Source organism: Cydia pomonella, chromosome 9 (assembly GCF_033807575.1).
Source record: "Cydia pomonella isolate Wapato2018A chromosome 9, ilCydPomo1, whole genome shotgun sequence".
Taxonomy (NCBI): Eukaryota; Metazoa; Arthropoda; class Insecta; order Lepidoptera; family Tortricidae; genus Cydia; species Cydia pomonella.
In genome coordinates this window covers 11,966,079-12,110,257 of record NC_084711.1, presented here as the reverse complement: position 1 = coordinate 12,110,257, position 144,179 = coordinate 11,966,079, and the positions used below count along the sequence as shown (strand labels likewise).

Below are 144,179 nucleotides of genomic sequence, written 5' to 3'. Positions count from 1 at the left end.
TCCTGAGAACTTCTTTGTAAATAGTCACCGGAGTGTAAATAAGGAATTCTTGTAAGCTATTTTAAGTGCCCAATTGTTAACTGTAGTCGCGGTTATTTTAGCGTTGCATTAAGTTACAGGAAGTGTAACGAAAAGTTGGAACCTAAGGGAACATTACGCTTGTGCAGGAATGTACGTGTATACTTACTTGAACTTCTACCGTCGAGTGTTGTTAGTGTTCGGACATATTACTTGAAAGTACAATGTGTTCTAACAAAATTAAATAAATACTTAGCTTCTTTTGCGGTTAATGTACAATAGGTACTTATTGACGAGTACGGCTACAAGGCAAGTACCGTTGAAGGAGTGCGTGTTCTCCACTCGGCGTCGTGTCGCCAAACTTTGCTCGATGAGGATAACACTGGATTGGAGTGTTTGCTTTATATTTCCATATTTTTTGTTATCCATTAAGTGGATATCAGTGGGAGGACAAACAGCCTATGCTATGGTTGAAAAATTATAATTTACCGTAGGATAGTAAAATACGAAATTTCTTATAACGGTATAAGTTTTAAGTGTATCTGGAAATAAACATAAATGCTGTTAAATCTCTGCCTTTTAAAGTTAATTAACACAAATTTAAATTAGTTAATTTGACAGGTGATGTTTATTAAAAACTGTATACTAGATGTTTAGCATAGATACCTCATATAGGTAAGCTAAATAGAATTTAAGCCAATAAAATAACTAAATAAATAAATAAATAAAATAAATAAATATTATACGACATTATTACACAAATTGACTTAGTCCCACAGTAAGCTCAATAAGCCTTGTGTTGAGGGTACTTAGACAACGATATATATAATATATAAATATTTATAAATACTTAAATACATAGAAAACACCCATGACTCAGGAACAAATATCCATGCTCATCACACGAATAAATGCCCTTACCAGGATTTGGACCCGGGACCATCAGCTTCGTAGGTAGGGTCACTACCCACTAGGCCAAACCGGTCGTCAAACACACAACTATAACTGTATAACTGTTATACAATTTGAGCGATTTATCATCATATTTAAGGAGATAACTTATGAATACATTGTATATACAGAGGACCTACCGTCAACATTGAATAATCTGGAATTGTTGCCTGCCTCTTTATAGATCGCTCGAAATCGCAGCAGCGATAGAGAGGCAAATAACGATTTTCAATTTTTCGATGTTGTCGGTAGGCACTCCAACGTTTATCTCAATAACTTTTTTGCTTACTTATAACTTTGTTTCCCGCTTACTGCTCCTACTAGCTATTTTAGATTAAAATATAATATTATTAGGCACTCAAGGTCTGTTAACACGTTGCTTATTATTACATTTGTATACGACTGTTTGTTGCCTAAATAAATAAATAAAATAAAATATAATAGGTAGGTTCCTTCGATTATCTAAAGACAACTGTCTTACTAAATATATATTTTTATATTATTTTGATGAAAGACCAAGGTACGAAAGAAATGATGACGAAAATATGAAAACGAAATAGGCGGGAGTGATCAATGCGGTGGCGGGCCATTATTGATTGTGATATGGTAATGGCCTAGGCAGTTTGTCGTCATAAATCAGCTGCTGCACTACCTGAATGATGTGCGGAATATGAGATGCAACCTGCACTGGCTAAACATCCATCTCCATTAACGCTCTTCAAGTTAAATTAACCTAGGTTTTATTTTACTATTTTCCATAGACGCGAAGTCATTTTCAAATATGTTAAAAGTAGAGGATAGCAAGTAGTAAATATAAATAAAATGTGAGTTGTGGTTTGATAATACTGGTTATCGAATTATATTATAGTCGTTTGACCGCATGATGGTCGGTGGCTTGCGGTACCAGCAACGTTTTGTCTACCAGGTTGGCGAATCCTTGCCAACTACCTAGCCATCAAGAATGCGCTGGCTAACATATACATTGTTGTTATACCTTTTCGTGTCAATTGTGAAGATTATTAAATAATTAAATATTTACTTACAGTGTCGGTCATAGGTATGTATTTCCCAGTTTGCGGGATTGGAAATCAAGAAGGAAAGATTACTAAAGATAAAGGAACAACCTATCGCCTATTAGATTTCGATTTCTGATCGAATGCATAGAGGCCCCATTTTCTAATTAAAAAGACTTCTGTTTGTGATTCAGGCTGCACTACTTTATATCCAGATCGCTAGGAGAACTAATTAAAACATATTTTTATCGTTTAATAACATATAAATGGCTCTCTGAAATGAAAGGTAGATACTTATCACCTAATATATATATATATATATATAATATATATAGAGTTACCATGGTCACACATATATATGTGTAATGTGTAATATGAGCCACTATTATTGAAAAGCTTCGGTCTGTCAATTGTCCAAAGAAACGATTCTTAGTGCCACTTGCACCATCCCACTAACCCGGGGTTAACCGGTTAAACCGTTAACCCAGTGTCTAATTGTACTGGTAACCATGTTAACTCCAGGTTTAACCAGATAACCCCGGGTTAGTGAAATGGTGCAAGTGGCGCTTATTGTCATGTATCAAATATACATTAAGTATATACAAGGCGACTTAATAAAATTCGTAGAAAGTTACCTATCTATAGGGGAGTTTTAAGAAAATAGTGCACCGAATGAGCGTGAGTAGTTAAAAAAAGTTAATCTCTGTTAGTTTTGTGACGACAAGTAAGCATTAAATCTTTATGGGAGTCAACTTATTACCTTTTTTACATTATAATATCGCTTATAGTTTATGAAATACCGAAACCAATTTTTTATTGACTTTGTGTGTATTGACGTGTGAAGTGATACGTAAAGTGATTAACTTTTCTTAACAACTTACGCTAAATAAGTACAATTTTTTTGAAAACTCCGATACTAAGTAGGATTTATCAGAAACCATTGGGTATCTGGAGTTGAACAATTTGTGTTTAGGTATTGTAAAAGCAGACGGGTATTATGTTGTTCTTCTGTATATAATAACTCAACACCTACCTACCTACCTGGAAGTACCTAGTCTGGAAGGTTTATTTCGTCTTGTTACGAGATATAGATGAATTAAAAACTATGTATATAGGCTACGGAGACTGCTTACCATCAGGCAGGCCGTATGCTTGTTTGCCACCGACGTAGTATAAAAAAAATATGTAAATCAAATCATGTTTAAATTCCAATGAGCACAAATTAAATCGTTACGCTTCAGTAACCGTTTATCTATGAAGTCATCATTTGATGCCAATCATAGTGAAATCTAAATAAATACCTTTTATAAGTTTCCTTTATATTAAAATATGGACCGAATTATCTTTGATATTGCTTTGTTAACATAATCTAATAATAGTAATAACGCTCTATTGGGATCGATCTATCATCACTGACAGGACTATTGTAGTGCTCGTCAACATCACCATCCCCATAATGAGAATCTCGTGAAAGCCGAGATGGACAAGTCCAGTAAGTACCTAGACTTGGCTCTCGACTACTCACGAGATAACCACCATGTGGGATGTTGATTCGACGATCATTGTTCCGAGTGTCATTTCAGCGAAGGGTCTCATAGCGAAAGGTCTTGACCAACAGCTTGAGAAACTCTCGCTTGGTGGTTAGATCAAGGGTCCGACCCAGAAAGCTGTGATATTGGACACGGCGCGGATAGTCTGGTGGTTCTTCTCTCTGTCGCCCTTATCACCGGCAAAAGAAAGAAAAATACTTTATTGCCACAAAACACGAGTACAAAAAATAACCTAACTTAATTTAAATGAACTATTCTAATAATACTTAGTATACCTTATAGTGTAATATATTTATTTCTAATAATGTGGCAAACGGTTTTGGCGTCAGCATGATGCTGAAAGTTTTCTGTCCCGCTGCCGGCGGCACCCTAGGTTCAGATTCAGATTCAGATTTTTTATTGGTTAAAAAAAATACAGATTTTTACACGTCAAATAAAAATACCATATTCTTAATTTAAGATAGACTTAAATGTGAGGTATAGCTATCATTAAATTACAATTTCAAAATGTCAGTTATTTACTAAATGTCGGGTAAATAATCGTAGAATAATGTTATAAATTGATTTAGAACTAATAACAAAATGTCAAAATATCGTCAATTAAATTTTTAATAAAATACTTTATTGACAAGAGAAGAGAAGATTAATAAAAAAAAAATTATATAAGTAATACAATTAACTAAACTAAAACTACTATATAAAACTAAAAATCTAAATCTAAAATGGGCCCCCGTGGCAAGGTACCGAGGATGCTGGCAGCATTTCAATTAAATTAAATTACAAAAAAAGGATGCGTACAACATTTACCTACTACAAATTATCCCTTAGGTATTTCGAGTTCATTTATATCGTAACAGGCTAATTTAATAAGTAAAGCCTTTAATTTATTTTTGAAATTTTGTCACTGCCTACATTATTAAAGTTTTTCGGTTTCGGTTCGGTTTTTTATAATATGTTTATTATGTATTGTTTTTGTGTGATTTTATTTTTATATTCATATTATAAAACGCCTAACCTGAAATGAAAAATAAATAAAGGAGTAATGAAATCTACTAATTTGAATTATCTGAGAAAATTTTTTGGCAATCTTTAAGTACCTATCTACGAAAAACATCAGAATATTGGGCATTTTAATGAGTACCTACTCATATGTGCGCTCTAAATTGAATTAAGTAGCTCGCCGGCGATTAGGCTCTTCGTTAAATCAATTCGTTGAACTCTAATGCTGACTAAAAGCATGTGAGAACAAGCGGAAGTTCAAACCATTACCAAATGTGTAGTCATGTGGTTTCGAGTAAAAGAACGGTTGTTTTAACATGGACTTGAAAAGTTCATGTTGATTTCGTTATGAGAAGGTCTAATGAGCTTTCTTGTTCAGTCGCTTTAATAAAACTTCACATGCATCATCAACCACATGTTGGCGTAACGACTAAGCGAGAGACGCGTCCGCCGCTACGCCATAACATGGAACAAAGTAGAATGGGCCCAGAATCCAGGGTTTTGAGAAACGATTTTCCTGCGGAGAATTAATTGCTTAAATGCTAATACCGTAACTTACACTGTCGTTGTTATACGTGCAGCAGTTCCAGAGTTTCTCGCGCTCCCGTGCCGTACATAATGGCAGGATTAAAAAGTCAGGGAGTCAACGAGATAACTTCTCAGAGCCCACCTGGATAGAAAGTACTTATGGAGTTGTGAAAATCGCTCGTAATTCATCCCTAGTTCACAAACAAACGTGTAGGATGCAAATGCGCGGCGCTCGGGCCAGGCCGCGAGCTCATACTCGTTCAAATAAGACACCACCGACCAATTCCCAGCTTCCGTCTAGACAGAGATTATGTTAAATGGAATAAACTTTTTTTAAGTTTTTATATCAATAGCAAAAAATTACGTAGCTTGCTTTAATATCAAAGGTGTTTTATAGTACGTTTTGGATTACTTACTATTACAGCGTTCTTTGATTATGCTGCTACCTGGACTGCTTGCAATACTCGGTAAATACAAATAAACGTTACTGAATGCGATGGAAGTATTTTAAATCAGTTGATAAACGACATTTAATTTTACACAGTACGTACTACATACCTAAGTATGAAACATCAATTTATAGAGGTACAGTAGTAAATAGGAACTGATGAGGTATTGGAACTCTGTTTCAGTAGATTGCATATTTTAAAATGTCAAAACTAGGACCTTATCAATGTTGGACCGCAAAGTAGGTATGCGGATTTTAGCGTTTTTTGCTAATAACGTTAAAATCATAACGTGCAAACATAATTATAAAAGGTGCCCTATTTTATTTTTTGAAACAATAATTTAAAGCCCTAGTTTTTCAAGTTGAAATAAAAATAAGCTAGTTAATACAAAACACAAAAGAAATATAATATGTCGAATGCAACAGATGGGAGAATTCGTCGATTTGTAATGAAAGCCAATATACGCATTGTCAATACAAATGGCGGTCACCCAGTGACATGCCCTACGAAAATATTTATAAAAGAATCACTAAATCTGGAGCGCAAATGTTTACTGCTTTCGAATCCCTCTAAATAGAAATTGCGGAAACTTAATATAAATCGTATAATCCATTCTCGTGTAGGGGACCTTTTGGGTGGATAAATCTCAATCGGGGGTGAGGAGTGAGACAGTGCAGCGAGCGGGAGGGTCAGACGTCAGACTGGGCTGCGGGCCCGACCATCTGCCGCGCCGTAAAATCGATATCATTATTTAGCAACCGAGCGATATTACTCACGTCACGTGGCTTTGTTGGTCCCGCGCTCGACGCCCGCTGCGGCCGGCGGCCTGCGGGCGCCGTATGTACATACAGTACAACGATGGTGCTGACGCTGCATAAATCCGCGAGCCCGACTACACTCCGTGGGGCAGCGTCTATAGGTTATAAATGGGTCGCTAGGGGACTGAACTGTTTGTGTTCCTTAAGCTCGTCAGCTTCAATGAGACTCGGATGACTAATAAGTCACAGAGAAAGTTTGCATCTACCAAAAAATAGCTGTGGACTACTATTTTTCCTACACATTATTATTAAGTTACCTAGAAGTGAACGCTTTTTAGCGATAACACAGTCTCTTGCGATTTAATCCAGATTTTCGGCTAAATTAAGTACTATTAACTCTATTAACTAATAAACTCATTGTAAATTTGTAAGATTCCATACTTCAAAAGGAAGAACAGGAACCCTTATTATTATTAATTATAAGTCAATACTTTCAACGCTTACTTAATGTACTGAACTAATGGATCACTGAACTTATCGTAGTAACAATTATAGGAACTGCTCCTAAATAATTACAAACACTTTACTCCGTCTACCTGGCTCCCGAAAACTTCCCTGATTAACTTCTGGGAGTGAGTTGGATGCGTGACATGTAAGCGAAGTGAGTAAACCTCGCTGTTGATAAGATTTGTGGGTCGAACATACGTGCCATGTGCGATCAAGTAAGTGGCCGCTGGCTGCTATCCTATGGACCTTTGATTCTAAATCGACATAAATGCGTGTGTTAAAATAAAATAAAGGTTTTTTTTGTATGGATGGATTTAATTATATTACATCGTTCTGTAGTTTACTTCGAACGTGATACAAAACAAGGCGCGGTTGGTTAAGCCAGCAAAGTTTAAAAAAATAGTGGCGCTTTTTTAGATCATAATACGATTGCCAAAAAATAAGAATAGTAATCTTATCCGCCGGGTACGCACAGCCGTCTTGCACATGCTCACGCACAGTGAGAGTGAGAAAAGAATCTGAACTCGCGGCGCCTTAAGCCCATCACAGAGGGAGCGATAATATACCAAAAAATATCTTATAGCAAAGCATCTTACGATATATTTTACATACCATTTAACAGAGTCCACACCCGAAGCTATAATTTGTGTATAACTATACTGTGTATTTGTGAATATTTAGCTATAATGTTTTGGTAAGAACGATCTTACGATATATTAATATATTATCGATCCGTCTATGGATTAAGGTTATTATTATTGTTTTGAATTCAGTTGCGTTTATGATAGGATTAAACGAACTTACCTGAAGTGAAGTTCAATCCTGATTATATGAAGTATTTAGTCCTGGATAATTTAACAGTGTAGTACTTCCCGCATCGCTGCCCATTTTACGCGAATTCAGAGCCGCCATAGATAAAAAAAAATCACCAACTGTCAGGATGACACTTCATAGGTATTTTTCGCGCGCGCTTCACGCAGCCGGTCGCAAATTGTCAATAATTTAAGCTTTATCGAGTAATTCTTAGTTTTTCCCATAATAATCGGTGCAGTTATACCTAAAAAGGCGATATGTAGTACAAAGTGCAAATAAAAAGTGAAATGTGTAAATATCGGGACGTAAGTCATCAGCATCAGGCCTTGTACATCTTTACAGATGATTTAAGCAGCATCTGTGGTCAGTTGGTAAACAAAAGTCTTCATTTTCCAAATTTCTGCAATTATAAGGTGCTAAAAGTGTTCCCGTGGGGAAACTTGGTGGTCTGAAACAATAGTTCATGTACCCTCCGCATAGGAGACTGTCTGTGACACCTGTCATGAAAAGATGTTTGTTAAATAGTCCATGACCTGTTATGACACTGGTTACCATACTCAGTTGGACCTTCCCTAGTTGAAGCAGCGCCCTTGTGAGTTTTTTGTTTGTTACTTGCTATACATATTTTTGGCGCAAGCGCAAAAAAGCGCTACAATTTTTCAAAAATTTTGCTAGCCGGACCTACGACACCTTAAAGGAGTCCGGCACGCACTTTTCTATCTTTTATATGATTTATTCAAATAATTTTAGCTGCATTACCGATAACGACATACCAACACATATGTATACATTTTTTTTTATACTACGTCGGTGGCAAACAAGCATACGGCCCGCCTGATGGTAAGCAGTCTCCGTAGCCTATGTACGCCTGCAACTCCAGAGGAGTTACATGCGCGTTGCCGACCCTAAACCCGTCCCCCCTCGTTGAGCACTGGCAACCTTACTCACCCGCAGGAACACAACACTATGAGTAGGATCTAGTGTTATTTGGCTACATATTTTAAAAGTACATATTTTAAAAGTTATAACAAAATCCCTTATTAAACTATAATTACATAGGTATAATTAAATACACAGTCTTATTAACAAATGCTATACTTAGCGTGATTTTTTTTCATACCTACTTGTATCTATTCATTAAAATTTACTGTTATGAAATTATTAACTTATTACATTGGGTAAATTTATTTTTATTGACATTTCTTAATGTTTTGACGATCAATTGCATGATGGATTACATATTTTTTTGTAGAAAAAAGCTTGTTATATAATACGATGATTGTATGGTTATCTTGCTCCTAGGTCATTTTTTTATTTCCCAAACATAATTTTTACAAATTTGTGACGTGTTTGCAACATATTGTGGGCACTGCTTGTACGCATCACTTCAATAATATTATTGCTCGATTTTAATATTGATACAAAACGAACAAAGCAAAAATTTGTTCGTAATAGTTTTAATGAAAATACATAATTGTTTATGGTATTTATGATAGTATGGTATTCATCTAAAGGTACCACTTCGTCGGTTGTCTATAAACATCGTTTTTTTAGGAAACAGGAAATGATTACCCCTTCGAGCAGGATTTGAACCCCTGACCTTACTGATTTCTAGCCGTAGTCCAATACGGAGCGAATAAACAAACTCTCAATAAACTCAATGGGTGGCTACGTGCGAAGTGCATGGTGGGGGCAAGTAAAGCGACAAGGTGGTAACAAATAGAACTAACTGCGGATAGCGTCTTTAACATTTTGTACAAGTTATGTGGCTCGAAATCAAACTTTAATTTACTTTTACTCCTGAAATATTTATTTAAATTTTATGGTTTATTTCTGTATCCATTTTAATCTGTATTATATGCTTAACGTTTTACTAACGTATTTAATTTGATAATTATTAATACTGTATCCGTGTAAATAGCTGTACAAATGCCACATATTATGTGATCTTTTTCTAGAAGTTAAGAATGGGTATAGTAAGTTATCCTCATAAGATAGACATTCAACATCGCGGACTTTTTTGGAGACTAATGAAAGAGAGACAACCCCACCATACATTGTGTTGTTATAGCTCAAGCGGATAAGGCAGCATTTTCGATTAAAGCTCCTAGCCAGTGTGATGTTATCCGACAACATCGTTATATTTCAACCAATTTACACCTACCACCACCACCACCACCTACCACCTTAACAAGTTATATACCTAAACCTTCCTCAAGAATCACTCTATTGATTGATGAAAGTCGTATGAAAATCCGTTCAGTAGTTTTTAGTTTTGGAATAGTTTTATGAGATGTAGTGAATTTACGTTTTCCCTAGATTTGCGGATGCTAGGTTGTGCGACAGCCGTGCACATAGCGAAATTGACATGGTATACTTGATAACGAGGGTGCTGATTAGTAAGTCAATTTTGATGATATTTTATTCTGGATATTCATTTCAATGTTCTTTCCTGCATAAATAATAAAATGATGCCAATGTGTACATTACTGTTGACCACGTAAAAAATACAAAGCGCCGATGATTACGACATTAAATATTATTTGTGACATGTGTAACAAGGTTAATCAATTGGGATTATCTTCTAGATGACAACTATAATTTCCGCTACATTTAGGTATATATTGACCAACGTATGAATCATGTGAAATAACTCAGACAACATCGGTTTACACCAGTCGTTGATCTCGGAATAAGTAACCCAATAAAATCGTAGTGACGTCAATAATGACAATGCGGAGGCAAAGTTAGTTTGATGGAATGGAATGGCACGGTTGCAAGAAGTGAGCGGATAACCAATTAAGTGCGTACTTCCCAATGTTCGTGGTGGTGAGGTTGTGGTATGATGACCGGCCGGGTGAGTCACGGGAGCGAGCCACGGCGCGGACCAGCGCCTGCGCCGCGCCAGCGCGCCACCGCGCCGCGCGCCTACATTCCACGCGAACATTGCCTCCCCGCGATCGCAACCACTGATGCAATATTCAACTTTACTGCGTCCTTGCAATGCCGTAATTCATTGTAACAACTTTAATCGTTCCCTAGTCATTTTTATCATTTTCTCCTCTGCAGGTTCTACGCTTGCCTTCAAGGCCATTTTAGCGCCCTTAATTACGGCAAGCCGTGAAGGAATGACGGATCGCACGATTAAATAGGTTGAGGATCGTAGCTAAAGTTTATTTAATACAATCGCATAACGTCGGGGATAGTGCAATACCGCGCAACTAGGTATAGGTAATTGGACCTTACTGCATTTGTTAATTACGCGATATTACGCTATCCCCGACGTGTAAGCAGATCTGTTCAGTTTCTTTGGCGTCTAGGTATTGTTATGTATTGAGTGCGAAACAATCGTTATAAATCCAGTGGAGCACGTTAACGTTATACAAATAAGTGTAGTGTCGGTGGCTGTCACATTGAGTGGCAAATTGGCGTTGTCTCCGCATCTGTTCCAAGCGGCCGGCCGTCGCCCGCGCCGCTCAGCCTTGCGACTACTGACCAATGTCTATGTCATTGCCGTTCGCTTTACGGAATTACGTTTACATGGCTGCAATTTGTTTATCGATAAGTTCATTGAAGTTTTATGTTTTCAGTTAAGTATGATGTAAATCAAGTATCAAGCATTCGTAGGTCACTAATTTGTGCCCTGTAAAATATCTGTCTTTTTTATAACCATTAAGAACAATAATTCAAGGAATGGTGGTGATTCAGCGTTTCGGCAAATAAAGTAGCCATTGCCGGTATTTTAAAACAGCTAGTATATTTACACTGTTAGTAGGTTCAACTTACTGTGAGCGCCACGTCATGCAGTAGATAGGTAAGTATGCTCAATTTATGTGGGTGCCTATTGCCTGAGTCGCTGTATCGAATCGAACGGTGCTGTATTCAGCATTCAGTATGTATGCCGGCCCTGCGTGGAAAAAGCGATAGCTGATAACCCCTTGGAACTCTGTCCGATGACTTCGCGAAGATTACTGTGTCTCCGTTACCTTTATTAAGGTAGGTATGAGGTGTTATGGTATTAACTATGAATATTTTATAACTGTTACTAGGTAATGTGGGTACAAACTTTTAACCCACTTTTTAAATTAGACGAAACACCTTGAGTTCTTTAGGGCGTTTTCATCTAACATTTATTCAGCAAATAGGCTACAGGACAAATTTTACAAGCAATAAAATTACCAAAAATTACAAAATATAATTACAAATATGTAATCAATGAAATATTAGAGATGTATACAGTCTCTAAATGTCGAATTATACAAAAAAAAAATCATATGATAAAAATATATAAGTTTTATAATCCATGTAAGTACAGGTGGGTACAGTCAAGGTATTAAATATAGACCCGGACAAAGTCCCAAAAATATATACACACTACCTTAATGCATAGGTAATAAGGTCGTGTATACATATTTTTGGCACTTTTTTCGTGTCGATATTTAATACCTTGACTGTACCTATATCTTATATGTGTAGAAGAGTAAGGTGAATAGATAAATAGTACAATATTAGAATAGCAACAATAATGAGTCAGTAGGAAAACACTTATTTTACTTATAGCGATGCTTGTAGCTAATTTAGCAAAAAAACGGCAGGATGCGGAGTCGAAGGCGTGTCGAGTAGTTGACGACGCGCGGCGCGGGGCGCGAGGCACCAGCCTGATTCTACCGCTCAACTTCACCGTGGGTACTCTGCTTTTCTAAACAATATGTACTAAAATAGAGATCATTGTATGTAGCAAAGACGAGTTTTTGTATCTACTTATGCTTTTGAGGAACGCAATAAAAGTTGCTCTAATTTCGGTAATTTTTTAACCTTTTCTAACCTAACCTAACCTAACGCTCTAATGGGTATCTGCAAATTTTTGTATTAGTTTTGCAATCAGAATCAGGCGTTGCGAGTGTCCGCGGCTGTCAGGCCGGACTAACCCGTCGCTCCAGGTCAGCGCTCCAGCGGGCTATTTATAGAGGTGCCCCTTAAACAGAGTAATTATTCATTGATTAGCACTGCGAGGAATAGGGGATTGCGCCTGATAGCCATCGCGCAAACGAGAAAAGTCGCTGGCGCCGCGTCGCCCGCGCTTCCCGCCGGCTAACTTTAACTCTAGATCTCGCAATATTGATCATAACAACCGCCTAAGCGCATTACGTAAATAGCGAATACCTAACTATGCATTTCACAGTAGCTTGCTTATGAATTTAACTAATACAATAAACTTTAAAAATGTTAAGTACAGTTAGCAAACTACAAATAAGTATGTATGAAACATACAGGGGTGCGTCGCTAATAGTTTTTCTGACTGTCAAAACACACTCAGCTGCAAAAGTGTTATGAAAGGAATTCCATTCATAATGTGTCCATGCACTTTTGTAGCTTGCTGCACATTTCCCTCTCCCAATCTGTAGCCTCCTCTTATATGATACGCAGTGTGTTGACCTGATCCGAGCATGATTTGTGGGGTCGCAATCCAGCTTCCTCTACTATTTGACATACGCTAACTGTCAGATATCTATTGTGCCCCATACCCACCGTGGTGGCGCCACAGTCACAAGGGGAATTCGCTCCTATTGATACAGTCTGTACCATAAATTTCTTTGTCATCGAAGTTAATATAATGACATTGCTTTGTCAATAGGTACATACTTATGTAATGCACAATCAGCGAAACTATTAGCTTAGCTTTGTTGACTGTAACATAGCCCAATGTACGAGTATACTATTTCTCAAAACAGCTTGGGTATGGTGAAATATATCATACGACATTTACCATGATACTTTCATATTTTCTTCTGTCGAAGTCGGTGCCCACCCCTGATCACCCTCATGACCATCCCCATGATCAATCCCATGACCACTCCATGATCAACCTATGACCACCCCCATGGCTTTCCCAACTACCATTGAGAAGGTAAATACCCTTGAATAATATCCCCACGTAGTAGTGTAAGTAGCAGAATTGAAAACAAAAAAAAACGCTCGTATTGCAAAAATAGCATTTCGCCGTTTTCCACAAATTTTCGAGTAACGAAATCGAACGCTCGAAATTCAAAAATCAGCCTCCTGTAGAGGAGAACATCCGGACGTACGAAATCATGTTTTCTCAAGCTGAAACGAAGACCTTCGCTATCGCTCGGTCCAAAAATACAATAAATTACGCTGATATTTAAGTTAATACATGTAGGTAGTTATATATATGTCAACTAAATAAGGTACGCGTATGTAAGTATGGCCCAATGATTATTATACAGGTTTTGTTTCTGTCCGGTATCTTCAAGGAAACGTTATTTAGATAAGGTAAGGCTAAGTTAATTTTCTCTAAAATCTCTGTTAGAGATCATGGTCAAGCAATAATTAAAATGTTAGCCAATTTACTTGAATATAATTTTTTCTTGCATGAAAATTGTCTAGTTTGTCCAACTTTAAGAAAATATGAAACGGTCGTATATAAATACGACTAACTTTGGTTGCAAAATTAACTTTTAACTTGAATAGGTATTAACTAGGTAGGTAGGTATTTAACTTTAACAATTTCGCTGAATAAATACACTTGCAATTTCGATTTCAAAAACCATACGCGCAGTATATGGTTTTCTTTACAATACCTACGAAGAAATAGAAATTATCTTGATTAGGTGATTTATGTGTAGGTATTAGTTACAATCAAAAGACGTAGACAATGGGCTACATGCTTGAAAGATATTTTTCATTTTTCAAGCTCTGAAAGAGGGTTAATGTTATTCTAAAAAGTGTGCAGAAAGTGATACGTTTCGTTTTAATTGGATTTGTTATACGATTTCTAACTCCCCATTCGATAAATAACGATGATTTGACCTAAATTGTTTATTGAAAGTAACTCGGGTGAAAGGCATAATTTGAGCCTCAGCCTAGTTGCGCTCTTACTGCGTCCGAGCGTCAAACTACCTCGACTGAAATTAGTGCCTTTCATCTCTTGTTTAACAATCTACTATTATAATTTATGTTGTATGAACACTTTCAACAACACGAAATAAATACATTAGAAAGCCTCAATTTTTTGTAGCATTTTTGAGTTAAAAACGTAATTTTTTTACATATTCTTTAAATACCCTTAATGTACCTATATTAAACACTTTTAACCTGGCTACCACGAGTTGACATATGACATTTACTTTAGCGACTGCGTGAACACGATCGCATTCCCTCTCTGTCGCATCAATAGGTATATCAATGCGAGCGAGATGGACGCAGTCGCTAATGTAAACGTCAAGTATCAACTCGTGGTATGGCTATCATTGAAAGTTTCTGGGGTTTATAAGAAACATTTTGAATCTCAAGGAATGTAGAATCAATTGCTATCTTAAAAAAACATGCATGAAGTTAATTCAGCAATCGAAATGAAGATACCTATGCTCTGGCCTATGATTAGCTAGGTAGTTAAAGATTATACGTGTAGCACACCAAAAATCTCGGTTCCAGATTGACACCGCCTCATCACGACCTGCTCAGTTATTCTTAGTAGTTACCGGGAACATCGGCATCAAACAGCATCGCCTTGCCTGGGCATAAGCTAAGCGGTGCGTTGACAACTCGCAGTAGCTGCGCTTCCAACTACGAGTAATTGTCACTGCGCTTGCAACGCGTCGTCGGCGCGGGGACGGCGTACACGCACAGACCGCCCACGCCCCCGTGGTTTTTCCCTAGGCGGTGCTGTCACATTAGGCAATCGCGTGTCTCCCAGTCGCAAGTGCGACGTCAACCAGCTATAGCTGTGCCTACATCTGCGAGGTGTTGAGGCTGTTGAGTCGCTTTCGTTACGTGCCTATACGTATGGGTGAAGTCTATTAGTTGACTGCGAGCGGATGAGTTGTGGCGGCGCTGGTCTGGTCTGGTGCTGAGCTTTTTGATGTGCTCTGTTCATCTTCTCAGTTTCATACTTTCTAGTGGTGACATAGTATCGTACAGAATTGAAACTCACCTAAAAAATGTATCAGTGTCGTGGATAAACGTATAAACGTATTCATCATCATCATCATCTCAGCCATAAGACGTCCACTGCTGAACATAATCCTCCCCCATGGACCTCCACTGTACCGGTTGGAAGCGACCCACATCCAGCGTCGCCGGAAACGTGTTATTAATTAACAAATACAAAAAAAAAAACCTTAATCGACAAAATAATAATTACTTATCGAAATTGGTCACAAAATTTCACAAATCAGTTCAAAAATGTGACTTACAGGCTGGGAGAACAACTGCAAGCTGAAGCTGATACAATTAAAAATATGAAATTCAAGTACAAAAAATACAAAAAGTATAATATATAAGCAAATATCTGTTACACGACCGGGGATCGAGCCCGGATCGTCGCTGTTACCGCCTACCGGCGCGCTTGCTGCGCTCGCTCGGGTTCCCTCGCTGTTTGATGACGGTTAACGTAACACGCTTCTCCGCACTTCGCTCGTAGTCACACCTATTTTTTGACTCTGGCAGAATACCGTGAAAACTAGTTTTAACTAGACAAAACTAGTTTAAACTGAAATTAATTTTTAATAATTAGTGAAAACTAGTTTTCACGAAGGCACTTTGCGAAAACTGTAATTTTAACTATTAAAAACGTGTGTTCCCAGAGGCGAACTACGACGTACGTACGAAAACTAGATTTAACTAGGGAAGTGCATTTTCACTTAAAACGGGTTTTTACGGTATCATTCGTCGTACGTAACCAAAGGAGATTAACAATAACAATATAGTAGGTAGGTACTCAAATACTTGTTTATGTTCAATGAAACGATTAAGGGATATAAATAAAAGTAATATATACTTATTTATAAGTTGCGCATAAACTAAACTTGCCAATTGGTTTTCATGCCAAGTTCGAACACCTATCACGTTTTGAAAAGGTATCGGGTGCGCGGTTCCCAGACTTGACCGGTTTAATCGGGAAATTCGTGGAAGGCAGAGCCAGGACACACTTCTAAAATTCTCAGTGTCTTATCATACACTTGAGGAAACTTCCTACAAACTTAGGTATTTACTCGTTAAAATTTGATTAACAGGATATTTTTATGGTTACCTACCTCATTATGCTACTATGAAATTTGCGTAGGCGTGATTAGTAGTTGCGTAGTGAATGTTTATTTAATGTCACAACTCATGTATATTTGTGCAAGCTACATATAAAACGAATTGACGTATACTTATTGGTTTTATTGCTAACTAGAATTATTCATTAATATTATAGCGGCTTTGAAATTGATCTCACTTTGACCACGATATATTGAATTGTTGGGTTTAATGCTGATAATTTGATAATAATAAATGGACAATAGTTATAGGCCGCGAAAGCAATGCAGTTCGGCGAGCGTTCGGTCTGGGGTGGACAAAATCAATAGTCGCTACCTACGAATAGCTACTACTACACAGCCACGGAATCTGCACACATTGGGATTCTTTATTTGGCTTATATCCGATCTGGCCGTGGCCGCACATTCACCCGAAATTGTCTTCAGAGCTCGGCTCAGGTGGGCTACGCTTTATGATAATCTTCTCAGGAACGACAGAATACCTTTAACTTAACAAACTTTTTTAAATAAACAAAAAAGCCTAATGCATGTCATTGCGAGTAAGCGCGATTAGATACTTTGATGGGCGTAAGAAGTATTAAGCTAGATTAATCGGAGTGTGGCCAGGCCAATAATAGGTAGCATTACCATTGGCAAAACGAAAAGAAACCAGTTAAGCATGTTCATCTATTAGTGCTCGGCCTGACTTGTAGATACAAACAACAACTGAAGCATACTTTTACGGTCAACTATCAATCATATTTCCGCTACAGTTAAGTCTATAAAATGTGTGTCACATTGCGGATGCCAAGAAAATACCCTAATAATAAATTAGCATAGTAATGTTTGCAGCCGTTATGTTAGGATTGAGTCCGCTTTGATCAGTATAAAAAATAGCAAGCAGGTAGAGGTGTCACTGGCCTTTAGGAATAAATTGTGGTTCTACAAAATGATAAAACCGAACAAATAATTAAAAATCTATAGGTACCTTACTTGTTCTGTAATATATTAATATTAATATTCCCGCTCTCTGTCACAGTCATGTAATGAGGTGAGGCGGGGAGTAGAGGGGGTTATTAGTGAAAGACAAGTGCTCTCTGGATAGATCCGTTTACTACTGCGTTACTGACACATCATATATCACTTACAGCTACACCTATATTGCTAGACACGATGGCTAAATTACAATATCGGTTGTGATTTCACTAACAAAATTTCAACACGTCAAATGTCTTATGTCAGCACTACCCTAGTTGACATCGTCAATCTTTATACATGGCAACATGTAGCCAATAAGGTTTCAAATATTGAAATTAGGTAGGGTGTTTATCACTGAGTCTTCACTATACCTATACTGCCACACTCATGTAAAGAACATAGTTGTATTTTCTTCCATATATAGTTATTAACTAATAAACAACATATCTTGATCATGCAAACTTCCACCGAAAATTGGTTTGAACGAGATCTAGTAAGTAGTTTTTTTTAATACGTCATAATTTTTTTTTTTTCATCAAACCCATACGTGTGGGGTATCTATGGATAGGTCTTCAAAAATGATAAATGAAATGAGTTTGCGCGATAGACACTTTCAAAGTGGTCAAATGTGTCCCCCCCCCCTGTAACTTCAAAAAAAACAGAAACATAAAAATAAAAAAAAATTATATGATATACAATATCATGCAAAAACCACCGAAAACGAGATCTAGTAAGTAGTTTTTTTTAAATACGTCATAAATGGTTCAGAACCCTTCATGGGCGAGTCCGACTCGCACTTGGCCGCTTTTTTAATTTCGAGTGCTCGATTTCGTGTAACTCCCTTCAATTTAAGTCCACTACTAGGCATTTAAATTCTGCAAATATATAATTGAAAACTAGTGGTGAATACCACTAGATTCCCAATTTAGATTTATTGCTCGTATTTCAAAAATAACAATTCGCCGTTTTCCATAGATTTTCTTGTGACGAAATCGAGCGCTCGAAATACAAAAATCAGCCCCCAGGTCGTCCGATCGAATAATTTATATTCATTATTTGTTAGGTCGGTGCGTTGATATTCGTATACAATATACGATATTCTACGATCGGAAAAAGGACAAACATATTTTTTTAAAGATACATTTATTTTCAGTTTGATCAATTACCTTCACATAATAAATAAATAAATAAATTAATAAATAAAACGACCATAAATTTGACGACCGATTTGGCTCAGTGGGTAGTGATCCTGCCTACGAAGCTGATGGTCCCGGGTTCAAATCCTGGTAAGGGCATGTATTCGTGTGATGAGCATGGATATTTGTTCCCGAGTCATGGGTGTTTTCTATGTATTTAAGTATTTATAAATATTTATATATTATATATGTCGTTGTCTAAGTACCCTCAACACAAGCCTTATTGAGCTTACTGTGGGACTTAGTCAATTTGTGTAATAATGTCATACAATATTTATATTTATATTATTTATTTATTTATATTAATCTACATCTGTCCTTGTGTGTATTAACGAATAGAAAAGTATTAATAACTCATATTAGGGTGTATGTTGTTCCTTTTTCGTAAGAAATAGGTAACTTAGGAGACCTGCTACGAGAACTCCAGTCATAACATAAACCGGCAACTACTATGAGACATTGCCCCCGCCTAGATTGCCAGTACTCGCCACATCTTCACATCATAATTATACCTCCTGATCCTGGATACCTGATTACTACAAAAAGTCCCAATGTGGCAATCTGCAGACTTGATGTATGCACATTATAGGGTGCAACATAGGATTGTAGCCACAGTCATCCATTACACAAAAAATCTCAGTGCAATCAAAATTAATACACACGACATCTAGATTATTCTAGATGGTTGTGTAGTTTAAACTACTACTAAATATTTAATATCAAGTTTCACAGTCTTTTGTTTAGTGATGCTACTGTTCAACATAGCTACCTGGTTTTGGGACTTTGCTTAGATATTCCCGCAATTTCCGTTACAAAAGAAGTTCAATCCGTCTTACTAGTTCTGCTCCGTAGCCGTAAACACTAAGAACTAAACTATTTTGAGTCATCTTTTTAGGGTTCCGTACCTCAAAAGGAAAAAAACTGAACCCTTATAGGATTACTTAATTGTTCGTCCGTCCGTCTGTCTGTCAAGACCCTTTTCTCAGGAACAAATGGACGTATCAAGTTGAAATTAAAACAATATAACTACTCAGGTCTACAGTCCCTTGAAACAGCGGAAAAATCAAACTTCTAAGTTAATGTATATTTCGTCACTCTCAAGGGAATCAGAATTTATAGGGTAAGTATTTCCTGTTGACCTAGAACTATGAAATTTGGCAAGTAATATAATCTTATACTACAAACATAGAGATATAATATATAGCAATTTTATATGTTTATTATATGTATATACCTGTACTTATAGGTTGCAATTAGGCAGAAGTTAGTATGTATTTTATAAATTCATTTTGTCTCGAGATAATATTGTGATTAAGTTTTAATAATATAATAATATGTTTTTGATCAAATAGTTACATCATATTGTGAATTGTTTGAATAGAATAGATATTAAAAATCAGTTCTTAGGGGTCTCTTAGGTATTTTTTATCTTACAATATACTGGGGTGTCCCATAAGTAAAGAGACAATATAAAATTATTATTTTTTAATTAGACAACAGATTAAATTAAATTAGTTACATATAAAAAAATTAAAAATATTATAAAATTAAACATTTTATATCAAATTTGCACCAACGATGCCTTTGTACCCTATTTTTCTCTGATTTATTGCAGCTCGCCGCATGACAGCTTTTCCTGACTTTGTTGCCACATTTTTTGCCAATCTGGTCCACCGATGTTTGAAAGCTGTCAATGATTTGGGCTTATCTGTTCGTTTTTAGGGTTCCGTAGCCAAATGGCATAAAACGGAACCCTTATAGTTTCGCCATGTCCGTCTGTCTGTCTGTCTGTCTGTCTGTCCGAGGCTTTGCTCCGTGGTCGTTAGTGCTAGAAAGCTGAAATTTGGCATGGATATATAAATCAATAAAGCCGACAAAGTCGTATAATACAATCTAAAAATTTAATTTTTTTTAGGGTACCTCCCCTACACGTAAAGTGGGGGTGAATTTTATTTTTCGCTTCAACCCTAGAGTGTGGGGTATCGTTGGAAAGGTCTTTCAAAACTAAGACTAAGGGTTTTCAAGAAACATTTTTTGATAAAGTGAATATATTCGGAGATAATCGCTCCGAAAAAAAAAAAATATGTCCCCCCCCCCTCTAACTTTTGAACCATAGGTCCAAAAAATATGAAAAAAATCGTGGAAGTAGAGCTTAAGAAAGACATTAAATGAAAACTATAGCGGACATGATCAGTTTAATTGTTTTTGAGTTATCGCAAAAAGTTTTCCCTTCATAGTAAAAAGACTTACTTTAATTAGGTACTGATTATGCAAATTTGCCTATTTGTTTTACTCGGGTGAAAGGTACCGTTTCATCCCTTGGTTAACAATTTACTATACTTTAAGCTCCAGTTTAGCTTATTGTGACGGAAGAGTAACTGCGGAACCCTACACTGAGCGTGGCCCGACATGCTCTTGGCCGGTTATTGGTTTATTTATATTCTTTCTTACATAACGCCCAAAACATTTCAATTCCTCGAGCTTGGGGTACATTTGGAGCATTATTACGCTTGAGTATATACTCAATCTCTGTGGACTCCAAGTACTGGGTGACTTCGGACGCGTAAAACACAACGTCTTCCTGGCGATGACGTTTGTTTATAAATGGAATCAATCGTTTAATAATGCACCCTTTGAGATAAACCTTTGAGTTCATGGATCCAGTACAAATATAAGGTTCCGATATATTGTCGTTTTGGTCAATCGCTTGCCAAACGAGATATTTGTTGAAAAATTTAGCCTTTGGCAAGACCCTTTGCGTGTAATCCACAGCGCAGCGTGTCGAGTGGTAGAGTGGAAATATTGTTTGCCAGGCACATCGCTCGGGTCCACCGGTACATATGTCTCATCATCAATGATAAGGATTTTTTTCAATGTTTGCGCGTAGACTTTACGACATCCTTTTTTAGCACGCACTCCTGGTCTTTAATATATTTGGGAGCATGTGTAAAATGGTGTATTGTGTTTTTTTGACCATGACACTCATAATATTGAATAACTCGCTTCGCGAATAGTTCATATTGAGCTCGTTTCATTTTTGAAAATCGTATGACGGAAACATGCACCGAACCGTCATGACTAGTCGAAGAAAGGGGAGGCCTGTGCCCAGCAATAGGACACAAAATAGGCTATAATAAAAAAAGCGGCCAAGTGCGAGTCGGACTCGCCCATGAAGGGTTCCGTACCATTTATGACGTATTAAAAAACTTGACGTATTAAACTACTAACTAGATCTCGTTCAAACCAATTTTCGTGGAAGTTTGCATGGTAATGTACATCATATATTTTTTTTAGGTTTATCATTCTCTTATTTTAGAAGTTACGGGGGGGGGGGGGGGGGACACATTTTACCACTTTGGAAGTGTCTCTCGCGCAAACTATTCAGTTTAGGAAAAAATGATATTAGAAACCTCAATATCATTTTTGAACAGCTATCCATAGTCCACACGTATGGGTTTGATGAAAAAAGATTTTTTGAGTTTCAGTTCTAAGTATGGGGAACCCCCAAAATTAATTGTTTTTTTTTTCTATTTTTGTGTAAAAATCTTAATGCGATTCATAGAATACATCTACTTACCAAGTTTGAACAGAATAGTTCTTATAGTTTCGGAAAAAAGTGGCTGTGACATAAACGGACAGACAGACGGACATGACGAATCTATAAGGGTTCCGTTTTTTGCCATTTGGCTACGGAACCCTAAAAAGACTTAATAATAAAATTAAAGCTTTAAACTAAGGGACATCAAGAAAGTTTACTAACAAAATCATGTTCCAAATCACTGAAATTAAATAACAGCTAAGTATAATTTAGGTGTATTCTATTTCAATAATGCATCCAGAAAAACTCTCAATTGTAATAACTGATTATGCGTTGATGTAGCTTTGCTGCGATCCGATAGCGGGCAGTGAAGGCTTTGAGAACGTCTCTAAATTCACTACGATAGTAACGGCATAATCGGCATATGGCTAAGCATTTGCATGGCTCATAATACAATCATAGTCCAGATTTCTCTATCAGATTATTTAAAATTTTACCATATTTATGTACATACGTAGTCAAACGATTATTTTATTATCGTTATTTGCAAACTATTGATTTCATAAATGACGGCATCAGTTATGGTTGTAAGCTTTATCGTTTAAACCGGACCAGTAATTTTTATGTTTTTTGATTTGAATGAATGAATATACAATGTCCTTCCGGAAAGTTTTAATGGCGGGCTCATTAGCTTGGGTAACGGTGATTTAAATTATTTGAAAATCTCAGATTGATTTTAACGCGAGTATGATAATCCTAAGCAATTAAAGTTACAGTTCGGTTTTAATGAGATTAAAGTCGTAATTTGATTTAATAGCATATGTAAAGTTCTCTCTCTGGTTGCCTCCGCTATAAGGATGCCGCCTTTCCCGACGCATTAGGGTGTCACATAAATAATGGCATAACTAAGCTCAGGCGACAGTATTACTTACTATTAAAACTTCTCCATTGTATAACTCGGTACGGTATCCGTACCTCAAAAGGGTAAAACGTAATACCTATCTGCATATAAGTTGTTAATCTGTAAGCTCCCAATATTCTACAGTCATAGTTTTTAAGATTGTTGATATAAATTGTGGCTTTGCATCAGAAAAAGGTCCTCATTCACATGAAGCATAAGGACCCTAATGGAAAGCCACAAATAAGTATTATTAAGAAGATAACTATCAAGGTCATGATTGATTACATACGGTAAAATATTTTATTTACCATCAATCATTTCCGACATTAACAACTCTCCCATTTATCTGCCTAATTTTGTGTGAAACTACACCTTATGTAAAAAAGTACTCTGAAATAGTAAACATGTCAAACATTTTACGAGGGAAAAGATTTATGTGACTTGCGTGATTTGCATATGTGAAATCAATATAATCAGACGGATAAAATGGACAGTTCTTACATTACCTATACATAGTTTGATTAAATAAATACTATTTACACATTTTTGCCTTGGATAGATCTTCTGGGAAAAGTTGGCAAATTGAACGGCATAGCGACTTCCAAAAGATACGAAATTTTTATTTATTTGTTTAGATTAGGTAAGCCTAATCACCATATGTTCTCAAGATGAGAAGTGGTGCCATTATCCCTACCAGTTCCTTGAATTTCCCTCTTACAGTTCACATACATCAGTTTTACAGCGGTAAAATCTTATAAAAAAAAATCTAAAAAACAATGCGTAATGTAAAGCTGTATTTTTGTAAGTTATTTGGAGTTCTTGGAGGAATGTGCGATAAACTGCAGAAATTTCGGCCTATTTTTAGTTTTTGTACCTAGTTTTATAATATTTTTTGTCAAAACTTTGTAATGTTGAAAGTACATTAGAGGGTATAGCCGGGTAAACATGGCCAAAGTGCTCTTAGCGAAAAAAATAATTTCCTTTTACTGGGTTATTTATTAAACTATATATATGTAGTGCTTTCACCAAAAACTAGGCGTCAAATGATTCAGGTTTAAAAAAAATGCAAAAAAGAAAAAACATTTTTATTTTCTTATTGAAACGATTTAAGCCCATTTACAGCGGCACTACATGAAAGGTAATTAAATTTGCTACGAGTACAACTTTATTCATTGCAATATATCTCATAGCATGAGCGATTATGCTATTAGACAAATAGTTTTTTTTTTTTTTTAAATATTTATATTCAAGAACTATTTGAAATACGACGCTGTAAATGGGCTTAAATTGTTTTAAACTTAATGTACTTTCAACACAGAATATTCACGCATACAGTACGGCTACCACGAGCTTGACACTGACCTAACACTGACAGACATATTCGCTAGCGTGTGCGTAACTTACTTTCTATGCATCTCGCTCGTACTATCGTATTAGTGCGAGCGAGATGCATAGAAATTAAGTTACGCAGACGTTAGCGAATATGTCAGTGTCGAGCTCGTGTACGCTTGTATGAGAGGTTTTTTATCCATTTGATTTTCTACCTAAACACAAACATAATATAGTATTTTATGCAACAGTTGTATAAGAAGGGTCAAAAAAGGCGAGTGGCGTGAGTTACAATGTGAGCCGGAGCCGAAGGCGTAGGCGAACATTGTAAAGGAATACGCCACGAGCATTTTTTGACCTGCTTATACAACGTTGCATACAATATTTTTCCTACGAGTCAACAAAAATAAATATTATTTAGGTAAACAAAGCAAAAGTAGGTATATAGCTAAGATACGCGAGCATACCTTGTTATGCGCCCGGCCCGCCGCGGCCCGGCCGGTCAGCGACACCTCGTAACTCATGAGGCCCTGGTACTTGCTCTGCGCTAAATTAAATTTTTGGACAGTTTTTTTCTCGATTTTGGCCACAGTAGCCTATGGAGACTAACAAACAACGCTATGCGGTCTTCGTAGTCTATGGGTGTTGCTATAATACGGGTGTCACATGCGTGTTTCTGACTTATGAAGTAATTGTTTCTATTATGCAACCAATTGAATATTTTGTAAGTTGGCAGCAATGCACTTAGTTTGAAACTGTATTAGTTTTGATTTTGTTAGGTTCGTTCGTAGCCATTAATCGCAGTAACGTTATAGCGATTTTAAAGCACTAGTGCTGTTATGAGGAATAGACAATATAGATTTTTCTTGAAACCTTTTATGTATGTTCTTATATTCGTGTTAATGTATGTAAATGACAGATAACAGTAGATGAGTAAGAAAAGTGTTTTTTAAAACAGCAGGTTTAAAAAACACGCTGCTAAGCAGCGTACGATTATTTTATTATTAAAACAAGCTAAAATAATAATTGTTTGTACCTAGAAATGATATTGGCATGAATGTCGATTAATTCTGCGTAACACGTTACTAAGTAATGATTATATTATCAGATTTTATAGAGAGTTAGAGCACAGAGAAATGTTATCGTTCTCGAATCAGGCAGCAGCCTGCCAACCTTCATTCCAAAAGATGTTTAGTAAACACCCTTATGATGGACGTGGCACCAATAATGGAATGTATACCATACATACTGAAGATTAAGTATTTATCGTCGGTTTTTAAACACTTGACTTTACCATAAACAATAATCATGCAGCTGTTTTAGTTTATTACCTTCTGTTTGTTTTATAATAAATGGCGCCATACTGCCCAATGACCGTAGAATGTGTGTGTGTGTGTTTTCTACTAGAAATAGTTATTTGTTTTACAAGGGGGCAAAGTTGTTTTTTAACTGCTCGTGCCAATATTGATACCCGAGCAAGAGAAAGATTGGAAAATTGAACAATGAGCGTAGCGAGTGGTTCGAAAAGTGGAATCTCGAGCGTTGCGAGGGTTTCAAGGCACGAGGGTTAAACAAATTTTGCCACCGAGTAAAACACAACATTTTTCACCACACCAACGCGAGCAAATTGTAACTGTAAGATATCAATCAAAATTAAAACAAAGCAAATATAAATGAACGTCATTATATATTTATAATTTATTTAAAAGTCAATTCTACCAGCAAACATAAGGAAACTACTCAACATTGGCATCTGATTATTTTACCTTACATGTGGATAAAATGCAACTTTCTCATTAGTTATTGAACAGTGAAGAGGGCCTTTAGCAGTTGGTGTGATGAAAAAACATTTTTTAATTATGTTGAAACCAATTGCAGTATCTTTCATTATAGGTACACGTCAAAAACATAAAAGACAAATAGGACATTCAACTTTTAACGCACAAACCTATAAAATTTTTAGAGGTATCAGTGAAATGTCAACGTGCCATTGTATACCATTTCTCTCCTTAAATGATTGATTGATTGGTGCCGTTACTATACTATGTTGGCGATGAAGGACCTGCATTTGTCCCTTAAACTGTAATCTGTAGATATAGGTAGCTACAAACATTCGTGACTCTATTGGCGTTGCAAGCGTCTATTATGCGGTAGCCGAAGCGGGCTCACCATTCGTCTTCCGCTTACCAGGAGGGCAATACAGTCACCTGCAATAATATGTTACTCTTCGAATGTGACACGCTCTTATGGCTCTACAAATAAGATAGTGTCAAATATTTTTGCAGCCTTCGTTGTGTAGCATATTATTGTAGGTGACTGTACCTACGCTAACAAGAAATATAATCTAAAAGTCTTTTACAAGCTCTTATTTAACTTGCAATGTACCTATGTATGTAACTATGTTTGAACGGGTCAAAAATTGCAAGTTAAATTTGACCCACTTCCCGGTTTCCAATATTGGTAATATTATGGTACTATCGAGCTGATCTGATGATGGAGATAAGAGTTGCCCATATGAACTCTGAAAAAACAACACAGCCTAATTGTGTTTGTCTTGATGAGTATTAGTTGCCCGTGGAAAGAAAAGTACTGTCATTGATAAAAGCTTGTTGAAAAAATGATATTTTTGCCAATTTTTTTAACTAAGATTTAAGTTCAGCGCATAAAATCTTTTTGTCAGAGTTTGAATCCGAGATCATAAGCTTCGTAGGCAACTTAACCTCCTAAGTCTTCTACCAAATCGTTTTAAAAATCTCAACTTGATTTGATATTGATTTGAAAGTTCGAAGTTATAGGGACAAAAATAAGCTAAGAGTGCTTAGGTATTGATTTTGAAGCAAGTTTCAAGATTTCACTTTAAGTTTTATCACACTACACATAGGACTTAACGCAATCTGTAATCAAATAATTTTGAATAAAGAAATAAAATCAATAAATATTTGCTACCATACTGGTGGCCATTAACTAATGATACATAGCTGTACAAATGAAGCCTTTCCTTATGCTCCGTAAGTAAATTAGGCAGATTTAAGGCAAAATTATCTAGAAGAAAATTACCAGCTATCTTTATGAACTGTCTGTAAAGACGCTATACATAGGGGGGTAGTTGAAAGACTAGTCAAATTCGTTTCTTTTTTCGAGCTGTCAAAATCAGTATATGAAAAACAGAACAAGGATGTCGCGGTCAAGTTACGTAGTTGTTTCGGATTTATTAAATAGAAATTATGTCTGATTATAACTGCGGTTTTTGTAATATTTTTCTGGTGCTTTTCAGGCAACATCCCTATTACTCAATAACCTTCGAACCTTTTCAGCGCCCGTGATCAGGTTACAAATACGAACGAAGAGTGTATTGTAATGTCTTAACTGCAGTAACAATGGGCCCCGCTTATGACACAATTGTTATGTGAACTCGTACCTGTAATTATCGGAACATAACATACGCGCCGCGCATGCAGCGGCAGTCGTGACATCGTTCGGAAGTTGAGGGTTTACTAATTGGGTGTAACAGAAAGATAAGTTATAAAATCAATGGGAAGGACAACAGCTGCATCTTCAATTTATGTGTATGTGGATTCGTGATGCGTCGCGGTCCGGCGCCCCCGCCACCGGCCCTCATATTTATACGCTAAAGCGGGCGTTGCGAAGAGTTCAAACGTGCGTCGGGCGCTCAGAACAGTAGACGATTGAAAAGCGATTCGCACCGCGTGGGTAGACAAGGGCGAGTGCAGTGTGCAGTGCGTACGGGTCGAGTCTTGTGTCGCTGAAAGCTCGCCGCGAAGCCTCCAGCTCCCGAGAGCGGCGGCACCGCGCGAGCGCCCGCCTCCGCCGACCGCCTCGCGTCAGTGCCGGGCCGGCCGCGCCGCAGACACCACGCTCCGGGCTCCACGAGACGCTCCTCAGCCCAGCTGGACTCTAGTGATATAAACATTTACCGACCTGCAATTGAAGACCTCGAAATTCGCACTGACACTCAGTTATAGAGGTAAGTCTTGTTATCACTTCAAAATATTTCCGGTGCAACTATTTTTATTAGTTATAGGTACAATTACTTTTACGGAAGCACTTAATAATGAATAAAAAAACCTAAAAAAAAGAGTTGTGTACAAGCGGTAAGTATATAAATAGTTACCTGAAAGCGAGTGGTAGGTGTAGCGGCTACGAGCCGGCCGGCGAGCTTTTCCGCCGAGTTGACAAGAGAACGTATCCTCTTCAGGCAGTAGGAATTGAGCAAGAGCAAGATTATTTCTTCAGTCTCTTAGTTTATTTAATGAAATTATTTCAGTTCTTGCATGGTTATTCATAGTTTAAAAAGAGCAGTATAATCTAACAATCCAACTTTATCAAAAGAAATATTGTACGAAATCTAGTCAAATTATTTTTATTTAACTAAAGAAATAGTATAAACTGCTGAAGTTAATTACAAGTGCCATAAAAGTATCACGCACCATAAACTGAATTATAATAAAAAAAAAATTGCATATTTTCCACATGAACGCCTATGGAATCATAATTTCATACTTGAACTTAATTATTAGTCTCGCTTTACACATTAAACATATAATTACCTAATCCTGCAATAAAATAAATTGTTAGACGATCGGCGAATCGGAGAAGTGAATTAAGGTTTGAATAGGTTTTCGTGAGTGGATCCAAACGGCCCGTGCGGCGCGCTCGCGGCGTGGCGGATCCAATATTTCACACCGCCAACCACTAATCATTCTCGATTGTACTTTACAAAGTACAACAAAATTAATTCCTCTACTTAACCTGAATAATCCATTCAGCTGAAACAAGGTACTTAATTTAAACTATCGAAGTTTATTACAGGCGTGTTCAATGTGACTGAAAACAATGAAAGAAACAAACGTGATTAACGCTCACGAGCTTGGCGCGCTCTGCTTGTAATGAAGCTTTTAAGTGGTTACGAATTTGTTAGTTTTGTTTGTTTTGAGGACCTATCTGGCCTAGTCGGTAGTGACCCTGCAAATGAATCCGATGGTCCCTGGTTCAAATCCTGTTAAGGGCATTTATTTGTGTGATGATCGCAAATATTTGTTCCTGAGATTTAGATTACTCATGGGTGTTTTCTATGTATTTAAGTATTTATAAATATTTGTGTATTATACATATCGTTGTCTAAGTACCCAAAACACAACCCTTATTAAGCTTACTGTTAGACTTAGTAAATTTTTGATTTGTGTAACAACGTCTTACCATATTTATGTATTTGATCGGCTGTTTATACTTTCAGTGGTGTTCATATTTATACTATATATTAAATACACAAAATGATATAATATATAAAAAATAATTATTGAAAACCGTTATAAGACACATAAGATAACCCCAAAGCAATTTTTGGTATTCAAATTAAATATAAATCCAGCATAATAAACTTATGTTACTTGTATTTTATATAAATAAATACTTCTTCTTCTTCAGTCGGTCCCTCAATGCTGAGGATCGTGATATCATGTCCTTCTGTTGAAGACTAGATTCCTCCATAGGCTTCTATTCCTCGCCAAGCGATAAATAAATACTTATTATATATAAATATATAATAATTACTTATTATATATAAATATATAGGTTCAGGGCTTAATCAACTACAAAACCTTCAAATTATATTAATAATATGTTTTTCTCAAGAATACAGTTGACGCGAAATAAATATTTCAAAGTATGTCAATTCAATTCAAATATACTTTATTCATGTAGGCCTAGCAACAAGCACTTATGAATAGTAAGACAGTATTACATATAATTATCTTAATCTAATTATCAGAGCAATTTATTGATGTTGTAAATATTATTCCATATATAATACTAATGAATATAATTCATAGATCAAATTGAATACTAAAACTTTCACAAAATACAGTCATACAAAAAAAAAATGTATAAAAAATACTAGTCTAGATTGTTTCTAGAATAAATTCTAAATGTCAAACAAATATAATAAAAACAACAAAGGAAATACATGCATTGGAATATCCATTTCATCATCATTATTCAAATATAATAAATAATTAATCATTTCGAATCACAATTAATCCCACGTTGTTTTATCATTCATGTAGTCTTGTGTGGTATAATAAGCTTTAGAAATAAGTTTACGCTTTACATGATTCTTAAATTTATTAATTGGTAACTCAGTAATATGGTTTGGAAGTTTATTATAAAATCTCACACAATTACACATGAATGATTTTTTAATTTTATGGAGCCGAGTGAAGGGCACGGCGAGCTTATGTTTATTTCTAGTATTAATATTATGAATGTCACAATTTTTCTTAAAATCGGCAATATTTTTATGCACATACAGAATATTCTCATAAATGTATTGACAGTGCACTGTCATGATGTCAATTTCCTTAAATTTATCTCTCAGTGAGTCTCTATGGTTCATTTTATATATTGCTCGAATAGCCCTCTTCTGCAGAACAAAAATGGTATTTATCTCTGAAGCACCACCCCACAGTAAAATACCATATGACATAATGCTATGGAAGTAACTAAAATATACTAATCGAGCTGTTTTGACATCAGTTAACTGACGGATTTTGCTTACTGCAAAAGCTGCAGAACTCAGTCTATTCGAAAGAGTAGCAATATGGGGACCCCACTGGAGTTTAGAATCTAAAGTTATACCAAGAAAAACTGTACTATCAACTAATTCCAATTCCTCATCCTTCACAATGACACTTGTTTGTACATGCCTTACATTACTAGTGACAAACTTAATACATTTAGTCTTATTCTCATTTAACAATAAATTATTAACATTGAACCAATTTACTACTTTAGAAATAGCATCGTTTACATCATTGTAAGCTTGTTGCTGTCGTTTGACTTTGAAAATAAGTGAAGTGTCGTCTGCAAACAATACTATATCATGGTGGGTCTTTACAAGGAATGGCAAGTCATTTATGTAGATAAGGAACAGGAAAGGTCCCAATATTGACCCCTGTGGTACACCCATAGAGACCAATGACCCCGGTGATCGCTGTCCATTCACATCGACCCTTTGTATTCTACCATTTAAGTAGGACTTAAGTAAATCCAGTGCCGCTCCTCTAACTCCATAATAGTGTAGTTTCCTGATTAATGTTTCATGACAAACGCAGTCGAAGGCCTTAGACAAATCACAGAAGATACCTATAGCATCTCGTGACTCCTCCCAGGCATCGAAGATATGCTTAATTAGCTCGACACCAGCATCGGTTGTCGAGCGACCCCGTGTAAAACCAAACTGCTTATTATGCATTAAATTATTGACGTTAAAATGTCGTACTAATTGAGAAAGAATTATTTTTTCAAAAATCTTACTGAACGTTGGTAGCACAGATATCGGTCTAAAGTTAGTGGGGTCAGAGTTGCTACCCGATTTAAATAAAGGAGTTATTTTACTATGTTTCATTAAATCAGGAAACTCGCCGCAATCAACACTGTTGTTAAATATAATTACTAAGTCAGGCGCTATAATTTCTACTAAGGATTTGACAGCATGGACAGAGACTCCCCAGAGGTCATTCGTTTTTTTGACATTAACCGAATTAAACGCCTTTACAACATCGGAGGTACAAACACGTTCAAAATGAAAATCTCCACAACACTCTGGAGCGTTATCTTTTAATAGAGTAACAGCAGATGAGGGTGATGAATTTAAATCCTTAGTTGTGAAAACTGGTACGTCAGTGAAAAAAAATTCAAATTCTGTAGCTACTTCTAAATTGGAATCTATAATTTTGTTATCAATATTTAGTTTAAAATCATTCACTCTGTGTTTCGAGCGACCAGTCTCCACATTGATTACTTTCCAGGTTGCTTTAATAATGTTGGTACTATTTTTTATTCTTTGACTTAGATAATTTCGCTTAGCTATATGACAATCTATTTTAAACTTTTTCGAATATTGCTTGACATGTTCTTTAAATTCATCACTCGTGTTAAACCGCCGTTCCTCATACAAGGCATACAGTGCACGTCTTCGTTGATGTAAGTCCGCAGTAGCCCACTCACTAAAAACTGATGCACCACTAACTACGACTGATTTTGAAGTAAATATCGCATTATAATGATCCATGTCGATATTTATGTTGTCTATTGTAAAAGACTTGATGAGATGGAAGTAATTAAGACGTGTAAGTGTATGAATTTTTGTTTAGAGGAGTGTTCGGTGACGACCTTCAAGCCTAAAAAACGTTTGTCATGTAACGCTCGTTAGCCGCGGAGGTGTACAAATTGACAAAATGTCCTCAATCATGTGACCTACACGCAACGGGAAGACACTTAATCATTACTATCATCAGTATATGAGACTCGAATGCAGTTTACAGGCATATCTATTAACAATGTTCCGTATCATCATCGGGATATACTGAGATCATACTGGAAGTTCCTATAATCTCAATAACTTTAGTAGATATTCAAAATTTTGTTGTATATTTGCTTTTCTTAGCTCTTTCTGAAAATAAATACATATTTTCTTTACGATGAACATGAAATCAACCTGAAAAGTACAGGGCGCTTTTTTCTCGGGCAATTATTGTATGGAAAAATTGGGGCTCGCTCGTTGGTTTTGTATGGCGGTTGTGGGGTATCTATTCAGATTTATGTTTTTTTAAGTGACCTACTAGGGTACCTCACGTTGTTTGAAACTGCTGATATTTTTTGGTAACATTTTATCATTGAGTACACAACTGCGATTTTAGTTTTTAGGGCGTCGCTGCTGAAAGATGCATATTTTCTTGATTATATCCGTATGATTAAAACGAAATCTATTAAATTTATAAAACTTACTAAGAGTAGCTTGGTAGTAGTATTATATTATAAAAATAATGAAAACATATCATTATTTATAAAAAAAATACCAGCCATATAAAACAAGACGGTAGCTCTGGGTACGGCCTATACATTGACGAAATTAAAAGTTTAGAATAAGGAATAAGTTATTTGATATTAACCACCAATGTGTTATGTGTGTTAAAAATGCAATTAATGAATACTTGTAAAGCAAAACAAAATCTTCAATAAATAATCTAGGGTTTACTTCTTGAGGATTACCGGACTCAGGTCACTTATGGGATAAACCGTTATAGCATCATTTGTTTCAGATTCACAAAATATAATTAAAACTATCTTTAATATGATTTAAATTTTACGCACCGTATTTGTATAAAACACTATACAGATTCTGGAGTAAAATTACTCGATCTACTTTTCCAGAAGGACGTTCGAAACTATTGTTTATAGTAGAACAGATGAAATTCCCTTCTTTAGGGTTCCGTAGTCAACTAGGAACCCTTATAGTTTCACCATGTCTGGCTGTCTGTCTGTCCGAGGCTTTGCTCCGTGGTCGTTAGTGCTAGAAAGCTGAAATTTGTCATGGATATATAAATCAACAGTGTGGGATATCGTTTGAAAGGTCTTTCAAAACTAATAGGGTTCTTCAACAAACATTTTTTTGATTAAAGTGAATATATTCGGAGATAATCGCTCCGAAAGAATAAAAATATGTCCCCCCCCCCTAGGTCAAAAAAAATATTAAAAAAATCGTGGAAGTAGAGCTTAAGAAAGACATTAAATGAAAACTATAGCGGACATGATCAGTTTTGCTGTTTTTGATTTATTGTAAAAAGTTTCCCCTTCATAGTAAAAAGACGTACTATCCACAGTTCGTCACTTGGTTAATAATCTACTATACTTTAAGCTCCAGTTTAGCTTATTGTGACGGAAGAGTAACTACGGGACCCTACTCTGAGCATGGTCCGATATGCTCTTGGCCGATTTTTTATTAGTGACTTTTATCGAATTTTAATTGGTTTAAATATTGAAACCACAAAACAACCAATACATTTCCGCTACTTTCTAGTGCTCAGGACTGATGTTTCAGCTAAAGTATAGACGCTCGAATGGACACTATACTGTATGTAGTAAGCTAAGGGCAAACAACGCAGGTAATTTATACATAATTTCAAGCTATCGCGAAAAAAGTTTGAATTGTTTAAGTGCCTACCTATACTTGTAAATATCCATGTGTATACTAATATGAAACTAACAGGCTTAATCGTCTAAAGAAACGAATTAACTGTGGAAACGATATTATTTACATACCTAAGTTGTGAATATAATAGAGACCTTTTAATAATTATGAAAATGTAACATTGTTATATATCGAATATTTATAATTGTCTAAAGGGAAATAATTTAATGTACTAAACGCACACTTATTAAAAATATCAACTAGTATAATTAGCTGGCATCTAGTAAATATAAATTGTTTAACGTAAATAAAATAAAAGTGTAATCGTGATACGTATTCTACACAATATTTCAATTATAACAAAAATTGTTTCAGGACCACGAATAATTTTTATGGTTATTCAATACGAAATTAAATCCCATTTATGTTAATAATAAAAATGTGGAATAAATCGAGAAATCACATTTATACAGTAGATATTTAAGTTCGGAACTTTATAAAAAAAAACATTAAAAATGAGTCCAATACGCTTGAATGAATGCGTTAATTGTAAAAATTCGCGATGTATCCGGATGATTGCGTCGCTAGTATTGGCGTCGCGTCGCGACTCGCGGTGGGAGCCGGCGGCGGCGGCGGGCGAGTTCAAGTGCAGGGTGAAGGTTCCACGCCGCGGCCACACGCCTTCGCGATGCACTTTGAGGACCTCTCCACTGTCCCCGACCCAACAATAAGCCGCGATAAATTTTTTATTGATCGTAAGAATTTTATAACTGTGAAAAATTATCCAGTCACAACAATCTATCCCACCAGTCAAACTTTATTGCTGTTGTTCTTCAATTTGAATATACAGTAGGTAGTTTCTGTGGCATCTGATGGACACGAATCACAGCGTCTCGACTGAATTTTCGTCACATTTATTAAAATTAGAATTATTTAGAATATTTAGCTTCAGTTGGAGTTGGAATCATTTTTAATGCGTGAATTTTCAGTAAATTTATTAACAATATACAAAAGAAAACGCAGGGGTTTCATCTGGTAAAGCGCCATGAGACTGTCGGGCGGGCGCCTCATTTTAATGATACCTAGAATATTTTTTGCTCACTCGAAGGCTTAAATTACTTAATTGAAATTCTTGTTAAACGAATAAAAAAACAGAGATTTACCTTCACATTACGGAGGAGCAGATAATTCGATGGCACGCCTAACGTTGCAATGTTGAATTTTAGATTTTGATTAATCCGTTACTTTTTGAATGTTAAAATCATGACCAACTTGAATAATTTAATTGAAGTAAATAGCCATCGATGACGGCATAGTAACAAGGCCGATTATCTACTTGTGACAAAGCTTCCGATGAATTTGTTGCGGATACACGCCTTGTTGATAAGAGTTAAATGACTAGATTAACTTCTTCCTTCTACACAGGTTTATGTACAATAAGTTTGACTAACTAAAAATATATTCGTATTATACTCGTATAATTTGACATATCTATAGAGTCAAACACTTTATAAATAGGTCGTTGCCTACATTGTAAAATATTTGAGCGAATAGGTAGGTACATGAACACAATTGTATATAATAGGTGATCGTCTATCTATTTGTTGTTGTTTTTTTTGTCGTATGACTTTTTGTGTTACTCTACTTCAAAGATTTACAGTTTTTAAGTACTGTACCGCTTCTTTGGTTAGGGTGGTAAAATCCTTCACTTGCCCATGTTGTTTTAAAATAATATTTTTCGTTTAATAAATGATACAGCCATAATTTATCGGCAGCTATAAAACGATATGCCCTCAAAACGTGGCGAAGATCTGCTGACTTCGCATTAATGTGTGCACGTCAATATGCGCGCGCAAGCCCCGGCGTGACAAAATGCGCGGGCGCGCTCCGCGGTGCCACGCGCCGCCGCCGTCGCCGCCCGCTTCCTGGGAAAATGGCAACTTATGGGGAACTGAATCTGCGGCGGTGCCATTGACCCCCACAACCTTCCACACTCGAAGTACATGTGTTGCCATTCACATTTATTCTTTACCTACATAAGTTCCATGTAGGTTTATGGTCTCAAAAAAATAAAACTCTCCACAATTGGATAACCAGTATTTTTAAAGAGTGCGGTGAATTGCACAAATTGCGATAATAGCGAACGAATAGTGAAAATTGATATTGTAAATCAAATCGATTGTATCAAGAATGTTTCAAGTGTGTATATTAGTGGTAATAAAAATGGACTGTTCCGTACTCATCGGAAGAGTGGCTCCTAGTGCAGTATAAGTGAGTGCACGACGCTGCGCCCGCGCGGCCGGGCCGATGCTCTAGGAACGGGCACCGTTACCGGACCACAAGAATGTCGCAAAAAACCTCGGAAACCGTTTCTGTTTCCCTTGCCATATTGTAATCACGGCCGGATTGAGTCAAGTGGGGTAGACCCGAAATGCACGGGGGCCCGATCCTAATGTCGTGACGTGACTTTGATTTCATGGTATATTCATTGAGATATTCGCGTACTATTATGTAAGTATCAAAGCGTGCGCGTCGTGATAATCTAATCATAGTATCGTGACAATCATTATAGAATTTATTAAAACTATAAAATAGTCTTTATTTGCTTGTCATTAAATGATGATGTTTAGCGTTATAAAAAAATCATGAACTTCTAAATATATTAATCAATTCCTTAAAAAGAAAATGGGTATTATTTTGTTTTCGGGTATGTTTTGATTGGCAAATATAATTTTCGAATAGAAAATCATAAACGTAAACTTTCAGGTGTTATTGTATCCCACTTAAATAATAAATATAATAATACTTACGGACAATACGTACTTGAAGGAATGCTGTTGATGCAAATATTTAATGAAGAACTTATCATAATATAGGTATGTCACTTACCATTTGCCTTGCGAGATTAACTAAAGTGTGAGTTACTTCACAGTCGTTAAACACATTTTAATTTGGTTCCATTGTTTTAGTCAGTAATCCAAGGTTATATTGATGGATCATAATGGTATACACTTACTGATTAAACAAATATCACATTTAATAAGAAGACTTCAATGCCACGATATACATTGTCGTTTTGTATTGCTAATTGATTTGTAGAAAGATAGATAACCGTATATGTCATGCGATAGATATTCAGTGTAGTTAACCTTTACTTTCCAATCGGCGTGCAAACATATAAATTCTGTTGTACAAATGAACAACATTCTGCAAATACAAAATGTAGGCAGCTCGCGAGCTTACTCTGCGTGGGAATATATATAAGCCCCGGTAGGGACAAAAACTCTCTCCCATGTTAGCGAAACAAAGAAAAAGAATTTTCTTTTACTGCAGGATGGTTATTGGTCCCTAATGTAAACGAGAAGCGAGTAAGTAGTCACCGGTACGAAACCTCGCGACGAGTCGCCGCCTGAATATCAATATCAGAATAAGAGCTGTGATGCAGGTCACAATGACCGATAAAGAGAAACACACAAATATGGCCCTACTCGAGGTCCGTTTAAAATTCACATTCAATAGCGGGGCTCGCTAGGCGCTCGGTACCGCCTAATGGAATGTAGGTTATGATGTTATTTAGCTCGAGTTTTTTGCTGGTCTGAGTTTTTATTACAATAGTTATCTCCTTTCATGTCAATCAGCAACGTATAAGGCGTGAAAGTACTGACGTCACTGTGCTAAATCTTGGCTTGTTAATGTAATATCACCCCTGGCCAATGAATCGACCTGCTTATTAAGAGCTAACACCTAACTTAGATACTTATTGACTGTCGTACGTGGGAATGGGCTCACCTACATTCATTTAAACATTAGTCAACAAAGTTAAATTAGAATTAGTTGTACTCAAGTTTGTTGTACTAGTACATCCGTTTCATTTGTGTAATTAATGATGAGATGAGATGAGTCTATTATATTTGATTTTTAATTAAAATTTATTTAAAGAAATCGGATTCAATGTTTTGTGATAAAAACCCCGTACGGGATCTTTCTTGTACCGAAGTACATTTACGATAGTTTTTTGTTAGTAACAAATAATACAATGAAACCTTAACTCTATCACTTTGCCTACTAATAAGTCAGCAAATAAACATGAGGATCCCAAATTATTCAAATTCACTCCTTCACAACAAGAATTTTACAAAGAAATTACTGCAGAATAAGCATTTTCTTCATATTCTTAGCATTTATTGACGAAGAGTCAACCGAGGAGAGTTATGTTACCCAGCCTACAGAAACTGAATGGCGTTGACTACGGTCGTGGCACAGACACTCTAAGTAATAAGACAAATATACATGCCCATTTTACCATTCACCAAGTAAAAATTCTCATGGCGTGTTTGAGTAGGTCTTTTACCAATTGGTATTTACACCGATATAACGTTTGTGTTGCTGAGGGGTGCCTGCGGCAATATACGAGCCTCTCTCTGCATGTATAGTGTTCACCGCCAACGACATGGCTTTGTGAACTTTATGGACAGGTGTACAAAATATTCCATTTAGGATCCCTGCCTCCCGCTTGAACCACCAATGAGATAACACCCTTGTAACTCAGCCCTAATTAACGGAATTAATCAACCAGTAGCGCCATCTATCGCGCCACTCCTTACTGTTTGGACATGAACTTTTTTGATGGTTTATTACAAATTACTATAGAAAGTACATTAAACAGAATAATTCCAATTTTAGGAAGCAGGTTAATCATGAATCTGTGATAAAATAACAATTTGGAATCTGTACATTATTTTATAACTATTAAGTTATAATATTGAATTTTAACCTCTTTTTTGTGTTATGCCACCTTCATGTGCCGTAATACGAAAGCATGCTCGAAAATATCCCCTAAATTCATATTTAAGTACGTAAAAATGGCGAGTGAACGATCTCGAAAAACAGGTCACTGTTCGCAAAACAAGCATGGAGTTCTTAATGACGCAATTATAAATAGTATCTAACAGTTTTTACGTGAGTAAAATGGTTTGGGCTCTCCATAATGTCCGGATTGTGTTTTATCGTGCGGAACGCGCGATGTCATTGTCCTGGGAGGTAGGCGCTTGCACCTCGGAAGCTGCGTGTAACGCCACCGACATCTTCTATGTCTCCAAATACCACCCGGAACTATTTAAATCTATTTAATGTTACATATTGTTATTGCAACAATAAATAGATTTAAGCCTGTAGAGCTATAGCGGCTCCATTGGTTTAAAATTTATATTAATATGGCTACCGTAATATCAAAGAAAGCGCTTCACAGTCCATGGCATTAAAGTACTGCGTTTATCACATTTTCTCTCTTCCATAGGGGAGAGTCGATGAAAGTAATATGTCAACTGAGTCTTCGAGACATGAATTATTCACACTCGAGGAAAGCTCAAAGGAAACGTGCACGAAAATCAATAAATTGGCGAAAAAGACCGTTAAAGCTTCTATATTTAAGTGGATACGTATATTACGGAATTATTCGTATTTCTAAAGATATTCGCTGTACTGTAATTTTTTTTTCCAGATTAAACTAGAATATATATGATTAGTTCCTAATAAAATTCAGGTAAGCAAGAACATACCTACTCCTCAAGGACTAGCACAGACAGAGGCGGCGGGTTAATTCCTATTATCGAGCTAGTTAAACGATCACGCGAGTAATCTGCGACAGAACTTCCTGCTTCGCGCTTCCCTAAATTCGGTTCTAGACATTCGTGCGCCGACATCTTCACCTTGAATGAATATAATATAGGCATTTTTTGGTTCTAGTTTTTTCATAACAATAATTATAATTCTTATACGTATTCATTCAATATCTTGATGTTGGAACTAATCACGATCGTTTCTGTTCTTATATTATGGTGTAAAAAACAGATATGCTTGATGGTCATTATTAATGCGATAACTATAGAAGTGATGTAATATTTATTTCCTTGTATTTTTTTGTATACTGCAACATAAATAGGCCAGACTCTTACTTACTCATCTGCTCTTTTATATATAGGTACATATGTATGTAAGAATGTTGTAGCATACAATAGTAACTCATTTCTATTACAACTAATCATTTAATTAATTATTACGCAACATTTATTTATTTATTTAAACATTATTGCACAATATAACAAATAAAATACAAATGGCGAACTTAATGCCTTAAGGCATTCTCTATCAGTCAACCATCAGGCTAAACTAAAACAGTAGTAAGTGCAGGCAATAAACAAATAAAAACAGGATAAGTATACTTAAAACAAGCCATTATACTTTGCGATAAATAATATATACTAACGGTAATAAACTTACATAAATGCACTACAATTAAATATACTTAGGTACATATGTATTCATTTATGCAACATTGCCTTTAGTGTTTCAATTACATTTATTTAAATAAAACTAGTCTACCCTAGAACACAATTGTGTGACAGTAGTGAATAATTAAAACAATACGAGTATCTTTATAAAACTATCTCCATGATCCGTAGGTGATCTTCCATAGAAACTACTGATTTATACGACATAAGAAGAATACTTAATAGAATCGTTGCTATAACAAAATTTGTTTTGGCAACGATTCTATTAAGTACACATCTCTTACAGTGCTCGTCCTCGACAAACACTAATTAAACAAAATTTATTATGCTACATATTAATATTACCTATGTGCCATACATATACTACTTAATAGACGAAGATTTAACATATTATTTTGAATATTTAAAAAAAACTATTTTTTTTAGATGGATACGCTTAGCTAAAGTATAGGCGATATTAGCGCTACAAAGTACATTAGCTAATTCATGAATATAATTAATAAGAATATTTTTTGCGTACCATCAGGCGGGCCTTATGCTTGTTTGCCACTGTCGTGGTATAAAAAAATTGTGATAGGTACCTATAAAATAAATCTGGGTGAATTTTTAAAGAAATTTATTGAAATTTCAGGATCAGAAACAATACATTCCCAAAGAACTACCTGTATACGTAGTACATATTGTTTGTTATTATGACGTCACATAGCCTATGTTACTCGGGATCACATAAGGATCCCAACGATACATACATTTAAATGATACTATGGAACAACTCTTCGTCAGTCGTGTAAAAAATATTACAAAAGAGATTGGGAGCCGATGCAAATCAAATTAATTTATAATCGTGAAGTTGGTTATGATGTCGCATTTTTTGGCTTAAAGTCTATACAATGTTACAAACATAAACTGCTGAATCGAGTCTTGTAAACAGTAGCAAACATATTAAAATGGTTGATATTTCAATAAAATATCTATAACTATTACTCTATCTAAAGTAGGCGGGCCGTATGCTTGTTTGCCTCCGACGTAGTATATAAAAAAAAACTATCATAATAGGTACTGTAAAAGGGTTACGGTCTATCTGAGGTGGGGTATGTAAACGCTCCAGGTAGATTCTGATAATATTTATATATTTTTTCTTCAAACAACACAATACAACTATCGAGTAACTCAGATGCTTGCTACTTTCAGAATCAAATCGCCTGCAGATCTTTATTCCTTCAGCAGGGCGATAGGTCTGAATTCGAATAATCGTTGCCAGTTATCTACCACGAGAAAGGTTGGAAACCTTCACAGTACCTACCGAGCTAGCATCTGACACATGTACCTAATTATGTAGAATCGGTCCACGCACGTAAATAAAAACGCTGTTACTTATCTGAAGTGATGTAAATCGATTGCAATGCTCAACAAATTGGACGTTGTATGTATATCGATAAGGTAAACATATAAGAGCTTCAATATTTACAATTTGCGACGGTATGAGCAGTTTCTGGAAATGAGTTATTGATTATAATCGCACAAGCATCCGTCAAATGACAGCCATAACTATTAACTTGCACGCTTCAAATATGTCCATCTTCCAGTGTTGTGCGTGCGAGTAGCGCGTGCGGTTCGGACTTCGAACAGACGTGGTCCCATGAACTTATAACAAAAATATATATTTGGCAGTTTTGTGAATTCGAGAACAACTAAACGAGACAAAATAACTACTTCAACTAGACAACATGGTAATTCTAAAGAAAAAATCATTTCCTTTGTTTCAAAAAAAGATAGTTGGATTTTTTCTTATTTTTTCCCACTTATTAGTATTATCTCGCTAATTGGAGCAAGCATTCTTATATTAAGTGCTTTCCAATAAAATTCTTATTTAAACAATGGTAATGCATCAAGAAAGTTAAAAAAACTATCCAAAAACCTTAATATTATGAGAAAACACAATTAGGTGTACAACTTTTTATAGTTAGGTATTAGTATTGAGTATTTAAGACCTGAAAATTTCCAATTGGCCACGGTGCTAGTCTGGTTTCCGGAGTATGATATTATTACGGGCAGGTAAACATATATTTCGATGCGGTAAGTGGTTTCTTAAAAATTGCGGCGGCGCAGTTGGTAACGGTACAAAACCACCATTAATATTGCATGTTGCATAATGACAAGTAATACGAGCTCATTTCCTACTTCAGATTCTCGTTTAACGTTTATTGGATGACAAACTGTTCTTAATAATTGAGTGTGTTTTCATTGCGAGTTAATGTATTTTGAATAAACATGTATAAGTATAAAACATACCAAAACAAATAGAAGAGTAAGTAGGTGCTTGGACGTTTTTTAGTTAACTCGTGTAGATGAATCGTGTAATTAGGCGGAAGGAGCGGAACCGCGGAAGGCGCCAATAGTTTTTATCGAAAACACTTAACTAATCGCCAATGATGATGAGTCGTTTATTTGTTTTAAATTAAAATCTTTTTACAATCCTACACCAATGCTAGATAGGGCCAAGAAAGGGGTATGTAAACACAGCACTTACCGACCGGTACCGACTTACCTGCTTACTGCTTTAGTGGGCGCGGCCGCTGTACTAATTTCAAACCGTTCTTTTGTTTCTCATTCCATTGTCAAAACAATAGTAAATTTTTCCTAAAGACGTAACAATTTCGAGGGAAAGATTACCCACTATACAGGCATTTTACTTTAACTAAGTAACGTAATCGTTATCCATCGTATTAATTAAGTACTAACTTAATAAACTACTTATTAAATTCATAATCTCCTCTCTTTTACTTATAATTATGCCAAACAGTTTATATAAGATTCTTGTTCTCGTTTGGGATCGTGAGTGATTTTTGAGGTCGAGACACGCGTGGGAAATATATACGTCAAATATTTATTTTATTTTACATGGCCTGGTCATCTTGGTGGCAAGTAATTTAACGAAAACCTGATGTTAATATTGTATGGCATTGACGGCTCTTGCGGCCGCACATTAGGCTGCCCGGGCTCAACCGCCGCCATTGTGGTTCCAACTTACTAAATCAATATTTGCGCAGATGTCGGCGCAAGAGCATGCTTTGCTCGTAGCGACCTAATATCCATACAGCTTATATGGCGAAGATAGCGGTAAATTCTCTCAACAGCTACTTGTAATCCTTCAAATGTGGGTCGATGCTGCACGCACAGGTTGACCCCGGCGAGCTTCACTCGGGGGAAGCGACTCATTCAGACCGAAGCTCGCGATCCCTATTATTTTGTCTACCCTCGTTCCCATGCATTGCACGCTGATTTATTTCCGTAATTGTGTTTATTCTCGAAACCACCAAAAATAAATAGCTCTCTACATAGTGTTTACTCCTTATAAATACATATATATAAAGGAAGGTTTTGTTACAGTGTTAACAAAAGTAGTTTCCGCAATAGTGCTTAATCGTTAAACTCGAGATAAATCAAATAATAATAAATATATTTAGATATAAACATACACTGCCAAAATATAGAAAACTAAGACATTACATTAACCATAAAAATAACAACAAATAAAAACTTTCAATGTGTACATTTACAAGCCAACAACAATCATCAAAGAGACGGCATCTACATAGTTCATCATTAATTAAAAGCTATACCTAAGTTACGTGGCTATAAATACTTATAGTGAGGATGGCTGAAAGTAGTTAATTAAAAGCCAGTTTTTATAGTCCATCCTTTATAATGCCTAAATAACAATAAACCTAGTACTTATCTTGATGGGAATTGCATCGTTAAGCCATCACGCGATATAATTACTGCTTCTCGATTGCAAAAATATGTGGTAGAATAATTCAAGTGCAGGATACCAGAGCGGGCCTGCGCCCTCTTCATTGTTTTTTTACTCGTAGTACTAGGGCTTTCTTTGTTTATGTCCGTTTTTATCCCCGTGTGGTTTCCAAGTGAAAACGAATCGCATAATTTTCTGAGCGATGACCACGGTTCCCGTGTAATATGATAATGCAATGTATAGGTATTTCATGTCTAGTGCTATACATATTATAGTTTTTATAAAGAAACTGGTTCGCTCCAGTGCAATCCCGCTGTAAAAACATGATCCATGAAGCCATTGTTATTACACCTCTCCAGGCATTAAGGTGAATTTAACCAACATTATTTGGTACTGAAAATAATATCATATTAAATTGGTGTTCATATGTATTTCTGTTCAATAAGTAATCTATGAATATACTTGTTTAGTAAATATGGGTCCACTTGTTCCCAAGAAGCAATATTCGAATGTTTCTCTCGGCCACACGTGTTAATCTCGGAAAGGAACTTTTTAGAAGAATAAATCCTAGTAATACGTGCCTAACCTCTCAAAGCTCATGCATAGCGTACGTTCGCAAAAGCTTGCCATTCATTCCTTACACAGAGATATGGGCGTAATGACGGGCCGGCCGGTCAGCTATCGGCCAGACGCTCGTAAACACAGTTCGACACGAAGCATTCGTATCGTACATGCTTGCGAATGCAAGTCAATAGACATCGCACTGTAGCCCTTACTTCCTGGTAAAGTTAACTGTTAACATAACAAAACACAACTCGCACGCCCACCCGCCGTCACAAAAGCATATCAACTGGGCTTTAAATCTTAATTAGATTTTGTACTCGAGGGAATGGAGTTCAAAAGTCACCGATTTAGTACCCGATGTATAGTTGGTTTAGCTGTTCGTACGTGAGAGGGGCGCGTAAGTGGCACGGGTCAGCGGTCGCCCTAATAGCCGGTGTCAGGCGGGTGCAGTCGCGCCGGCCCGGACACTCCGGTTTCATATTGCATCGGGATAACTTAGCTGTATTGGATTGGAAGACTAATTGCTAAATTAGCAAATTTATGGCCCGCCATACTTAGTTTACCTATTCCCTAGAGGATTGTGTTGAAAACTTGTTACATAGGTCCCAGAGGTGCGACCGTAAAAAGATTGCATTCTATTTGAATTACCGCATGCATCCGCATGTAGGTCGCATTGTCGCCGCACACGGCGCGAGGGCGGGATACAGAGAGCAAGGGCGCTCTTCACTTGACGCTGAGGGGTGAGCCCGGAACATTACTTAAGATCTACGCTAGTCGAAAACAAATTCTACAATTACCATTACTAATAGATCGATTGAACCGAATGAGTTCAGTTCAACGGACCTACTTCAATATGTTTACCTACTACCTTGAATACATTTGGATTTCATAGTTAAGGTAAGACTATAGATCGATTGAACCGAATTAGTTCAGTTCAACGGATCTACTTCAATATGTTTACCTACTACCTTGAATACATTTGGATTTCATAGTTAAGGTAAGACTATATATATATATATATCTACGCTTCAAAAGCTCAAGGAATTGCTGAGCATGATCGTGTGCAATGTTACCTAGATCTCAGCAGGCCGCGGTAGGTAGTGGATAGGTATGCGAGCGGGCGTCGGGGGCAACGTTCATCGTGTGAGCGACGCGGCCGGGCAACAATCGCGAATTCAGCGTATGCCTAGCAACAGAGCCTTCGCTGCACGCTGCACTCGCTTCGTGCCCATGCCCACTAACGGTGGCTTTTACAACACATGCTTAGGCCCGCTTACACATAAGTTCGCTAATGTTAATAATCATAGTCATAAAGTTTGGATTTAATGTTAAAGACAATTTACCAGTTATACAGTTCCAATTAATATTACTCCGGCTTACCCTCACTTTTTTGCTTCTACATTCTCAGATATTTTGCAAGTTAAAGGTTCGACTATCTTACGAACCCAAATCAAGTTAAATAATAGCGTGGAAATGAGATAATTTGGTTTAGTTGTGGAATGGAATGCTAACGTTTGTAACGGTATAGGCGCGTCTGGAGCGGATTTACCTAACTTATTCGGACTACGTTAGCGCTACGTGCCTGAGTGCGATCCGATATCGCCTCGTGGCTCGTTATGGGGTTTTAACAAAAAATCTCATTGCATATACATGTACAAGCGTCTACCTATGTCGCTTAGAAAATACAACTAGTATTTGAGTTCTATTAGTATTCAATGACCAAACCACGAATTACATGTAAATATATTTTACATAATAGAACGTCATGGGTAAATGCTGTCTAATTGATACCTAACACAACTTGTAATTTTAGAAACGACTTACATAGTAATGTCTCATGAGATATTTACATACCCATTAAAAAAAACCTTTTCTTGGTGTTTCCTTTTTTTATTCATTTAAATTCTTTTCTAACCAGACAGTTTATTAACTTCTATAAAACTTGCATGTAGATTAGATAAGTAGTTACTTACCTAATATCCTTGCAACACAAAGATTTGAACAAATGTCGCGTGTCAGATGTTTTCTTAACTCCCCGGTAAAATTATCTATATTGGAATAAAATCTAATATATTCGGAGAAAATAAATCCTTCAAGTAAGTACTAGTGAACTAGCAATGATGAACTGCATAATTAAACTTTTTTTTTTTCAAACTTTCCAAACCATTAATATCTGCGTACCTATGCTTATCTACGAATAATAATTTATTTTAGTCTGAACTGAATCTGGGGCAGTACGCGCAGACAAATAGGTATCTAGATAGTGTCTAGTAGTTTCACGTAGAATAAGCCCAAGAACACAGATTCGTTTAGCGATAAGCTATGCAAAACTCTTTTAGACAAAAAACCCAAGCACTGTTATGTGTGATGATACAGTCTAGATAGCTTTCACTTTAATCTTCTGACACAAAATTTGCACGGGTCATCGAACCGAACCGAAAGCATATCTCATGAAGGAAACTAATATTTGCTATGTTCCTACCAATTCCCTGAGGGACACGGGCACGAGCACGGGCCTGCCACGATATGTTACTTCCACGCGAATGTATATTCCTCACTCACTTCTCAAATACCGCTCTACCTATACAGACAGTTCGATAACAGAATTACCACTTTTCATACCTATTTTTCGAGTAGCTTGAGTACAGTTACAGAAACTGTAAATGTTGGATTCCTATGATTCCATTTTCCGGATTAACTTAATTTTATAGAGAAAGTAATTTAATCGAGAAGGGCATATTATTTTGTTTTTATGGCTTAGAATCTTTAAGAATAACAAACATACATAATCTCACGTATTTATGTTTTCCCTAACTGTATCCTATTACTTATCTATATTTTAATCAAAGTCACTTAACCTCAACTTAACTAAATGAAATATGAAATTGTCGATGTAACTTAAAATTTAATACCAAAACAAGGCTTTTTGTCAAAATTACCTTTAACCTTTATTGCACAATACAAAAAAGTACAAATGGTGGACTTAATCCCTTAAGGCATTTTCTTCCTGTCAAACATTGGGCCAAACAGAAACTCACAATTGGTGCGGAAAAGAAAATCAGTACAGAGAGATAAAAGTCTCTATCTCTATCACAGTCATCGATACGTTATTACGTTTTTATTATTAGTTTTAATGACCACCTTCGTCTCCATCATCAGATCGGATTGGTTATTGAGGTTAATAGGTCCTCTAGTACAACACACCAAGTATAACTCCATAATAATTACACCCCGTTTTTTTTTTTTCAGATTAAAAATTTTATAACCACAAAAGTATTGCTAACTTTATTCCTCCAAAATTAAATCTGAGTAACTATGAAGTGAATTATAATGTCGTTTATATAATATTGTACCGCAATATCAGATATCATTGGAACCCTAGCATTTCGGAAGGAAAATATAATGACCACTACTTTTGAGGTTAGAATCGTTCTAATCTTAAAATAAACGAAGTATAGCACCAAAGAGCATATAATCACTACGTTTTAAGAGACGGGACTTCCATACTAGCGAGTGGAATCCGTTTGTTTCGCAAATCATTACCAAAATGTACGACAAAGAACTGTCAAAGAACCATAGTACCAACATAAGCAATTTAAATAGTGTAGTACGCTACACGCTTGCGTTTCTTATCGATATCGATAAAATGGGGAGGGTTGAAATATAGACTCTTGTCTACAAATTTTGTACTCGAAATCAAGTTAGGATCGAGTCCACATTTAAGTTGTATGTTATATAGTGGATAGTTCTATGAGTGCACTAATACGTGGTCGAGCTTAATGTGGACTCGAATTTTTTTTAGAACACCTTGTTGTTCTTCACCACTAGGAAGGATCAAAGTAGCACTTTTTTCCCTACTAGGAGGGATCACTTTTTTCCCTCTTTTTGCATACTTCTTAGGTTAAAATATTTAATTTAATTACCATTAATTAAATTTATTTATTTATTTGTACCATAATAATTTCCTCATAGGTGATGTGAAAAGCAGTATGTAAATTTATCACGTGGTAGCAAAAATATTTCCACCTTAGGGTGGTATTCCACCTATCCAATTTCTTGGTCCAATGTCATTGCGTCTCACTCTGTCATTAATCAAAATGTGAGACGCAATACACATTGGACAAAGAAATTGCATAGGTGGAATACCACCCATAGGCGTTAACACTTGAATCCCTCACTACGCTAGGATTCTATTTTAGAATACCTCGTTACACTCAGAATGTAATTATAAAATCCTTCACTATTTTTTTTCTTATTTTTTTTTTATTAAAAGCACTATTTTCAAACTGATCTGCAGATACATGTTTCAATAAATGTAACTTTTCTATGGGAAGATGTATCAGGTCTTCGTTCCCAACAATTTAACCCACTGCCTGCATCTGAAAACATACAGCCTTGGTTATGTACAGTTTATATTCCAAGTGTTTGCTAATGAGATGATCAACTGATTATTTAGCGCTAATATGCATCTATAAGTCATGTTTTTGTGGCATCCAATTATCAACAACCCTTTATCAATGCTCTAACTTTTTATGTATTTATATGTCTGTTAATCATGAGAACCAGTCATGGTCCTACTGGGCAGTAACCCTGCCTATGAAGCCGATGGTCCCAGGTTCAAATCCTGGTACGGGCATTTATTTATGGGATTAAGTCAATTTGTGTAATAATGTCGTATAATATTTTTTATTGATCACAGAAAGAAAGATTAATTTACTTACATTTCAGATTAATATATTAAATAATTACTAGATTTAAAAAAATATGTTAAATAATGACCATTAATGCATAGATGATAGATAATTGTCCACTGAAAATCTTCGACGAATTAATTTTGTGTCATATTGCATGCAAGTTTTCAGGAAATTTCACATATTTTATTTAATTACTTACACTGATATGCAAATAAACGTACAATTATCAATAGTTTTAGTACATCCCTAGTTCACAACTAAAAATAATATAAAATATCAAATTTTCGATGTGTTTATAGCCTGCTGCACCAAAATAAGGTCAAAAGTATCTAAAGCAATACGTACCGGTCTTTATCCAAGGGAAATTTCGCCATAAAATCCCTTTTTTCGTGATTTTCTCGAGTGGCTCGCTTGCCACATATTTCACACTTAGTAAACCGTTTTCTCGGTGGCATTGTAACAAACTCGTTCTTTACTCTGATCACGGTTCACTATTTTCGATATTTTCACTAAATAATAAAGAAATTGCACGAAATACCCGAACAAAACATTGAAGCCTTCATAACAAACAAAACAATTAGGCTGACAGTGGACTTGATGTAAACTTGACAGAATAAATAGCACAGACGTTTTATTTTTCTTCGTTGGCAAAGATTTGCGAAACAAGTTCCATACAAAACTTATTTTGTTCCTAGTTGCGTCAGCCTGTATAGCACTGCAAGTTAAATAAAAGTTTGTAATGAGGTACCACCTGAAACATTTACCAATGATTTTTAAATTATTATTTTTTTTTTTGCATTTTGTCAAACGATCTAAGTATAATCGTTGAAGGATGGCCGCTCCCAAACTCAAGCTTTAAATATGTTTTAGCAAAAATTAGCACTAAATATGTTTTAACGAAAATCATGAGTATCATTTACGTAATATGACAGCAGTTCAATTTAGGAAGTGTATTTATTTAAACATCCATTCGACATACATCTGGATTTGCTGGCACGCTGCGTGCTTCAGCTACTTAGTATGTACACAATTGCGTCCGTCTGCCGTTAATCGACCGCTACACTTCGATGACAATTATCGCCTAATAACGATGCCATGTAGGTTGTAGCCCAAACTGTAACGACTCGCAGTTGCCGTGCTCACGACTTATATGCTAATCACTAGTAATTTACGACGATTGATAATCGCGACACTGTACGTGAGCGCATTGTTCGAGCGTAGACGCATCGAAGTAGAGAAGCTTCGAAGCTCTATAGTCACGTATGCATCTATTAATCGAACTTACACGTTCAGTCTCACTTGTACCTACAATTAAGATCGAGACTGATAAACGAGCTGTCTATCGTTATCGGAATCTCGGCGGGACGGACTTAAAGAACATAAAAGTTTCCGCGCTCGCGTAGCATTTGCGAGCCGACGCGAGCGCCGGTGCTCAGTGACCCCGCGGTCATCACGCAACAATCTAGAACACCGCATCTGACCGTACCTACTGACATTGTAAGACAGATCTGTTGAGAAAGTAATTTGAATAATAAAAAAGATCTCTGGTACATGTTTCAACTTAAGTACTTACTTATTATCGAAAACATGTAAGTAAACGTTTAAAGTGACAGGGAGAGAAAGTGATAAGGGAGATTCCAATGAAGGGGACATGGACGTGTGCCTATTCATTACACTTCATTAAACTATTGACAATTATCCCGTGTACTGATGAAATGATAATCTAGATCTAAAAATAAAGAAATATAAGAATTTTCACATTTGGCCTCAAGCACATGAAGCCATTTACGATGTAATATGTATTACTTTGGCGTGGGTAGTAAAAACAAAAAACAGTAAAGTTCTCTAATCTAAGCCATTGTTCAATATTCGATAAATTGGTGTCAATGCTCGCTGTGGTTGCAGTGCTCTGAAATTATGTGTTGGGCAACATCTCGAGCACGCCGGCAGGCCACCGACACCGACCCGCCGCGGCCGAGCGCCCAATTCCCGGCGACCATCCGATCGAATCATTTAGCGCGCTACGCACCTAAACTAACATCTTACATATACAACTTTACATTTTATTAATAAATAATTTTTTCTCAGGAAAATAGCAAGAATAAATTTCGATCGAGATCATTTTCCTCAAAGCGCATAAAAGTAAAAGAATCGGTCGGCGGTGCAAATAGGCAGCAATCAGTGGGTTGTGCGTGCGTAGCGCATCGTCGTAGCACTCCGCTCAGCGCGTATTTAGATAAGCCCGTGATCAATAACAGCGAGCACCTCGACAGATCTACAGTTACACGCTCGGGAAACCAATTAAAGGGCGCCACACATTTGCGGCTTTCATCTCCATGCTTTTCAAATTTGAGTTTATTTAATCGTATTAACTGTTACTTTCCGGCGCAACCACCGCTGGAGTAAACGGTATGCCAAATTAAGCTTGGGAAGTGGGCTTCTATTGTGTACATTGAAGTAATCGGAGCGCAGCGCGGAGGAGGTAGCTAATCAAAACTTTATCCCTAGCTATATTTAACCTTGGATACCTGCCTTCTTCTACCTTGTATTGTTTTTGTGTAGTAACGCAATCTTATCGATTGAGTTGGGAATTTACTTATTTTGAAATTACGACATTCGATTAGGGTACAGTACCCGGCGATAAATTTGCACATAGGTCTTTAGAAAGAGAATATGGGAGACGAGAGAGAAAGAGACAACACTCTACGAAGCCGATGTGCAATATTTATCGCCGAGTAGGTACTGTAGTTGAAGTTAAAAAGTTTATTGGTAAATAAAAAAGTCAACTTGTCGTTGACCTATATTTTGATCCAGCAATGTACCAAAACAGATATTTTATGAGGGTAGAATACTTAGAGGTAAATACTTAAATTCATAGTAAAAATATGTGTAAATATTCTAGCGTTAACATATTTGTTCTATTCTTGCGTTAACATATTTTTAATACAACAATGTTAAAAGTGTAGGCAATCAAATCACATTTTATGCACTGCCATTTTCAATTACCATCTACATGACATGTTCTCACCATGACATCATAGATAAAAAAACGATTACTTTCGGTTCCACTTCAATTTCGGATCTGAATTCATATCACATCGACATACTCGACATGTATATGGTAGAAAGGAACAAATTGTGGCGGAAAATATAGTCTGAACTATGTTTTTACACAATCCCGCGAAGAGAAAGATAGAACGGAAGCGGCATAAACACGTGATGTGAATAGCTCTTCACGTCCGGAGCACGTGGTATCTTAGTAAAGCAAATAGTGACGAACCTACCCTCACCCTACGCCCGAGGCTCGCCGAGAGCGTCTAGACGGAGGCCGGAGGACCCCTGCTGTCATCTGTACGCGCTTATTTATATTTATAGCAATATAATGAGGTTAGTATAAAGAGATCGGTGTCGGAACCAACTTGTCGCATTGGGTGTGCGCTACTTTATTTACAGGTGCATGTCAAAATCAAGACATTAGTTGTTGTTCATATGGAACATTATATTGCAAAAAATTCGAGTGCAAAAAATAAGTATAATATACATAATAAGAACGGACACTAATAAAATATTGTATTCACGTGGATTGTCCTGAAATCCATAAATCAATCTTAATAGGTTTTTAGGTATATCAAGTTTTACAATTACTATTACAGTAAAAGTACCAACATAATTACGAGACGGAATGAACTTATTTCCTGCTCATACAAAACATGAACACGATGTAAAATAAGCTGTCAACTAAATCCGCGTTGAAACTTGCTCTTGAACACGATAACTAGATGAGAACGGTAATTAGCATTTGCCATGGTAATTATTTACGGCCTTTTCAGACTACTTAACTACCATATACCGCCAATTTTAGTAACAAGCAGAATTGTGTGCAATATATGATGGTCAAGTACAGTTAAGTAAGTAGACATAAATACAGGTGGCGTAGGTGCGGAGTGCGCGTGTGTGCGTACAACAGGCCGGACGGATGCGTTCCCACGGTAACAGCCAGAGCCCCGCGAATAAGCCGGAGTTACGATCTTGCTCACCAGAGCTTGAAACTCTTTCAGTTAATACTTTAAATAAAATTTCCCTCCTGTCAAGAAAACCGGACGCGCACATGATTAACATGAATCACAGTCATTCAATCTCATACGATGATAAGATTACGTGCTGAATTAAAATCAACTTGATTTGGTGTCGTGACTTGATCGTTATTAATCTCTTCATATTGTTATATTCAGTACTGTATATGTAAATTATCAATTCAATATGTAAAGTAGGTAAATAATAAATCTAAGCCCTTTCTTGCGCTGAAGTAAAATACTAAAACGCATGAAAAAAAATAGCGGACGTTACGGGAACCGTGTAGTTGTTCGTACCATAACTTAAACTACCATTGACAGAAATGCTGAAATTTATTGAATTCCCTCGAACCACATAGTTGGCTATTGTCCGCGCGCCGGCGGTGAATGGACAGTTAAATTGGCATTCACTCAGGACTAAACGGTTGCCTAGATTTTTGCCTTTGACCCTCGTTTCCGCGTTCCGCACACATATGCTACAAGCAGCTTAAACAAAGTTGCTTGGAATGAAAATGGAAATGACGTTTGGGTAGCCTAACTCTTTAGTACATACGCAACAGAAGAAAGTACTTAAAAGTTTATGAGTTTACTAACTTAAGCTTTATTGAATCGCTTAAAAAAACTGGGAGCTGGGTAATTTCATATTTAATTTAAAAAAAAGCAGTTCCGGAATATGTGGACACTACGAAAGCATAAAATTAGTTAATTTTTACTAAACCGAGCACCGAAAATACCTACCAACTTCATTCGTATGATTTTTGTAACTTACTGCAATTTATAGTAAAAATACGCTCGTCCTATTAGCTTCATCATCGTGGGTGCCTACTTAAGTAATTAGTATTGTTGGCCACGTCGATGTGTGCACATTCACACCAAGAAGTGCTCTCCCTCGACCGAGGGGCCCACTCCAGCACGTTTTTCTCTTTCTGTTGCGTATTTTATCCTTTCTTCAGGTGTGTCTATGTTTATTTTACTCATGACAGTGCGGTAACTGCCTTATCTAACCCAACTTTAGTAACTTTTGAATAGTATCCATGAGAAAAATCGTAAATAAAAATGTGTCATTTCCATCACTTTATGAATTATCCTTCAATATCTAAAAAAATCCAGGTAACGGATTTAAATACATTTTGATGTCAATCAATGTAATTACCGCTATTACCGCGTGAATACTGAGCAGTAAGCACTCTAGCCCAATCTCTCGTATCTTGCGCCCAGCAGTAAAGTTAGTGCAGAGTCTCTAGAACAGTGTCGTATGCATAATTATTAAACCACAGTACCTAAGGCTTCTGATACTTGTAGTGGTAAGGGTTCTGATACTTGGTGTGTTGGTGGTGGTGGCTGGGCTTCAAGGAATCCGATGTAGCCAGACTGACAAGTGATGCCGTTACCACCACCAGCTCCTTGAATCTCTTACGATTCTCATACATTCGCCGTCAAAAATAATTACAACACTTTTATAAAAACCCTGCACTAAAACTGCACTAAACGTATAATTTTAAGCCCATGTGAGGCTGATATGGGTTGAGGCCTTTTGTAGGTAGGTACAGATTTTTAAAGTTGGACATGCCGCCAAATATATTTATTGTCTTGTTTGAGGTGGAACTCTCTCAATATTTGGTACATTTTCTACCTGGGTTAAACTATGTTTTGGTAACGCTGATGGCTATGTTTTGGTTTATCACGAAATTCTTTCTCAATATTTTTGTTTATAAGCAATTACGCATTTACTTAATTGGCATTCTTTGAAATTCACACAAGAATGTGTAGGTACTCGTTGCATTATCAAAATCATAAATATTAAAAACGAAATATGCGTGTACATTCTTTGAACTAATACCTAAGAGTAAAGTAAGTAAATATTGGTTACCCCATCTGTAATATCGCGCTCTTGAAAACGTCATTTGGCATCGTAAAGGGTGACGGTTACCCATTACCGGTGTGTTCGATCCCCAATGCCCTTGAGTCGGAGTGGAGCGAAGTGGTGAGGCAGGGTAATTGATTCGATTGTGATTGTTGCAGGCGACGGCAGATGGATCGGCGGTGCGCGGCGGGGGCGCTGCTCGCGCTGGCCGCCTGCATCGCGACCACGGCAGCGGGTGAGTCATTCGACAACACTAATAACGAGCAAATCACACTTACACTGCTTTTTTTTCCTTCAAAATATAGGACTTGCCTTACACCGACCCGAGCTTTACCATATTACGTATCATTTTCCATACCAAAGTTTTTGAAACTTTATGGCCTAATGGCTAGATTTTTTGATGTCTTTCCCATCACGGAACAAACCAACACGTAGAGGGCTTTTTGAAACTTTAATGAAATGTAAGGGTACACCCAGCGGATGCTTCCCTTACTCGTGTCATGGAACGCACGCAGAGGCAGCACCCGCCAGAGTTTAAGGACTATTGAGAGTTGATGGAATGTAAAATGGACTAGGTTAGTTATTGGGTGAAATTGATGGACTACGTACTGGGCTACGGGATAAAAAACCTGTATGCAACTTTATTTTCGGCAGACGGTGACTCGCCCTCACAAGATGAACCCCCACAAAAAGCGACATCTAGGATGGTTCAAGGGCAACTATTATGTAAATTGGTCAATTAATTCTTTTGTGCAAAGTTAATAAAATTGATATAATGATCGCGGATAATAAGTAGGTACCTCTTTTTGTGCTTGAAGGTGTTTTTGAATTCGCGCAAATGATCTGTCAAATTAGAATATAGAAAATGTTCTCTAAATATGTCAAAAAGCTGCAGAATCTTTAAATGAAATCTTACCTGCGCATCCACCTTAAAGAGTTGAAACACTCGAAACATGTGTTAATGTGGCATTAAATATGTAATTAACACCTTAAGATTTAATCCATCAATCGCCACAGGCGCTACCTTGACAGGAACAGCACGGTGTAATAGAGAAGTCCTCATATTTATTAATGCCGTGGCCAGATCATAGATTCAGATCATGATATGGCCAACCGATGATAACATGAAATGATTGCCATAATCATTAAATGATCTATTCTAAGATCTGGCCACACGGGCTTTTACACGTACATAGGTACGTGTAATAGAGAAGTCCTTATATTTATAAATGCCGTGGCCAGATCATAGATTTTGATCATTTAATTAAATGTTTTTTTAGAATTGATCCGATTGATTAGTTACTAAAATTGATTTGGTTAGGTTTTATTTTTTCATGATGTGGCTAACCGATGATAACATGAAATGATTGCCATAATCATTAAATGATCTATTCTAAGATCTGGCCATACGGGCTTTTACACGTAGGTACGTTAAGAATATTTAATCCAAATGTCTAAATCTCAAACACGCATCAAATAAAATGGTAATCCTAACGTGTTAGCCTAACACACATACCTAAACTGTATTGCCTGTGGGAGCTATGAATGAAAATTGCATTTCCGTAATACCTACTGTCTACACCCGTGTAATTAAAACCGAATTATTAAATATACGCCGCGCTCTAATAACGACAAACATGATGTCGGCATGCTAAATAAAATGTTTTAGCCGAATTTTTGAATGGTCATATTTTTGTTATTAAGCCGATTACACTAATGATACATTACAAAAAAAGTATGATGATATCCCATTGCATAAATCAAGAAACCTAGTAAGTAAACTTTAAGAGATTTAATTACATCGTTTTTATCCCAAAATTAATCCCAGTAAATTAATGTACTTAACTATTAAAACATTGTTTTTAATGTAGTTCGATGTTATTTAATTAAAACCACATCAGTTCTCACCGACAAAATTCTCTAATACAAATTAAAATATTGAATAAAAAATAAAAATACTTTAGGTATCAAAACCATTGAATACTACAATATCAAAACCATAACGCTGCATATAATACATGCATAATTCATCGCTGCTTATTATCGGGGCTGAACTTGTAATTCTTACAGTGGAACTTAGTTGGATTGCAATAGTAATAACAACATCACATCATAGGTAAATTTGCAAATTAAATGCGTTTCTTTAACACCCAGCAACAAATTTGTTTTGATATGTTTTGATTTACTTAAGCATATTGTAATTAATACACTAACTATACAAACGGATATTAGCAGTCAGTCTGAATTAATTTTACCCTGAAACAGATTACTTTCTTATGATGATACACGCATAGTTTATTAAACACACGACAAACATTAACAATATGAATGCAAATCGTTTTTAAAATAAGTATTTATTGGAATCAGATACGACTATGCATAATGTATCGATGACGATATGCTAGACGGTGTATACCACTTGACAAGTGTCATAAGTATAATATTCTAATATTATAGTCGTAGCAATGAATTATGGTTTGGTGGTATTTCCAGTGAAAATCTTTATAAATAGTTCGTATTTCTGAGAAACAGACTGCAGCTACATGTATGTTTGACTTTAAATTAATTCAATATAAGTCGTTTATGTGTTCTATAGGTATGTTATACAGTAATCATCGTTTCACATTAGTTGACCCATTGACCAAAAAAATGTTTGAAATGGGTTATATAGAACAAACATAACAGAAGGCGTTATAGCGTATGCTTTTAGAAATGTAGTGTGGTACGAATTGACACGTACGATTGATTATTCCGATATGTTAATAGATTAGTATAATTGGAGCTTTTCTCAGCGTAGTGAATAAGTTGATGTAACACATAAAGTTACGGTAATTATGTAATGAAGTTGTAGATGCGGCTGTCACCGTCATTAATTTCCGCTGTCCGCCAGGAGCCAGGAGCTAACGGCACTGCGCTCGGCTTCCGCTCGAACGTGTAATTTCTCAATTTTCGCAGATCCACCTAAACTTGTTACCGCTAGAGTTGTAGATTTAATTTTGTTACATTATCAAACAGGTTCCTGGGGCATCGAACTTTTATTAATATATTATATAACTATAATCCCAGATGCACCGTTTGTTTTATGGTGATTTCTTTATGTTTATTTTCATAACGGTTCGCTTAAATCATAAATATCTTAATATACGGGTGTTGGAAAACCCACAGTTTTAGGATTCCGTAGACTTGTTTATAGTGAATAATTCAATTAATACGAGTATTAACAAACAACGACTCTACTACTACCTAAATATTAAAAGTGAAATGGGCAGGCTATTATTTTTAACAATGTCTTAATCAAATAAGGTTAAATTTCAAGGGTATTCATTCGAAAGTATAACTGAGCCAGGAGGATCCTTCGGCGCTGTCTCTGGGTAGTCTAGGTGAACGGTCGCGCCCTGCGCCTAACTGTACTTTACAAGCTGTGCGTGTGTTTCGCGATGCATGTTATTAGATGATGCTATTTCAGTCTGCAGTCGCAGATTTAGTATCCGCAGCACGGTCATTTCAAAGAATTCACATTCAATTTATGTTACATAGGAAGTATATTTAAATGCGGCCTACAATGTTTAGGTGTACCGTGTGAACTTCATCACGCATGGCGACCACGGCGACATTCATTCATTGAAACAACAATCCATATTAATGTAGTGCAAATTTCAAATTCAAGCCGGCTCCTGATTTCGATTGACTTGGGCCATGTTCCTAAGCGCACGATTTTGCATTAAGTGGTTTTTTGTTCGTGCAGGGCCTTTTATAAACGTCACAGTGGTACATGCGGACGCAAAAGCAAATCATTAGTATGGGGCTCGTTGAACGAGGGGCTACGTCACGAGAACTTTGGAATTTTTGATAGAGACTTTCTTATTAGCACTCCTTGGCATAATATTTGAATGTATAAATATCTAATGACATTAGTTGTTAGTCCACGTGGTAGCTTTGGAATGCGAAGCTCTACAGAGATAAAATGTTACCTACTTTTTATATACTTTGGGTATTAGTCATTCTGACTTGTCATACTCAAATATATTAATAAAGATATTTTGTTTGCCATGTGCAAAAAAAGAATTTAATCTCCTAAACGATATATGCGGGTATTTTATAAAGCCATATTTTAATGTTGTCTTTAATTGCTAATTAAATATTGAGATAAGACCAGCCCAATAATTAAGATGACAGAAAAGGTGAACGCCCTGTAATTGCGAGGAAACAGGATACCAATTTCCGCTTGCCAGTCCTAATTATTTCAGTTTTATTACCACGCGTAGAAATGTGTTAGGGTCGAAATCATGGCCCGCAAAAACTGGATGCTGACGACATTCCTGACGACCGTTAGCTGGACGATCTGCGCAGAGGCAGCGTGCACCCGCCTTATAGAGCCAGACAAGAGAGCCCTAACGGTTCGTCGGCCACAGCTGATAAGCCACCGCCTCGCATAACTTACGTGATCAATTAAATTGCCATCGAGCAATTTTCCACGCGCATTCCGATACCAGCACACACTCACACATTACTAAAAGGACCTATTGAGACAATACTTCCAGTTTAAAAGGAAATACTAACAGTATTAGAAGATTTAAATATTAAAAACCGGTCAAGTGCGAGTTCGTTTTACTCGCGCACCGAGGGTTCCGTACAAACTTTAAATTATCACATTTAACTATAAATACGAAAGACATTTGACCAGTAGTGTACTAAGCAGAACCCTAAAAAGATGTGTGATAGTGGCATATTTATTTCGCTATTAGCATCTGGCCGCAACTCCATCCGCGAAGAAGTCGTTTAACTGTCCCAACATTATAAACACCTTTTACCGGATTGCTACTTAACTTGCGGATTCTGTCATTTACTTAAGATGCAGTAGGTTCAGAAAACGTAGTTTTTAAAAAGTCTCAGCGCTTTTTTGGATCCCAACAAGGCTGCCATAAATTTAATAAGTAATATTTTCTAGAGCAACTGTATCCACTCCTGTGTTTTTGTTTTCGCTCGATAGAAAAAAATCACGAACATATGTCTAAAATGCACTTTAATCATTTATAACAAATTATGCACAAAAGCTAAAACTTGCTTCAAAAAATTGGCAATATCATGTTAGAGGGAACGTATCGATTACTTTTTTATTTATTTATACGTACAAAAAGATTATATATATATATCCGCGCTCCAAGGCACGCACTTCCACCTCCTCACGCTTACGCCGAGTGAGAGTGGGAGAAGAACATGAATTTACTGGGCCTTAATCGATTACTTACATAATAGTCGATATTGACTACGACTGTATGCAAGTGGCCCAAATGTCGGCTCGCGTTCAAGCGCGATTCCGTTATTTTAATTACGGCTTTGTCGCATTTGACCGCTCCAGTCATTAGGTACGTGTAGTAAAACAGATTTTGCCTTCCGAATATTCTGCAGCTAATACCCCAGGTTAATATTAAGCGAGACACTCGATACGTCAAAACGTGAACTAACTGTATATAGGTATAAGGTTCTCCAAGTGCAAATTGACCGACAACTATTACCAAAGATAAACTTGTTTTTTTTTGCCTCAATTACCTGTATTTTAGTATGGTAATGTTTCGCTTTTATTTCATTTTTTTTCACATACTTACGGGTTTAGTCGTCTCGTGTCTCTTGTAATTTTAAAGTTCCATTGTCGAACATATGAAAATTATTCATCACCGTAAATACATCATTAACCTGTGTAGGTACTAAGTAGCTACTCGGCACCGTCATTTGATACACTTCGTAACTAACTTTACTCGTGCACTGATAAGAAAAACGAATGTAATGCTAAAAGACCAAAACAAAGTAAAATAGCTGTTTTAACAAGACTAGAAAAATTAATCCACGTTCTCGATTACCATACCATGAACACACGTGTTTTTAGTAATTACTTTTCGGTTTCCCAGATTCATTTCCCTTTCATTACTATTAGTATCCTTTGTCGTACGTAGGTATCTAAAATACCATGCTAATTTTACACACTTGTGTGCCATAAATTCTAAGTAGGTATATGTATAATTAATGAACGGCAAAACATTTAACAAGTAATTTACTGGAAATGTATGTAATATAAAAAACAAAATCAACAATAGAATACTACAAAACAGCGATGGCATATGCTGCAGAAAACCAAATTTGTATTATTCAATATTATTTTAGAAGTTAGTGGTCTTTATTTAAGTACCCCTTTTTTCATAAGGTTTATGTTTCTCTATTAATTTGCGTAGATTTGCGCGTTTCTAATGAGCGAAAATGTCATAGTGAGAGATAAGGTTAAAAACCGGTCAAGTGCGAGTCGGATTCACGTACGAAGGGTTCCGTACCATTATCTATAAAAACGGCAAATAATCACGTTTGTTGTATGGGAGCACCCTGAAATATTTATTTTATTCTGTTTTTTAGTATTTCTTGTTATAGCGGCAACAGAAATACATCATCTATGAGAATTTCAACTGTCTAACTATCACGGTTCATGAGATACAGCCTGATGACAGATGGACAGACAGACAGGCGGACAGCGGACTTTTAGTAATACAGTCCTGTAGTAAGATGTACAGGACTCTTTGGATACAGATCCCTAAAAAAAAAGAATGCCACTCCACTTTAACTGAAAGAAATGGACGCGTAAATTTATTTTCTATAACCTAGACACGCGCACACACACACTACAAAATATCTTACAATATTTCCTACGAAAACTAACAATGTTATTTTTTATCTTTTCAGCACCTACAGCCAGTAACCAAACTGCATTAGATTTATATGAAGGTAAGTTTTAAACTTGGCAACATTAACACATCTTAATTTATGTATGCCTCTCCTTTTTATGTAGTCTTAAACTCACAGTAAATGATATCTTATGTTCGATAATCAAATTTCAGGAGCTTCGGAAGGATGTTACTACAACTTCCAGCACTACGGGGAAGGTGATCGTATCATGACAAACGAGCCCTGCCTTAACTGCACATGCCACAACCGGATGCTGATGTGTTATCTGAGGGTCTGCCCCTTCACGAAACCCATCGGTCAAGACTGCTCGGTTGAAAAGCGCGCTGACCAGTGCTGCCCCATCGTCACTTGCCCTGATGGTAACTTTTACATATTATTTCTTAATTTAATTAATACACATGCAATACACACAAAGAAATCCGCTCATGTGGGCTAAATTTAGGCATATCTGCACAATACGTATGTGGGTAGTGATATGTATGATATACATATTGGCTTGAATTACAATTTTATTTTAAAACATGTCTAAGTCTTTCAAGACCACAACGGCAAGGCCTTAGCTACTTAATTAAAAGAAACTACTACTTAAAACCTAAGTTTGTCTATAACCCAGAAACATCTATTCAGAATAGATAGAAAGCGACCAACCTATTCACGATCCCTATTTTCAGTTCCAGTTGACCTACTCACCTCGACTTCGACGTCATCTCCGTCTGAATATGGCGAGACTGGACTCGGCAAATTGGACAGATACGGCTGCAGCATTAACGGGAAATACTTCCCCGAGGGCTCCAAGGTGCCGCCTTCTCCGAACAAGCCGTGCGAACATTGCTACTGCATACGAAATATGACGACTTGTGTTATGCAAGAATGTACTCTTCACGTGGACGGCTGCACTCCAATTTATCGCAAAGATGTGTGTTGTCCTGTTCGCTACTCGTGTGGTAAGTTATATATTTTTATATTTTTTTAAATATTGCGCCTAATACCGTTATCAGACCTACAGTGTAAAGTCGGTATTGACAGCGAGATTTAAAGTATCTAAGTGGTTTGTTTTTACGTGTTGAACAAAATCGTGTATGAAATAACATCAGTAGGTGTTCAGTGTTATTATTTCAATTTCATTCGCCTCCCTAAAATCCCTAAGCTGCGATGCTCGTATGTTGCCGAAGCGATAAAAAATATAAGGCCTTACTCGTATCAGTAACGTTCATGTTCACATAGTGCAGAATAGGACAAAATCTAAATAATATTATTGACCTTGACTTTACCTACTATGCCTATAAGCACCTACTACAATAAGCATCACATAGTGGAGAAATGCCTCTATCTACTAATTATAAGGCTTCTGACCTATGATCAATATTATATTCACATAATATACCATAATTATTTTTGTTAATATTTTCGTTCACGCACTAATCAAAACGGGTAAAATATGGATAGATTGTTTACATAAACTAATTTATTTCTTGATTTCCTCTTGTCTGTCCTTTAATTTAAATTTCTATTACTTCTGGCTATTTTTTAACGCTTAGCTAATTATAACCATTGTACATTTTCAGATCACCCCGAGGATGAAATACCACTCTTGGACGATATGACCACCACGGTGCGACCTACGCCAGGATTCCTCCTGACCACCACAACTCTTGCACCAGTAACACAAATGACACAAGATTGTGTGCACGATGACAAAATATTTGCTGATGGTGCATTAATAAAAACAGAAAAGGCTTGCGAACATTGTTATTGTATGAAAGGTGACATTGTATGTGTAGTGCAAGAGTGTGGTACTCCTATGGAGAATGAGGGCAAAAATTGCACCTCCATGCCTCCACGTGAAGGCCAATGCTGCCCTGATACCTACATCTGTGAAGGCGATGAAATGACTACTGAAATGAGACCTGATATCGCAACTGTAACCCCCTTCGAGGATATAACTACGTTATCTCCACCAAGAAGAGTTAATGTAGAAGGCAGTGGATATAGAAGTGAAACAGATGAGCCATCGACCGAAGTTTCCCCATTGGAGCCTGACACTGAGGGTAGTGGGGAAGAACAACCTTTTAAACCAACCTACGTCCCTGACATGCTTCTTCCCGAAAGCGAAACCTCTCATCCGTTAATTGTAACTGATCAAGATGAAATCCCAGACCATTATAGTCCAGGCACTACTGAAGTACCAGAAACGGAACCTAAAATTACTGAAAAGACAACAACTGAGGCTGATAAGGGAGAAAATACTGTACCAAGCGGAGATTCCGAAGAAGAAGATAGTTCAGATAAAACTTCACCTGAAACAACTACAACTAAGCTAGAAACAGAAAAAGAGTCCTCTTACGACGCGAAAACAACTGTATTACCTGAAGGCGAGACTTTCCTAAAAGAAAAAACTACTCCTCATGAAGAAATAACAGTGACCGAACCTGCCATCATTGGGGAATCAACTATTGCTGATCATGAGTTACATTCATCTCCAGATAGCATAGTAGACCAAGACCAACTGGCTGAAACTACGATACCCACCAGAAGGAAAGAAGAAGATGAAATGATGCCCCAGGAAACAACAACACTGAAACATTTCGAAGAATCTACCACTAAAGCAAGTGACATCATAGTTCCGGATGTTACTGTAACGGAAAGTACTACTTCGTCATCCTTAGAACAAGAAATTAAAACTACAACGTCGCAATTAATTAAAAAAGAAAAAGAAGTTAAAGAAACAACTACTGAGTCGTACGTGGAACTAACTACAGAACCTGATGTTATTAAGACACACACCCAAACTGCTACGACTATACAACCTGAAATTGCCACTGAGTTTACTATTGCCAGCAAAGTTGACTTTTCTTATACTACATCTGCAAATCCAATTGAAAACGAAATTGATGAGGAATTATTCCCCACGTTGGCACCAGGTAGAATACCCGGTGAAGGCGATTGCTTGCTTGATGGTGTCACTTATAGTCATGAGAGTATTGTACCCAGTAGCAGTCATTGTCACACCACTTGTAGGTGCGTCAGTAGCATTGTTAAATGTGAACCAATCGTTTGTAGTCCACCACCAGACTATATGGATAACTGTCAACCAATGTATGATTCTCCTGAATCTTGCTGTCCTACTTATGTGTGTGACCATCCAAGAGAAACGGTTCCACCTCAATCACATAGTCAGATGGCAGGTACAGAAAGTCCTATTCCTACACCTACAATCGAATGTGATGGGGATCAATGCAAAACCGATGAAGATAAAAAAGAAGGTACACCATCTATACCGTGCACCTCTGAGAATTGTGCCAGTGATTCATATAAGAAGCCTGACGAATGTGGATCTCAGGGATGCGGTGAAGTTGCCAATAAGCCAGAAGAAGCTCGTCCAGCTATACCGACAGACGAATGTAACGGCGATATTTGTTCATCATCACCAGAACATTGTGCCTCAGGTAAATGTGAAACAGAAATTCCAAAAGATCACACGTGTAATGATGAACATGGTTGTGAAATTCCTGTCATCCAAACATGCCAAGGCGTTGATTGCGCAACTCAACCTGATGTTACGGGTCCTAAGGAAGCTTTCACGCCTTGTGATAATCCAAATGGCTGTAAAGATCAAACGTGTAATAATGAAAATGGTTGTGATATTCCTGTTGTTCAAACATGTCAAGGCGATGATTGCGCAATCCAACCTGATATCACTGCTTCCAAGGATGAATCCACACATTGTGATAATCCAGATGGCTGTGAACATGTCCAAATTACCGAAAAAGCACCACCCTGCACAGGCGAATCATGCGTATCTGAATTACCACCTCAGATACCCCAAGATTCACAGGATTGTATGGATGGCAGTGATTGCAGTCAAAGTAATCAGACTCCAATTACTGGAGAATGCAATGAAGAAGAATGTAAAACACAACAAGTTCCAGAAATTAATGAACCTCCTCGTGATTGTATTGGCACTAAATGCATACAAGAACAAGATCATGTACCACACATAACTGATATACCAGAGCGTAGTACAGAATCTGTACCAAGAGTAACTGAATTACCTGAAGAACCAAAAACCAAATCTGAGGAACCAGTTACCGAGTTACCAAAGACAACTGCTATCGAAAAAGAAATTGAAACGAGTGCGATCACCAAACCATCACCACCACCACCAGAAAAGGGCGAGGAATCAGATACAACTCCACAATACGATGAAATTGATGATGACAAAGAAAAAGAAACTACTTCAACTATTTCTAAGAGCCCTGAAATTGTAACCCAGACAACAGAGGGTCATCAGGAAGAGGTCATTACTGAAAGTGCCAACAAAGAAACAACAATGGTTTCATTCGATATCACCAAGGTAAAAGAAATATTACCAGAAGAAACCACAGTATTATCAGAAGTTCCAACGACAGAAATACCAAGCTTATCTGATAAGGATACGAAAGAAACAGTTACAGAATTGCCAAGCTTGTCTGGAACTGAGTTGCCAGAACCAACATTAATACCAATCAGTGATAAAGAGTCTGAAGTTCCAGAAGATGCTGCTAAAGATAAGGACACTATTGATATTACCACAACCGAGGGAACAACTCAAAGTAGCTCTCCCAAGATAACCGAGGAAACCACTAAATCACCAGAGATGTTAACACTGGCTCCTGAAATCCTAGATAGAGATGGCCACGCAAAACCAACGAAGGAACCAGAATATGTCCAAGACACTGAAGAAACAATAACCGAGACTACTGAACATTATACATCTGCACCTGAACAAATAACTGAAAAGGTTGGGGTAGAACCAATCCAAGAACAAGAGTCACAAGGTACGCCAACGACACCAAAAACTTATGAAGATCAAACAACTGCTCCGGAAATTCTCGTAACAGCATCTCCTGAGCCACAAAGCACTTCAACACAAGATGAAGACATAAAATTACCAGAACTGCCACTATCTACATCAACACCTGAAGAGCTTGTCACCAGTAAACCTCACGGTACTAAGCAGACTACCGGTGATATATCATTACCAGATACTACGGAAATAGCAGAAACTCCAGTCTCAGAGTTAGTTGTTGATGAAATTACGTCTAAACCAGAAGACCATGACCTCTCTGAAAATGTTACTCCAGGTGGTGATGAAATAACAAAGGCTCCAGCTCGTGAAATCACTGGTGAACCTGAAAGTCCAACTGAGACGCCTAAACCGTTTATTACATTACCTCAAGAAACGTCTGCTGAAGAATCTGACGAAGACAAAAACGCCGAAACTCCGCCACCTGTTATAGTAGACATTCAAACGCAAACCCCTATGTCCATTGTGAAAGACCACGGTGACGATGAATTTGGCAGCACAGTTACACCTGAACCAGCAATAACCACTGAACATATATTGGAATCAGAATCACCGGACTCCTCGCAATCACCGCAGCCAACAAGCATGCCTGCTAAAAAACCATCGGAAGAGTCTGCATCCGATGTTGGAAAGATGCCTACTGTGAGTGATGAAGATTATTCGGCTAAATCTACAGAATCACCTGCAGATAAGTTGGTTACATCAGCTGTCGCTGAAGATGTACTCCCAACAGAAAAACCTGTGGATGATTCATATAAAACATCTCCTGAAACGGAAACTAGTACTGGGTCTTCGCCAGTATCAATACCAATTGTCAATGAACAAATAAGCTCGGAACCTTCTGTGACAGAAGCTAATCTCCAAGAGTCTAGTTCCCCACAAGAAGAAACAAGTGACAATATGGAAACTAAATCGCCTACCTCCGTACCGGAGAGCTCAGTACAGTCAACCACTGAAGGAGGAGATATCATTACTTCATCTCAGGAACAATCGACCGATAATGAAGATGTTACTGAACTACCAGAATTAATAGTTCATGAACACCCGACGGAATCATCTTCAATTGAAAAAGAATCTGAGCAACCTGTGACCGAAGAGGCTGCTACTAAAGAACCACAGGAAATTATACCGGAAACAGTAACGTCTGACGTACCTATACCACAGGGTGCTCTAACTATTACTCCAGAAATACCAGAAAGCGTATCACAAACTGAGAAACCGGATCAAGAATCTATTACAAAAGCACCGGAAATCATCCAACCAGAAACTACAGAATCTAAACTAGATGAGGAATTGTCTCACATCCCTGAATCATCCTCTACTGAAGCACAAAAAGAAGAAATAGAAACACCAGCGACACAAGTTACTATTACTAGTGCTCCTAAGGTATCGGAAACGGAACCGCAAGAATTAATAACAGATTCGCAACCTTCTGTAACAGAAACAGACTTGTTTGTAACTCAACCTCACAAAGATACTACAGAAGCTCCAGAATCAAACGATATGGTTACCAAGTCCTCCGATTCTTCTGAAACTAACTCAGAATCTCAAAAAGAATCTCCAGCTATGCCTGAAGAACCGGAAATACAATCCCACACGGAAACAACAAAAACACAAGATGTTACAACAACTGTTCCAGAAGTATCTTTAACGGAGTCACACAAAGAATCTACAGAAACTCCAAAATCACAAGATACTGCAACGAAGGAGGTAGATATATCTCCAGACAAATCAGATCAGGAAACTACAGAAGAACCTAAGCCTCATGATGCGGTTACCAGCGCACCAGAAGTATCTGAAACGGAAACACAAGGAGAAATCACGAAAGCTCCAGAAGTAACAGATGTGGCCACTGAAGTACCTGAGACACCAGAAATGGGATCCAAAGACGAAACAACCGAAGCTCCTGTGGTACAGGATCTAACAACCAGCCTTCCTGAACTACCTATTACAGAAACAGTACCTATAGAAGATACAAAGATTCCTATGATAGAAGAAATGGTAACGGTTCTTCCCGAAATGTCTGGTACTGTACCTTCAATAGATGGTGCAGAAGGTCCAACACATGATGATACTTCAAGTGACGTTCCAGAGGTACATGCAACTGGACCTCAAAAGGAAGTAACTCATGCTGCAGCAACAGAAGATACGGTAACGAACGTTCCAGAGACTTTTACGGAGTCCCACCAACATACACAAGCACCTGAATCTCAGGATACTGCGACAAGCTCCCCTGAATTACCAGAAACAAAACCAAAGACGGAATCGACTGGAGCTCCTGAGTTACAAGAAACTAGTTCAACCATTCCCGAAACATCAACTGAACCGAAGAAGGAGATTACAGAGCTACCAGAAACCCAAGGAATAACAGACACGCCAGAAATTTCAGCTGATACTACAGCTCCTGAAACTGAACCGAAGAAGGAGGTTACAGAGCTTCCAGAAACCCAGGGTATAACAGATGTGCCAGAAATTTCAGCCGATACTACAGCTCCTGAAACTGAACCGAAGAAGGAGATTACAGAGATACCAGAAACCCAAGGAATTACAGATGTGCCAGAAACTTCAGCTGATACTACAGCTCCTGAAACTGAACCAAAGAACGAGATTACAGAGCTACCAGAAACCCAAGGAAATACAGATGCGCCAGAAACTTCAGCTGATACTACAGCTCCTGAAACTGAACCGAAGAAGGAGATAACAGAGCTACCAGAAACCCAAGGAATAACAGATGCACCAGAAATATCAGCTGATACTACAGCTCCTGAAACTGGACTGAAGAAGGAGATTACAGAGCTACCAGAAACCCAAGGAATTACAGATATACCAGAAATTTCAGCAGATACTACTACTCATGAAACTGAACTGAAGAAGGAGATTACAGAGCTACCAGAAACCCAAGGAATTACAGATATACCAGAAATTTCAGCAGATACTACTACTCATGAAACTGAACTGAAGAAGGAGATTACAGAGCTACCAGAAACCCAAGAAATTACAGATAAGCCAGAAATTTCAGCTCATACTAAAGCTCCTGAAACTGAACCGGAGAAGGAGATTACAGAGCTACCAGAAACCCAAGGAATTACAGATGCGCCAGATATTTCAGCTGTCACTAAAGTTCCTGAAACTGAGCCAAAGAAGGAGATGACAGAGCTACCAGAAACCCAAGTAATTACGGATGCACCAGAAATTTCAGCCGATACTGAAGTTCCTGAGACTGAACCCAAGAAGGAGATTACAGAGCTACCAGAAACCCAAGGCATTACAGAGGTACCAGAAATTTCATCTGATACTAAAACTCCTGAAAAATCTGACATGGCATCCCCAGAGGAAGTAACAAAGACCCAAGAAACACAAACAGTGGCAACGAATGCGCCAGTTTCTGAAACGGAAGTGACAGAAACACCAGAATCATTAGAAAAAACCGCAACAGAGCCACACGATGTACCAACAGAACCATCAGATGTATTGGAATCTCAAAAACCGGCGACCGAATTACCTGAAATTTCATCTGAGTTGGATAATGCTCCCGAAATATTAGCAACAGAATCTGATAAGGAAATAACCGAAGCGCCAAAGCAAGAATTTACAACTAAGATGCCAGAACCATTAGAGACTGAGCCAGCACCAGAAAAATCTTCCATCACGGAAAAGGACGAGTCAGTCACAGACTCGCCGATAAAAATAACAACTACTCCCACTGAATCATCAAAACTCGAAACAGAAACACTACTTACTACGGAAGTCGGATCAACTACTGAATCAGATAAAAAGATTACAGAGTCACAGGCAACTGAACATCCAGTCAAAGTTGCAGATTCAGATTCTGAAACAGAAAAACCCCATGAAGTAGTAGGAATTGAAACGGAAATTCCATTCGTGGAACCCGCACAGACTGAATCACCTGTTTCTGGATCCATTGAATCCGAAACTAAAGCACCTGAATTTGTTGATACTGAATTGGGTGCAACAGTACCACAAGAATTACCTGTGACAGAAAAGCAAGATTCAAGGCGAACCGAGCCAACAAGTGCTCCAGTTGAAGAAGATGTTACCAAAGCTCCAGAAACTTTAGAAACGCCCGAGAAAACAACAATAGTACCCGAAGAGGTAGAGCAAACGACAAAAGAAGAATATACAGAAACAACGCCAGACTTAGTATTATTAGAAGAACATACGCATAAGACTGTATCCCCTGATGTAGAAGCAATTACTAGTCCTTCCGACATACCATTAAAGGAATATGAACCATCGACATCTGAAATATCCATAGAAAAGGTAACTGAGTCTGTCTTGAGTACGGAATCAGAAAAGTCACCGCAAGAAGACGTGGTATCCGACAAGGATCAAAGTGTACCAGAAGTGAAAGAAACTACGATACCTGAAAAATCAACGGAGCCTTTACCTGGGTCTGAGGAAATCACCACGATATCTCCTTTGCCTGAATCTGTCGATACTGGAAAACCACATATTGAAGAATCTAATGAAATTTCTACATCTGCACCCACGGCAGCTGAACAACCGACGGAAACTGAGAAGCCATTAGTAACAAGCGTTGAGTCTGAATCAGATAAACCACAAGAAACTATTACACCTGAAGAAGAATTTATTTTAGCAACCACCAAAGCCACAACTATAAAAGCAGCAGAACAATCCACGACACTTTCACCGTTACTTGATAAATTCGGCAAACCTGACGATGAAGCGCAAAAACCGGCAGCTGAACCTGAAAAATCACAACCTGATGTTACTGAAGAATTACCGAAACCTGGAGCCAATGAAGTGCAACCCACGGAAGAGGCATTACCACCTGAAGAAGAAAGCCATTTCCCACCGAGCGGGACAAGTGGTTATGGACAAGAGCCTGATTACGGAGAAGAAGATTCCTTCGGTCCTGGTACTTGTCGATATGGTGGAAAAGTATACGTATCTGCGCAGCAAATACCAAGAGACGATCCTTGCGATTTCTGCTTCTGCTTTAGAAGTGACATTATTTGCCTACAGCAAAGTTGTCCTCCTCCAATTCATGGCTGTCATGAAGAACCTATCCAAGGATTCTGTTGTCCTCGATACGAATGCCCAGTGTCCATGGCGACTACTCTCAACGTTACGACAACAACGACAACGACGACGACAACGTTGCCACCACACTTCCTACCTCACGCCTACAAGGGGGCTGCGCAGAGAAGAGGCTGTCAAATAAAGGGACACACCTACAAAGTGGGAGAAGTCGTGCGAGCATCATCAGGACCATGTTTACATTGCACGTAAGTATTATTTTTTACTACAATAAGTTAAGTACTTATTTAAAAGTTAAGTTAAATAATTGGCAAAATATAAGACATTTCTCGCTCAAATGAATAGTTGGATGTTTAATTCGGGTTTACGCACGTACTTCAATCCTGGATTATCAGGTTGACCAAGTCAACTTTTGTTTAATAAACTTGTATCGATTTTTCAGATGTGGAGGAGACGGTCAAATGAAGTGCGATCCCAAGGTGTGTACGCCAGAGCCCATGCTCAGACAGATGATCGCCGCGGCGGTGTCCGCAAAGCGACGAAGGTGAAATACCCCCGAGAGATGACTCATTCGCCTGCGACGTCACTAGGGTTAAGGACCTATGTGATAATACTTCCATCTACTCTTCTATGCACAAGAATAATGCTCAAATTATCCCGAAGGAAGGAGTAGTATAAGATTTCGTGTCATATATGGTAATTTTTTAACTTTCATAAAGTCATGGCACGCACAACTCAATAATACTTGACTGTGATTAAAATATTGAATTAGATTTTTCTAAATCTAAATTGTTAGTGTTTTCGGGTCTTCATTATTAAGGCTAATTTATTATTATTATTTATCTTTTCATTAACAAAAGTCAGTGCCAAACGATAGTGCTAAGTTGTAATCGACTATGCCTTTATGATTTCAAAATTTATGAACACTTTACGTAAAGTGAAAACTGACCAAAGCGGAGCGATGCGATGTCGAAAATAATTATATTGAAATGACAAAACACATCCAGCTTCGTGTCGTTGGTCACTAGATCGCCGAAATCTTGACCATTTTTTACTTATGTAGGTACACTTAATTTACCGAAATAAGTTTAGTCAAAATCTTTGTTTTTACACGATGTTATAATAAGCGATCTAGTATCGTGTAAATATGAAGTAACCCATAAGGATCCCTGATGTAAATGCCTTACTTAATTTGTAATAATTTATATATGTTAGGTGTATAGTACTTAAGCCATGTTTTAAGACCAGTGACTATTATAATTTAGAAGTTAGAAAAAGGAAGCCACTTCATGTTGATAGGGCGAAAAGCGTCCGTCGACGCGAGCGGTGCGCACGCGCCTCCGCAGCCTTGGCGAGCGCTTTTCCTGCCTCCACGTCTGACAGAAAGTGACATCACGACTGATCTTGTTTTCTCTAATTCGTGAAGGTGCACAGTTTTTACTAGCACTTATTTAGTAATAGTGACCAATATTTTTAAAGTGTTTTGTAAAGAACTTTTTGCAATATGATGTTAACGAGCATATTGTAGGATCTTTGTAACTTTTGATATTAAAGTGCTGGTAGACTTAAATACATGACCTCTCATGTATAACAGATCAAGACGGGTACGAAAGTTGATCAGACTTTGCGATCGTTTTTGGAATGATATTATATGTAGAGATGTAAATAACGATTGCATTAATTCGTACAAACCTTCTTCTGTGTATGTAAGTTGTAGTTATATTTCTTCTTATTTATTAAAAGTTGTAGTTTTGGTTGTATATCATGATGAGGTAGGTTGCCAATGAGAGAAAATATTAATTTTCTTTGATTAAAAATTATATTCAGGTTTTCAGAAAATAGATAATTTTTATTTCAACTCTATTTTATTTGTTTAATTAGTTATTACCAAGCTACAATCTAGCTGTCTGTGCTACTGCAAGAGAGTTTAAATAAAATATTTCAACTGAATGTATGTGTTTCCCTTACCATACTTATGCGCATACGCATGAATCTTGAAGGTCTTGCGCTACGAAGAAGACAACATACTACAAACTCAAGTACGAGTAGGTCCTAGTCACCTAAGGTGCATCGGGGGAACCTGGGAAGCGGGGTAATTTTGAAAATGGCAAATATCAAGTAAACTATAAGCAGTTTCTACTTTAGCAACAGTAAGCAAGATGCCTTGGTAAGTGGCTCCCCGCGGTTTTCATCGATGTTTGACTAGTTTTGAGTCGTTACTATAATTATATAATTACATTTGCACTATAGACAGAATTATAAGTCAAACCGCTATCGGTTCTCAATCTTTTATCTCCATTCTGGTCTGCCGGATTTTGAAAGAAATGAACACTTATTTTTTATATATTTTTTAAACATTGTCTAAAAAACACTTTTTTCGTTAATAGATTGCCGTGAAGGATTTTACATGTACGAAATCTACACTTTTGGGTTCATCTTTGGTCAAAGAATTTAATTTTAAACTAATTAACACAAAGTTATGGCCAGTAAACCAGTTTTTTGGCCTAAAATTGTTCAACTTTGATGCCAAATATCTCGAAGACAGTGAACTTTGAAGTAAATATGGTATACTATATTGCTTACAGCCGTTGCTGTTAATATGATAAGCTACAAAAAACATTAGGAAACTAAGGGATTCAGATCGAAGGTCATTGGCGTTAGTGACCCCCGTAAGCGGTGCAGTTGCGTAAGTGTTGCTTAAGTATGTAAAAGGGGAGTTTATTGGCCGAAACTTCAAAAAGTAGTAGAAACAGAAACAATTATATGTGTTCAAAATTTTGTTGAGAGTATTTGCTAAGTTGTATTTGCGTGTTTTTTTCTATATTTTGAATACGTAGTTCTATTATTTATTTATTTTTCACACGCAAGCAAACAATTACCGCTACCTGTCATTTATAGGGCAGAAGTACCGTTTTTAGCCACCTTTGCACCGTTTTTGGCCAGTTTCAATTTGAATGAATATATAAAAAAATAACTAAGTATTGTATTAAATAAAGTTTTCGAAGCTTTATATTTTAACAAATCGTGTTTGTAATGGTACCTATAAATATTTTTTTTTATCAATTATTATTACAATAAGTGTGGGAAAAAAAAAAATTGCCATAAGAAATACATACAGTACAAGGGCCACAACACAAACGGTACTTCAACCATGAGTTTAAGAGGAAGGGAGACAACTGCTTCTCCACACAAACGTAGTTCTCATTACCGTAAACCGGGGCTACATACTTTGATCAATTTTAGAGTTTCATACCATTATTTAACGATCCTAATTGACGTAAAAATATGAAATTAAAATATAATAATCCTTTTTTTTTAACTCACAAATAAACGGGTAATTCCCACTAGTTACCACCAAGTTGTTACCAGTGGTAGCTACTGGGATTGCAACCTTTTAAAAGTGGAAACTACTTGGAAAAGGTGGTTTTTTTTTTCCCTAGTAGTTACCACCAAAATTTTGATCAAGTTCAAATTTAATAAAACAGTATAAATGGTAATGTATAAATATAGAGTACTTAAATAAAATATACGAAAGCAATGATTTTACTCGAGCGTTTGAAATATTTTACGATACATTTTAATGATTCAAATATCTTTGTTTCCCCGTCATCAGAGTCAAACGAACTTTTAAAACTCAGTCTACCAACTGGTTAACAAAGGGATCGAAAAAATCAATAAGAACAAAGCGGAACCACCGCTTTATGTATTATACAAATATTAAGAATAAAAAAGCGGCCAAGTGCGAGTCGGACTCGCGCATGAAGGGTTCCGTACCATTTATGACGTATTAAAAAAAAACTACTTACTAGATCTTGTTCAACATTTTACCACTTTGGACACACATTTTAGCACCTTGGAAGTGTCTCTCGCGCAAACTATTCAGTTTAGAAAAAAATGATATTAGAAACCTCAATATCATTTTTGAAGACCTATCCGTAGATACCCCACACGTATGGGTTTGACGAAAAAAAATAATTTTTAATTTTATGACATATTAAAAAAAAACTACTCACTAGATCTCGTTCAAACCAATTTTCGGTGGAAGTTTGCATCGTAATGTATATCATATTTTTTTTTAAGATTTTTAATTATGTTATTTTAGAAGTTACAGGGGGGGGGGGGACACTTTTTTTCACTTTGGAAGGTTCTCTCGCGCAAACTATTCAGTTTAGAAAAAAATTATATTAGAAACCTCAATATAATTTTTGAAGACCTATTCATAGATACCCCACACGTATGGGTTAGATGAAAAAAAAATTTTTTTTTTTTTTATGACGTATTAAAAAAAAACTACTTACTAGATCTCGTTCAAACCAATTTTCGGTGAAAGTTTATATGGCAATGTATATCATATATTTTTTTTAGATTTTTCATTCTGTTATTTTAGAAGTTACGGGGGGGGGGGGGACACACATTTTACCACTTTGGAAGTGTCTCTCGCGCAAACTATTCATTTTAGAAAAAAATGATATTAGAAACCTCAATATCATTTTTGAAGACCTATCCATAGATACCCCACAAGTATGGGTTTGATGAAAAAAGATTTTTTGAGTTTCAGTTCTAAGTATGGGGAACCCCCAAAATTTATTGTTTTTTTTTTCTATTTTTGGGTGAAAATCTTAATGCGGTTCATAGAATACATCCACTTACTGAGTTTGAACAGTACAGCTCTTATAGTTTCGGAAAAAAGTGGCTGTGACAGAATCGGACAGACAGACGGACATGACGAATCTATAAGGGTTCCGTTTTTTGCCATTTGGCTACGGAACCCTAAAAAGATCTCCCATAAAAATAAATATCGCAACTATTCTCGACTTATGTAACGATGCATACACCAGGCTCAGAAATTGACTAACTGCAAATATATAGCTAGGTCTAATTGTAATAATATATGTAAAGCTACTTAAGAAGAATGATGTCCCATAAAAAGTATGGCGAGAACTCATAATATGGAAGGAAGTCCAAGTAAATTAGTTGTACACGACATAATATTAGATAATCCTAATGACATTACCAATTAATTTAATAATCATTATATAAACATGACAAATTTAAATCAATATAATTTTTTTTTATGATAGAGGAGGCAAACGAGCAGACGGGTCACCTGATGGTTAGCGATTACCGCCGCCGATGGACACCTGCAACACCAGAGGGGTTGTAAGTGCGTTAACATTAACATTATAGAAAATATGTTTATTTATACAATTTAATGCATACATACCATATGATACCAAGGGGTCGTAACTATTTATTTCCTTTTCTTATTATTATAAGAGTTAGGTGCTATTAGAAGAAGGAACACAAATATTAATTCTACTAAAGAAAATCTTTTATTCAGACCACGCCATATTCGATCTTTTTATGGCTTGTGCACCTTCGACTATTTATAATTATCAAAAATCTAAAAAAGTCAAACGAAGGAGCAATATTGTTAAAAAATATACAATAAATGGGTTAAAAATATTTTCCATAATGTCCATATCCAGGGAGGAAGATGGGAACTACGTTTTTATTGAGTAGCGGTTGTCTAATATCGTCCTAATAATCTTATACCTTTAAACGAGCAATTCTTGTATATATATATATATATTTCCGGGATCTCAGAAACGGCTCTAACGATTTCGCTGAAATTTGGTATATGGGGGTTTTTGGGGGTAAACAATCGATCTAGATTAGTCTTATGTTTGGGAAAACGCGTGTTTTCGAGTTTTAATGTGTTTTTCTTTCGACGCAGAATATGGTCGCTAATTTCGTTTTGCTGGTCACTGTCCGTCTGGTCCAGCGGGTTAAGACGCAGACTGCTAAACGAGTGTTACGGGTTCGAATCTCGCCCGGTGACTAACTTTTGTTTTTTTTTAATGTTCAAGTTTATATATTATTTTTTATTTTTTATTGTTTTAGACAAGTTTAATTTAGTAAAAAATGACCTATGTAATAACAGAAATTGACAATAGATGGCGTTACTCTGTGACAAGTGCTGTAAGGTTAAAATCGATTGTAAATAATAATAATTGTCAGTTCACATTTTACTTTTTAGGTTTATGTAGATTATCACCTATACACCACCATATTATAATAAATAGTTATAACCGAGCAAAGCTCGGTCGCCCAGGTACTGTACTATTAAGGGGGAGTAAAGCTAGGAAAAAACGGCAATTATAAGGGAATAATGATGCGGTGCGCCGCGCGATCTTGCAACGGGAGAAAGGGATACGGAATACCGCAGGGAATTATAGAATCACGACAATACAAAATCTTATACTATTCAATTAACAGGAAAACTATTACAAGTAGTAGGTATGTGCAAAGAAAATTTGTAATAGAGGTGGATTGTCAAAGAAAACTTTGTAGCCATAATAAAATGGCGTTCTAAAAGTTTTAATCATGTGTCGAAAGAGGGTAGTAAATTTACTGTGGCTACATAGTTTTCTTTGACAATCCACCTCTATTTCAAAATCTCTTTGGTATATATTTACATAAGTGTCTTCTTAAGTAATGTTATAGATAGACAATTAAACTGTTTAACCTCCCTAAATACGATCGATACGGGGTTATGGCACTCTACACTACGTGAACTACTTCCTATAACAGTCCATAATAATAATTGTATTTGGTAAACACTCACCAGGCAAGTGAGATGGTTCTTCATAGAGCTCTACGCCTGCAAACAAACAATAGCAATCAAAAGTTTCGAAAGCTTCGCAGTTAGCTTTTATATAGCAGTGCCATCGTGGCCGGTCAAGTTAAAAAAACCTTTAACGACCGAGATAAAAAACATACACGATTAAACTACAAGCCTCTGCGCCTCTTAAAGCCCTAAGAATACGGCATAAATAATACACAAAAAAACCGGCCAAGAGCATGTCGGGCCACGCTCAGTGTAGGGTTCCGTAGTTACTCTTCCGTCACAATAAGCTAAACTGGAGCTTAAAGTATAGTAAATTGTTAACCAAGGGATAAAACGGTACCTTTCACCACAGTTAAACAAATAGGCAAATTTCCATAATCAGTACCTAATTAAAATAAGTCTTTTTACTATAAAGGGAAAACTTTTTGCGATAACTCAAAAACAGCTAAACTGATCATGTCCGCTATAGTTTTCATTTAATGTATTTCTTAAGCTCTACTTCCACGATTTTTTTCATATTTTTTGGACCTATGGTTCAAAAGTTAGAGGGGGGGACACATTTTTTTTTTCTTTCGGAGCGATTATCTCCGAATATATTCACTTTATCAAAAAATGTTTCTTGAAAACCCCTATTAGTTTTGAAAGACCTTTCCAACGATACCCCACAGTGTAGGGATGAAGCGAAAAAAAAATTACACCCCCACTTTACGTGTAGGGGAGGTACCCTAAAAAAATTAAATTTTTAGATTTTATTGTACGACTTTGTCGGCTTTATTGATTTATATATCCATGCCAAATTTCAGCTTTCTAGCACTAACGACCACGGAGCAAAGCCTCGGACAGACAGACAGACAGACAGACAGACAGACAGACAGACGGACATGGCGAAACTATAGGGGTTCCGTTTTATGCCATTTGGCTACGGAACCCTAAAAAGGGGTAATCGTTTTTTCCGTACAATATCTAAGTGTGCCCTATAAAGGGTTAAACATAATATCATTAAACTAATACTTACCGAATAAAATACAGATTACATACTTGAATACTAGACGAATAAATACGGAGATCCAATGTGACGCTAATTGATATTAACTAATCAGTTTGTTTTGTTTATTTTACTATTCCTTTAACATTTTAAGCGCTAGTCATGATAGTAGCTATAATTTATAGTTACCTATTTAATAAATATCAACCTAAAACATATCCTTTTTTTGTATTTGTTAATCAATAATATACTACATTTTTTGTCAATAGTCCTCGTGATTCTGAGTCGAAGTAACCCAATTGTTGATCGATTTTCGAAAAAAAAAATGGTACATTTTTTAATCCCCCCACCCACTACGTAGTATTTATGCCAGAGCTAACGAGATAATTTAAAAAATGGTGCTGGCGCGATAATCGTAGCAGTTATCGCGATCGGTTGGTAAAGATGTTGCGTCGTCATTTCATCATCATCATCATGTGCACCATTATTGCATCGTCAACCATCGTCATCGTCAGAAAAACTATGATACTTAGATCATTTGCCGCTAATGTCATTTTTAATTAACACAATACAAATCAGCTTCATGCAGGCAAGCCTCCAATCAGTCCGTAGGTGACCATAATTATTTCTTACCAACTGCCCCAATTAAACGATGTACACCTAGTATTAATAACTAGGTGTAATCATTTTATGTTAATAAGTAAGATCGTGCGAAAGATTAGTAATTATAATTAGGTGTATGTAATAGCCGTATACAATATAAATACAATATACAATAATAGGCGTAATAGCAAACATACACTCTTATAATGTTCTGTTATTTATTTTTTATCTTATTACATTTTAGTGAGTATTAACTTTACAGTATTAATTATTCCTTGCATCATTTCAGCCTCCAAGAATGTTATCTCCCCGATTTTTCATTCATTCTAAATCAACCGCAGCAGACGAAAAGGCCACTAAAGATGATCATTTCTATTTTATCACCTTAATCCCCGAACGCGAAATGTTATTTATTTATTAATAACCCGATCTACCCCATCTAGTGGTAACTCAACACACTATTCCCAAAAACATGGTTTAAATGAGCCAAGGATACTTCACAAAGGAGGGGCCTACTTACGGAGCGGAAGAAGCATTTCAGGACACTAGCGATAGATGGCGCGAGCTTACACAGTTTTTAAAATTGAATTATTGTTAAAATAACTAACCAAAAATAAAGATGAATATATTTAACAAGGAATCAAAAAAGTAAATAATACCAATGTATTCATTTGTGAAGGCAAGTTTTTAGTATATTAGCCCAAAATAAGTATAGGTACTATGTAGTTATTCTAATTGCCTATACTATTTACTACTGTATCCTGTAATGAGGTACTCTGAAGTTAGTATACAACTAGGCTATCAATGCATTTAGAAGCTGATTTAGAAGCCATGAAGCTTAACAATTGTCGACATAATGCTCTATAGACACAAAGTTTCATAATTAATGGTTCGCTTTTCCCATTCCTGACATACATACATTAAATTAACAGAAAATAATCTCAAACGACCTGCACAACCTACATATTCAAACGGTGTAAATACCTGTTCTTGAAGTTGCTCCTGCAAGCAACTCTCCAACTTTTCTACTTTTTGTTTAATAATCATAACATGGGAATGCCTTACTTTGCGTCAGCGCCATTTAAGTGTGAATAATAAACTTTTTTAGTCGAAATGTGTACGTAAAATATTTTATGTTACAAATGATATACTTAATTGTCTTCATATTATAACTCGACCACGTAAAAGCCGAATGGAAGGTTTATGATTTTAGTACGCTATGTATCTATAATCATAATTTAATTGATATAACTTATAGGGATTTTGAAACATTGTTTTTTAAGATAATCAAGAAGTAGATGATTGAATAGATAAGGAGCACAGTATTATAAAAGAAAATGTTGGTTATAATTTAAAAATACAAGACATAATGATTATTTTTTATGAAATGATCTGGTCGCGTAGTCAACGTGCCAATCGTTAACGTTCCGTAGCGTATCATATTAGTGCAACAGTGACAGTTGCGTTTTGTTCGCTACGCTGGCTGATTCCTTAGTTGTAGTCATACCTAATAGTAAGTTAGGTACTTTAAAACCAACCTGACGATGCTTATTACAAGAGTGCTGAAACTTGTATTTATATATATATACGCAAAAGTTTTTGGCAAAAATTTCATTTTTGATACAAGCTTTTATCGCTGACTGTACTTTTTTTCCACAGGCAACTAATACTCATCGAGACAATTCTAAAAACCCCAAACACAATTAGGTTGCGATGTTTTATCACAGAGTTCCTATGGCTACCTCCTGTCTCCATCATCAGATCAGCTTGATGGTACCATAATATTGCATTGTCACCCGACTTACATATGTATGCAAATTTTCAGCTTCATCGGAAACCGGGAAGTGGATCAAATTTAACTTGCAAGATTTGTCTCATACATACTAACAGGGCCAATTAACTAAAAGCTTGTAAAAAGATAATTATCAATTAAAAGATGGGAATATGCTTAGGAATTCTCTTAATACGCCACGTTCTGACACTTCTATAAAACATTATATTGTGCATTGTAAACAAAAAAGATAATTACGCGATAAATATAATGGAAAATTTTATCTCAAACATTCAATCAGGAATGTCCATACAAATCTTTACTAGCTATTTGTTACCTATGTAGAAATATGTACCCTCAATTTGAATAACTACGTCCCTCTCGCACTCACTACGACTGGCACGCCGCCTCACTCTATCCCATTACTTTTATATTGTTCGCTAACTTTCTTGTTTGTATAAGCAAATACACGTTTTTGAAAGTTTGTATATTTGTAGGTTGAATTGTATAAGAATAAGTATAATACAGTTTTTCAATTTTAAAACGTTTTAGTGTAATATTACTTGATCTTATTTTTATGATATGCGTAATTGCCTAATTAATATGTTAATTAGCGGCCCAGTTCGCTTTGTTTTCTTAATCAAGGCTGGCATCATTGTATTTTAATACAATTCTAAGAAGATACATTTATCAAAACAAATACATATAAACAATAGCAGAGTATTTGTGGCCATGGGGCTTACCCGGTTACCAGTTACCGGCTGATAATCTGAGCTTGTAAAGCCTAAGTTTTTGCCATTGGATCAGTGATAATTACTGTTGATCAAAGAGAATTTGAAATAGAGATAGATTGTTAAAGAAAACTTTGTAGCCATAGTAAAGTTACTGCCATCTTTCGACACGTGATTAAGTATTTTAGAACGCCATTTGACTTTGATCCTTATTCTTTCACTGATATGTGTTAAATTTCTTAAATATCAAAAAGTGGCGCCTTCTAATAGATCATAGGCCAAAGGTAACCTTTAGGTTGTGCCCGGTAAGATGGTGTCCGGTAAGATGGTGCCCGTTTTTGATATTTAACAAATTTAACACATATCAGTGAAAGAATAAGGATCAAAGTCAAATGACGTTCTAAAAGTTTTAATCGTGTGTCGAAAGATGACAGTAAATTTAAGTGGCTAAATAGTTTTCTTTGACAATACACCTCTATTTCAAATTATCTTTGCTGTTGATACGTTCCCTATATTTTATCGCCTTTATGTACACAGTTTAAAATAAATAAATTACTTTCTTATTTTTATAAACTATTCTCACAATCTGTGAATATTACGCTGACAAAAGGTATAGCAAAGTTATACATCAGACAGACAAAGTAAATTATTTATCAAGATGAATAGATTTATATCTGGCATGTTCAATTGGGGCCTAACTATTGTTATAGATAAAACTTATTCATTCCAGTCAGCATGACGCTGTAAGAATGATGCAATAATAATTGTACCTACATAAGTTCAAGACTTCACTAATACAGGGTAAACGCTATTAAGCCAATATGCCAAGCCATAAACAGTCACTTTTATCGGTACCCACATATCTGTGACAAGTCAGTGTCCTGTTTTTTATTAAGCAAGTCATTTATACCCCCCCAGAGCCCATAGAGCGACTTAGATGAAATATATATACATATTATATGTACGTACATTACCTATAGCTTACTTACTTATGACAAGTAAGTAAGCTATAGGCACCTATAGAGCGATGAATCCAAATGGAGCAGCGAGGGAAAATTAAAAACTCTACGAGATAGGCAATTCCATTCTTAGGAACGACGTGATCTATTTTGGTCTACATCTTAAATTTTTCGCCGAAAAAGGAATTCTATTGCCTTCCGCATTTTGCTTTTTCGATACATGGTCGTACGATAATATTTTTTTTTCCTCACAATGCAAAAACATCTACTATGCATTTTCGTAATACGCTACTTCCATTTTTTAACAGATGACATGGTTAGAATCGCGACAGAATATACCAAAGTTTTTTAATATAAAAAATAATTAATTAAAAAATATTATAGGACATTATTACACAAATTGACTAAGTCCCACAGTAAGCTCAATAAGGCTTGTGTTGAGGGAACTTAGGCAACGATATATATAATATATACAGTATACATATTGATAAATACTTAAATATATAGAAAACACCCATGACTCTGGAACAAATGTCCATGCTCAGCACACGAATAAATGCCCTTACCAGGATTTGAACCCGGGACCATCGGCTTCATAGGCAGGGTCACTACCCACTAGGCCAGACCGGTCGTAATAAATCTTTGAAGACAGTCTTTCCAAGATCGACATAGTGACTTCTAAGTATCAAGTATCTTATAATTTCTGAAATTCTGATATCCCCTTAATGCCCCTTCTGGATTGCTCACCCTATTTTAAACAATGTAGGTACGGTTTCAGGTACGTACAGTGACTTTTATGTGACATTTATTTACTTACGCCTATTAGGTTGTCCAAAATTCAAAATTTCATAAACGTAGCTTAAACAGTTATTGATAAATTAATGTTTAAAAACCGTCATTTTGTGACCGACTGACTTATATGTAGATCAAAAACCTAACCCACTTCCAGATGATGAACTTCAACTTCAACTCCTTCTTCAACTTCAGCATTTATTCAGCAAATAGGCCACAAGGGCACTTTTACACGATTCATAAGATCTTGAAATTTGGCATCAAGGTAGACTATTAGGTGTTTATAGAGGAAACAATCTGAAAACTGAAAATGATTGGTAATTAGATAAAAAACAAACATTTATGGATAAAATTTAGACTTATAGATCAAAAACCTAACCCACTTCCAGATGACCTAGAAACTGGATACTTGGCATCAAGGTAGATTATGCATATGTAGACGAAAACTAAAAGCTGAAAATTATTTGATAATTCGATGGAAATAATCATATACGATCATTAGAACAATTAAGTTTCATAGATCAAAAACCTAACCCACTTCCAGATGACCTAGAAACTTGATATTTGGTACGAAAGTAGGCTTTTAGGTGTTCATAGAGAAAAAAATCTGAACACTAAAAATGATTGAAATTGTGATTAAAAAAACATATTTTGATAATGAATTAAGACTTATATAAATCAAAAACATACCCAACTTCTAGATGGTCTTGAACTTGATATTTGGCATGAAGGTAAACTATTAGGCGTATACAAAGGAAAAAATCTGAAAACTCATTTTTTTTTACAATTTACCGCGCGTTATCGAGGGTCTCCTGTTCAGCTTGGGCAAAACTATTGTCATGATTAATAAATATAGTAATTTCTGTCTAAAAAGTAATGATAGATATGCAACATTTCAAAATGGTTTATCACTCTTTAGTGGAATCCAAATTGAGATACAGCATTCGATTCTGGGGAAATGGTTTTAGAAACAATATAAATAGAGCTTTTGTTTTACAATAAAGAACAATTAGGACAATGACACGTACGTACCCTCAATGGGTTTCTTGTAGAGAACTTTTTGTTAAGCTACGAATTCTTACACTACCTAGTTTGATTGTACACGTACTTCTTACGTCATTTGTTAAAAATCTGTATGAAATAGAGGAAGATAGACAACTTCATTTAGAAACACTTAAGAAAAATATTTTCAATAATTTTATCCCGAAATTCCAAGTGGCTAAACACTCTGTACGCTACCAAGCAGTAAATTTGTACATTAGGCTACCAAACGAATTTAAGGAAATACGAGAGTACCATGTTTTTAAGAAGTCCCTCAAAACGTTTCTACTGAAAGGCTGTTATTATAATATTGATGACATATTTCAAAGCCATACTTCCCTATATTCATTTGATATTGTAATTTTTTCGGTTCATATTCGGGTTACGCAAATATGACCATGTTTCCAGTTTCCGATCCCAACTCAAGTGGCTCCTTATCCGTCATCGTCGTAACTCCCACATACTTTCTTTGCTTTATTCTATACTTTTTAATCCTGCAACTCCCCGCTATCTTAAAGAGCGTTTCTCTTATCTGAATTCTGTTAGATCCTCTCAAAATTTGCTCCTATCTGTGCCATCTTCCTCTTCCAAATTTAATAATTGCTCATTTACTTCCCAGGCTGTTCGACTGTGGAACTCTCTCCCTGTTGAGTTAAGACGTTCTCAATCTATTACCTCCTTCAAATCAAACCTTAAGGAATACTATCTTTCCCTGTCATAGTTTTTTTTAAATTATTATTAACGACACTGTTGTTTCTTTATTTAATAAATATTTGTTATGTATGTATGTCTATGTATGTTTATGGTTAGACGTATTTAAGTATGTTTATTCATATTAATGTCTTGTGTTGTTTGGTTATACTATTCTATTCGACTTTTAATTATTATTATTATTTTGTTGCTTTTCTTTGTGCTACCTACCGTATATTCTAATTTTATTGTCTCCGATACCCAAAGGTTGTCTGGAAGAGATCGCTCTTAAGCGATAAGACCGCCTGTTGTTACCTCTATCAAACTGTCTTTGTTTGTTTCTGTACATTTATTGTAAACTATGTGAGGTGTTCAATAAAGAGTATTGTATTGTATGTTTTTGTTTCCTAGTCTCTATACAAGCGAACATGTTTTTTATATTCTTATTTATAATATGTGTTATATTTCACTTTGACTTTTTTAACTGCTATAATTATTGACTCTGTTCTGTAAATACTCGTATTAATTTTTATCTTTTGTCACACCCGTAGGGGTTTCATGTACTATACTGTCTATACTGTGTAGTGTATTGAATGCAAATAAAGAAAAATAAGGGTTCCGTTTTATGCCATTTGGCTACGGAACCCTAAAAAGATATCTCAACAAAAACATAAATGTGAAATGAGAGTCAAGTATGATATTTACTGCCGCCGTTTGGGCCACCTTGAAGACAGAGACCTGTCGCTAATTTGGGCCTGTATCTATGTGTCTCTACAGGTCTCATAGCGAAAACTTGGAGTCCGATCGTCTCTTGGAGTGCGTACAAGTGGGTCTCAACGAAGTTCTTGAGCGGCTTCCCTCGGCAGAGTAATAATTCTCGGCGATTTTAACGCACACCACAATGAGTGGTTGGGAGCTGTGCGCACTGACTAAGTATGCCGGGAGAGCTGTCCTCGACCTTACTGCAGCGTACGACCTTTCCCAACTAGTCGATGGTCCTACTAGAATTCCGGACATCGAAGGCTATACTCCCGCCCTATTGGACTTAGTGCTGACATCACACCCTGAACATTTCCAAGTCTTCCGTCTCGCTCCCTTGGGTTTGTCAGACCATTGCCTGGTTCGTATTAGTACCGCATTAGCATACGTAGCACTAGCGGAGCGGACAGGGCATACTTGACCCCTTGGGTCCAGACGTGTATGGCATTATAGGTCAGCAGACTGGGATAGGTTGCGGGAGTTTTACGCTTCCTACCCTTGGAAGCAGCTCTGCTTCTCTACGGGTAATCCTGACGACGGTGCGGAGCTCGTAGCTGACACAATTATTTATTTATTTATTTAATCTTTATTCCACAAACGAAAAACAATCTTATAGTACAAAAGGCGGACTTAATGCCACGAGGCATTCTGAGGCATTATTCTGGGTATGGAATGCTTTGTTCCGAGTTCCCTAGTCCGAATCGGTGGTCGATCTCAGTCCTGGTTCGGTAAGTCTTGCGCTGAAGTCCGCAAATCTAAGTGCGAGGCCTACCAGGGGGCCTACCGCCAAAATCGAAGTTTGTCAATTGCGGGCATTGTTCTCACTCACTCTAATTACGTCTTAGTGAGAGTAAAAGAGAGAGATCCCCGCAATTGGCGAATTTCGGTTTTCGCGGTAGGCCCCCAGGCTTGGGTTGCCACCAGTAGAGTCAACGATCCGAATGCCTCCGTATTAAAGAAGCGATATAATGCTGCGTCCAGATCCTGCAAGAAGCGTATTGCTGCGTAAGTCAGCCAGCTGGGACTCGTAATTTCTGGTCTCTCGCCAAAGCTGTCCAGGGGAACTTCTGTAAGGTCTCCCTACCTTCTCTGCACAAACCTGACGACTCACTGCTCATTCTGCAAAAGAGAAAGCAGATCTTTTGTGAACTCTTTTTGCGTCAAATTCGACACTAGCCGACGTGGGCAGCACACCACCCACCATCCCGCGTTGTGAGTACTCCATGCCCGAGGTCCGCTTCACTCAAAGCGTAGTAAGGCGTGCACTTTTTGCTCTCGATGTCAATAAGTCCAGTGGGTCCGACGGTATACCCGCTATTGTGCTAAAAACGTGCGCTCCAGGTTTTAACGCGCCTTTTTTCGCTTTCATACTGCTCAGGTAAATGCCCGTCATCCTAGAAGACTGCTTGGGTTCATCCAATCCCTAAAAATGGTGGCCGCACAAACCCTTCCAACTACCGGCCGATTGCGATTACCTCCCTTCTCTCCAAGGTGATGGAGGGCGTCGTTAACAACCAGCTCCTAGCGTACCTTGAGGACCACCAGCTCATAAGTGACCGGCAATACGGCTTCCGACATGGTCGTGGCGCTGGTGATCTTCTGGTATATCTCACTCATCATTGGGCCACCGTCATTGAGAGCAAGGGAGAAGCTCTGGCGGTTAGCCTAGATATCGCAAAGGCTTTCGATAGGGTTTGGCACAAGGCGCTTCTTTCCAAGCTTCCCTCGTACGGGCTTCCCGACAGACGGACAATGCTCAGATCTCCGGCCCATTAACGCCGGCGTACCCCAAGGATCTGTACTGTCACCTACTCTGTTCATCCTTCATGTCAATGATATGCTATTGACTAGCAATATTCATTGCTATGCGGATGACAGCACGGGTGATAGCTTCCACACAGGTCGTGCAAATGCCTCTCGTGAGCAGGTGTTGGAATGCAACTTGTGTCCTAAATCGAGGCCTCTCTTGAGCAGGTATCCGAGTGGGGTAAACGTAATCCCGTCCAGTTTAACCCCAGTAAGACACAAGTTTGCGCGTTTTCCCCATTTGTCTTAGCGCTAAAATTCTAGAACATTCCCCTTACCATTTCTAACAGTGTCGGGAGACTGTGTCGACATTACGAACGAAGTCCAGTTTCGGGGTCATTTGGAACTCAAAGCCAAACTGGCCTCTAAGAAGCTCGGGGTGCTCAATAGAGCGAAACAGTACTTCACACCAGGCCACCGGCTTTCGTTATACAAAGCGCAGGTTCGACCACATATGGAGTACTGTTCTCACCTCTGGTCTGCAGCACCGAAATACCAACTTCTTCCACTTGACTCCATCCAACGTCGGGCAGTTCGTATTGTTGGTGCCCGATCTCACAGTCGGTTTGAAACCTCTCAGTCTTCGGAGAGACGTTGGCTCTCTGTGCCTGTTCTAACGTCTGTAGAATAGGGAATGTTCTGAAGAACTTTTTGAATTGGTGTCACCGTCGCGTTTTTATCACCGCACCTCCCGCCAAAGAAACAAAGTTCATCCTCACTTTCTCAACACGTGGCAAACCAAGAACAAGCGGGCATCTCGCTCTTTTTTGACCAGAACGTGCAAGTTGCGGAATGAGCTACCTTCTGAGGTGTTTCCCTTGCGCTATGACATGGAGTTCTTCAAGAAGCAGGTACTCGTATTTAGGGTTCTCAAAGGTTGGCAACGCATAAGTGGCTCCTCCGATGTTGCTTATGTCCATGGGCGGCGATGACTGCTTCCCATCAGGCGGGTCGTCTGCTCGTTTGCGAACTACTACATAAAAAAAAGTACAATATTAAGAATATGTGTCGTTGTTGACTCGCCGACAAAAGAATTGAGATCTTTATGGGTGCCAACTTGCCAAGTTCTGAGCTGTGTAGAAAATCCTGAAATTGTGAAGGATTGGACTTGTCTAGTTTTTACCAATAAAGCAAATCTTAGAAAAGCAACATAGACAAACCACATAGATAGACATACACACACATAGACATAGATATATGCCTATACGTAGAATTAGCCAATACAAATCCTTTATAATTTCAGGATTTACAAATAAAAATATCCATTTAAATTATCAAGTAATTCGGATAAAATGAAAAATCATACAATTAATATTATTAACGCTACATTATCTAAATATGTTACATTTGAAAGTTAAGAAATTCGTTAATGTCATAAAAAGCTTGGGCAGTTAACCATATTTTTAATTTATTGTAAAAGGTCGAGTCACACTCAATCTGCCTAAGTCATTGAGAAGTTTATTGTAGACTTCTGGTCCTGTAACAGATATTATTTTAGACGATTTAGCTAGTCGGCAACATGTTGTAGATAACGTGTTTTTGTTCTTATCGCAATCCTTGTACTCTTAATAACGTGGTATATAATATATATATATATATATATATATATATATATATATAGATGTCAAAGTCATATTTTTTTTACTTTTAAATAGTTGACGGATGGGGGAGTATCCTCAGGTAAAGCGTAGTGACGGTGGTGGGTGGTGAGAATCATTCCGACCGACCGACCATTCTAGACAGCACATTCAGCTGTTGGACGTCAGACCGTCAACATCTCCAGCATCTCCTGAGATGCCTGAGGCGAAACACGTGTTGGGTCTTGCACTTTTAGTGGTAGGTTGTTATATTTATTTGCGTATTTATTTTTGCGGTGGGAGAGCGGGAACATTAATTGCCTATAAAAATACGCAAATAAGTATAACGGGTTAGCACTGATTGACTAGCACGTTATTTTTTCGCTGATTAGCAAAGTAATATTTTTTGTTTTAATTATGTCATGAGTGTCATGACTGACTCATCAACGCAGAGCGGAAACTACAAAAGCAAAAAAGTTAATATTTGCACATTCAGTTATATTTATAATGTTAATGTGTTCAAGATATAAGAAGCGAGTTTGAATAATTCAACCCCTAACAGGGTTAACGCAACGGCTTAAGTGACCGAATTCGCTCACGTAAGCCGCTGCGTAATAAATAATGAAAGTTTGTATGTCAAAAATTTTATTTTAAACAAGGAACTTAATTAAAATTTCGTGAAAATACATTTTATTACAATACAAGAAAAATAATTTTGAAAATAAAAAATTGATTTCCCTATGCATTTTTGAAAGATTATTTCATTCTCTAGGGGTAATACAGGTAGTTTAAAGTTTGTATCGGGTACGTAAACATACCTATTACAGTAAACATAACAAATAAACAATCAGTAAAATAAACGATCATTATGTGATATCTACTAAATATTTAGTTTGACATGTATTCCATTATTTCTTTTTAGTTTCCCGTTTCCTTTGTTTTGTAGTTTTTAATTTGACGGTAATTTCGATTTTTTTTTTTTTGATAATTATTTTTACGTTTTATAATTATATGTTTGCATGCCAAATCATTGACGATCATAACGTAAATTCATATAGATTAACGTAAGAATAATTTATACTGTAATTTATCGTTATGAAAATAAATAAATCTAAATCATATATATTCAGTACAAAAATGCTTGTGCTGCACACTGGTGGAAAAGACCCCACCTTTAGAAAGGTATTGTGACGGACTAATGCTTTATATTGTCAAACAAATGATTAACCCATCAACTGCTATTTTTTGCTGCATAATGTTCATGTAAAATTAAAACCAATATCAACGCGAACGAATTCGTTGACAACAGCTAGTGTAAACATACATGATGTGTACATAAAATAACAATTAAGGAGATTTCCATTTAAGAAACATATACAAATTTGTCAAACGTAAGCCGGAATTAAATAAAAAAATGTCATTAGTACGGGGGACGGAACCCTCGTGGTGCGAGTCCGACTCGCACGGCAGGTTTTAATACGTATTTTATTCATTTACTTAACAGACTGACCAATTGCAATTAGAAACGAATACCTAGATATTTTACATATGTAAAAAAATATGTTTTATATAGTTAACCTATATACGGATCTATATTTAGGGAAATTCCTCTATACTTTTCAAAGCGATTACTCAAACGACTTAGAACCAGAACAACCCTTAGGTCAAACGCGGGTGAAGTAGTGTCAACGTACCGAACCCGGCGTATTGGGAATATTAGGCGATTAGGACTTAGGACCCGAGGTTAAGCCGCCAACTTTAAATCAAGTCAAACTCTACAAGCTTGACTTATCTGCTATAAAACCTTTATACATACTTATTTTATTACCGAAAATGGAATATAAACGGGTTTATCAGATAAAAAGTGGACTAAAGAAAATATAAAACCGGTTTTATAGATTTTATAAATATGGTCCTAAGTATATACGGTTTATAGACAGGGTAAGGTAAAGGTTTGATTTTGGACAGCAATAATGTGATATTTTACCGCCTTACCTATTAGGTGTCTACTTAACAAAACAAGCTTAAGCATTTAGAGTAATTTTAAGTAACTAAGTTCATTAACTTCTCATAGTGGAACCAATATTTACTCCAAAACAAATATGCGTAATGTAATGAAATATGGTGTAATGGTGTTAGTTCGTCGACCTTGTTATCTACTATCATACGGTGAACGGACTGCGGGCCAAACGAAATTACTGCCATAAAAGAAAGGCTAGATAGAATATAGTAAACATTCAAGTTAAAGTAATATCCAGACGTAATAAACAGAAACATCTCAATTCCGCATCATCTTAACTGGCTTGTTTTTATAGAGGGATTTGTCCCAAATAAGGCTGTATCTATTTTTTCATTTGGCGGGGGCCCGCGGGCCCGTGGGGTTCCGTGCACCCACCATCCCGAAGCCGCGGCGCCGCCCCGCTCCGTTCGCGGTCTCCATGGCGACCAGCTCAAATGACGTATCGATCCCGCGTGGGGCCCGTGGGGGCCGCGGGGTGGCGCCGCTCCACCCGCCGCCGCCACCCTTGCACCCCTGCCACCGCCACTCGACCGTTGGCCCATGCAAAATGACGGATGTAAAGTTTGGATGTACCTCCTTCGAAGGAAATGATATTTTCATTAAAATGAAAATGAGGTAATGTTTTATGATTTATTTCATTCAACAATAATACTCATTTCATGAGACATGAGACTGACTTGATTCAGAAGAAACCTCTTAAACGAATTAGATTGGATACATCATGCAGTGAGTAAAGATTAATTAAAAACAAGCATTTATAAAACTGGTATCATAATATTCTTAATTCTTGCTCAATTTGTAAATACAACTATAATCTACTCATAATCACTTCATATGAAGTTAAACAGTTACCAAAGAGGCATAGTGTATTTAACAAGAAAGCTTCATTCTCTGGGAGCCTGAATAGAAAGTTGCAGAAACCCTGGCTCAACTTTGATTAGTATAAGTTAAATTAATTTGCTAAAGTCAATAACGAAATGCATTTCAGACAGAGTAAAGAAAACGAATAGATATACAATAACGAAGACATTACAAAGTTGTTGGTTTTCAGTAGTTTCAGTACAGTCTTTATTGATTACATTTACGGCTGCGATACCTATTATTCTGAAATATTACGAGTACGAGTATTTGTTATCGAGACGAGACACCAGTAAATGAAGACTAATTTACCGAGCCAGATATTGTAAATAATCATGTGTATATGTAAATATAAACCCTAAATTGATAACTTAAAAAGTTTTTGATAGTCAGAAAAATATCCAATGTCTTCATAATTTAGGATTAAAGCACAATACTCGTATAGTATAATTTTATGCAAATGAAACAACTAATCCTAGAATCTCAAGTGAGCTCGTTTTTTATTAGGTCAGATTTGATCTAATAATTTTGATTAGGCACGAGTTAATTGGTTTCGATCGAATGAACCGTAATTTCAGATTTCAATAATATCACCAACACCAAATGGGTTTTTAAGGTAACAAACAGTAAGTAGGGTAAGGCGGTTGACACTAACAGTGGTTTGGTGGTATAAAGTAAATATTCTTCTTTTTCCTCGCGTTTTCCCGCTATTTTGCCACGGCTCATGGGAGCCTGGGGTCCGCTTGGCAACTAATCCCGAGAATTGGCGTAGGCACTAGTTTTTACGAAAGAGACTGCCAGCTAACCTTCCAACCCGGAGGGTAAACTAGGTCTTATTGGGATTAGTCCGGTTTCCTCACGATGTTTTCCTTCGCCGAAAAGCGACTGGTAAATATCAAATGATATTTCGTACATAATTTCCGAAAAACTCTTTGGTACGCTAAGCCACCAGCGCTTTTTTACAGACACATACATATACAGTAAATATTGCAAACTTAAATACAAGGTACCTATTTCTCATCATTTTTTTTTACGAAGAAGCTTGTTGGGAACCTACAAACAAAAAGATAAAAGTAAATTTATACTAGCTGATTAGGTTTTTTTTTTAATTGGTATCGCTGGTAATTTTACATATTTTAGTCGATTTATTGTTGATTTATTTTTAGCAAGGTCGCCATTATAAACAAATTAATTTAGTATGTTTAGCAGACTATTTTCATCTGATTTACTGGACACAGGGAGGTCATACAGTGCAAACCACCGCTATTTTTTTTTGAAATGTTACTGGATCCATATGGTTTGAATATTAAATTACTTACTTATTCCATTTCATGACTTTATAAAGTCATGAAATGGAATGGTCCAGTTTCAACCATTTTATCCTGCAGTTAACCAAGTCTAGGTTCTAATTCTAATTATAAGTAACAAATACAAGAACAGGATAAAAAAAATACACTGTTTATTTATTATAGAATCACAATGAGGATGAAACTTCGTTCCCTTTCATTTTATTTGAAACGGATAGGATGGTTGGACTGTAATCGTCGCTCTAATCGTTAAGGCGCTACGCGCCGTTTTTGGCGAAAAAATGTTGCTTTCTAGAGCATATTTCTTATAAATGGGGCAACAAAAAACTATGGAAAAAATATATATGAATTTCATTCTATGTAGGTACAACAATTGTAACATTAGACTTTTTTCCTAAAATTTGTAGTTTCGCAGTAAAAAAAAATACGGCAGGCCATTTTGCGGCTAACTTTGCTTTACTAATAGGTTCAATCGATTAAGATAATTTTTAAACTAACAAAAATGTTTTAACAGGTTCTACAAATACAACATACCTTTTGTTAATTAGTTAATATTTTTTTAATAAATCCATATTTTTTCACATTTAGTGCATATGCAGCTCGAAAAAGGTGTGGCCTTCAGTCGTGTGTCAGCTTCGAGACGAGGCTATGTCGCTCGTCGCTCCGTGCCTTCCTTGCACAATGTTAGCTTGTGCTATAATATCGGAGTAATTGTGGCCAAAGAATAAATACCTAGCTGCAGAGCACTGTTTTGGTTGTGACGCGCTTTAGCGCGCGCAACACGGTGTTTCGCGGTCTATTATTACGAATACAGTAATAATATCCCCACGTATTTTGAAGAAAATGTTTTCTAACAGACATATATTGTCATTCAAGTTTTACGTTTCGAATAATGTTGCATTTCTATTTCTATACAATGAATAATTGATTTATTTAACATAAGCTACATGAGCGGTGATGACCGAGTGGATCTGACATCCGACTTTCAATCCGGAGTTTGGGGGTTCAAATCCTGGCTCGTATCAATGAGTTTTTCGTAACTTATGTACGGAATATCATTTGATATTTACCGTTAGCTTTTCGGTGAAGGAAAACATCGTGAGGAAACCTGCATACATCCGCGAAGAAATTCAAAGATGTATATTAAGTCCACAACCCGCATTGGGCCAGCGTGGGGACTATAGCCCAACCACTCTCGCACATGAGAGGAAGCTTGTGCTAAGCAGCGGGGTGTATGTATTAAAGCCACCTATCACGTTGTATGCATAGTACCTGTTAAACATTTGGTTTTAGTTTAAAAATAATTTTAATAGATTAAGAAATAGAATCTGGCTAACCAAATATTGTTGACAGATATTTCCTTGTTGTATCACCAATTGTCTATGATTTAAAAAAAAAGCTAAAAGTCGGTTGTCAATTTATGTCATTCATTTAAATTGTTCGCGGTTTATAAGGGGTTTATTTCAGTTTATTTTAAATAATATTAATAGTGACTATACTGAGTGAGGTCCGCAAACTATTATTTAACCTCGTAAATAATTACTACAATGTGCGAAGTCGACGTGAAGCGTTGTATAACGAAAAACTGCAATGTTTACAAGTCGTAAACAATTTAGTAGGTTGGTGCTCTATTAATATTTTGATACATTAAGTACTAGTTCTAACATTTGCCTATAACTTTGATTAAGTACGTGAATTTCTTAATACCTGAATCTCATGAACAGGACAAGTGTATAAAGAAACGGATAAACTAGAAGTTCTGGAAAATATCAATAAAATCAAAACATTGGAACGTAACTCGTTATTGAAAACCAATATTTAGAAGAAATCTGTGGAGTGACTGGTCAGTAGTAATTTGATATAAAAATATAAAATATATAAAAATATCTTGGCGAAACATGTCTATACATATAATTATGTCTTTGTACTTTACATAGCGCACGTCAACGTATATTTAACTCATTTCCTTAGGTACCTTACGTGCGCATAGAAAATCAAAATATTTTCTAGTATCAAAACTATAATTCCTACTACACAAAGTTTGACCAGCCCAAGATTTTTTGAATTTCCCGCCAAAAATGTGTGTAATATTTCAGTAGCCAGACTCTAGCAAATCGTATTTTTATTTACGGAAAAAACCTTAACCACCACCGCAATGATTTTCAAAGAATATGATGCAGCCTATATGGTGCGCCGGTATATTCGTATTTTACAAATGTTTTGTTAAATATTGCCATTACGTCCGTAATAATCGGCTGGGAAACATTGTGTAGCGCTCGCTTAGGGTTTGCGAAATCCGCCAATTTTTCGGATCCAGATATTTTGGATATCAACATTTGACGAATCCGTATATCCGAATAATTCATATAATACAGATCTGCATAAAAAAGGTTACATTATATAAGGATTCGGTCAAACAAGGAGTAGTTTTAGAAAAAAAAGTATTTTAAGTTCACAAAATGATATGAAAATTTAGTAAAAGTTACATTTACTTCTTAGACGACAAATTTGTAAAACATATGTTTATTTGTTTACCGGTTTAATTTAAAATGACACTAATTAATAAGCTTACTTTCTGTACCTTCGAAAAATACACAACAAAAACATATTCACTCATCTATTATGTATATGTATAAAACAATAGAAAATCTGTTAGTTACCTACTACTACTACCTACATACCTACAAAATAGTGACCGAAGTTGAACGAAACCGAGAAATTTCGGTGACGGTTTCTTAATAACGAAAAATGAATATCAAAATCACTTATTTAGTCAGTAGCACAGTATATTTTATTTTAACAGAAAGATAAGGATAGTTTAGTTTTCAAGTTGGCATATTACAATGTGCTAATGAACGTCAAATAAAGCTACACCGGCTCTAGCCTCTAACCCTATAGCTCCACCCGAGAAGATTTAAACCTCTCCTAAATTGTAGAAGGGTATCCCAATATGGTACCGGCAAGAAACTCGGCGGGATACATCTTTTCAAAACATTACATATTATAATTAACATGCATTAAATAAAAAATACAGTTTAAATTACACTAGAATTCTTAGTAGTATTATTTTTCAAAAATAGGTACTTTCCTTTATAGAAATTCGATGCATTAGATTGCTTATGCAGGACGTTATCATTGCTAAACATCCTTAAATATCCATGATATAATCGCTTATTTTGTAGTAGGTATGCTAGAGAAATATAAATATAAAAACTCAAAATGCGCATTTTTCCAGAAATAAGACTAGCTAGATCGATTATTTGCCCCCAAAATCCCTCATAGCAAATTTTATCGAATTCGTTAGAGCCGTTTCCGACATCCCCGAAATATATATGATATATACAATATTTGCTCGTCTAAAGATGTAAATATATAAAACAAATAATAAGATACACCAAAAATACCTAATATTTAGTAAAACGGTATCGTAGTGTTTTCTAAGGAGAAACGGCAAGTAACAGGGAAAAATAGTTCGGACTGTAAGTAATAGTTTGAAATCGATTATTTTAGTTAAATCAACTAACTACTTGAAAAATAAAGTTTAATAGAATAATAACAATCCTCAAAATGTAATACTAACTAACTAACTACTATTACTATTATACTAACTATTATTAGCATTATTCCTATTTAATAATTAATTAAAGAGATAAAAAAATAATTGCATAAACGCACCCTCAATTTAGTAATCTGTCGTTATGACTTAGGTATTTATTTGTATGAAACGGATAAAACACAAATTAACTAATTGAGGCTTTTAAAATATAATGTATAAGGGAATATATTTTTATTATAATTTCCGACCTACACTAAATGCATGATCATGATTATCATAGTCAAACGACAAAAGATACACAAATACGAGTATAGCGCCAACCGCGCGCCTCTATCTCATTCTTTGAACCTACATGCGTTGCACGATCGCAGTGAGCGGGGTAAGCGGGTGGTGCGGGTACAGATTGTTGAGCTCCGCTCAGACGGCACAGACGCTCAAGGGCATTGGGCCTACCTAGCGTCTTAATGCTTCCTAGCAGGGATCGGAACCGGTTTTTTGCAAAAACATCGAAATAACCATATATTTCGGTTTATTTTATACTCAAAATGTAGGGACTCAGTTGTGTTTTAGATAACGACTTCGTATATTAGATTGCCCGATTAGGAATGAAATAATTAACAAAGAACGAAAAAATACCGTTTTCGTTCCCATACAAAAAATACCGGTTTCCGATCCATGCTTCCTAGCGAATGAAATGCAACAGTCACTGTCGCACTAGCATGGAAGAGTGATAGAGAGAGATGACTACGCTGCGCGGAGCGTTTACGATTACGACTAACATGTTGGTTACGCGAGCTCTGTTATGCCAAACTCTCGCATTAAAATTTAAAACGCTCATAGGCTCATAGGCTGGTTGGATACGCGTCCGCAAAATTGTCTATCTGATAGGTGTCCCAGAGGTCTTGAACGGACAACTAATTGTATTATCCATAAACCTTCGAAGAACGTATATTTCAAAATATATATAAACGGAGGAATTTCGCTCGACATGGTTCGATACGTTACGAGGATCCTCAACTGGAGCACCACCTTCACCAAACCGAAAAAACTAAAAATCATTCGTTATTCTTTTTGGCGGTGGCCTAAATGTTATGAAACGTTCTACATAAATATGTGCTGCATATATTTGAGCGTTTTGAACATATTTATAGGAAAGCTTACCATCACCCTTGAATATATATTTTTCTATGTGTATGTACATAAGTATTTACAACGTAAGTTCACAGCAAAAAACTTAATGTACAATTTCTGAATATCGGCATCTAAGCTTGGAAATGAAAATATAAAATTGCAAATCACCATTTACATTTTGATTAGAACCGCCCCGACGGTAACAGGCTAAAACTCAGAATAACTTTAAAACAATACAGCCTTCTAAGAATCCACCCTCCTTCGCGCTGGAGAACAACATTGACTCTACATACGTAGATATATGCATAATACATCCCTATACGTACGTGTAAACATTTAAAGTAGGTCCTTATCTTTAAGCTTAACACCATGTGTAAAAGTCAATTTAAATGTTTTTAAATTAAAACATTACCATGTATAAACGTCTCTTATAAAATTTTGTTTCGTACATTAACATAATTAAGTGGTTCTCAAAGTTTTCCCATTATAAACTTAGCGAGAAATTTTATTTTTCCCTCAAGTCAGAAGTCTCTGTGTGCGCGCGTATACACGACAGAGCGAATTGGATTTTTCTCTAGTGTGAGTAAACCTACTTGCTGCGAGAACAAGGATCTGTGGAGCCACATAACTTATTTATTTAAATAACAAAAAGGTTTTTTTCTCTAACAAAGAATCATCTAAATAAATGTACCTAATGTTCCCGGCAGCCATTCTCAGATGATAAAATATGGGTATCATATGGATATTATGAAATAACTTTTTCTAATGTATCGGTAATATAGATTTCATTTCATTTGTCCGAACACTTAATTTTTTTTTTTTTTAATATACACGTTTGAACAAATGACAATCGGACAACAATTCTTCCTGCGATACCTAGCATAGATCTACACTTTTAGCTGGCAATTCGTAAATCTTACTGCAAAGATTTGAGGTACCATTAATAATTAATTATACAAATAATTCCTCTGCTTTATTTTTTCATCAGTACGTATGTTTGTATATCTAGAGAGAAGTACATTAACCGAACTAAATACCTATATACGGTAATCGGCAGAATATCATAGTTCATACTCCCACGCTGGCTCAGCGCTGTAAAATGACTTGCACATGATTTTAAAGTATCTTCCCGCCTATGCCGAAATAGGTGTACACACTAAACCAGAGTTTATGTTGTAGTTTAATTACAATTTATGAGATGAATTAAAATCAATGTAGCGATTCTAGCGATTTTACTTTCAGTCATAACGTCTTCCCTCGATGCGAACTAAGAAATATAGATCCTCGCGAGCAAAACCTGTACTAAATCACTAGTCTGCATTATTACGTACGTATAATTCCACGATCGGTTGATACAATATTCGTGCTATTGCAACAGTTTAAAGGCTTATCCGCTTAACCTAGTAATTTAGTAATAATACGGATAAATCACCATTATCCCTACGTGGCATCTAAACTAAAGGAAGAAAGTTTGACTTATTTTAATGATAGCTCCTGACATTATGACTATATGACCATCGCTGTGAAAAGCGACAATCGGCCCGATTCGAACTTTCAGATACGTCAAACATTTGCTAAAGATACGATATGAATTAGATATGTCAGTGTCAAAAGTGTCGTTTTTGTTTGAAGAAACATATCCAATCCATATTTTACCTTTAGGATATTTTTGACGTCTCTTAAAGTTCGAATCGGACCGAATGTCACTAAAGAAAGGACGCTTACCACGAGGAATTCTTACATTGACCCGCTTGTTCCTATCTCTATCGCACACGCGTAATTATATATTGCTGTCCCGCCCGGGTGCGGCGGCCAATGGCACTGTGCGAGCGGCAGAGCAATATAATTACGCGTGTGCGATAGAGATAGGAACAGGCGAGCTAATGTATGAAATACCTCGTGCTAAGCGTTCTTTCTTTAGCGAGCAGTACCTAAACTTTATCAATCACGACGTTTGACAATGACGTTCAATATCATTGAAGTTTGAGGTGGGCTAATTTAGAATAATTTAGCTATGACAATGTTCTTCCTAGCTTCTGAAACTCATCAATCAGGTTGACTATTTTTTATTTATGTCCTTGTTTTTACAAAATAATAGTTAACAGCAAATTGTTCCTACGATCCTTATAGCCAGGCTTGAAAAATACATCCAACGACAGCTATTTATGTGCAAACTAAGGGCCTACCGCGAACCACGTTCGACGTGTTGCCTCTCTGTGGCACTTGTAAATTCGTACGTAAGCGTGACAGGGAGGCAACACGTCGAACGTGGTTCGCGGTAGGCCCTCTGATCGCGGTTGAAATTTCGCAACATCATACTAATCAGAGTAGATCAATGTTTACATTTGAGGCCCAAGTTTTTATCAACTTATACCTAGAGTAGGATATAACGTAAATCACCCGGATATTCATATGTATAAAGGAGGTATATTTTAGAGAAAGACATAAATAGATTGCTTAGCTTAAGGTGCCGTAGGTTCGGAGAGCGGAGTTTTTGAAAAATCGTAACGCTTATTTAGATATATCGGTTGCCAAAAATTCAATTAGCATTCTTGAGAATTTTCTCTAAGGACTTCAGTGATTCGTACCCTGATTTCTTGACTTTCACTCGATAGAAAAATTACGAACATAGGTCTAAATCGCACTATAAAAATTGGTAATAGTTGCACAAAGTTAAAAATATAGTATTGATTCTGAAGATGCGTTTTATTTTTATTTTTGTGGAAACTTGGCTATTACTTTTTCTTTTTGTAAACTTACAACAAATTGAAATTCAAAGACCGCGGTCCCGAGCACGCACATCTCGCTCACGCTTACGTTCAGTGACGGCCCGATTCAAAGAATGAGGTACGATAACGATAAGTTCTGGTTTAGATAAGTTCTCATTTAGATATCGTTTATATATGTCGTATAATTGACAGAAGCAGCTCGATTCGGGCAACCAATGCCTGCGGCTGTCGGGAATTACCACTCGTGTCCGAAACTTCACTTACCCCCCTCGTTGCACAATGTACTATTGTATACCTATATATGTACATATATGTAATAATGTCCTATAATATTTATTTATTTATTATGTCTCCTTTTCTTATGCATATTGAAAATTTGAAAACTACACATCAAACATGTCATGCATCAAGCTGTTTCGAGATAGGATGAGTGTGGATGTAAAGCATCGACTGAAAATAATGGGTAAAATATTAAATTGAAATAATTGTTTATTTTTATTGGGTTTTCCAGTAGCCGTACCACTTGTAGACACTTAACGTTTTACGGTAGCGTCGGTGGTCTGCGTAAACTCGATCACAGTTCATCTCGCTCGCTGATATATTGGTGCGATAGAGAGGGAATGCTATCGAGTTCACGCAGTTGCTAACCTCAATGTCAAATACCAACTGGTGGTATCCGTGCAGTTTTATAATAATTGTTTCTAAGGAGTAAATTAATGAAACGCTGGTGGCCTAGCGGTAAGAGCGTGTGACTTGCAATCCGGAGCTCGCGGGTTTAAACCCCGGCTCGTACCAATGAGTTTTTGGAACTTATGTACGAAATGTCTTTTGATATTTACCAGTCGCGTTTCGGTGAAGGAAAACATCGTGACGAAACCGGACTAATCACAATAAGGTCTAGTTTACCCTCTGGGTCAGATGACAGTCGCTTTCGAAAAAAAAATTGGCAAAAATTACGGGACAAAGCGAGGAAGATGGGTAAATGTTCCAATATGATGTTACCATGATCTAAAGTTATGGTTATCCCTTTATTTTGATTTTCTCATAAGATTGTTATTATATTGCATACGGCTGTATATTGAACTTTATCTGTTATTTATATGTATATATATATTTATATTTTACAAATATTACATTTTATTTCATTATACTTAACCTTTAACAGTTTATTTCGTTATCTTTACATTTTGTTAAAAACTTAACAAAGTTGATATTTACAATAACCATACCTACGCAATATAAAATTAGCTAAAAAAAATTATAAAACCTAGTATGTACTTATCAGTTACAAATAAACAACTACACGGATTATTCGGCATAGTATCATTAATTATTCTTCTTCTTTTCGTGTCGAGGTTCCTTTTTTTTTTTTTTATACGATGGAAGCCCAATAGGCAGCGGTGTTGACAGCCCTGGCTGTCGCGTCCCTGAGATCCAGCTCCGAGCAGTGATGCGGGCATGTGGGGCACGCCAGTAGATGTGCCATGGTTTGCGTTGCTGTGTCGCAGGTACATTGAGTCGAGGAGCTACGGAGCAATCCCCATTTGGCCATATTTTGCTTGCAGCGACCAACTTGGGACCTGAGCCTGTTTAAGGACTTCCAAATTGGCCAAGGTTCTTTATGGCCAGGCGGTAGTTGCTCCAAAGCCTGCACGTACACGTCTGGTGGAGGGCACCGGGTCTGCCACAGCAAGCGGCGCACATCGGCCGGCTCACCCTGCAGGGGGCTGGTGCTCCGCATAAAACTCCTGCGGCTTTTAAGACGAGCAGGTGGCGGGATGTGTCCATGCAGGGGGTGCCGCTGGTCGTTCTCCTGTTTGTGCTTTTCAATAGCGCAGGCTACCTCTCTGCGTATATCAGGGGGAGCCACTCCAGCTAATGGGTAAAGCTTGTTGAGCGGGGTCGGCTTGAGGCAGCCTGAGATGGCGCGGCAGGTGTCATTGAGCGCGGCGGTTACGAGGCCGGCGTGCGGGGACCGATGCCAGACTGGGCAGGCAAACTCTCCAGCAGAAAAGCACAGAGCTAGTCCGGTGGTACGCAAGGTGTGTGCGGTGGCGCCCCAGCTTGTTGAAGTTAGCCTACGCAGCAAGTTGTTTCGCGCACTAACTTTCATGCGTGTGTTAGAACAGTGCGCCCTGTAGGTTAGCGCTCTATCCAGCGTTATTCCCAGATATCGCGGGTGGGGGTAATGTTCAAGCGTCGCTCCATCCCACTCTACGCGAAGGGGTCTATTTGCGTGATGGTTGCGCAGGTGAAACGCACAGGTCTGAGTTTTGCTTGGGTTTGGCCGGAGGCAGTTAGCCCTATAGTAACTTCCGAGTTGCTCCAATGCCTCAGACAGAGTCCCTTCCACATTTTCAAAGGAGCGACACTGAGCTGCGAGGGCTAAATCGTCTGCGTAGAGGAAACGTTGAGTCCCCGGTGGGCTTGGCTGATCGTTCGTGTATAGGTTGAAGAGGGTTGGTGCCAACACGCTGCCTTGGGGTAGACCATTCTTTTGGCGTCGCCATCGGCTTTTCTCCGTGTTGAGGTGGACTTGAAATAGCGGTTCCGTAGCAGCTCACCAACTACACGAACGAAGCCTCCATCTCGAGTGACGTTGGCAACTTTTGACAGTAAGATCCTGATGTTAACGGTATCGTAGGCTGCAGATAAATCAACGAAAGCCACACCAGTGACCATGCCAAGCTCGAAACCGTCCTCAATGTGCTGCGTTAGTTTTAGTGTCTGGCTCGTACATGACTTCCCTGGGCGGAATCCTGCTTGTTCGTTGATAATAAGAGGATCCACTGCTTGTGTCAGCCGGTTGAGAAGAAGACGCTCAAACAGCTTGTAAGTGTGGCATAGCAAGGAGATAGGGCGATAGCTTTTAGCATCATCGGGAGGTTTCCCAGGTTTTAGCTTAATTAATTAATTATTCAATCAATATTACCTACCCCACGAATCAAATTAAGTTTTGACTACATCGCATTACAAGATTTTATTTAAATTTAAGCAGTTCAGAGACTTTCTTTTATTTATTAAATTAATTAAAAATTAAATTGTCGTCCGCGTGCCGGATGCCTGCCACTGAGGGTTAATTTCCAAGAAATTAATTTACATATAGTTACAGTACATATAGTGCTACTTTACCGAACTAATGTTACCTACACATTTCACATAATGTAACTATGTCGAAAATTTTAAGGGCCATATGTATACTGTAAAACGTTGTACGATACATGTGCGATTCCTAATTTTCGCACTTGTATCGTAATGTGCTATTAACATGTAACATTTTTGTAGAAATATGTGTTGTCAACTACGAAAATATATATAAATATTCTGTTTCCTAGAACTAAGACATACTGGTATATATTTCGTTGAGCTACATGCTTTTTTGCTTTATTATGTAGGACGTAGGTAACTACGGGTATTTAATATATGTACCTATGACGATATGATGTTATAACAATCATAAATAACTAGCCCGGAACTATTGCATCTTTATCGTTTGTTTTACATTCCTGTTCAATGTTTGTAGGCATGAAATTAAACTAATAGATTGCATTTGTTTGTTTAATGAACCGCCCGCATTGGTTGTTGTGACTAATAACGGCTACAAATAGAACTGGATGCTTTTAAGAGTTCAATTTGTAGATTTCGTTGTCAGACCACTGATGTTAAAATTTTCGGAAAATGTATATTGTACATAATTAATTAAGTTTGCTATTGTAATAGTTTGACTCGAAAATGTATGCCATTGTTTGTTTTTTATGTGTATAAAAATTATTTGGATTGGTGTTTTCTTATCCTGAAAGAATAAAAAGCTGTTAACAAAAAACAAATAATTCACACTTTTTAACAAACAAGTTCAGTCAAATATGCTCGTAGACCTTTAATTTGGGAACTCAAATTTGCCGATGCCGTTTAATAGGATAGTGGAGAGCTGGAGTGTCGCCTCTCCATACAAACGCTACGCTCGTGGTTCATTTTCGGAATCCGTCACTTGCTCGGATATAAATATTAGCGCGAGGGCATAAACAACATACCTACCCTGTACTACAATAACCCTTCCGTTATTGTGTGTCATTCGGGTCAAGAGCACGCACTTTGTTTACTGATGTACCAAAAATTTACTAAATTTCAGATTTCCACACCGATGAGTGATGAAACATATAACTCACTAAATATTTAATGTATTTTTATTATTTTAGCAGTTTTACGTTCGACATTGACGAATATTTCTAGGAATTTTGTTGCATTCTGCAATATAAAAAAAAATATTAAGCAAGATTTTACTTGTTTCTTTTGTATTGGGCTAGCGCCGGTATTTAACAGTTTTAACATCGTACTTTTACCCCAATCAACTAAAATGTATACCTACAATCGGTCCTAACTCAACTGTCAATGGGGCACGAAAAAGTCGCTGAAAATTCTAATAAACCAATATTTATTTGGTTTGGTAACATTTCATAACATTGCTAGCAAACTGGCAGTATATTCCTGAGCTCTATGCATTTCAATCATTTCATTTTGCAATCTGTTCTGCTCGCACTGTTCCTAGGAGACCTAGGCTCTCCGAAACATGTTGCTCGAGTTAAAGAAATTGTTAACGGTATTTTTTAATGAGACGCGTGTTGAACTGCACTCCATTGCGATTGCGACCGCTCGCCAGGTGGTTCCGAAATATCGACGCAAAGGACACCAAATCCTGTTAATACACACCCTCCTCCTATGACGTAGAATGGCACACTGCGATCTCTTACCCAGAGTGTGCTCTTACCCCGAATGACTCTACATTTCATATATTTTAGGTAGACAATATGAAATGAGTCTTTAACATTACGCGACCGACACAAAAATATCGCTTCTATCCTACAAATCACAAAAGTAACCTACTCTGTAAATGTTCTATGCCAAGGTATTTAAAAACCTTTTAAAATATCATCTGATAACGACAGCGTTTAGTTATTAAGAGACAAACGGCATCTATAATTATAAGTGAGTGTTATAACTAACACATCTAATATACAATACAATCACTGCGATCAAGTTATCAGCTAACTGTGCATTTAAAGGCGTCAGACTCCATTCGGGTGTGCTACCTACTCGTAATATTGCACCATTTGCAATGTTAATTTGTCAACAAGTTGATGTTCAAAGCCTATGTATTTACATACAAGGCGATTACATTTTAGGAAACCCTCGCAAACAACAATAAAATATGTATATGTTGAATATAGATTTGCATTGAGCCTAATGATACATATTATTATGTTGACTTTAAAAAGGTTTTAATGAACACTTAAGAAAAATGTTTAATCATGATCATGTAAATTATTCATGAAATGTCTAGAAATCATGGCATAATACAAATTTTCTCCCTCCACGCCCTTCCTCTCCCCACTACTCCACCCGCCATTAATGGAATGTCCATTGTCCCCCGATATGATGTTATGGCAAGCCACTTATGTCAATACGTATGTCCATATAATCTCTAAAATATAAACGCTTGTACACGCTGTCAATGTTTAAGAAAGTTTGAACTAATTTTACTTTTTCATATTTAACAGACCCAACATCTTATTTATTACACGACAATCTGCAGCACTGCTTTTCAGACAGAATAACAAATGGGCAGCGCACATAACAGACCCACGGTCCTTTCGACAAACAAAGTTAAGAGTCGTCCTTTTTCCACGACTAATGAATGTCTACAAATCACGGTTTGACGACATAGTAATATAATATAACGCGTTCCTTTACGAGCGTGCGGGCATGGTAATGTAATGTAACGCATAGTTGCAGCGAGAGCTTTTTATTATAATGTTGTGAGGTGAGGCTAGTGGTGGTTGAGTCAGAGTGGAGGCTCCGGTGGACGAGTGCGCAGCTGTCAAGGCCAACTGAGGTCACTCCTCCGACGCTCTCCGAGCCACAGGGACCGGTTCTACAATTTTTAGTCTCTTTTTATTATTTTCATTTTTGTATAAGTACATGACGCTCAGACTAAACTAAACATTGTTTGTACGATTAGCTTTTGTTGCATAGTTACCTAGAAAGCTGTAGCTAGTTATAAATAGACAGAACATAGAATTCATGGAGTAGCACTATGTAAGGTAATCCTTTAGTTTGGCGCTTACATATATCATTTTTGTAAAAATCTAGAGCAACAAACTTTTATTCATACGTGATGAGCCAGTTATGGAATCAATTACACGTGTTTATGTTAGGTAGGTAATAATTTTAGAAAACAATAGTTGTTCATATTTTTTTTTTTGGATTAAACTAGTGCATGACAAAATGTAGAGATCTACTAAATAATTTTTTTTTTATCAATCAGATACGTCTGCGACCATAAGGTACTAAAAATGTTTATATTAAAAGCAGCCGGAAGCGATATTGAAAATAAAACTTATAAATGTAGTTTGTTTTTCTCTTTCATTAAATATAAACAAGGTTAGTTGGCGCTCTTCCTTATTTTTGATTAATCTTTTTACACACATTATACACTCGTACCATGAGGTTCAAATTTGCATGGACAATTTTTGAATGATTTCATTCATAACTTTTCCATGCACTTTTGAACCTAACTGTACCTACCTAAAGGGGCCCACTGATTACCAGTTCGCTGGACGATATGGGCCTGTCAGTTATTCGCGATTGTCGGCTTTTGCGAATCAGCGAACTGGTAATCAGTGGGCTCTGGGCTCCTTAACAACAAAACGGTGTCTAGTTAAAACGAAGCAGTCAAAATTGTAACTACAACACACTTGAAAGGATCGTGGAACCGGTTTGTATTGCCAGCTTATAATATTAATAAAACCATTATTAAATGTCGGCGCATACCTACAGCTCAGGAAGTAAACTTTAACGTATGTACCTAGGAGTACAAAATGAAATGTCAGTTAATGTAAACGAACCGAGAATGTCTATTAATAAGTTGTGTTTATTTATTTTCTCAGCGAGTTTATTTTTTCGGATTGGATGATGGCCACCAGATGGCGTTCACACTGTAGCGTGTTGTGTATGGTTTCGTTATTTAAAGATTGGTTTACATGAAAACAAACACACATATTATAAATCCTCTACGATGCGATCAAAACCACAAATATCAAAACCAGCATATAGATAAATTGTTTTGTTAAAATTTCTTATTTTTTCAAATATTATTATTGCATAGTTATAAATTTAAATTAGATTTTATAATAACATGAAAATTTCGGAGAGCTTTGAAAAACAAAGAATTTTCATTTGATTATCAGTCGAGATGACGATTTATTCTAATCTATCTATCTTATACATATAATAAAGCTGAAGGGGGTCGAAAGTCTGTACATGGAAGATATTCGAAAAAAAGTAGGCTAGGGATACTAAGAATCGTTAACAGAACACGTTCCAACAGTTTTTAGAATTTTTGTCTGTTTGTCTGTTTCTCTGTTTGTCTGTTTATTTGACCTCGCATCACGTGAAAACGGCTGAACGGATTTTGATGCAAACTTTACTAATCTGTCGAGAAAATGCCCGGCCAAGTTATAGGCTATAAAAATTCAACCCCTAGAAGGGGGGGTAGCCACTATACTCCATTAAGTTAAGTTTGCACCTGAATCTTATGGCGCTACTTAGGAAGGAGGTGCAAACTTTTACAACAAATATGTGCTACGAGTATCGAGTACCCTGCTAAACTAACAGATATGGTGCTGAAATTAAGCAACCGAGGAAGGATTTTGCCAAATTAACTCTAAAGTTAGAAGAGGGGGGTACGGATATCAATTCAATTTCAATTGTGTTGATGTAATAATACAACGAAATTAAACGACAGTAAATTAATTGCCATACATTGCACAGTGCCATCTTTTGGGAAACTGAGTAAAAATTCAGTAATCAAGTAAACTAATAATTTTTAAGAAAAAAACCGACTTCAATAAGGTAGACCGGTGAAAGAATGATTATTGTTGATTTTTGATTTCATACAATTAAATTAAAAAGACAGAGTCCTACGCCTAATTATGTAGAAAAGGAGGTAACATGTTTTTTTTTGTCACTGCACCCGCCTTGACACATTTCAGATTTGCCCTATGGTTGATTGGTAAGATACCCGCAATAGGGTATAGATAAATTATTTCACACCATGCATGAAATAAAGCACCAGATAATTATTAAAAAAATTAAATAGGATAGAAATATAAAAATGTGTCTTGAAAACCTAACTGCTTGACAAACATGCACAGAGAACAAATTGCCAAACGTGAACTATCTATCGTTGAAAAGTTCCATTCTGTTCATCATGAACAGTTCCACTTCATCAAATGTCACTTCTACAAATGTTAATACTTGATTTGTTGATGAAAATACAAAAATCACTATATGTATGCCTTTCACATTTGAAGAGTTCCCTCGATTCCTCATGGACCCCATCGTCAGAGCTCGAACTTGACAAAAATTTGTCTTGAAAACCTAATTTACTTAACAAACACAGCGAAGAGGACAAATCGCCAAACGTGTACTGTGTATCGTTGAAGAGTTCCATTCTGATCATCATCAGCAGTTCCACTTCATCAAATGTCACTTTTTTAAATGTAAATGTTAGATTTGTTAAAGAAAATACAAAAATCATTATATATATGACTTTCATATTTGAAGAGTTCCCTCGATTCTCCTCCTTTTGAAATCTTGAAGTCGGTTAAAAATGAGTTTACTTACATAGTTAAGTAGTGGCAAAATCAACACACATATCAACACGCGTATAACTGCATAATTATTTAAAAAAATATTTTCTCCGTCATGAATTATACCTAATCTTAATTTTATCGTATCCATATTCATACATATCGCCTCTTTTAAGCACTTAATAATGGCTACGAAGGTGGGTACTATAAAAAAAAATTCTCTGATGTTTGCGGTGTAAATGTCAAACGAATTAGGACTCGCATTTTATACGAGTTAAAATGCCATAAGAACTAAAAACTGAAAGTGCCTTCCCGAAAAAAAGCGAACCTTTCACGAAAGTCTCGCAACGCATTGAGGTTACGAAACTATAGCGACGATCGTGATTTTAGGCGTAGCCACAACTACTAGAGACGTTATGCAGGATCGTTCCATCCATTAAAAACCTCATTCGTAGCGTGTACGGAGACCTGAGCCATTCTTGGGTTTGTGAGAGATCCATACTCATGCCCATAGAGGAACGGTCGATGCTCACGCAGAAAAATGAGCAGGCGGAAATCGAAGGTGAACATGCAGTATATAATTCCATTAACTCTGTCTTGGATGAAGGCAATGTCACAACATGCCCGGTAGAGTTCCTTAGTTCCTTAGCTCATTGAGTGCTTCAGGACTCCCAGCACACACATTAACCCTGAAAGTTGGAGTTCCAATCATGCTTCTTCGGAATTTGTCGCCTCCGAAGTTATGCAACGGAACCCAGCTAAAAGTAGTGCAGCTCCAGCGAAACCTCATTGAGGTGCAGATCCTGACGGGGTGCGGCGCCGCAGAAGTCGTGTTCATCTCGCGCATCCCCCTCATCCTGAGCAGTTTCCCGTTCCACTTCAAGCGCCTTCAGTTCTCCGTGAGCGTCTGCTTCGCCATGAGCATCAACAAGTCGCAGAGGCAGACGCTGCGCGCCGCTGGCGTGGACCTGCGCACGGGCTGCTTCTCGCACGGGCAGCTCTACGTGGCGTGCTCGCGCGTTACCAGCTGCACGGAGCTATTCGTGCTGATGCCCGCCGGGGAGACTCGCAATGTGGTGTACAAATAAATATTGTAAAATGTCAATGTTTTATAAATATACTATTACGAGTGCATACCCACTTATTCGTATATAACTGTAGATATAATTATATGTATACATTTAGTTGTGCATACATAAACATAACTGTAAACAAAATGTAAATACTCGGCCACATAAACATAACTGTAAACAAAATGTAAATACTCGGCCTCAAGTTTTTGATATCTACGAATATTCTCCTTTCCTCTAATCCTACTTCTAACTAATAGGTATTACACCTAAATTCGATAGTGTTCGGAAGTATGGATTTCTATGGGTATATTTCTTACCTTTTCATGCTTAGACTGATTGGTCTGGAGCACCGATTTGGATGATATTTTCCATGGACATGATTTGGATAGGAGCAGTCAAGGACGTAAAAAAAATACAAAAGTGGAACTGTATTGTCCGATATACATCTACTACTTTATGTCGTTTAAATCACGTCAAAAATTTGAATAAGGACAAATTTTAAAAAAATAACAATTGATTTTGGAGTGTAGTTTTATTAAGTGGTACCTAATTGTAAAATATTTTATCTAGACTACAGTCCTCTAGCGTATCCATCTGTCAACTTTACTTCAAGTTCCACCTCCAGGGGAGAGGCAGAGAAATTAGCGGTGAATGAGCCGGTTACTGACACAGACCGACTACCACGCGGGCGGAGCCGCGGGCACAGCTAGTGATGAATATGTTACTTGATATAGAACCAATCGAACGATATGGCAGATGGGGCCGATTATAGTTTGTTTCAGAATTTAAAAAAAACTTCACTTGCGTAACATGCGTGAAAAAAGTTTCCTCTTACAACCATTTGAACGTCAGTCAATCTTATCAGAAAAATAGTTTGTTTTGATGTTTATCTATAAACTAACTAGCGCACAACTTGCGTATACTGCGGAATCCAGATAATTCGGAGACGCCACCTGGGCTATAACCGCGAAAATCGAAATTCGTCAATTGCGGGCATTTTTCTCTGTCACCCTAATTACGTCTTTGTGAGAGTAAAAGAGACAGATCCCCGCAATTTGCGAATTTCGATTTTCGCGGTAGGCCTGCAGATATCCGCGACAGAGCAACGATGCTACAATGCCGGTCGTAGTAGTAAATAAAGCAGTGTATACAATAGAAATACTCATTATTGCAAACCTCATTAAAAGGAAACAATACAGAAAGAAAAGGGTTATTCCCACTAGTTACCACCAACTCGGTTTGGTGGTAACTACTGGGATTTTTTATTGGTAACTATACCACTGTTAAAAGGTGGTTTTTTTTTTTTAAGTTTCAAAAACAGTAGAAATAGTAAAGTATAAATAAAGAGTGCTTTAATAAACAGTTATAAGTCGATTAGTGTTTCAGTTAATTGTAAAGCAGTTAACTGAAACGCCGCACTACGTAGCGCAGCGTTATATTTATATCGGAGCATCGCTGATAATGGCGTAAGCGCCATCGACAATAAGATCCGTTTCAATAAATAACGTCCAATTATACGAACGAACAAACAAATTAGTCATAGACCGACTATTTTTTATCACTTTTAAGGCAGTTTACTGAAACAGCAATCGATATTATAATTAAACTAATAGTTACCACCAACTCGATTTGGTGGTAGCTACTGGGATTTTTTTTTCCCAGTAGTTACCACCAAAATTTTGTTAGCATTAAATACTAATAAAACAGTCAAAATATAGAGTGTTTCAATCAATAATTAATTAAAAGTCGAATTAATTATAAGTTAATTAGTTATTAGTTCGATCGAACTTCAACGTAAACGTAAAAAAAAGTTTCGGCTGTTTATGCCGCTAAAACTTATATTTCTACACTCAAATCAAAATTAATATGGTACTGTTGTCCTAGAACTATGAAATTTGCCAAGTAATATTGTCTTACACTACAAATACAGTAATATTATATTTACTTATAGTCTGTATGTGTATGTATGTGTGTCTTATATTTATAGTGTGTATGTATGTTTGTATTTATGTGATATATACATATGTACTTTATAAGTATATTAGTTTGCTTTTATTTTTAATTCAATAACTTTTTTTTTCTCTCTCTCTCTGCACCAATTGTGTCTCTATTTGGCCATATGGTTGACTGGTAGCGGTGGTAGAGAATGCCATTTGGCATTAAGTCTGCTATTTGTACAGTGTTGTATATATTTTGTGCAATAAAGTTTAAATAAAATAAATAAATAAATACAGGCAAAAAGCACAACACTATTATAAACTACTGTTAAAGAAAAAAAAATCATAAAAATAAAATAAATTTGTACGGAACCTTCGGTGGGCAAATCCGACTTTTTTCTTTTTCAACTCACTCATCATCATCTTTCTCGCGTTGTCCCGGCTTTTCTGCCAAGGGTCATGGCCTGGGGTCCTTGGCAACTAATCTCAAGAATTGGCGTAAGCACTAAACCCAAATCTCAAAAGGAAATTTCTGTCCACATTATATTTATCGCCAATTTTGTGAAAATATGTTTCAACATACAGCAATATTTTATACATAAAAAATCAAAACCATCTGCAGGAAATTTCGTCCGCATGAATTTGAATAATTCGTTTCTATGAGCTCCATGTAGGCCGCGCTTGAAGCACACCGTGTAAACAGCAATGAGCAGCACCCTCAGGGCTTTAAGGAATAAACACACAAATAAAAACATAATTTGGAGAATAACAAAAAAAAGACATATTTTGCAGTATTAATTATTAATATCGATATTTCCAGTACCGAATTATCCTTAGGTACACAGATTTAAATGAAAACAATCCGCCTTAAAACATTTTACGTTATTTATTCGTATTAAGATGAATCGCCAGTTTCATCTCAGATACAAACATTCAATAGGGCTGCATGAGAGTAAAACAAACAGAACAGCCTTTGTCCTCTCCTCTCTCATTACTGAACCATATAAAAAGAAAAATTAACCAAATCGATGCAAAGGGTTTCTCAAATAAATCAGCGGCAGACAATGGTAGTGTGGTGCAGTCAGGTAGTATACAAATAATACATTTAGGTTGGTATAATAACCTCGTTTTTAAATAACAATTGTTTCCAACATTTTTTTTTCTTAATTCATTTAAAGCGTTTATCTTTTTTTTTTAATACAATATCCCCTTAATTATTCATGAATGTGTGCTTAAAACAAAACAGTAAAACACAAACATTTTGAAAGGATACCTTGTTATAAAATCATCGAGCATATTAATAATGTCAAAGCCAAAAATATCTGACAAAAATTGTACATTTTATTGCAAGTGTGCAAAGTGTGTCACTATATGCGAGTCCCGTCCCGAGATGAGCCGTAGGCGAAAATGAGAATGATATTTGAATAATATTATTTAGTTAGTTAGGTATAGTGCATTTCGCTCATACTTGTCTGTCCATGAATTGGCGCACATTAAATATACACCATAACACAATAAACCAAATATTTACCAATTTTTAATTTGCCCTATATTGACCATTCAGCGCATATATATCACATTATGTTTCGCGATGATAAATAGGTATACATACAATAAAATGACTACTTATTTTATACATAAACACTCACATAGTTGCAATTTAAGATAAATTATTTCGATATAATTCAATTGTGAGTGAAAATCGCTGGCGTCGGTTTTATTTCTTACAAGCTTTATAATAACTTGCAATGTACAGTCAAGTGCAAAAATATGTTTCGAAAGAATCGTCTCATAAATATGGTACTACGCTCTTATTACACTGGAATACGATGCTATGGGACATATTTTTGAGTAAGATGTGTACACCCATATTTTTACACTTGACTGTCTGTACCTATGTATGTACGGGTCAAATCTTGCAAGTTAAATTTGACCCACTTCCCGACTTCCAATGAAGCTGAAAACTTGCATACATATGTAAGTTGGGTGACAATGTAATATTATGGTACTATCGAGCTGATCTGATGACGGAGACCGGAGGTGGCCATAGGAACTCTATGATAAAACAACGCAACCTAATTGTGTTTGGAGTTTTTAGAATTGTCTCGATGAGTATGAGTTGCCTGTGGAGAAAAGTACAGTCAGCGATAAAAACTTGTACCAAAAATGAAATGTTTGCCAAAACTTATTTATCTTAATTTTTTCGGTTCACGACAGCCAACGTGGCAATAATAATGCCTTTCAGCCACTGACATCTTTCAGCCAACTAATTAAAAACTCTTTTTCTACTCGTCGGCTGTAATGCTTGAATTAAGATTTCGTATACCAAACTACAATTGCGTACGTATCATCTACAAGCTTCCAACTGAACTAAAAATTGACCAATCACGTGCATGCCGCAGCGCTGCCATAGAACGGGGAACGGGCGGGCGGGGCTCGCGCGTTTATGTCTTTTTGTCTACTTAGATACTTACCAATTTTCATTACTTTTGAGGTTTTATAGTAAAAAAAAGAATATTTTTGATTACTCGTAGAAAAAGTATTGTATACAATAGTGATATAATAAAGCTTTTCAATCTCGTACCAGTACTCAGCAATATTTCTTGCCTAACCACGGTACTCAACTGAAAAGCTTTATTATATCACGATTGTATAATAGTAGTAATCTACTATTATACAATCGTGATATAATAAAGCTCCTATTTTTCGCACTTGTATTGTAATAATGTATACAAGTGCGAAAAATAGGAAATTCGCAACGAGTGGGGATAAATTAAAACACAACCGAAGGGAGTGTTTTAAATCGACACGAGTTGCGAATTGCCAATTCGCACGTGTATCGTACAACATTTTATAGTACATATAGCCCTTAAAATTTTCGAAATTGTTACGTAATGTGCTAATTATCGCACTAGTGCGGTAAAGTAGGACCATATGTACCGTAAAATACTATTTTACTATAAAAAATTAAAATTGGTAAGTATATCAGTAGAAAGACATAAACGCGCGAAGTCCCCCGCCCGCTTGTCCCCCTTTTAGTCTTTTCTATGGGAGCGCGGCTGCAGTCAATTTTATAATAGTTGACTACAGCGTACCGAAATAGTTTTTTTTTTATGACTCTTAGAAAAAGTATTGTATACAATAGTGATACACTCAACACGGTACTCGACTGAAAAGCTCTCTATTATATCACGATTGTATAAAATTCTATTACTGATTTAAAAAAAATATAGGTACAGATCCCTTATTATTCATATATATGGGTTTAAAGCTTATTTTATGCTTAATTTCTGTAATATAAAAAAAAAATGTTATATAAAAAAACATGCGAAACATACGCGGCCTCTTCAAGGTTTTTGACCCCTATTTATTAATTTTTCTTTTTGGTTTTTTACATCTTACAAAATAAGCACTTGCTTAGGGCACCACGTCTAGGGGGGCACCAAAATCGTAGGCAAAAAAAAACGGCCGAGGCGTCCGACACGACATTTTCTATGACGGTTAATCGGTGATCACATGGTACTTTCCATAGAAAACGAAGCGCCGCGCCGGAAGATCCGGCCCGGCCCCGGCCCGGCATCACGGAGTTCAGCATTCGGCCTCATCCACACTTCGCCATTGCTCAATTTCAAGCTCTGCTTGCTTTCTTGCAGTTCGACCTTGGACCTCATTCGTAAGCGCCAATCGGATGCCCCGCGCTTTCCGCCTTATGATAAGCTCAGCCTTAGACTTTGCCTTTACACATTATTATTTTCGAAAACGGGACTTAACCTCGTTTAGTTATGTTACCTCCAATGTCAAGATGTCAATTTAGCTCGGCCTTTGGCTCTCACATGAATGAGCTTCGCAGAAAAGCCTAAGAGGTCGAAAAATCCTGTGCGGAGCACGGCCAACATCTTCGCTTACACTTGGACATTGGTTGGCTCGTGGCTTGGTTTAATGGGGCGCCAAAATGGGAAATGCGAAAAAATATCCATGAAGAAAGGTTTTAAGAGGCGTGAGCGTGCAAAAGTGGCGGGGCAGGGTTGATTCCAGCTCTCGGAATTCCATAAAGAACACTGTGCGAGCAGAACCGACCTGCAGGAGGTAAGAGTTCACAGTCGATAATGGTTACTTGTGTCACAACGAACTACACCATGGAACCACGACCATGAAAGGGATTCTAGCCCTCCGCGAACCATATTAACCTCGGTGCAAGGCGAGAAAGTTCGAGTACGACTCAAAAGCTAAGTGTCAAACCAACGTAGCGACGACGACGACTTAAGATTAATAAATAAATAAATAAATAAATAAATAAAGCCGTTGTTGCAGAGCGTCTCAGTGAAGCGTGCTTTCTTATAGCCGAAGGCCGAGCCGAACCGAGGGGCGCATTCCACGTAGGGCCAAAATCCTGAAATGGATTCTAAAAGCGGACCCCGCATAGGGCTGATGGCCTGGTACCTCCGATAGGAACTTCCGTTTGAGGCCAAAGGACGGGCTCGCGAGAGAAAAGCAACAATGGCCAAGTTGGATTAATACCGAAAGCCGAGCTTCACATAAAGCCGAAAGCCCGAAGCGTCCGATTGCGGCGCGCTTCCATGCAAGGCCGAAGAACATTCTACAGGAGAGCAGAGTACGTGGACAAAAAATACTTATTTATACATATTTATTTAGTTAAAAAAAAACTCCTATCAAGGAAGTCAGTTAAAAATGTAGTATAAATTAAATATCTATTTACCCGGGCCATAAAGTTACTTGGTATATGTACTTCGCTGCAGACGCCACTGAGGACAATTCATCCTAAAGAAACTTACATGCATACTTTAAACATAAACCGCTTAAAAGCATAACTCTTTCTTTGGCATCGACGTAGTGTGTTAAAAACAGGCTCGTTGAAACACAAGCAGTTATTTCATGTTACTCTTGCACACTAGTACCTACATGTTTATTTCTTCAGTATGTCTAACATATTTACCATATCTCAATCTCTTAGTTGGTCAAAGATATAGGCTTGAAGAGATCCTGTAAATGGATAGGGTACCAACTGAATATATTTTATTAATTATTCTTGTTAAAACACAACACCAAGGGAATCGTACTACTACTATACTACCGACTATGTTACTCCATATAGAAATGAACTGGCATAGGGTCCATAATTCGACACGAGGTATAATATTTTGTTATAAGTCACATGTCACAACAAAGGAATCTTCAAACTTAATTAAATCATAAATAGTAGAATACTTTTAGCGCCGCTATGATACCGGCACGAACTGTAACAAACAATATATGGTATTCATGGATCGCTAGGCACGTGTATCACTAAGTAGCGTCCAACCGTTGAAAATGTTGGAGAAATATCAACGAACTGAAGAACAATGGAGTATTATGTGGTAATAGTGGAAATATATTCGTTTGCTTACGGTGGAAAAAGTGGCCAAACAAATAACGGGGCACTGTAATCCAATTGAAGTACCTATGTAAATTCTTGGAATCGATGACAGGGTCAGACTAAACTAAGAAAACGAATCCCGTCCAAAAACTCTGTTTACTTGGATTTTACTTTACTTAAAATATGAAAGTATGTACGCTTTAAACGTTAAAAAGCTACATGTTATTAAGAGGCTGTCAACACCCAATGTCCATGAAATTGATGTTACTTAAACAGTTTTTTAAGAAAGACTATTTGTTTTAGTCAAGTAAGAAAAATATATGTTCATATTAATTATATTTCAAAGACCGTGGTTGTACTCGATACACGATTGAACGAAATCGGCTCGATAGAAAATAATTGCAAGGATTGGTCTTAAAATCACAATTAAACGGTTTTATGTCTTTATTGTTTTGACTTATGGGTCTTCAATTAAAATCACAATTTCAAAACATTTATATCTAAACCGTGGTTGAGTAAAATATTACACTAATAATCCACTTTTTTTTATTTAAATATTTTTCTTATTATTCCCTTGCCCAGGCCCAGTAACATGCGACAGTGCTATCTCATTTACTCCGATACAAATAGACAGTGTGCGCGCTTTAGGTATTGACAGCCTCTTAAGCTATTTCAATAAAAAACTAGAAGGTTTGAAAATCCGTATTTAAAATTAGTTCACCGTACTGACATAAAACGATTTGCTCTATCGAAACACGTGAAACACAAAGTCACACGACGTCAAAACATTATTTTATGTTATCCTGGTTCGGGACAGGACAGAGTGCACGCTGCGGCAGGGCCGGCGGATCCTCCCTGCCCCGCGGGGCCCGCGCTACAAGTGTTCCCGTCCCGGGGAGCTCCCGGCCTCCAGGGGCCATTCTCAGTGGTCACGTACGGAGTCTCGGACAAGTAACTTGTCGGGGTCATAACCTGTTTGTGACCCCTCCCCGAGACCGCGGCTGTGGTTGTCTTACTGTGACCCGAGCCCTTGACTCCCTTGACTTATGAACATTCGAAACATATTTTCCCCATAAATAAAATTATTTACTAGAAAAAACAACTACCTGAACTGCTAGTTCGACTAGCAATAGAATGATTTGATATAATAAACATTTTTAATAAATAACACTCGCGTTACTATGATCTTGTGTATAAAAGATCATAGTCGCCTTATCGTTATCGTTACATAATATTTAAAATTTCATTTTATTTTAATGCAATGCAAATATATTTTAGCAACATGGCGATTTAACCACGAAAAACAATTTAAAAATTCAGTTCATGATTGGATTAAAAACAAATGTTTTTATAGTTTAAGAGAATATATGGACATTGAAATCACCTAGTTATTATTAATTTTGATTATTTAGTGGTATTGTTTGTATTTATTTATTTTATATTTTTATATTAATTTATTTTGACATTATAATCAGTTCAGTTTTTATTAATATAGTACTAAGTGCAAGCGTGTATGCAATTGTACCTGCTATTGTAAAATTTTAGGAGATGTTTCGAAAGGGCTCTTTGAAACCTATTTCATATTATCCTTACTTAATACTGAATAACAATTATATTTTAGTACGATTGTAAATGCGTATTTAAAGAGCTAAAAGTATACATAAGCACAACATAATTATAGATACTGCCACTAATATATTCATTTTTACTAGAATGTCGCTTACTAAAAGATTTTTAGTCTAACGCCGTTACGAAATGTTACCACCACAACGCTTATGAAATATCACCAGACCAAAAATCGAATTCAAAATATTCTCGGAAGAGAAGTATATCGTAACCTAGTAGAATGATCCTGACAGGTAACATATCGTAAGAGGAAAACAAGAAATAAAATCATTTGCCGGAAATGTCAGGGGACCTAGGTACTACGAACTTACTCATCGAAACTCGTGTAAGCTAAGTACTCTCAATTTCTGTTAATTTATAATAATATTCCAAGGCAGATAAAGTTACAAAATAGACGGTCTTCAAATTTCGATGTTCGCGGTAGCCTCCCAGTATGAAAATACTACTCCCATCCGGTTGAATATTACATCCAGCGAAGGGCATAAAATTGAAATTGGCTGAAATAGTCGATTTGAGATTGTTTGGCCGGGTATTTGATTTGTTGAAATGACGTTGGTTGGCGTTCTGTTAGTCGTGTTGCGTCGTCTGCGTCTCGTGGATATTGTTAAGGCGCACAATGCGACTGCGGGCCGTTGTGCCTTGTGAAATGTTGCGCGACTACTTTTTTCGTCTGGATTCTATACTCACAATACTCGTTTTTTAAGACGCGAGCTCGAGATGTACAGGTTTATCTGTTTAAAATTTATTAACATCGAGAAACAATTTAAAACCTTTAGTTAGCCCATAAGAGCTTTGATGTATGGAAATGTATGCTATTATAGCTTATTGTGTTCAGAGAGATATATTATAATATTTTGAATTGTCTTTACATTGTAATACATTTTATACAGATACATATTTGTGTAATATTAACATAAGATGTAGACTTTGTTTTTCCTTGTGAGGATAATATACCTATTTAAGTATATATATTCATTAAAGATCAGATACCTATATTTATATCTAGAGATTCCATTCTCAAAAATAATGTTTATTATCTACCAACCGCTATTTTGGTTGGAGTTGGAGCAAACAGAATGTGCGTAACGTCCGCGTTCAGGTTAATTGAAATTATATTTTCGTCACACTTCTCGAAAAAAATCTTATTTCATGCAGGTGTACTGAAGGACAAAGGCCTACATTGTTCCCGCGGGAGTAATGGATTGTAAAAAAAGCTATAACTCCCTGGGGCGTTATAACTTTTTTTTATTATGTCACTAATTCATACAAACCAAGTAGCGTAAATGAGTTTTATTTTTTTTAAACCTACCTTTAGTAATTTAATATGTCTGTTTATGTTTAAAAACATTTAATTTGATTAATTTAATAGCCGTTTAAAATATTTGTACATAATTTTCAATCGTGGCTGAATGCCCAAAAAGTCTGTGCCTTCTTTGCCTAACCTGTCAACAAATGACAATATGGCGGACAAATGTTTGATATGTCACCGTATTTAAGAATAATTCCGCTTAAAATTTAGTTTTTTCTTCGCAAGTGTGATGAAAATCTTTGGGTATACCCCCAGGAGTAAAAATATTGCAAACTCGGGTCTTTAATTCCATTTCACTAACCCCCCTCGTTGCACAATGTACTATTGTATCCCTACCATTAAGGATAATTGCTTCTGTCTGACTGTCTACCTGTTTCCTCTTCACGAGCAAACCGCTGAACTGATTTGGTATAAGATAGTTTGAGACCTGGGCAAGGACATGTAAGATAGTTTTTAACACGGAAATGAAACATACTATGCTACGCATACTAAGTCGCGGGCCAAGGCCTCCAAATGCCTTGGGTTTTTTGTAATATTTCTTATCGATGTCTCTGAAAATTGTTTTATTTTCTTTTCTTACTTAGTCCCTCTGGTATACATCGATCAAGAGATAATTTACTCCTATAAATATAAAACCACATAATGTAGGTAAAATAAATTTTCCATAATACCTACGTAGCCTAAGAAACAAACAAACTACTTATGATATTTAGTTATCATAATTCTTAGTTAATAGCTATAAGACCTCGCTCTTAAAACAAAAAGTATAAATTAGGTTAGAGCAAACGAACTTATATACCTACCTAACAACCGCTATCGCAGACAAAGTTTCATGCAGCCTGAACCATTGCTGTCTCTTTCTCTCTCTCTTGCCTTCCCCATATATTATTAAAGTTTTTAGGGTTCGACGTTTTTCTTCAATCTGTGAAATGACATTGTTTATTATTGTTGCAAGCGATCCATATAGCAAAATACAATATCTGATTAAAACATGTTACAGAAGGATTGTGTTACGACTAGATGAGATGGATTTATACCTTCTTTGGCTAAAGTATGTTGTTAAGTAAGATCAGGTGGGGTAAGAAAAACAAACTTAATGCCTACGTAAATATTTTTAGGTAAGGAATTTTGTTTTATTATCTATATTTCTAGTATTATAATTTTATTTAGTTTATAATATCTTTAAGTATCTCTGTTTATTTTCCCTACAAGTGGCCCCTTGTAGCCCACCTGACCTTAAGTAAAACCTATAACATAATATGAATAGTTAAACAAAAGGGATCTTGTATAGCAAAGCAGAATAAAGGATAAAAAATGCCGTTTAATAAAATGTTATCCCAATATTACCATCTAAAATGCCTTATTTAATTAATTTCATCATAACATAAATCACGAACATTGTAAAGGAATGTAAATAAAAAACATAATTAATTACAAAACAAAAAGCTCTTAAAAGCTTTCCATTTCAAACTCAGTAGGGTTGGGGTGGCGCCCCTCGTTGTTATTACAAACTAAATTTCTCTCTGGATACATTTTCGTACGACGTACTGTTGCTGTCGTTTACGTAATCAATGTTTTTTAACTACCTACATTAAGATAACTATCTGATAGGTGTATTGAAATATATCACTAGGTCATGACCGGTTTTAGTTACACGCTATATTTGCTTACCATTAAATGAAGCCTTTTAATTTATAATATTATGTTAAAAACTGTTTTCATATATAGAATAATGAACTGGTTATGATAACATTTATTGAAATAAGTGGTTAAATTGCATTTTACCATCCCTTATGGTAGCTAGTGACTTAAGCTCACATATTAAATTTAATTTACGAAATGTTTGTTTGAATTTTTTCAGTTGTAAATTGGAGTTGGATGAAGGAGCGTCCCGCGCGGGCCGGAGAATAACACATGGGGTGCAGCGGAGGGTGCGGCGGGGCGGCCCACTGAAAAGTGCGCGGGTGGGGCTGAACAAACTCGCGGGGACTACCAACTGCGTGCTCACACTTTTCCCTGTTTTCCTTCCGCTGTATGACATTTATTTTTTCGGGTAAATAAACAAATATTTTTTTTATCAATTTTAATACTGCATTTTTAAATTCATCGAGATCTTGTTTTTACAGTTACCTATTCGTAAATTTATAAGTATTTACCGCTTAAAAACTTATCTACATACATTAGATACACCATTACACATAAACAACAATATATAGATATGAACGTGAGGCAAAAAGCAATAAGCATATTTTTCCCTTTACAACTCGACAAGTGGGTGATTGAAATAAAACATAAAAAATTGCCAGTAAACCAGTTGTTAAAAACACAATAAGCGAGAGATAAGAATGAAACTACGATAGAAAGTGTGTCACATTCACGTTTGAATGAAGACGCATCCGGTCGTAAATCTTACGTAAACTGTTCACGATAAGTAAACTGGAAAAAGTGGTAAGTAATGCTATCTGAGTACGAAAAACACAGTTATCAACTCATCATGAGCCAAACCCAAATCCTCCTGAGTGGTTCTCAACCTTGCCTTGGTAAAACTTAATTATCGTCTGTATTATAATGTTAATATACCTATAGTATATTTCAAATTAGTTTCTATTTTCATATTCATAACTGCATAACATAACACAAACAAACAATCCCAGGATTAACCATACCTACTTCAAATCAATCACAGGTTTGCATGTCCTGGTTGTAATAAAAGCGGGCACCACTCACGCTTCACGGCCATTTCCACGTGAACACGTTTTGTATTTGGACGTAGCGCAATCCTTTGTGGGTTTCCAGCAGCCAGTCAGTCTCAACTTTAGAGCCCAACTTATCTAAATCTATAAATGCCAACATAAATGAACCCTTGTTAGGAAAAGAAAATTCAAGAAGACGTAGTTGAACGTCCCCGCGGCATGTACTCTCAAATAGGGGAACAAGCATTTTAGCATTACCCCCGTGCAACTCTTCCCGCGGGGAGGAGGCGGGCCCACGGCGACGTAAAAATCAATATGCCGGAGTTGTTAAATCACGCTTATAAACGAGCACTCGTCTTCGTTTCATTCCTGAAATTGCTCAAGCATTTTTAAGCAATATAGTATATGGAACCGCTTCAACTATGATTGGTGACATGGTGTCAATGATCTGTCTATTTCTGTAGATTTCTTACGAAGCCAAATTTGCCAGTTATGGTACGAGTATTAACCTTTGGTATGCTTGGAAGCAGATATGCTCCTTATATATTCAACTTAAACATAAAGTTATCATGGCATGTATAAATGGCAAATTTTTGACAAGAACGTATAAAAGGTTAATGAAACCTGAGTAAAAAGAATTTATTTCTGTAAGCTACAGACTTCGCAAACCCCTATTAGGCCTGTCGTTTTGAAAAAAAAATACTAAAAACGGATTCGACATAACAATTTTTTATGATTATCGAATCTACCCACAATTTTTTTTCGAGAATCGGTTGAGAAATGAGACCTACTGAGGAAAAACATCTCGATATACAAAAGCATGTTTGCCCAAGCTGATAAGAAGACCGGTCAAAAACAAAATAATCTATTAATTGACATCCCTTTAATACTGTCGGTACACTTGTATTGGTTTCGAAAAACACAATATTTCAGCTATACTCATAAGGTTTAACATAATTAACTGCATTTTTATAGCAACTTTAAACTTCGCGCGAAAACGCCTCGCGTCCGTTTGTGACGTCACGCTTTGTAAACATTGTAGTGATGTAGGAAAGAAATATAAAAGGAAACCAACCGGTTACTTAAAATTTGTCAATTTTAATTCATCGACTTATAGTGATTGATATATCAATACGTTCATTAATTGTAAAATACAAATATGTAGGTACATAAACTGTTTGCGAAATATCTCCATTAAAATATATGTTTCTTTGAAACCATTATTTCCATGATTCTTTGTTTTTGTCATAATTTCAAATTGTATTACACGTGAACATTGTTTTCAAATACCACTTTTTTCAGATACTAATTATTAGGGGGACAAAACGGGGTTCAAGGCAGGACCAAAATGTATTATTATTTTTAACTGACACGCGAATGAGCCACAGGGATATGAACTTCAAAAATTTCATTTATGATACAAGATTATATCGCTGACTGTCCTTTTCTTTCATAAAGCAACTAATACCTACTCACCCAGGGAAACTAACAAACCCAAACACAATTAGATTGCGTTGTTTTATTACAGAGATCCTATGGCGACCTCCTGTGTCCGTCATCAGATCAGCTCGATGGTACCATAATAATATTATACTACGAATATTGCACTACCACCTAACTTACATATAAGTATGTGTGTGAAGTTTCAGCTCAATTGAATATTTGACCCAACCATAGAGTACATACAAACATTGCAAGTTAAATAATTTAGCTAGTCATAAGTTTCTGGCAAAAAAAAACAGTTTTGGTACAAGCTTTATCACTGACTCTACTTTTCTTTCCACAATACTCATCGAGATTAATCTAACAAGCCCAGCCACAATTAGTTTGCATGGTTTTAACACAGTGTTCTCATGGCCACCTGACACCTCCTATCTCTCATCATCAGATCAGCTCCATGTCATTATAATATTGCATTGTCATCCGATTTACATATTTTGAATGAAAAAATAGCCTTTTATTTGTTGCAAATTTTTACACTTCTTGTAGTATTGGTCTTAAGTAAAGTTATCTTATAATATGTTAGTACAGATAATAAGTAAAATTAATAATTTCATGATAGAAAGATATAGTTAATAATTAAGATCCCCGTCTTCGCAGATGAAGGCCTCCTACGAATTTTTCCATCTATCTCTGTCTTGTGCTGTTTTCATCCAGTTTGGGCCAACGATATTTTTTATTTCGTCTTCCCATCTAGCAACAGATTTTCCTATACATCGTTTTCCGAGTGAGCCTTTCCATGACGTCACATTAGCGGTCCAAAGCTGGTCCGGGAGTCGAGATACATGCCCCGCCCACTTCCATTTTACATTCCATTTTCCGATTTACACATGTATAAATTTCAAAAATTCAATTTGTATGTGTAAATTTCAGCTCAATCGAAAATCGGGAAGTGGGTCAAATTGTGCTTCTAATATTTGACCCACACTAACTAACGTACATACAATAACATACGTACAACTACATAAGTACTAACAGGCAAGTTAAATAAAAACTTGTAAAAACGATATGATGTAGCCTATACATATATAAGCATTCGATTGTTGCCCCAGTTTTCCACCCCAGTAGCTTGAACAAAATTTAATTACACCAAAAAATCGAAACATCATGATGTCCGGAAGTCACATCCGGATGTACTCGGTTGTGTTATGGAGAGTCGGGTTTGTACACTTTGTAGTGAACAATTTTAAGGATAATGATAATGAAGAGTTTTCCGGTTATTACAATAAATCTTGGATTATATTTAAGAGTACGGTTAAATATCTACTTATTTATGGTGCTGCGAATAGCTAAAATGTGAACGAAATTCCTTTAAAAAAGTATTTCTCCTATAAACTTGTTTTTTTTTATACTACGTCGGTGGCAAAGAAGCATACGGCCCGCCTGATGGTAAGCAGTCTCTGTAGCCTATGTACGCCTGCAACTCCAGAGGAGTTACATGCGCGTTGCCGACCCTAGCATCCCCCCCCCCCCCCTCGTTGAGCTCTGGCAACCTTACTCACTGGCAGGAACACAATACTAGATATGAGTAGGGTCTAGTGTTATTTGGCTGCGGTTTTCTGTAAGGTGGAGGTACTTCCCCAGTTGGGCTCTGCTCTAGATCTGGAATGACATCCGCTGGCTGTGGCCTACCACACAAAGCGAGATGACATTCACAATACCCATACCTCTCTTTTGGACGTAGTTTAAGGCAGGGATCGGAAACCGGTATTTTTGTATGGGAACGAAAACGGTATTTTTTCGTTCTTTGTTAATTATTTCATTTCTAATTGGGCAATCTAATAATACGAAGTCGTTATCTAAAAACACAACCGAGTCCTATATTTGGAGTATAAAATAAACCGAAATATATGTTTATTTCAGAGTTTTTCCAAAAAACCTGTCCGATCCCTGGTTTAAGGACGTACCCGGGTCGTCGGACGTACCAGGGTCGGGGTTATGTTGAAATTTAACCAAAAAAATGATTGTATTCTTTATCTAATCTAAACATTTACATTATTCACGCAGTAAAATATATTAGCATTTCTATTTCATATATTCAGCTTAGCTAAGACCCGACCCTTTAACTGCCCAAGGGCTTCCCACCTTTCGCAATAAAAACAACATCAAACACATATGATAGCCACTTAAATAACCATCCATAACCATTATCTTTATTTACGATGAATGATATCTGCATCAGAAAAAAGCAATGATAGGAACAACAATTTTAAAGGTACGAGGCTATACGATATTTTACGAGTGTAAAGGCACCTATTACCGTGGTAGTTAAGGAACTTTTCAAAAGAGATCCAAAAATTAAGGGTATCAATGCTGTCTAACAGCCAGGATTTTTTTTTTTCATCAGAGCATTTAATGAACTTTCCGTTTCACACGTTTTTGGATTCATTTTGGGTTATTATATGTATTAAAATATTTTTTGAAGCCAAAATGACCAAATCTTCTATTACCGTGGCAAGGGACAGGCTGTGATTCTATTATCGCGAATTGAGCTTTCATTACCGAGGGTACAATTGGCATGATTTTTCTGCACTCGTTAATAGAAACCAAACTCAAAATTCGAAACCTAATACCGAGGGTTAAAACAATAATAACGACGTGGGTTCTGTATATTATTTTTGTGTCACCTATTACCGTGGTAGTTAAGGAACTTTTCAAAAGAGATCCAAAAATTAAGGGTATCAATGCTGTCTAACAGCCAGGAATTTCTTTTTTCATCAGAGCATTTAATGAACTTTCCGTTTCACACGTTTTTGGATTCATTTTGGGTTATTATATGTATTAAAATATTTTTTGAAGCCAAAATGACCAAATCTTCTATTACCGTGGCAAGGGACAGGCTGTGATTCTATTATCGCGAATTGAGCTTTCATTACCGAGGGTACAATTGGCATGATTTTTCTGCACTCGTTAATAGAAACCAAACTCAAAATTCGAAACCTAATACCGAGGGTTAAAACAATAATAACGACGTGGGTTCTGTATATTATTTTTGTGTCATTAAGTTTAATAATGACACAAAAATAAAAAATAAAACTATAGGAGTAGGTATGTTTAAAAATAAGAGATATATTCGAAGAGATTATAATTACACTTTGGCACACTCAAATACTATTACATAGTTAACTTACCAAGTACCCACGAGTACCTGTAAAGTTATAAGTTGAATGTTTTACATGTAAAACAACAAAAATTATTGTTAGTAAAGTTTTACTAAGGACGTATATGACAAATAGGCCTGCCTGTTATTAAATAAAGTAATTTTTAAATGCTATAAAGATTGATAAGAATTTGTCTTACTGACATAATTAGCTGCACAAAAAAAAACAAGTAAGTAACATTTTCTCATAAGGCACAGCGTAAATTATAGTCGAAATTTTATAAGCTGGACGTTTACCACCTGAGTGACAGTTTACCACAGTGAAATGGTAAACGTGCACCTTATAAAATTTCGACTATATATAAAAACATGATTTTTTTTATTTGTAATATTTTTGATAAGGCAATTAAGTTAAATAAAGTCTCTCACATATTATGTGTTATAATTTACCCGTTTATAACTAACAAATCACAGTACTTTTCTTATTGCTAATTCTTATAGCTAAAAAAATCATGTGTGAGATTTTGGACTACTGTATAAATAAAATTATATAAAAAAAAATCTAATCGGAATTGTCCGGCAGTTGGGTACCCTTCCTTGTCAGAGTAATAACTGAATCAGAAAACAGAAGAATTTAAATCTGATAATGATAACTGAAGTCTAAATTTTATCAACGAAATCTGTACTTGCGGTACCCTAAATGCGATATTTCAATACAATACCAAATAGTCACTCGGTAATAGATAACTCTTTAAGAGCCTATTACCGACCCATTCGATATTTCTCTGGGTCGGTAATAGATTTCTATACATTCTATTACCGAGGGTAATCTGATCATACCATCGGTAATAGGCTTAATTTGGAGTTTAATCAAACCTAATACCGACCCATAAAAAGAATAAAACACAGATGGTTATTCAAATCAAATCAAACACGTATATTACAAGCTTCTTGTAAAGACAAAATCACATAACTGGCAAGTAAATTTTAGGTTTTAACTCAAAATAAAAAAAAGTTGACAGATTAAGGGTTCCCATAGAAACAAGGAAATCGGTGCTGAAGTTTTTGTTAAAAATTAAGGGTTAGTTGAATACTTTCCATACCACGGAAATAGCTCTTTAATAGCGTGAATAGATCAAGATTGGAATAAATAAAAGAAATTATAAAATTGATAATTTGTACCAAAACTAAAGAGTAAATAACAAAACTACCACTTTTTCTATTACCGTGGCATACCACGGAATTACTTACCATAGAAGTAATTGGCGCCTATCACCGCTGTATTTTACTTTCAATTTTAAACGTATTTCCCGGTCAAAAACTAAGTTAAAAGTAATTCAAAATCGTGTAGAAAACAATACACAACCTCTTAAAAGGCATTGCACTCGTTTATTTGCCATAACTATTACGTAAAACACTAAGTAAGATTGAAGTGCACTTACCTGTGGTGTCACGCGTCTGTATGGAACAACCGGTTCTTGCGCCGCCGTCGCACAAACTGACGAATCGCGAGTTTTTTGTTACACTCACACAAATGCACACTAATGGGCACAATAGACCAATGAATGAGCTTGTTTTGTGTATTCTTTATTTCTTAGGGAATAGATCTATTTGCTTGCAAAATGCGTATTTGTAAACACCGCGGTGTTAGACGTCGATTTTGATACCCGCGTTAATAGCCGCCGTTACCCTATACATAGTAGATTCTCTAAATTAATAAGTTAGCAGCTCGAAAGACAGTTCAATTGGCATAAGTTTAATGTTCAACTCCGAGATGCTATTCACTAGTAAATGTGTACAAGAATTAATAATATAATAAAATAACTTGGCTACGTATTAATACTTTAACGTCAATAAATTTAAGTTAGCCCCAAATAAGCATTGTTTTATTCAAAAACCAGAAGCAAAATCAAACCACCCACAAAAATTATAGGGTACTTGAGCTCTATTGGCTTCTAAAGTAATAAATTGGCATTTAATTATGTAAAGCGTACTACATCGTGTGACAGGGACAACATTACAGTACCCCTAGTGTAATTTTAGTCGATAGCGAAACGTGACGTACGCGTTTGCGTTAAGTCTCATTTTGTATGGGTTTTTGAACAGCGCGCCAAGCGGGACGTTTTGGAAAGTCAAAAATCTCATACAAAATGACACTTAACGCAAACGCGTACGTCACGTTTTGCTGTCGAAAATATTTACACTAGGGGTACTGATAGTGTTTTATGCTATTGTCCCTGTCACACGATGTTATATAACGTTATATAACAGCTCGTATGGGACCACATGACGTGAGCTGACCAGGAAATAGTCAGCAGCAAAACAGAAAGACATGACATGACATGAGATAACAGTAGAAGAAAATTGAATATGAATTCCATCAAAGAATATTAAGCATATATTATCTGACCAGCCAACTTGGAGATGAAATATTATGGTCCTCTTTCTTCCTCGCGTTGTCCTGACACGGCTCATGGCAGCCTGGGGTCCGCTTGACAACTAATCCCAAGATTTGGCGTAGGCACTAGTTTTTACGAAAGCGACTGCCATCTGACCTTTCAACCCAGAGGGTAAACTAGGCCTTATTGGGATTAGTCCGGTTTCCTCACGATGTTTTCCTTCACCGAAAAGCGACTGGTGAATATCAAATGGTATTTCGTACATAAGTTCCGAAAAACTCATTGGTATGAGCCAGGGTTTGAACCCGCGGCCTCCGTATTGTAAGTCGCACGCTCTTGCCGCTAGGCCACCAGCGCTTCCGTAGCGCTTCAATAGGGTATTCGACTGTATTTAAGATAAATTATTTCAGACCATGCATGAAATAAAGCACCAGATAATTATAAAAAATACTACTAAATAGGATAGAAATAAAAAATGTGCCTTGAAAACCTAACTGCTTGGCAAAGAGAACAAGTTGCCAAACGTGAACTATGCATCATTGAAGAGTTCCGTTCTGTTCATCATCAGCAGTTCCACTTTATCAAATGTCACTTCTACAAATGTAAATACTTGATTTGTTAATGAAAATACTAATATCACTATATATATATATATATATATATATGCCTTTAACATTTGAGGAGTTCCCTCGATTCCTCATGGACCCCATCGTCAGAACTCGAACTTGACAAAAATTTGTCTTGAAAATCGAATTTGCTTAACAAACACAGCGAAGAGGACAAATCGCCAAACGTGTACTATGCGTCGTGGAAGAGTACCATTCTGATCATCATCAGCAGTTCCACTTCATCAAATGTCACTTTTTTAAATGTACGAGGGCTGCTATTTATATATCCGGAAACCGGGATTACAATCTTCTTAAATAGTATATTTGACCTCCATGGTAAAATTTGAACTTTTTTAAGTACTGGCCGGTATATTTTTTCTTTCTTTTTAACGCTAGTGTTTTGTTTTTGACGGGTTTTAAATGTCATCTCGCTGCAAGAATGTAACTCACTCGTGAAAATATACGTGCTAGGATTTATTATGATTTTCGGCGTGGTTTAACGCAACAACAGTGCATAGATCAACTAACTTCAACTTTTGGTGATGAAGCTCCATCTAAAACTACTGTGTATCACTGGTTTAGTGAGTTCAATCGTGGACGTAGTATGCTTAAGGACGAAGTTAAGGCAGGTCGCCCGAAATCGATCCTTGTACCACAAAATATTGAGGCTGTGCGAAAACTTATAATGGACGACCGACATGTTACGTACCGCGAGATAGAGGCGACTCTGGGTATTTCTATGACTAGCATTAATAGCATATTACATGATCATTTAGCTGTAAAAAAAATTGTTGGCGTTGGATACCGCACAACTTAACTAAGGAGCAAAAAGATGCTCGCGTCGAATGGTGCAATAAAATGTTAAAAAAATATAACCGTGGTGACTCAAAGGCCGTTTATAACATCTATACAGGTGACGAATCCTGGACCTATGCATACGATCCCGAAACGAAGCAACAATCAACGGTATGGGTGTTTCAAAATGAGCCGAACCCTACGAAAGTTACTCGTGCAAAAAGTACATTGAAACAAATGGTGGCCTGCTTCTTCGGTATTAATGGCCATGTAGCTACAGTGCCACTAGAAAACCGTAAAACGGTTAATTCAGATTAGTACACGACCATTTGCTTACCGGTAGTATTTGAACAAATTCGTAAAACTAACCAGCGACGAAGAATCATTCTTCATCATGACAATGCCAGCTGTCATACGTCACGCGAAACAACTCTATTTTTGGAAGGTCAAAATGTGGAATTAATGGGTCATCCGCCGTACAGCCCTGACTTGGCACCCAATGATTTTTATTTATTTCCCAATATAAAAAATAAATTACGCGGTCATCGATTTTCGACCGCTGAAGATGCTGTCGACGCATTCAAACAACACGTTATGGAGGTACCTCAGGCGGAGTGGCAGAAGTACTTCAAAAATTGGTTCACACGAATGCAAAAGTGCATAGATTATCAAGGGGAATACTTTGAAAAACAATAAAACCATTTTCAGCCGTGTACGTTTGTTTGTTTTTTTGTTTCCGGATATATAAGTAGCAACCCTCGTAAATGCTTGATTTGTTAAAGTAAACACAAAAATCACTATATGTATGCCTTTCATATTTGAAGAGTTCTCTCGATTACTCATGGACCCCATCGTCAGAACTCGAACTTGAGAAAAGTTTGTCTTGAAAATCTAATTTACTTAACAAACACAGCGAAGAGGAGAAATCGCCAAACGTGTACTATGTGTCGTTGAAGAGTTCCATTCTGATCATCATCAGCAGTTCCACTTCATCAAATGTCACTTTTTTAAATGTAAATGTTTGATTTGTTACAGAAAATACAAAAATCACTATATGTCTTTCACATTTGAAGAGTTCCCTCGATTCCTCATGGATCCCATCATCAGAACTGAGTTTTGACAAAAACGGGACCAATCTGTATATATATTAATTCAAACAAAAAAATAATTTTCAAAATCGGTTCAGAAATGACGGAGTTATGGAGTAACAAACATTTAAAAAAAAAAAAAAACAAAAAAACTTACAATTAGGAAAAGCTAAGTACAAAGGCGAACTTATCCCTTATTATTATTAAGTTGGTGTTTTGTCAGGCCAAATACATAAAAGGCAGTCAATTTTCAAACGGGGCACAACCTCAACAATCGATAATCGGTCACATTCGTCACTAACAATTATAAAAATAAAACTCGTATCTATCCTCGTGATGCCCAAGAAAAAACGCAAGATCAGCTAAACGCCCAGTGTGCAATGAGCCATAATATTTTGAAGCCCACGCACTTCATTCTTTTTAATAAAGAACTTAAGCAGGATTTTTTTCTGGGTATATGTGAATTAAAATAAATACAATAAATTGAATTCCAAGATCGCATTTTTAGTTCATTTAAATGCACATTGGGTTTTTAATCATAATTCGAAGCTATATATATTTCTTAAATCAACTCTATTTAACTTTAACGCACGTAATAAATTATTTCTATAACTCAGCTTCTGACTATTATTTTTCTTATTTATTTAGTTACTTAATAAACAAAGTAAATCGAAAAATATATTTAATTTTTTTTGGCAAACTAAAACCACTTTTTAGGGTTCCGTAGCCAAATGGCAAAAAACGGAACCCTTATAGATTCGTCATGTCCGTCTGTCTGTCCGATTCTGTCACAGCCACTTTTTTCCGAAACTATAAAAGCTATACTGTTCAAACTTGGTAAGTAGATGTATTCTATGAACCGCATTATGATGTTTACACAAAAATAGAAAAAAAACAATAAATTTTGGGGGTTCCCCATACTTAGAACTGAAACTCAAAAAATCTTTTTTCATCAAACCCATACGTGTGGGGTATCTATGGATAGGTCTTTAAAAATGATATTGAGGTTTCTAATATCATTTTTTTCTAAACTGAATAGTTTGCGCGAGAGACACTTCCAAAGTGGTAAAAATTGTGTCCCCCCCCCCCCCCCCGTAACTTCTAAAATAACAGAATGAAAAATCTAAAAAAAATATATGATATACATTGCCATGCAAACTTCCACCGAAAATTGGTTCGAACGAGATCTAGTAAGTAGTTTTTTTTAATACGTCAAAAAAATTAAAAAAAAAATTTTTTTTCATCAAACCCATACGTGTGGGGTATCTAGGGATAGATCTTCAAAAATGATATTTAGGTTTCTAATATCATTTTTTTCTAAACTGAATAGTTTGCGCGAGAGACACTTCCAAAGTGAAAAAATGTCCCCCCCCCCCCTGTAACTTCTAAAATAACAGAATGAAAAATCTAAAAAAAATATATGATATACATTACCATGCAAACTTCCAACGAAAATTGGTTTGAACCAGATCTAGTAAGTAGTTTATTTTAATACGTCATAAATGGTACGGAACCCTTCATGGGCGAGTCCGACTCGCACTTGGCCGCTTTTTTATGTATTAATTTTAACACTCATATCTGACACTAAAATGCTTGTTAACAAGCTCCGATAAATACTTACACAATTACTTAACATAAAACTTAACATAGTTTTTATTTATAAAAGTTATTGTGTGTTTGCTGTATTTCGAGTGGCCTTTTACGTTTACATTCATACATAAAGCTACCCACACAACCTATTATGAATTGGGTTTGTCTTGTATATGTAAGTATGTTGTAGTATTTACAAAAGAATACCTATTTAATACTGTGAAATACATATCTACTCTAATTGATGTACGTTTCTGTATAGATTTGTTAAAATTGAACGTTTGCTTCGCCTGGTTAGTCCTTAACGTAGTAATACTTAATACTTGTCGTGTTAGATTTATGTCTGGAACCATAGCAATTTAGCCAAATAGGAAAAGTTATGTTATCGTATATAGTAATATAATCGTGATAAAATATGAAATAGTTACCTAAAAGTAAAAAGTAATATTACTTGTCCCGTTAAAGTGGGTCACCCCCTGCGCCTCCCGCCCGCCGCGCCCTCACTTTCCCCCTCCTCCGACAGCGTCTCTCGTCCGCCCGTCTGTCCCCACTACCCCACTCTACCCCCCAACATTCATTGTGCCGCAATATATTTCTTTTTATGTGCAAACAGAAAAGTTATTTATTTAAATTTTCTCACGAATTCGCATCGCAATTTTATTTTATTATATTATCCGTATCGCATTTAGAATGCCATGTAAGTAGATGTCTCTCGTATCAGCACTTTGTATTCATTAAGTATCTATCGAATAAATGTACCTATTTTTAGGCACTAACAACATCTGTAATTACATCAACATTTTATTACTGCTAACATAATGGTTATTAACTTGAAGTCTTAATCATGCCTATTTCTTCTTCATCAACGAATAGTATAACATAGTAACGAAAATCCTAATAGGTATCCGCGAAAGCCTGTTTCTATCTACTCTACTCCTTCGCTATTATGTCCCCAAATAATTAAATTTAAAGCGCTCGACGTAGTAGGGCATAATATTAAATTGAATAATAAAACTCAATTGCATTGCAAAGATCACAATTTCCTGACATCAGCCTGGAGAAAATCCGTAAGCATGCGGTTTTAGAACGAATCCCCTTAGGTATTGGGTTTAAATTTAAATGCACACGTACGTATTGCGTTATGGATCGTTTTGTTCGGTGTATATCTTGTTATATTTACGCAATAATTCATCTTATTGAACGCAGATAGAGAATAAAGCATCCTCAACCAGAAATATGAATAATGGTTGTAAAACAATATTGATATCGGCATCGACTCCTTGCGAAATAATTGCTGAAACTTCTTCTAACTTCTAGGCGTATTATGGCCGTACAAAACTCTCTGGAATGAAATCAATTAGTGGGCAAAATTATACTCTCAGTCACCCAAATCCTATAAAAATAAAATAACAAAAGTATGAGACAAATTATTTACAAAATTAATTCTATTTTATTTCATCCTCTTAGGGAACGATTCCAGGATAAATTAGATAGGTATTTCAAAATATACACCGTGTTTTTATTGAATTCCATCAACTCCGGGGTATGGGTAAATACGTTTAAGGAAACTAAAATGCCATTTATGTAAGTAGGTAGTTGATTTGTTTAAAAAAAAAAAAAAAAAAAAACAAAAAAAAAAACAGTTTTTTTTTATATAAAGTAATTAAATGTTGCATATAGCGTTGTTGTAATACGGGCTTTACATTTAATTCAACCAAACAATTGAAAACTGTGACATACCAATGTCATTTCGAACATCAATCGTCCGAGACTTACTTTTAGTAGCAAATGTATACACTCGTACTAAATACTAATCAATATGTAAACATGTCCTAAGGCAAGTATATACGCTCGTAAGGGCCTTATAAGATAAAAATAAAGAAGAGGGAGAGAAAGTTACTTAATTTAAGCGCAGGAATGCACCCTTGAAATTAACGGAAATAAAAAAAAACACGGTGTAGAATATTCCTCATTTATAATTATAATATCGGTATTATTATTTATTATAAATTATAAACTAATGACATTCTCATAAATTTCCATCATTCCGGAATTTCCGGGATATAAATGATCCCATTAGTTACTACAGGTTATTTGCACGTTTGTGTACCAATTTTTATCATTATTTGCCCGATTACATATGAAACAAAATATCCTAACATTTTTATACCCAAGCCTATTTTTCAAAATAAGTTTCGTAATGAGTCTAACAAAAGCCATAAAATAATTTTCCGCTATGCGAGTCCCGTATTTCACGCGGCCAAACGAAAAGTTTTGCAGAACTCCGAAATGAAACTGAAATATGTAAAATAGGTTATTTGCTTCAAAAGTATTCTCCTTTTAATCCTGTTAACTTTTTATAGGTATAGCTATTCCAGTAAAGCTGGTAATCTCGGGCTTGTGTATAAAATATGATAAATCTCAATTAAAATTTAAATTTTCACTGAAAAGCTTTTCCATGTGCGCAAAGCCAGGTAATGAATTCTATATGATTTAAGCACCATTTTAAATAAATATGATTGAAGATCTATAATGAGATAACCTAGCAATGCCTTTATTTTAGTTTATGAAGTAATAACACATATTATATTCGTTTAATTATATAAATTAATACTAACGGTGTTTTTATATATTTCACTAAGAAATGTAATTTCTCATCAGTAAAACGAGTGTAATGACAAATTCTGCGTAAGAACTTATACTTTCAAGGAGTGTTCTACCAGGCAACTATAGGGCCAAACGTTTACTAAGTGGTTCTAGTGAGATACGTTTTTAGAAATGCCTATCTGACTTAAAGCATGGGAGACAGAGAGGCGCCTACAAAAGAACTAGAAGAAACGATACTGAGGTACAGAGATAAGGGAATTCCTCTTATTGTTGTGGATAGAATTAGAAATATAAATCCCATCAAAAACAATTTCATATACCTAAAATTTATCAAGACGAAACCATAAGGCTCGCACTGTCAACAAGTTATCAGATCTCCTGTAGAACCAATCTTCTTATCTAACTTTACAAGCCCTAACTTCACAAACTCTACACTAAGGTGTAGGTAGGTAAAAAATATATCGCTTGGCCGTTTCGCTATTACCGTCACATGTTATTATTTATTATACATATATATATTGTATATATATATTTTTTATTATACTTCTTGTAGTAAGGTGTAAAAGTTTGTGAAGTTAGGGCTTTTAGAGTTAGAAGCTTGGTCCTACAAGAGATCTCAGAGATCTGCCCGCGTAGCCAACGTGCATATCGTTCACGCTCCGTGGCGAACGAAACGCAACTGTCACAGTCGCACTAATATGGAAGAGTGATAGAGAGAGATGACTACGCCACGCTACGGAGCGTTAACGATTGTTACGTTGGCTACGCGGCTTGATAACTTTTTGACTGTGCGAGCGTTATGCTTTCGTCTTGGCAACATTTTACATGAAAACGTTTTTGATGGGATTACACTACTTTTTGTAAGTTGCTCATGACAATCTTCCACCCCCTAATTTAAAAGGTTGGGAGTGATTTACTATTAAAAATCCTGAAATACGAATCTGAGGGCATCTCTTATACAATTTGTTTTTTACTGATTCCTCATACAAACTTCAATCCCTTTTTCACCCCTAACACCCTTTTCCTCCCTTTTTTCTTCCCCCCTTTCATCCTTACGGGGTGATTTTGGGGTTAAAAACTATTCTATATCCTTCCTCATAATAAAAACTATTCTGCATACCAAATTTTAACTAAGTGAGTCAGTGACGAAATCGGGTTTTTTTGGATATGAATAAAATCTAAAGTATATTCTTATGATTAAAAAGTCCACTATTGATATTATATCCCGAGAATTTTGTTTATCTCGTATAATCCAATTCCAAGTTATGAGGGTTCAAAAAAACGATGAAGCGCTTCGAGCAAAGGTAGGTAGTGCCCTTGCGGTACGCTTTGCTCATCTTGGCGGGGGCACTACCGTGCCCCTAGATAGAATAAAAATAGAAAAGAATACATATATAGATACAAGGTGTTACACGGTATAAATATTGTCACAGTATTCAGCCATAACAGCATGCTAATGTTCAAATGTACTAGGTAGTTTAATAAAAGTTTCACTACAAGTATTGTAGACATACCCTCTATATACACGTATATCTGCACGGCAGGGAGGCTGATTCACGGCAGGGGTCCTATATTGGGCTCTTTGATTCCCTTTAAATACATCAGAACGTAACTCAAAATACGCCATATGAGTCTTTACAAAGATGCAAACTTTTTTAATACGCATGCCAAAGGTAAAATATTTTTTTATTTTATTGGTCTGCAACTGTCTATGTATCACGCATTTGTGAAATTGCATGTACTTTTTTTTGAACTTTGAAAAACCCTATCAACATGCACAGCTTTTCCCCATATTAGAAAACCGTAGTTTAATGTATATGACACATATCCATAGTAGGCTCTAATAGCAGGTTGTATAGACTATTAGAGACAGTTTTCCCAATTTCCTTAAATCGTATACAAGCCTATCGAACTTTTAACATACTAATTCTGTGTTTTTTCCTGTTCACATATATGTTTCAGCCTAAGAATTTTGTAAAACTTGGTCCCTACCACTGGTAGGTCATTGTATTTAATATTTATATGTCTTGGATTTGAATTATAGGATTTTAATTGCATACATTTTGTCTTAGTCTGGTTAATTTTAAGATTATTGTTATTTGTCCATGTGTAAATGTCTGATAATGCACTGTTAATCGTTGTATCGTAGTTACTTTCTCTGTTAACAGAATGCATGTGTCTGCGAATAGAATACATTTGCGTTGTTGCCTTTCTCGTTTATATACAACAGGAATAGTGATGGTCCTAAATTACTACCGAGGTACACCTGACTTATTCAACCGAAATTGTGACCTATAAATTTGTTGGAACTATTCGTCCTATTATATCGTGATTTCAGTGTAATGCTGCCTATTCGACAAACAACTTAGAAACCATTCTGAACATCATAAGATTCTAGTTTCGAAAGTAGCAATTAATGATCCACAAAGTCGAATGCCTTAGACATATCTAAAAATATGGACATAATTGATATTCTGTCGTTTATGGCTTCTGTAACATACTTTACAAATAAAAAATCAAAACAGGCTTGCTCCGTTGAGAGACCTCACCGGAAGCCATACTGTTCCGGTTGTAATATGTTATTCTTCGTAAAGTTTTTGCCACGGAACGATCGTAATAGGTCGATAACAGTTTGAATCACCTTTGCGATCACCTGACTTAAATAAAGAGTTTAACAATAGACAGATTAAGTTTTTCAGGGAACAACCCTTGACTATGTGAGGTAAGGTTAAATATGTGAGCTAAAGGGCGACTTAAGGTAAAGGCGTTCAATTTTATTATATTAGTTGGAATTTCATGGTAACTACATGTTTTGGTACTTATTATTTAATGCCATAATTTAAACTTTGTCTCAGTGACCTATTAAGGCTAAATTTCTTAATTATGTACGGTTTCCAGTTTGGAGTTTTCATAGGAGGAACTAGAAATATTGGAAAAAATAAAAATGTTTTTTTTTCTACTTTTCGATTCGAAATTACAAAAAAAAATAACCGTAAATGCCAAGTACATCATATGTTAGGCAGATTTATAGAAAATTTCAAGGAGTACTGTTATGTATTAACCATGTGCCTCTCCCCTTGATCGACATCAACCTCTCCATTTTTTCCTACTATGCTACTATTGGGACAGTTTTGCTCCTTAAGGTTGTTAGACCCGCAACACTTAGAGACCGTCTAAGCTAGTTTTACACCGACTTGAATATAACAAAATGAGGGAGCGTCATATTTTCATAAAAATTTGTCATTCATTATTGACATGATCCCCGTGGTATCCGAAGCTCAAATTTTAAGACACAGGTGTGATCAGCCTGTGAGGGGCAAGAAGAATCTACCGATGTCATTAAAAAAATCCGTCCAGTATCCTAAGCTACAAGGTGTACTGAATCATCAGTACTTGAACCCATAACCCTACTATCAGTTAAGTCGCAGTCGAGTAAAATGTTGATATTGGGGTAGATCATGTACAAATGCAAAGTTAAAAGTGGTAAAAATATTCATATTCCTACAAGTTTCCTATTAAGAGAATATCCCCTGAAAGTGTATAAGCGCTAAATCTGGGTTCAGCAAGTGTTTTCTATACCAAGATATATATTTTCCGCAAAGATATCTAGGAGTTTTTGTGTAGCATTTAATAAGATTTGTTGTAAATACTAACAATTATGGATCTATTGTGGATTCGAATTAAATAAATAAAAAAAAACGCGAATTTCTGAATTCAAAGATGGCTGCGATTCCTCGAGGTCCCCAAATGTCAAATGGTGTGGGCATGAAAAAGGGGCCTTTAATAATATATGTACCAAATTTCAGAAATTTTCCAGAGATTTCGAGGTTGATCCTATTCCGATTGGGCTATAATGTAAAGTTCAAATTACGATGCACCCACAGATATAGGTTTATTAATATAGGTCCTTAGCTTATCGTTACTGAATATATTATATAGAGAGGTTATATGTAATATGGATGTAGATAAACTTTTTTTATAAGCTTTTAAGTCCTATTAATGTATAGTCATAGTATCAGCTATGTATAAGGCCTGTACCGAAAAAAAACTGTAAATTTCAAACCCCTCTAATTTTGTTTCTAAGCAAGATGATTACGGCATTTTTACCGCGATAAAAAGTCTTATTATTATATTATATATTCCAATATAAATAATTCTGGTTTAACGCTGTTCGACTTTACACCAGTAAATAGAAGAGATGACTGAAAATTGGGCTTTTCCAAAAAGCAAGAAAATTTGCAACATCCTACATGCCTGGTTTCGAAACACTAATAATTATCGTAAAAACTGAGGTAGATATATGCGGCTAAAGTGCAAATAACTACGATGAAAGTCAATTCAGTTCTTCGTACGAAGGTTAGGATAACTAAAGTTACAGAAAATGTGTGTTACTTAAGTCTAGGCCAATTCGAAAATCATACAATTTTCTTCGTACTAAAATCGCAATTGGTCGTTGACATAGAATAGAGTAAGAGCTTCAAACGTCCTGCAGTGCCGTTCTCTCAGCCATTATTGGGCTCAAATCAAAAGTGTATTAAAAAAGAAGAATGAAACAGCCAAAAAACATAAACAATTCCAGCAGGTGACGGGCTGATGCAGGCAAATATGAAAAACGGGTCCATAAAAAGCCGCCACTGAATGCGCTAGGAAGAAGCTGCCTATGACTCCTACAGAAAAAAATATGAATAAAAAAATTAAATGAAATGAAAAAAAATTATGAATAAAATTATGACAAATATCTAAATTAAAAGTCCCTTTTTATTGTCTAAAAACCCTAGTTTGTTCTCAATCGCATCAGTTTTTTTTTCATTTGAAATTACCAGTTTTTTTCGGAACACCCCTTAACCCGCCACGATGGGACTACGTCGGTGCCACGAAATCACGGCAATCAAATGCTAATTCATGACACATTCAAGCAATTAGGTAGAATTAACACTGACAATTAGTTATTGTGCGTGTCGCTCACGCCAATACAACGGAGAGGTGCGAGCGAAATGCACGATATCATTTAGATGTCTTTCTGATTAGTGTAAGTTCGAATTGGTCTGGTTGTCATTTCGCCTCTACAAAACATATTCGCTTCGACCGTAGCCTAGCCTAGCCTAGTAATGAATGAGTTATAGACCTACCTGCTCAGTAAAAAAAACGTGTGTCGATAGATTTGCGGTATTACTATTGCCCTAAAATTGTGCTTGCGTGTTTTAGACAATCTTATTTTTAACCCTTTTAAAATAAATAAATAAATACCTATTATAGGGCATTCTTACAAAGATTGACTAAGTCCCGCGGTAAGCTCAAGAAGGCTTGTGTTGAGGGTACTCAGACAACGATATATGTAATATACGAATACTTAAATACATAGAAAACACCCATGACTCAGGAACAAATATCTATTGTCATCACACAAATAAATGCCCTTACCGGGATTCGAACCCAGGACAATCGACTTCATAGGCACCCAATAGGCCAGACCGGGTGCCTTTTCTTGGTAAA

At 36.4% G+C, this 144,179-nt stretch overlaps 1 protein-coding gene and 1 long non-coding RNA gene across 2 annotated transcripts; one reads left to right on the top strand and one right to left on the bottom strand.

The window, feature by feature from the left end:
* Nucleotides 1–28,066: 28,066 nt before the first annotated feature.
* On the top strand, nt 28,067–73,306 carry LOC133521392 (mucin-2). Its single transcript, XM_061856333.1, has 7 exons — nt 28,067–28,554; nt 55,955–56,031; nt 62,523–62,564; nt 62,678–62,884; nt 63,197–63,469; nt 64,091–72,641; nt 72,836–73,306. Exons 2-7 carry the CDS (start codon nt 55,965–55,967, stop codon nt 72,939–72,941), a joined length of 9,246 nt encoding a protein of 3,081 aa, XP_061712317.1. The 5' UTR covers nt 28,067–28,554; nt 55,955–55,964; the 3' UTR covers nt 72,942–73,306.
* A 3,781-nt stretch (nt 73,307–77,087) lies between these two features.
* Nucleotides 77,088–87,204, bottom strand: LOC133521393 (uncharacterized). Its single transcript, XR_009799896.1, has 3 exons — nt 85,013–87,204; nt 79,022–79,057; nt 77,088–77,534 (listed from the first exon to the last, which is right to left on the bottom strand). It is a non-coding gene; the product is annotated as an uncharacterized LOC133521393 (long non-coding RNA).
* Nucleotides 87,205–144,179: the final 56,975 nt, after the last annotated feature.

Excerpts from the sequence above, each read along its gene's own strand:
- LOC133521392 (XM_061856333.1), top strand. The coding sequence starts at position 55,965 with ATGGATCGGCGGTGCGCGGCGGGGGCGCTGCTCGCGCTGGCCGCCTGC. Across the intron at positions 56,032-62,522 it reads CATCGCGACCACGGCAGCGG|CACCTACAGCCAGTAACCAA; the intron begins GTGAGTCATTCG and ends TTATCTTTTCAG. Across the intron at positions 62,885-63,196 it reads CATCGTCACTTGCCCTGATG|TTCCAGTTGACCTACTCACC; the intron begins GTAACTTTTACA and ends CCCTATTTTCAG.